Source organism: Ixodes scapularis, unplaced genomic scaffold (genome assembly GCF_016920785.2).
Source record: "Ixodes scapularis isolate PalLabHiFi unplaced genomic scaffold, ASM1692078v2 PGA_scaffold44__24_contigs__length_19508400, whole genome shotgun sequence".
Classification (NCBI taxonomy): Eukaryota; Metazoa; Arthropoda; class Arachnida; order Ixodida; family Ixodidae; genus Ixodes; species Ixodes scapularis.
The window spans coordinates 8493438-8609991 of record NW_024609873.1 but is presented as its reverse complement, the minus strand read 5'-3'; the positions used below and the strand labels follow the sequence as shown (position 1 = coordinate 8609991).

At 45.1% G+C, this 116554-nt stretch overlaps 1 protein-coding gene across 5 annotated transcripts; it reads left to right on the top strand.

Moving 5' to 3' along the window:
- The first annotated feature begins 52067 nt into the window (after positions 1–52067).
- LOC8028195 (golgin subfamily A member 4) lies at positions 52068–115981 on the top strand. Of its 5 annotated transcripts, XM_029994863.4 has the most exons (26): positions 52291–52493; positions 52960–52992; positions 59094–59255; positions 62903–63175; positions 64494–64541; positions 71263–71418; positions 72139–72273; positions 74496–74636; positions 76183–76402; positions 78530–78696; positions 79128–79223; positions 80149–80301; positions 89169–89363; positions 90249–90488; positions 92630–94492; positions 94943–95053; positions 96100–96219; positions 98970–99345; positions 103717–103850; positions 104944–105051; positions 107322–107449; positions 108642–108747; positions 109191–109238; positions 109954–110043; positions 112467–112513; positions 115741–115981. In XM_029994863.4, exons 1-25 carry the CDS (start codon positions 52416–52418, stop codon positions 112476–112478), a joined length of 5193 nt encoding a protein of 1730 aa, XP_029850723.2. In that variant the 5' UTR covers positions 52291–52415; the 3' UTR covers positions 112479–112513; positions 115741–115981. The 5 variants fall into 5 exon arrangements, with proteins under 5 accessions (XP_040357114.1, XP_029850722.2, XP_029850720.2 ...); XM_029994860.3 differs by lacking the exon at positions 112467–112513 and having other exon boundaries at positions 52272–52493; XM_029994861.4 differs by lacking the exon at positions 112467–112513 and having other exon boundaries at positions 103720–103850.
- Positions 115982–116554: the final 573 nt, after the last annotated feature.

The following is a 116554-nucleotide window of genomic DNA, read 5'->3' as shown; positions in this document are numbered from 1 at the left end:
ATACCCCGATCAGCGTATCGGAAGACTTCAGTCCCCTAGTTCAAGAAAAACGGCGGCAACTCTGGAACTACGCAAAAGAGAAAAGGCAAAATAAAGAAAACCGGGTCTATTTGAACTATGATAAGATAGTAATAAATGGGCAGACGTTTATCTGGGACAGCGACACGTGTCAACCAGTCCTGCTTCGTCCGACTAATTCCGAGATCGTAGCAGAATGACGACACCTACCTCCCATGAACAGACCAAGCAAAGATGACATTGTTGAAATGCCAGAGAAACCTACGGTTCTGGTTGTGAACCGCCGTAGCATCATGAACAAAGTTGATGAGCTTGCATCTTTAATAATGACTTTGAATCCACAGATTGTTATGAGGACCGAATCTTGGTTGGACGATACGGTCTCTGACACTGAGGTTTTTCCGCCGGGATTTACGGTATATCGTAAAGACAGACATCGACACGGAGGAGGAGTCATTTTGCTGGTTTCATCTTGGTGGAGTAGCTGTGCAGTTAAATTTGAGAATGACTCTGAGTCGGTGTGGTGTCGCGTTCGTTTTCCCAAAGGGAACACTGTGGTGTTTGGAACTATCTACCGTCCGCCAGACGGAAATGAAACAAGCATTTCTTTACTCTCAGATATGTTATCAGTGATACCAGACACCGTCTTTCTGGGAGGCGATTTTAATTTGCCAGACTTCTCGTGGTTAACTGGGACGACGGCAAGAAGCAAATCGCGTGTTTATTCTATGTTCACAGAGTTGATGGATACATTTGGTCTGATTCAGTATGTCATGGAGCCGACTCGACTGACGGCAGTTTTAGATCTCGTCCTATGCAATGACCCAAATATTGTTTCTAGCGCCCAGGTATATCCTGGAATAAGTGATCACGATGTTGTTGTTACCGAGTTGAATGTATCAGGCGTACCTGAACAAAAACAAGAGCCACGCAGAGTACTCATCTATGAAAAGGGTAGTTTTGACGCCATCAATAATGCATTACAGATATATTTTCTAACATTTTCATGTGTATCTGAGTCTTGTACAACAGAGGAGATTTGGATTTTGTTTCGCAATAAAATATTGGAATTAGTTGAGGCTTTTGTACCTTCAAGAACTTTGCGGCAAAGGCGTAAACAAAAACCTTGGTTTAATGCCGAAATACGGAAACTACTGGGGAAAGCAAGGCGGGCTTACAAAAAACGTTGTAAAGATAACTCTGTCCTTAATTTGCAAGGGTTAAAATATATTAATAATCAATTAAAAGTAACAATAAAGTTAGCTAAGCAGTCATTTTTTACCAGGCTAAACTGCGATCTTAAACGAAACCCTAAGGTATTCTGGAAATAAGACATGCAGGAAAGACGATATTTCTATCCCTGTTCTTAATGTTGACGGCCAAATGTTAAAGGAAAATGTGGAGAAGGCAGAATGCTTCAATTCCTCCTTTAAATCAGTATTTTCTCCGGGACTCTCTGGGTATGTGGTGGAGTCACCGAATAGTTGTTTTACTGGCATGATGGCGGATATTGATATTGATGTTCATGGTATTGCCTCTCTTTTGCGCGGCCTAGATCAGTCAAAGGCTACTGGCCCTGATGGTATATCACCTGTTATTCTCATTAAGTGTTCCGAGATTGTATCACAGTACTTGTCTATTATATTTAAAACGATACTAGAGACAGGGTTGGTCCCAATAGATTGGAAAACGGCGAATGTGATTCCTGTTTTTAAATCCGGAGATAAGAAAATTGTAGAAAATTATAGGCCTATATCACTAACGTCAGTTTGCTCTAAGCTTTTCGAGCATATTTTATATAGCGCAATGTTCAAATATCTTGATATCTTTAACTTTTTTACTCCATCCCAGCATGGCTTTCGGAGTGGATTTTCATGCAACACGCAGTTAGCAGAGTTCCAGCATTACCTATTAAAAGCAAATGACAAAAATACGCAAGTAGACGCAGTCTTTCTAGATTTCAGCAAAGCTTTCGACACGGTACCACACAACTTTCTACTGATAAAACTAGCCTCTATAAATATTAACAGTAAGGTACTAAATTGTATACGAAATTACTTAAGTGACCGTGAGCAATGTGTTGTCTTAAATGGAAGTAAATCCTCAGTCGTTTCCGTGACCTCAGGGGTCCCCCAGGGTAGTGTTCTTGGACCGTTACTGTTTTTGATTTACGTTAACGACATTGTACAAAATATTCAGTCGACAATAAAACTTTTTGCTGATGATTCCGTTATTTACAGGGAAATATATTCGACGAGAGACATCGAGATCCTGCAGAGCGATCTAGATAAGGTTGAATACTGGTGTAACCAATGGAACATGAGCCTAAATATTGGAAAATGTAACCTCGTTAATTTTGCTAGAAAGGTCTCTAAATTTTTTACAAGTTATATGCTATCAAAAACCTGACAATCGGCAATGTCTCTGAGTGTAAATATCTTGGCGTTTATTTTCACCAATCACTTAAATGGAATAAACATATTGACTACACAATTAATAAGGCCAGTAAAATGTTGTTTTTTATCCGTAGAAATTTCAAACACGCGTCCCGAGACGTAAAAGAAACTCTTTACTTCTTGCACGTAAGGTCAATGCTTGATTATGCGTGCGTTATATGGGATCCATACCAGCAGTATCTGATCGATAGATTAGAGAAACTTCAAAATCAAGCAGCGCGATTCGTCAGTAACAACTACGATCCATGCGCTAGTATGACAGAGGTTAAAACCATGCTGGGATGGGAGCCCTTGAGCATTCGAAGGCAAAAATTAAGATTGAAGTTTTTCCATCGCATTTATTATAATAATACTGGTATTAATAAGAATGAGTATCTTTTGGGGCCAACGTATGTTTCAGCTAGGTGTGATAACTCTAGAAAAGTTTTTGAATATTCCTATAAAACAAACAGCTTCTGTCATTCTTTTTTTGTAAAAACAATTAGAGAGTGGAACTTGCTGCCTGATGATGTGATGAGCACCTCGGACAAGAGTGTATTTTTTCTCGGCTGTATATCTAATCTGTGCGGACAAGTGATCACTTTGTGTTTTTATGTATGTGTGTTATTTCCCGCCCCTCCTACAATAATGCCCTCGAAGCGATGTAGGTACTCTGTAAATAAATAAAATAAATAAATAACTTCGTTTACTATGCGATGCTTAGTTTTCGCAGGAGCGATTTGGCCTGCGTTTTCTGAAACACCCTGCATATACGATGCTTTCAGACACTCAAAGTCAGGGATGGGCAGTATTTCAAATACAAGTATTTGAAATACATATTTCAAATACTTGGTGTATTTTGCATTTGTATTTAATTACAAATTGGGTAATGTATTTGACGTGTGTATTTTAAATACTAAAACGTGGGTATTTCAAAGACAATTTTAATTAAATACAATTTGTGGGCGAAAATACATCTCTCAAATTTATTGTCACTGTCCAGAGCAGGAAGAAAACTATGTTCTGCACCAAATGCAGTGTCTCACAATCAAGCACAAGCGTTTAGTGACTTTGTGATTACAATGCTAGTCCAGGGAAAGAATAGTGACGAAATCGACGTTCACAGGCAGATTGGCTAAATAAGTGCCTGTGACAACTTGTGATGCTTTCCAGCCTGATTTCCATCCATAGTTTTTCCTTGAACTTTCTAAATGAGCGGGTCGTCCAGATTTTCGTAACTGGTGCGAGTTGCAACAATAAAAAATTCTCTAGCTAGTGCTGCGTGTCTTGGTCGTCTCGGTTCTTTGCTGGTCTATACCAAAATGTAATTGACCAAAAAAGCTGCTTGAAGCTCTGTGTGTCTTGGTCGTCTCGGTTCTTTGTTGGTCTATACCAAAATGTAATCGAGCAAAAAAGCTGCTTGAAGCTCTGTACTTTTTTCACCTATTACGTCCAAGCTTATTACATTTTCTTTTGTGATTATATTCCTAATACGTTACTAGAGCCTCGCACACTAACTCCCGAGTGTGCGATGCAAAATCAAAATGAGATACCCAGAAACCCGTTGCAGGTGCCCTGAAGTCGCCGACGCAAATTTTGAGGAATGTATTTGGAAAAAAGTATTTGGAGGAGACCAAATACATTTGGTTGTATTTGTATCTTGTACTTCAATGCTTTTTTTGAAAATGTAATTAGATTTGTAATTAAATACATTTTTGACAAAGTATTTTGTATTTGTATTTCGATACATATTTGCATGTATTTTGCCCATCCCTGCTCAAAGTTATGTGAATTTGTGACTGAACATAATAAAGGATTCCAGATTGTAGTACCGCAGAATTGCAAACGTCGCTGGCGATATGCATTGCAAATTCACCCACTCATTCGAAAGAAAAAAAGAAAAAGAGCGTATTTTGGGGGGTACAAAATCGCCTTCTGCGCGCCGCCATCTTTGTCTACTGGGCTGTGGACGGCGTTCTGAACATGCGCAGTGGCTTTCTCCCGCGGGATATATCAGACCCCGCGCATGCGGCCAAAGCCCAGTGACTCGGCATTTTTCGCCGGAACGATTAGAGTTGGAAAGGCGTTTGAGAGTGAACCTAATACATAAGCCACGTAATTAGATTCGCGCTTCTGGCTTTGTAATATTCGTCCTTTGGCGCGCCTTATCGGCTCACCGCCAGTATTGCTTCATAAACGCTACTTTTTTAGAGCGCAGCTCTTAGGCGCCTGTTTCCGGCTTGAGCAGCGTCGGCGTCGGCGTACCCCCCATGTCACCTGACCCTCCCCGAGGTCACGTGATCTCAGGGAGTCGCCTATCCCTCCGTACCCTTCCATTCACCTCCTCAAGAGCTGCGCTCTAATCCGACGTTACTAAAAATTCTAAACGGCTTTTTTTTTTTTTTTTTTTTTAGCAAACAATTTGGTATGGATGAGGAATCCATATTCCCTTTCGCGCCGTTTTAAAGGATCAACTCTTACAAAGGATAATGCGCTTAGCGGCGCTTTTCGCAGGGTTCAATACACGCAGAGTTATTTACACAAACGCAATACTACAATAATCATACTGATAAAAAAAAATCAAGTAACTTCTTTTTTTTTTTTTCTGCAATGAAATTCCGCTTGTTGCGCGTATATTCGCTAATAAAGATAATAAAACCGAAGAAAAGGTAGTAATTGTCGAGTCCTACAAGACATATTCGCTGCCTTCAATATGGCAGAATCCTCTGCTGACACACTATATTGATATAATAGACTGTGTCCGCAGAGACACTCTATTAGTGCCTCTACACGGACAATGTTGCTCCAATCTTTTTTTCGCGTATATCGTTTTTTTTTTTTTTTTTTTTTTTTTGACACGCGTGTTTTATTTAATTAATATAATAAAAACTTTTTTTTTCTTTTCTTTTTAGCGGCCGTTTAAAATCGTGGTTGCCAGTTCTCTGGAGCTTTACCTGAAACCGCGGGGAACGCTTTTTCGTGTCCTCCGCAAATGTTTTAACGGTTCATGACAGAGCAAAGTAATATAACACGAGCTTCCTAACACCGAATCTAATGCCGAGGAAGTCGCACTTTCCAATCATGACGATCGGCAGTTGCGTCTGCTCTGCACAAGCACCAAGATGGCGGCGCCCCCAACAACATCCGGGAACAGAGTGCCGCTACCCTAATCGTACTCATTTAGTGGCTCTATAGGGTGCGCACCAGCGTCGACCTGTTTACGGTGATGACGTTCGTTGTAGTGCCCGATGCCGACAGCACGCGCTCGCAGGAAAAATACGCAGAAATTGCCGGAAACAAAATGCGTAAACGAAAAAGAGCGAGCCGGGAGACGCTGTCTTACGCGCTTCGCAACAAAAAAGAAAAATAACCCTAGTTCAGACTCCTCTATTGTTGCCGTAGGTGGCTACTTTGCGCCATCAAAGCTCGTGTAAAAATCAGAAAGAAAGTCGTGAATTTCTTGATGTTATGAATAGTTTTGGTTTCCACCAAATTATTAAAGAACCAACCAGGGGTGACGCGACCCTGGATTTATTTTTTACTACCCACCCTGAATACATAAGCGATGTTAACAATTTATGTTTGTTTAGTGACCACTCTCTTTTCAACATTAACCTATCCATTGACGTTCCCGCTCCTGTAACGTCGAAGAAAACAATTCGTAATTACGCTAAAGCCAACACTGTGAGTATTAACGCCGAGTTATTGGATTCATTCCCAAACTTTGAGAATCACTTTAATACAAGGTCGGTGGAAGAAAACTGGTGCATATTCAAAGAACGTATTCACAACCTCATTTCTCGATACGTTCCGGTGTGTCGGGTAATCTCTAACCCCAGTTCGCCATGGTTCACTCTTAATACGAAGAGAATGCTAAGGAAGAAAAAGAGGCTATTCCAGTCGGCAAAAAGAAAAGGTAATGATGACGCCTCGTGGTCTCGCTTCCGTGATTTTGCTAAAACTTGTAAACGTGAAATAAGAACGGCGAAACGTAATTTTTTTGAGAACGACCTGTATAACATTCTTATGTCAAATCCACGGAGATTCTGGAAAATTATCAATCCTTCTTCAAAGAAAAGTCCGATCATCTCAGATCCGACTGGAAAGCAGCTGACTGAAAGTGATGTATGTGACAGATTTAATGAATACTTCAGTAGCGTCTTCACTCGCGAAACGTTCCCCATGCCGCAATTAGCTTCTCAGGACGCACTTGGCGAAATGGGGTCAATAACTATTTCTTCTGAAGGAATACAAAAATTAATAGAGCAACTTCCAGTCAGCTCTGCTCCTGGTCGCGACGGGATAAACAGTAAGATTTTAAAAATTACTAAGCACATCTCGTCCCTGTACCTGGGTAAAATTTTCAACCAATCACTTATTACTGGTATGATTCCCAATGACTGGAGACATGCAGACGTCATTCCAATTTTTAAGTCTGGGTCATCTGACGATCTGAGCAATTACAGGCCTATTTCTTTAACAAGTGTATGTAGTAAGCTCCTTGAACATGTTATTTTTACAGCCATAATGCAGTTTCTTGATATCAATAATGTATTGTTTTCTAACCAGCATGGATTTCGTAGGAATCGATCATGCACAACACAGCTTTTCGAGTTAGTAACCGATATTCACAGTAATCTTAACTTACGAAAACAAACAGACGCTCTCTTTATAGACTTTTCGAAAGCTTTCGACCGTGTGCACACTACAGACTTATAGTAAAATTACAAAACTTAAAAATTAATGCAACTGTAGTTAATTGGATAAAAATTTTTCTCACGACTAGAACCCAATCCGTACGTCTAGGTGAAACATCTTCACAATCCTTACCAGTTATTTCAGGCGTACCACAGGGTACTGTACTGGGCCCATTGCTCTTCCTTATTTATATAAATGATATCGGTTATCGCCTGAGAAGCTGTGTTCGTCTGTTTGCTGACGATCTTGTTGTTTATCACGCTATTTCCAGTGAAGATGATTGCCGAACATTACAAGAAGACCTATCCCTAATTGAAACCTGGTGTGCCGAGTGGCTTATGTCCATTAATCATAATAAATGTAAATGTGTATCTTTTTCTAAATCCCGTAATCCATTAGATTACACCTATCAACTTGCATTCCAGCCCATTGAAAAGGTTTCATCGTTTAAATACCTTGGCGTGCACTTAAGCTCTGACCTTTCATGGAGAACTCATATTGAACACATAACTTCCAGTGCTAATAAAACTTTAGGTTTTCTAAGACGCCATCTTAGTCAAGCTTCACCGAAAATCAAACAGCTGTCGTACTGCACCCTTCTTAGATCCGAGATGCAATACGCTTCTACCATTTGGAACCCCCATCAGGCTTACCTGTCCGACATGTTAGAATCAATCCAAAACCGCGCAACTAGATTCATTCTTGCTGACTACTCACCCACGAGCATCTCTGCCCTTAAGGCTTCTTTATCACTACCTCTCCTTAATACTAGACGCACCGTAGATAGATTATCCTTTTTCCATAACCTGTTTTACAAGCCCTGGACTGATCATGAATTCTTCTCTTCAGCCAGCCATGTCTCCCTACGCCGTGATCATTGCCAGAAGATAGAAATGCCATTTGCCAGAACCAACATTTTAAAAAACTCTCCCCTTTTTTTGTGTATACGGGATTGGAATGCGCTACCTGAGTCCATTGTAACAATTACAGATCATACCTTGTTTTTAGCAGAACTTACTAAGCATATGATTGTATAATGAAGATATTGCACTGTAAAATAACAGATGTTCTTTCAACCTATTTGTCCCTACATTTGATTTCAACCCTTGAAGTGTTATATTGTGTTTTATGTTACCCCCCTTATGTAATGCCCCCAGGGGCCTTTAAGGTATAATAAATGAAATGAAATGAAAAATCATGGCTGCTTTCAGATCTGCCTGGAAACCGAAAAAAGAAAAAAAAAAAAAGAGTTTGGCTTTTTGACTCTTCTGGTATCCAAATAAATGGTTGTGTTCGCAAACAAAGAGAAAGATGACATATCCGTTCTGACATTATGACGGGCTTTAAAAGAATACTAAGACCTGGCATTTTCTGGTCATCACAATACTGTATGAGCGGCCAATCCCAAAAGTTAAGAGGAACAAACGCCTTCGTCAAAGTCAGTAATTCTTAGCCAGACATAGTAACCCTGGAGCTAGGGGACAAAGAGGGACGGACAGATACGAAAGTCCGAACACAGCTAAAGATTTATTGTTCAGCACACCTCCTTAAATGTCTAGTTACTCCAGGGTTACTATGTCTATATCCTTAACCAGCTCGCCTGCCTACTTGCTTTAACTTGGATTCTTAGCCAATTTATTTGTTTTGAGCGGGCTGTATCTACGCATACCTATAGTCTTTCTTGCATCTGTCCTCCACGGTGTAAAGCGCGTCAACAAATTGTTTCAAAATAATGTCGCGCACGACACTCTTCCAGGAACTTGAAAACCTGTATCTGGAAATCTTGAAGAGAATTCTAAACCCGTCAGTGCTGCGACACAAGGCGTCAGCAACTTTGCTATCCCCGAACCATTGTCAACGTGAGATCCATCTCCCTGAACCGAGAAACAGACGACCTGGGGGGGACGCGACTTAGGCGAAAAACTATCGAAACTTCCCATCCAAGATCAGAGCAATGTCCGAGAACGCTGCAGCTTCCATTTCTCGAAACAAGTGGCAGTTCAGATGCAACTACGGCTACCGAATGCTTCGTCCGCACTCCGAAGGTTCAGTGCCATCAATCCAGAAATCACAGAGAGCGAGAATAGCCGCGCATACATATTGAGACTTCCACCTCACTTTTTTTGGGGGGGATGTCCTTCTCATGAGCTCGAATCAGAAATCCGGAACCCGGAGTCTCTTTCAAGCACCTTGGATCATACGACCTGCCTAAACTTTTGGCACGGAGCGGCCGCTTACGAGAGCCCTTTCTGGCGTATGCCCTTTGCCTCGCCACGCAGAAGGTACTCCGAAGATCTTGCCACATCCCACTTCGAACGCGGATTCCGAGCGCGTGTTCTCCCAAGTTTCGTTAACAAAAACTGAACTAAGAAACAAAATAAAGCTCGACGTCCTTGTGGCAATTCCGGGGCTGAAGCTCAGACTGCGGCTGCAACATTTGGCGTATACCCATCGAGCTTCTTCAGCAAATGAACCTCAATTACGCGAATATAATAGCATTTATTCACGTTGATTACGGGTGCCCAGAGTCACATTTTCTCTATTTCTTTTTTCCTTTTTTGTACTGAGCCTAATTCTTTACACTTTTTATGACACATTTCTTAGAAATACGGTAGTGACAATTGTGGCGCGAAAATAAACTGGCTACGTTTGACTTATGTTATGGCTTCTTCCATCGACCCCTCAATGGCAACCCCCCCCCCCCACTGGACACCTCTCTTCTACCGTGGGCTCTCTTTACGGTGAATGTTGAAGCTAGGAATGACGTTGCTCTATCGATTCAAAGGGGATATTCGCACACCGCTACCACGGTTGTTCGATCGGGAACGGGGGATCGAGGGTCCGTGCCCCTAGCCCATAAATACGTCGACTGAACAAAGAAACTTTGAACGCATAGTCGCGCGGGCAACGAACCACACCGCGTGACTTCCGCAGTCTCCGACACCACGCTTCACCGCGCTCGTCCTCAGGGTTTATGTGACTTGTTTTTGTTTTTCTCGTAAAACATCCAAATTTGCAGTTATAAAAACAAACCAAAAAGCATGTAGGCTGATGTTTTTTTTTTGTTTTTTTTTTGTTTTTGCTTTTTTTTTTATACTTTATTACTTCGCACAAGCGAAAAACGTTAAAAAAGAAACTCGAAGGATCGAGAGGGCTTTAGAATCCCTCTACTGAGCACACATAATGACGGCGTTGAGGGCCCCCCTTTTCTTTCTCTCATATATTCGGTGTTTTTCGGTCTCTATTTTCGATGTCGAAGAAAAATTCTGCGCTTATGGAGGATCACATTGAAGAAAACAGGAGAGAGGCCTGCCACTCCCAAACATCCAGAGAACATGCGCGTGAAACGAATACTGGAGAACGCCCCGATAGAAGAAAACGAGGCAAAGGTCAGGTTCTCGAATAAAAACGCAGCCTCGCGTACAGTTCGGTGCGGGCTGTGTTCCGGGACTCGCGACAAATTCCGGCCGCCATTGGGCGCGTTCAGTAGCGGCCCCGGAGTCAAGGAGTCACTGACTCCTTCCACTGGACGGCCAAAAGGAGTCAAGCTCCGAAGCACCGAGTCCGGAGACGGTGCACGTAGAGTCAAAGGAGCTAAAATGACGTCGTTTCCTGACTGGTGACGATTTCCGGCGCTAAAAGAGAACAAAAACAAACAAAATGGCGGGATAAGCTGCTTCGGTTCTGTCGCGGGTGTGCAGTTTGCTCGCTTTTGTTAATGAAAAGTGCTCAAGGTAAGACGAATAACGCGTCCGAATTTCTTTTTGAGGTAAGGCTCCTTCGGAAAATGCATTGGACCGTATTTTGCTTGGTTTGAATATGCTAATAAACAACGTAAACGTTCATTTGACGCCGTGTCTTGATCGCCGTTGCACGGAAACTCGGTAATATTGACGATAGTCCTGTCCGCGCTCAACAGAGCAAGGCAGGGTATGACCGCGACTTTGGAAGCCGGTTGGACACTCACGCAGAGCATGATACCGATTAATGTTTTGTTTGCGTAGCTAAATCGGGGTGCACGTTGGCTCAGGCTCGCTTCGGCCGACAAAACCTTGAACGCCGAGCGCGGCCGAACTTCCCGTGTGCATACGAGTTCGTTACGAAGGGCAGAACAAACGTATGGCCGTATAAAAGTATCGCAACCGGCGGCGTAGATTCACCGAGCTCTATATTTTACGTGTGCTGACGACGTTTTTTGTCGGCTTTTATAACAGTAGCTGCCTTTGCACCGCCAAGCGAAGGGCTCGATCGCGTTGCATCGCTTCGAACAGCAGCGCTGATGTGTACAATCACCCGTTTTTTCTGCAACGACCTTGTAAAGACTTCAATACTGGCGTCAAATAAAGGCGATCGTGCTCGCCATCGTCTGCTTCTAGAGTGCCTCAATGTTGCTTGCCAACAACATTGAGGCACTCTATCTGCTTCCAGTTCGGAGACCGTCTGGCACAGGGGAGGAAGCGGAAATTGCGTAGAAGCAGGTTTGGAGCAGCGTGTTTTTTTGCCGTTCAGTAGGCGCTCCGATGACTCCGACTCGAATCACTCCGTTCGGAGGCAAGGGAGGCGCTACTGAAGGCGCCCATTGCTGTCTTACCGAGATACCAAACCACTGAAGCTGGCTATGACGAGCCCCCAAAAAGGTTAAGGCTGGGGGAGAGGAACACACAGCCGAATTTAAAATGGCAATAACCTGTCCTGCTGCGGTATAATGACAGAGCGAAGAGATACAATGGAGAGGAAACATGCACAGCTGCCGCAAAGCGTCTACAGGGGGTCTTCACTGGCGGTCATACCTGCTGATGGCGAGCTTCCGGAATTTATTTGCTACTTGCATTTCACACCACCAAGATAACCGGTCTTAGCAGGCTATTGATGATGAGCTCGTTCTGAGCATGCGCTCTAAACAGCGTCCTGAAATACGGCGTCCAGCGAAGGTAAAGATTTCTTCCCGCGAAGCTTGGGTTGTTTTAAATCATTAAGCTTCCATTCGGGCTTTTTCGGCTTTCCCGGATTTTTATGAAACTAGGTCGGGGAGATGATTTTCGGGGTTAATCTATACATATAATTGAATGAACGAACACATTGTTTATTTGATGTCGGCTTCGTTTGCCGATCTAGTACCGCGTCGCAGGAAGGGACCTTTTTTTCGTAATTGTTCCCGTGTTTCGCAACAGGAGAGGCAATTGAGCGGGCGGAGGAGGGCGCCAGAAATGCCTCCCAAAACCCCGAGCCCACCGCGGAGAGCGGGGGCTGGGAGGTGGAACCGTCCGGAGGCGAATCGGACTGCCAAGCGCTTTTTATAGACACCGGCCACGGCGGTGACAAAGTGTTTAGGCGGCGCGGAATGCGGCGGTGGCCAAGGGCGAAACGGGGACTCGAGCGAGAGTCGATCCTCGCTCATCCGCGCACCGACAGCCGGCCGGAAGCGAGGAAGGGAACGTTAACCACCTTCCGTAAACACGGCACCACTCCTCCTGACTCCTCCTCCTCTTACACCCGACGACACGCCCCCCTCAGTCGGTAACCCTCGCTTCGTGTCGCTTTCTTTCGTCGTTTTCTTTCAGTAAGATTTCCACGTGGAATATCGTACTGCAAGTCGCACCTTTTGCACAAGTCGCACCTATTTGTACGGTCGGCGCGGTGACACTGCATTGATAAGAAGCCCGCATACGTGTATTGCGATCGTGACGTAGGCACAAGCGGGAGCCAGTTGCAACATTTTCGTCGAAGAATCGAATGAGAGATATAAACGCCGAGGCAAATTTGCGCATTTAAGGTGCCTGGTAATAGAAAATAACCGACAAAACTTTTCGAGAAAAAAAAAAAAGAAGGCGCGACCTATAAAAAAAAATTGGGGCAAAAAAAAAAAAGAACTCGTGTTAATGGGCCTCAACATGAAACCCAATCGGTTCTTCCATTTTAGGCACGCTTATTTTTATTGACTTTTTTAAATTAATTCCTGTTTGCGCATATACGATCACACTCAAAAATACTTCCCCGTCGGGTAATGCCGAATAGTTTTCCGAGGTATACTGCGAATAAATATACGAATAGATAAACAAAGGAGCATTTGGACTGGCCGACTCGCGTGCCTATGCGTGTCCGAGGCCTGTTCACACATGCAGCGGAGCGCTTCCCCCGCTTCATATCGCACCGTCAAGGTTGCTGCTCATGGCAGACGATGAGTAGCCGACGACACGTGAGCAGCGCTACGTCAGCGCTTCGCTGCATGGGAGAAAGAACCGGCCTCGGAAGAAGTGGCGACAGTCGTGGTAGAATAAAAAATTAAAAGGTGCCATGTTGAATTTTTTTTTTATGGTTTTGTTTGGAAACGGCTTCAAAGCAGGCTACTCCAAGCAACTTACGTCAAAAGAAGCCTGTTTGAAAAGTTAGCAATGTATTTGTTTTTCTCCACAAAGCGGTTAGTTCTTAATTTGAATTCCTAATGTAATCATTCTTAATTAAAATGTCAACTCGTTCGAATAAGGAGGGCGCCCCACCACGGAAAAGGAATTAGGCGCAGCTGTACAAAAGTCTATTCCATGGGCCTTACACGGGAGATGTTCGGGGGTCAGCAAACTACGGTATACATGATTAAAACTTACCAATTTACGCGGTGCGGATTATCTGCAGGTGCACATCTATACAATGATTCGTTCTTGTTTCTAGATCGTTATGGCGAGACGTGACGAGTTTGACGAATGACAAGAGTGTGTTAACGATGGCGTATATAAGATCCAAGCTTCTTGGGAAGCTAAGGAAGCAGGCATTTGTCAAAACGTGCCATGCAATAGCTTTTTTTTTTTTTTTTTTTTTTTTTTTTTTTTTTTTTTTTTTACGTGAAGACTATGCATCGAATAGTTCACAAAGTGGCTGCAGGAGAGCGCGCACCGCCAGGTCGTCGTGCATCCGTGCAACAGAGAAAAACACCACAGACATGTGGGCAATCGGCCCGCGGCGCAGCACGCGGATAACTTATCATCCCGGGAACATGTCGGAAACGGCACTATATGTATAGAGCGAAGCCTTGAACCGCACTAACTCGCTACCGGTACGCGCTGAACGCATGCAGTGCGGCCGGTACATGTACGCTCTAGACGCATAATCCGAAATGTTGCATGCAGCGTTCTGGCAGACACGAACGCGTGTAAACTTCAGCGAGTGATTTTTTTTTCTTCGGCCAGTGGTTATATAGGCTACACCTCAACGTAACGACACTTCAGCCGTATAGAGGGATGGATGCTAACGGCTGTACTCTTTATAACGGGCGGTAGCTCGCGCCACCTAGCGTAGAAACCAAAAGTATGATTCCTTCCTCATCTAACGCTTTACCTTATTCGCGACTTTAACTAACTATAGGTGGCGCCGCTCGTTTTCCAAAATGGCGGTTCTGGAGAAGGTCGGAGATGCGTGCGGGTATATACCGGTTGCTGAGCCCGTCACGTGTGCTGACTTCACTGAGAGACACAAATTATTCCCGCCTATACCAGGCGTCTAGGCTGTTATGAGCGCAGGTCACCTCTATTTCCTGAAGAAAAAAAAACTGCGTTTACCGTAATATTTACACCATGAGGCACATTTTAATTCTGGAATGAAACCGAAACTAACTTCTATCTGGGATTTAATTTCTCCATATAGGTGGTAATTTCAGATTATTTCATAACTCAATATGTGTCTTACAGCGTAATTACCGAGCTAAAGAAATTTTTCGCGGAAAAATTGTTTCGTGACATGCGTGTCCGCTTCAAAATACTTTGGCGAGTTCAGTGTTCCTTTAAAGACAGGGCCTTTTATACACATAAGAAACATAGAATATTGAGTTTGCTGAAAAAAAAAAAAAATCAGCGCCGATATTTGTATGTTTTTGCCTTGTCTCGCTCAGATAATTGTCTTGTGAATTAATGAACTGCGGGCCTTTTAATGGGTTTTTGGGTAGTTAAATGATCCATTGCTCTAACATATTCCTCGCACAAGAATACAATTCGATTTTTTTACAAAATATCGCCACGGGTGATGAGTTTAGAATATGTCCACAAAACGTAAAAATTAGAAAACGCTGCTCTCACTACAAAAACTTAAAACGGAATCCGAGTCAAACAGGAGTGCATGTTTCCTAGGGCAAAGCGTGACGCATAGGACTTCATATTACATCCAGTGTTTGGCTATCCTTAATAACGATGTCAGAGTTTTTCATATGATGAAAAGAAAACAAAATGAGACCTTTCTGGAGAGACTATTATGGTTAAATAACGTAATTTTGTGATTGCGGTGTTTTTCGGGGGCCTACATTGCCGCAATATGTATTAATAATAATAATAAGGTTAAGATATTTTAACGCGTAGTTTTTCAAGTTCTACCATAGTTTGTTGCTCATAATCTATTTCCGAAAGCGCGAAGAAGTATGGCAAACAAAAGTTGGCAAATTATCATCACTGCTGCCGATTGTAGCATCTTTAATTATCAATTTATAAAATAAAAATAGTATAAAATCAATGAAAGCATTCTAGCTAGTCTGAAAAATCAATGTAAAATGACATTAACTGTGGATCGAGCATATGGTGCTATCAAAGTCGCGACTTTTGACAATCGGCAAAACTACCAAAGTCGCCGCCAAGCCTTCCGGACCATATGACCCGAAATAATGACAATAATACAAAAAGAACGGATTCCCTTATTGTTTTACAAATCTTCCCACAAAATTTAGTTTCTTCAAATTTTACGCGCCGTCGTTTTTCCAGTTCGAAGGAACGCCTCCGCTTTCACGTCTGCTCGCTGCAGCCCGCTCCGTTGGCGTCGTAAACCAGTGAAAAGCACGCAGCGACTTTTGGTATTGCGTATATACGGGCGAACGCAAGCACTGTGTGTTCGCGTTAGCGTTGCGTGTTCCCCACTGCGCGAAGCGCAGAGCCCAAAATTGCGATCTTGGATTGGTACATGGCGACGACGCTCATTCACAGCGCGCGTAGCACGAAACTCTAAAAACAATCGCACGCGATACTAAAACTCCGGTAGAATCCCATACCGGCTGCAGCACTACATACAATGGGACAGTAAAGACTCTTATTTGCATTCAGAAATGACTCTTCGCGAGTATAGTTCCGCCGCGTCCGTTGAGGCAGGAGAACCGGGGGACCCCACTAATGCGCTTCCCGTTTCCGCCGCCAGAGGGCGACGATATCGTCTGAGCTTAATCCTGACACCTCACCAAAAGCTCAAGTCCAATTGCAACAAAATGGCGGCGCCCACAATCGAGGAATGGAGTGTCCGTGCTCTCAACCCAGCTTGTTTAGCGTGACTGTCCAGGTGCAAACGAAGAACTTGACTGTCTGTCATGCGCTGCGCACAACTCGTGCGAAAGCCAATGTGAAAATCCTACTATGCTGTGCGTATACTGCACTCGCGTCGGTCTGAGCCCTTTAAGCTCGGATATCCATTTTCACTTTTCAAAATCTCCCGACTCACACGCGTGCACATTACCGAGGTATTTTTAGTCGCAAGGGCGTGCGATTTCGCAGGTGTGTGCCGCCACACAGCCGATTATTTCGCCGCGACGTTCTCAAACGCAGGCAACGTATATTCGTGCAGTACTCGTCCAACGAACTCCTCTTCAAAACAGTTTAACTCTCTCCACATGTCTTTTTTTTTTTTTTTTATAATTACAGGGGAAAAAAACGGAAATCTATCATACTGCAGCCTGGCTCTTTCAAATTTATTGATAGAACTCTTTCTTTGGATGGCGCTGGACGTGCAGTATTCATTGAACACCCACTGTTTCACATTGTTTTAGTACTTTTAGCCAATAAAACGCAGCAAGCAATTCAACTGTCCCTTTCTTTTTTATATATACTTAACGAGGACAAAAATTACTGCAACTCTGCTCCTTTTCAACTCAAAAACTGCGGTAAAAAAAATGCGGATGCTCGCGGAGAGTTACTATGTTTCCGTTTATGCATTCAATATATATATATATATATATATATATATATATATATATATATATATATATATATATATATATATGAGTGCATTTGCATTTAAAATAACTTATGCGCTGTTCTATCGAAACCCACACGTTTCAAACACAAAATAAATACGTTTTCTTCTCTGACAACCAGATCTCGTAAGAATTACTTCACTCAGCATAGGAATTAACTATAGACAGAACTTGTTTTCTTTCCTATTCTTTCATTTTCCCGAAGTGACAGTGGGTACAACTGATACCGCTGCCTGGTTAAGCCACACCTCGATCGATACACACAACCATCCAACGAAGACCAAATCAAATCGATGATCGCGACCAACACGACTTCGAAAGGACAAATAAAAAAAGTCGGACACGAACCGTAACTTTCCGCCGCTTTTTCAGCGTATGGGCCGGTCCGCCGCTAAGGAAGCTTCGCCGATAACAACGCTTGCTGTTGCCGACGACGACGACGCCGCAGCCCGCCGTCGGTGACATTTCCCGGGAACAACTGAACATCCGCAATCTATCGCTTTTTTTTTTTTTTTTTTCTTTACCGAGAAAATCCCGCGCGCTCTGCGCGGAGGAGGAGCACCGCGAGGCATACAGCCACACCGATACACCGCCTCGCCTTTCCGCGCGAATCAGTACACGACCTCGAAAAGGGAGCAACGATTGTTTGGTCTTCGCCCGAATCAAAAGAGACGGCCAAGCGCTCTTCGCTGTTGCAAGTTTTTACCCTCTCCCGCGATAAAGCCTACCCTCATACACAGGCAGCAACAGATAGAGGAAGAAAAAAAAAACGACTTACTACAAAAAGGGCGACGAATTTCCGTCGGAGATGAGCGCTAACAAAGATGGCGCCTTTTTTCTTCACGAAGCAGACGACGACCGCACGAAAAGCAGACGGATGCAAGAGACCGCCTGCTACTGCGGCGGCTCGAATACACGCCAGCTGAACGAAATACGCGACGCTATAATAATAGTCATAAAAGCTACCCGAAGAGAAGCAAAAAAGAGACAGACGGTGAAGCTCGCCCAAGGCGGGAAACCATCGCTAAAACTCGACCGTAGAGAAAGCGTCTAACGGAAGCAGATTTTGAAGAAAACGAAAACAAATACGTGCATCGCATCCCGTCGTACGGGTGCGCTGCTGCTGCGGCTGTTCGTGTGTGCATACAGAAGCGTAGCCGCTTGCAGCCTAAACATGCATCACGATCTCTGACTACCGCTACGAAACAAGGACGATCCGACGGGCACGAGCGTGTAGCGGAGGAAAAGGGAGAGTCGGCGTGGTCCGTGATCGAACGGAACTTTTCCCGCGCGCATATCAGAGATCCTTTGTTTGTTTGGCCCGGTACGGTCGCGTCCTGCGACACGCTCTGATAGGCCACCTGGTACGGGCAGCAGCGGTAGCCACCCTCGCGTCGATACGCACGTAGAAATAAATGAAAGGAAGAGCGGAACAGCTGCGTCATCGATAGAGAAAAAAAAGTGTCCGTGGCACGCATACATTTCTAATGCGCACGCGTAGCGAGGCATATTACTATACCTCGTGTATAGTAAATATCGTAGAACGAGGCGGTGCATGGATGGCAATGCCATGGAGTGGGCATGAATGCGCCGTCACGATTTGTTTTTTAATGCGAAATGCAGGAGGCAAGGTAATGCGTAGTACCCAGTTTGAGTGGGCTTTTTTTTTTTTTTTTTTTATGCATTTAAAAATGCCGCCGGTTTACAATGGGGCCACAATAAATCGGCCGTCTCTCTTTCACTGACCGCTCTGTAATCATTTTCCGAAATATGGCGCATCTTGAAGACGATACATCTCCCTATGTAAGGGCGCTTTTACTCGATTACTTTACGAGTCGAGAGGTGCAAATAAGGACCGTTATTTTCCCATGGACGCAAACTACTTAGGAAAATAGTAGGCACGTGTGAATAGTGGATTTTGATTTCGAAGCGAATATAGTGGTTTTGGCCAAATATTTTCGATTCGAATACCGAATAGATTTTCCGGGCCTTTTTCACTACTGCGCCCAGCTGAACTCGTGAACGCTGTTCTCAAGCTACCACTCGTACATTTCTAAGCCGAGTTAATTTTAATCCAGCTATATCCACGGACTGTGGCCTCAGAAACGCTCCATGCATACATTGGGGTATGCGAGTAAACGACGTATTTGAAATACAATTAAACTTATACCGATGCCCCACTATACCTAATCGAGGAGATTTATAAATCTTCTTGTTATATGCAAATACTCTTTCTTTAATCTCCAATTAAAAAAGTATATAGAGACAATTACGATATATTAACGCAGGTTTCTTAGGGAATCTCCGCCTAACATCTACTCTTAGGCTTTGAAAGTGTGCTGCTTTCCTCCTGAGCACGCGACTGCAATAGTCGTACTTTTCGAAACCTGTGCACAGCCAGCTCCGCGAATGTTGCTTCTCCGCAGTGCACCGGTGCTCGGAAAAAAGCGCACTCAACGGGGCTAACCTACCGCCATCAACACTTCCTAGAAACACGAATATCGCAGCGGGGTGATTAGGAAAAAAAAAAAAAAAAAAAAAGAAAAAAAAAAAAACTGTCAAAGCATGCTGGTGCGCACACTCGCATAATCATTAAAAAAATAATTGTAAACGCGTATTTTGACAAATTTACAGCAATTGTAAGTAAAATTGCTGTATCTTGCCCAAAAAATAAACGGGCCATTATTCACGAGTTTATGTTAGGCAGAGATGTCCTGACAACCCGCGTTTATAACTCACTGTCTTTATACATATATCTATTTTTTTAATTTATATTTGAGATAGAAGGAAGAACGTTTTCATGTAGCAAGATTTATAAATCATCTTGATATAGGTATAGGCGGACATCTTTGGAATTTTAATTTTATGTAAAATGCGTCGTTTACAAATGCCATCCCAATGTAGGAATTCAACTTGCCGATGCCACGGTTCATCGATATAATGGGATTCAAATTAACATAGCTCAGTAATGGACAAGTGGAAGCTGGGGAATTCGAGTCTCGACGAGTTCAGCTGAGTTTCTATTTAAGCATATGCAGTAGTGAATGGCTTGGGAAAACTATCCGATATTCGATTCGAAAATATTTGGCCAAAAGTTTTTGCTGTGAATTTAAAATCCACTATATTTGCAGACGACTACTATTTTCCCATGGGAAGATAATAGTATTTATTTGTAACTCTCCACATGTAAGCAATCGGAAAAGCGCCCGAAGATAAGATGCGTCATCGGAAAGATGCACCATATTTCAGATAATAACGACAGAGCGGTAAGTAAAAGAAAGCCGATTCATGGGGACCCATTGGAAGTTGACGTCATTTTAAAACGCATAAAAAAGCACATCAGACTGGGTAGTACGCTTCATTTGGCCTTGTGCGTTTCACATTATGAGAAAAAAAAAAAAAAAAAGTTACGGTGCCACATTCCTGCCCACTCCACTGCCGTGCGTGCGCCGCCTCATTCTAACTAGACAACTAAATAATTTTTAAAATATATGCTTACTTTTATATTGCGTAAACACTGGTAATCATTTTATTTTTAGTTAATTATTTTTCTACAAATTTTTAAGTTATATTCTAGAAATCAGGCAACACTGTTAATTTTTTTTTTTCTAAGGTTAGGTGGCGCAAGCTACCGGCCGTTATAAACGGTACATCCGTTAACCTCCGTCCATCATTCGTCGAATTTTACCGAAAGTTCGAAGGCTCCGCGATCTAGTCGAACCTTGGGTTCGAAGGAAGTTCGATCGCCACGTTCCTAATCTCAAGCCTCTCGCCTCAAGCCTCCCATACGTGCACTGATAGCTCAGAGGATCTCACGGCCGATCTTGCACGACGCACGCTACATGCCACCTCTTCCTTGCAAGCAACTAAATGCGTCTCAAGCACCAAAAACAACCCGCCAAAAAGAAAGCGCATAAAAAAAATAAAGCATAGCAAGTAATCAAAAGTTAGATTAAACAAAAAAAGAACAAACGTCAAAGAGGTCGTCACCCTCGCAAGAACTTCCAAAATAGACGCACTCTTTCTGAAACAATAAAGCGTACGAAACAAAACAAAAAAATGACAATTACAATAAAAAAAAACTGAAAAAAGAAAACGGCGTCGCTAGCAGACGATCGTATGCTTCGCGGCGAACGTCGTCTGCTCGAGACTAGGCCTCAAAAAGGTAACGCTGACGCAAGACTTTCCGCGCGGACTGACAAGGAATGCGCCCAAAATAAAGAGAGACAAATACACCGTCGCCAACGAGGAAGCAAGCCAAAAAGAGACAACGGTTATTTCTTTCTTTCTTTCGAACGAGACATCTTCAGAAGAACCAACGAGGTAGAGGGGCTTAGAGTGATAAACCGGAAGTTCGGAAGTGGCACCCCCCCGGTTGCCGCCATATTTTACGCAAATGTGACCACTCGTCACGTGACCTCCCAAGAGCCGTGACGTCACAGGTAAGATGGCAGCGCCCAGAGCTGGCGGATGCGAGTTTGTTCGGTGCGCGGTAGCCGTGATGTGCAGCTGCTTTCCGATGACTTCGGGCTTCTTCGTGCTCGCTAACGCAGGTATAATGTGAAAATATGAAGGAATGAGACTTTATACCGTTTTTGCGCAAGATCGCTCTGGATCATCTGGATATTAACGCCTGTGAGACAGCATCAGCTCTGCATCGCCGTATCGGTGCTTGGATTCCGGGATGTGTCCGAGGATCGATAGAACTTTGAGTGCTTTTAACATGAAATTTTCGCATTCTCTTAGCTTTGTTTGAACGTTGAAATATCTGAGAATCTACGCGAAATGTATACGTCGCGTTAGGGCCTAAGGGAAGTTGTTTCAGCCCTCCGTCACCGAACAACCATAGCAACTTTTAGCGAGGAAGCTCCTGCGATTTTAACCTTTTGTGCTAATCCACGATTCTACATTCGATCGCTTTTCTTCCTTTTTTTGTGTGTGTGTGAGTGCCAAGTGCACCCTTATTTTCAGCTACGAGGATGGCGTTTTATTGAGTATGGGGAAGAATAAATCGTTGCAGGCACCTGCTTCAAAGCTATTCAACTTGCTATAAGAACAACTGTTTTGGTGCATGCATAGATTAACTGCGCATTTTTTTCTGTTTTGTAGGATTTATATAAGCTATACTCTTTTCCATCAAGAGTGCATTGTATTAGTCGGTCAATTATTTAATTGTTCTAATTACCTGGATAAGATGATTCATATTTGTGTTCATCCCTTGCCTGGAGACCAGTCTTGTTGAAAAATGTTGACTACCATTCCTTTCGGTCTCTTCAATAGACTCTTTTTAAAAGTGTGGGCTGTCTATACTTCGCATCACCGTAACTTGGAAAAGGCCAACCGCCACAGCCCCCTCGAGTCAATCAGATAGACGGAGCGAAGGTGTGTGACAAATCTGTGCAGACGAGCACTCTGGTGATATGCTGTCATGTGCCTCTCTCCAATGTGTGTATTGACTCACCGAGACCGTAGCCTTTGCCGTCTGCCAAATTCTGATGAAACAAATTGCAGTAGCTACTACTGTAATTACCCCAGGCTTTCATACTTTGGGTATTTGTTCGACAAGAATGTTATGTCCGCCATCCCTGTGAATTCGGCTCAGCGCCTATTGGACTCGAATGCTGCATTGGTGTTCGACGTGAACTGGGGCCCATTCGTGTGCTTTGCGCCGAAAAAAATGGTGACGGTTGTGTTGCTTGATAAGGTTCTGCAAAGGGTCTATTGTGTCATACATATAGGAAGTGTCATGCTATATAACAATGCATCAACACATACTATTAAACTATATGCTCAGAGGTGTGTTTGTTTTTCCAATTAACAAGTTACAGCAGTGTGCTTTAATGCTATTATCATGTATGTAGTTTTATGTATCCTCTCTGCAATGCCTACGAAGGCCCCTGGAAGGAATAAATTAATAAATAACATTTTCACATCACTGGAGTTGGTTTTCGGATGCACCACATGTTCAGGAAAGGTTGAATGAATGCAGCCCCTTGCAAGAAGTCTGCCAGTCTGGTATGACCCCTTAATTAATATTGAAGGGTCAGAGAAGCGAGTGTCCTCGTAAGGTCCAGAGCGTGCAATGGACACAATTCTTGGTGTGTAGACTCTCAAGGCATGAAGGCAAGCGGAAATATGTTTATCTGGTTAGTGTATCAAATATGTTTATTTCCACTTGATTACATAATTATTGATTCTTAGTAAATGGTTCCATAACGAGTTTTTTTTGCGACAGTCTTGTGTCAGGCGTTCAGTCGTAGTACCTGTGGACCTTGTTGTCGGATGACGCTCCTGGCACGTCGGTATTCAGTTTGGTCGAGTGGCAACTTTGACCGACTGATGCTGTCTTGTAATCATACGTCATGTGCACTGAAGCTGCAGGGCTGGCTTCTAATCCAAAAATTTTCCTGGTAGTTTTCGGCATCAATGTAGCAAGCTCGGGCATGTATTGCTTACGTGGCTGTGCCTTTTGCTGTACTGTTGACTTGAAAGCTGGCGACAATTTTTGTTTGCTATCCAAGTCTGGTGATGCTTGCAGTTCACTTTTGAGAGCAACCAACCATTCTATTCCTTCAAGTCACTCAGGGGCATTCTCCCTCAAAGTTGGAAATTGTGTGCTTCGTGGAGTGGACACAGAAAATTGGTGTCAGCAAATTTTTAGGTATTGTCCTTGGACGACAACCGACACCAAATCCACTGTCACTGCATCGCCGCTCACCTGCTTTGTCGTGCTTACCTCTTGTTGAGGTGATGGACATGAGGAGCTTTGGGGTAATCAGGGATTCAGAATCTTCGATTCAGCACCTTCGGCATCAGGGACAAAGGTCGCCGAAGGTAATCCTTAATCTCCCGTGGTCGCTCCTCGAGACGTAATCGAGGGTCGTTTGGCACAAACCCTCGCCGACCAACTCATTGGTACGGGCTGCTTTGGTAAACATGGTCGGCTTCATGCAGTGGTAGCAAAATGGTTTTCGGTCGCACATTCGCATCACCTACATTTTCCTCAGTGTACTTTGTTGAGCACAGTCCTACACACGATGTCCGGAATGCTTCGGCGTTAGAGTGTCCCATTGAATTGGCATTGAATACTAAGGGGCAGCCGGTGGCGGTCGTCGTGCCATTGTGGCGTAAGTTGCCCTTGGTTTGTCAGATGCCGCTTCGCTCGCAGAAGTCTCGGTTGAAATACCTGTCAAACTTGTTCCGAAACAATCTCGGCAATCAAAATAAAAGCCGGGCAACTGATGGCAGGAAGTAGCTTCCTGATCTCCTCCCAAAAAACGTCGTGGGTGATGTCGTGGATGCCTGGGAGGCTGGCGTCGAAGTAGTAGCTGGACAACTCGAGTGTCGAGACGCCGGGAAGTTGTTCATAGTGGCAGGCTCGGGCATGCAGTGAACACTCCATGTTGGAAGCCTCAGTGATATGAACACTTCGACTGTTGTTGGGGGGTTGCGGACAAGGCTGCCGAAGGTGTTGTCCCTCACGTGAGGCGCATGGGATTCTTAGGTTCTTGTCTTCTGTAGCATCAAGGTCGGCGTGGGCGTGGGCGCTCGATCAAGCGCAAAACATCCTCCACGAGTGCGGTGGCGCTCTCATTGGGGCAGTGTCCTGGACAGAATCAAGAATGCGGCTCTCCTTCGTTGATGTTGGCTGACGGATGCGCGCTTCAGCTTGATCTTGCAAACTTCCCGTGACGTTACAGAGGATCCATGGTTCTCAGACCAGCGCCGGCAGTTGCTTCCACGAGAAGTATAGGTTCTGCAGGAGCTGGTTGTCTGTCCACCCAATGTGGCAGGCGACACTGTCATATTGTTCAATACAGTCCTTGACATCTTCATACAGTCTGCGTGAAAAAGCGTCGGAGTGTGATTTGCGACGGGCATGCAAACAATGGTGGGAGGGGACACGGTTTGCTGCTACAGGTTTGTCATTGTTGGCTTAGTCAGCTTCGGATTTTCTGACAGGAGACCGAATTCCGGTGGTTTTTCCTGGTAGCAGCAACTGGCTCGGATTTCAGGTGCTTCGTGGTGTATTTCCGAGGTTACTCCTTGTGGTACTCGGTCGTCTTGCGGTTGTTCTGCCAGGCTCGGGTCAGGACTTTGCTTACGGCTCGACGGGGGTATAAGACGCAGAATAGTCCGCCAGCCGTGTCCCATTATCGGGTAACTCGGCTGAAGAGCCGCCGGGTTCACACAGAGTGAAGGGCTACGGGTAAAGTGCTCAGCACCTCCACCTGAACATACGATTACAGCTGAGCATGACCTGCAGTGTCCCAGAATAGTGAATATTGATAGAAGATAGGACTGGAACAAGGATCCGTGACAGTATAACAAAACTAGCAGAAGAGAATCTATCCTGACCACTGAAGAAGCTGCATTGCTTTAGTTGCATTCTGTCCGAATAAATCCTCTCCTTCGGGGTTTGGCGACTGCCGTGGACGAACTGAACTGAAATGGATGTGGGACCACTTTTCTGGTAATGAGCCACTGCAGACTGTTGCCACAAAGCGGCGTGAGCTGGGTACGTAACACGCTCGGTGAAATGTCCGGACAGCTTGCAATTCGCGTAACGAGTGTGGATGAAACGTTTGTGTTGACGAAACGTGCGACAGACCAGCGGGATCAATGCCAACTGCAACACCTGTGCTCCGTGAAAGTGCACGTCTACGCCGGAACAATTTCGGAAGCAGCACAGCCTCACCTAAAGCATGGCACAGGAACTACCAGCTTGAAGGCAGCTCCTCGGTGCGCCGCACACCTGTGCTCCGTGAAAGTGCACTTCTACGCCGGAACAATTTGTAAGCAGCACAGCATCATTCAGCACGGCACGGGAACTACCAGCTTCAAGGCAGCCTTCCGGTGCGCCGCACAACCGAAGTGAGCCCTCGGTCATTTGATCGAAGCTGCACCACGATTGCACACCGCCAAGCACGACTCACGCAATTTCCGTCGCTAAACTGTGTATCCAAATATATTGCACACGCTTCACTGCAAACCTCGAAATTCCGATGGTCAACGAGAGCACAGAAACGTCGCCTTAAATTTTATCCTAGCGGTATCCGAATCAATCCGAGGTCCGAGCAACGTAGGTCAGATTGTCTTTTCCGTGGCAATATCCCGGTCGGTCACCAGCGAAATGCACACCGTTTCTCCGTATTTTCACGTTATACCTACGTCAAACACCACGCTGAACTCTGAACTCGCTTTCGACCGGCCTCATATGACGGCTTCCGCGTCTGAAATCAACTCGCCGAGACGAACGACAACCAACAAAGCATCCGACAAGCTCCGGCCCAGCTGGGGCCAGCCGCTGCATGGGCGCTGCCATCTTTCCTGTGACGTCACGTATTTGGTTTGGTCATGTGACGTGTGGTCAAATTTGCGTACAATGGCAGCCTCCTTATGGGGGTCACTTTCGAGTGCAGACCGGAACCCCGGTTTATCGCTCTAAGCCCCTCTACCTCGTTGAGAAGAACCAACTGGAGCAAGTGCAGAAGCTAAGCACCTCTAGCACAAATCGAGCAAAAAAAGATATACATACATAAACTAAGAAACGAAAGAAAGGTTCGTATTCCTAACAATCGGGAATCAACAGACCACGGAGCAGAGGACATCGGGCTGTCGGTTCAACGTTGTCAGGGGTTCTAACCCGTGGTTCAAGCTTTCTAATGAAAACGAACAACAACAAAAAAAGTACAAGAATACGCAGAGTTTCAGCTTCGATGGGAGGTACATAAAATAAAAGAACGAACGGAGGCTATTTCCTGCCGAAGTTTCCAAGCCGGCGATGACGGAGAGGGCGGAGAAAGAGCTAGACAGCCTGCATCTTCAAACGAGGTGTAGTCCCTCCTAACGCAAAATAAATGCCTCGCCGACCGAATAACAGCCCAGAACAGAAAGGGGAAACAAATATATATAAAAGAAACCGGGGAGACAAACTTCAAAGCACCGCCCAGTCCCGCCGCAACCAACGCGTCAAAGGAAACAGAAAAGAAAGAAGAAAAAACAAAACACGAAGTAAAACTTTCAATGACGCGAGGGCTACGGGCCAGCTTCAAGAAAAACCCGAGTGCGCTTCTCGTAAAAATGCTGCAAACTGGCTGGCTGGGTGACTCAAAGACGCGACGACGTAAAAGAAGGCAAAAAACAAAAGTGCTCAAAAAAAAAAAAAAAAACTGCAAACGCTGAGTTACTAGCCAAATAGCGCAGGGCACTTACTACAGGAATCTTAGGATGCACCGCAGCTCACGCTGCGAGCTATCAGGGCCAATCCATTGTAGTGTTCGTGTCACGTGACTCACGTAACGGGTCACGTAACGTAGTCACGTGGACTCGATCACACCGCTGGATTGGCTGGGATGGCACGCAGCGGTTAGAGAAGAAGCCTTCGTACACAGCAATTCTCGGCGGCGGCCTTATACCCGTACTGTTATGTACGACGCCGTAGAGGTGCGATCGAGACGCTGCGAGAGCAGATTTCAGGAGCAAGCGAAAATCCGCGCGTTCCTCTTTACATTATTTGTGTAAACCGACTTCATCCGCAGTATAGTCGTCGCGATCATGCGTCATAGGAAAAACGATGCCGATTTCATGACGGCGACATTGACGTCAATGGACCGGGGGGTGTGGCACGATGAAGTTTCAAACGATTAATCGGTGGGCTTTAGTCGTTTAATTAAACGGTTAATCGGTATAACGTGGATGCGGACAAAAAAATGTTACAAAAGGAGCGGTGCAACGATACTGTAGTTTGGAATGTGTTTCACTTTACACGAGCTTGCTGGCACTAGTGGAAGCCAAGGCTACTTGCGAGCAACTTCCTTCGTGCGGTGGAATTTTAAGGGTAAAAGCGAACGTGTTCTTTCAATCTCTCCTTCGCTAAACTTGACGACGTAGCTCGAAGGTCGCAGTGTTGGCGTAGACCCGAGTATTCCGTGAGCACACGGTTCGCGATAATCAACAGCTCGACAAGCACATGAGTAATGGCTCGTGTCCAATCGCTACAATGAAGACAGTAGCCCAACTCGAACAATGTGTTGAACTCAGCGCTTGTCACGCGTGCTTCGCCAAACCCAGCGCGTGGCTGCGATGAACAATACGCTATGTTCCAAATCTTACCCAAATGGATCCGAGTTACTCCAGGGATATTTTTATTCCTCTAGTATTACACATATAAATTGAAAAGTTGATTACGAAATAATCAGCGGAGGCGAAATATATATTTGCCAACTAATACGATTGCTGCCATCTATGATCAGCGCCGCGAAACTACACGGACGAGCCTTGTTCGTCCGTGGAATTGAGAGCTACCGCAAAAGCCACTGGACGAGCTGAGCTCGTCCATGGCATTTTTAGCCCAAAAATGGCCGACAAGCTCAGCTCGTCCAAGGCACTTAAGAGGTTAAAGAAACTTTTCTCAAATTTCGCTTTATTTTACAAGTTACAGGCAAATCAAAATTACAAAAACAAGGAAAAAAAGAACCTCCTTCATGACATCCTCGGTTGCTTGAGTGGCCGTGAACTAGAGGAGGGGTAGTGAGCTCACCGAGCGCTCACGGTTGCCACACTCCGAGTCGACGGCTCAAGAGGGCGCCACTAAAGCATGTTCTGGATAGGCTGTATGAAGCGGGCGGCCAGGGCGGCTCGCATTGCTTTTGCTGCGCGATTAAACACTAATTCGACATGACACTTCATTGGCCACAAACGACAGCAAACACGGGGTAAAGATCAGTTCAGAACGAGAGCCACTTCGCGCTGCCATACCGCGACACGGCCAAACAGCAAATCAAACCTGCGCCGAAGGCCTTCGAACGCTCGGAACCGGTCGGAGCCTCGAGTCCGTAAACGACCGCAGCGCCGCCGCGTACATCCGGGACCTTTCTACGCTGGCCGCTCGTCGGAGCATGATCCCACTATTCCTTTCTAGTATACGCCGCCTTTTTTTACCGCTCGTTTGTTTCTTTTCTGATCTAAAATACTGAACAAAAACTATTTTCATAAATAATTAAAACGGTCCGCGCCACTTGTATTTTGTATTTCGACTAAAAAGAAGCTTTTAGCGACTCTGACCAGTAGTAAGGCCAGGACCAAAGACGTCACATTTCGCGCGCTTTCGGTACCGCGGGTCGCCCCCGCAGGTGGAGGAGGTTTCCGCGTCGTCCGGTTAAAATATGACGCACTGATATTTAGTTATTCTCTCCGTGCCCGCTGGCTTGCCCGAACCCCAAGAGACATGGAAACCGCAAAAAAGATAGACGCTTAAATATGATTGCAGGGCCCCTTTAAGTAGTTGAAATGTATTATATTTGTGTTATTAGAAATATTTATTTGATTCACACATAAGACAGTAGACTTTCTTTCTTTTTTTAATATAAAGCAACGCGATGTTGTTCTTTTTTCTATCTGTCATTCCTTTTACAGAATGTGTGTAGCAACATCAAAAACGGAGCAAAACGCCAATACAAATGAATATTCTCTGACGGTGAAGCTAACCAGCAAAACAAATGTAGCTAATCTGGACAAGTTTCTTTATTTCTTTAAGTACAGATGAGGACGTATCCTTCACGCAATATACGAGAGAAAAAAAAAGCGGCACGCTAATGACAAAGTAAGTTGTACATACAACACTGCCATCGAGTCAAAATTAATTAAATGTCGATCGATCATTCGTGACGATTTAATAAACAACCTTATGCACGAATCTAGTGCCCGTAACAGCCCCAGCGAAGGCTCCACTCTGATCGATTAATCGGTGTCGGCGATTAAAGCATTGGTCCAGTGAACTAAAGAAATTTAAAATATCACGTCGCGAGCTCCCCTTTCCGGGCTTTTGCGATGCCGAAAGATTTCTAACCTAAAGACCATCGAAAAAAAAAATAATAATAAAACACATGGCAGCAGGATTGGCTGTTCTATTCATCGCATTTTTTATAATTATAATAATAATAATAATAATAATAATAATTTATTGCTACCAGCAAAAAAAAAAAAGGTTTAGTATTGGCGGATGCACCAAAGCCAACCGGAGGCTTGTGCGACGCCATCCTCCAATAAAAATAAAAAAAACAAAAAAACAAACACGATATGTAGCTGTGTAGCTACGGAAAATACAATAATATAAAACAGACAAAAAAGAGAAATGTAAACATAATTCCATGCGACAAGAGCAATGTCAAAGCAAAACGAAATACCACAAAACTAAATAATAATAATAATAATGAATAAAAAATATATATACTCTTATTTTTTTATGCGCCTTGCTATTCATTGCTGAAGCAGTTGTGACCCGCGGAGTTCGGGGAACACTACATTAATCATTAATCGGTATTAATCTCAGTTGTTAAATAAATGAAGTATCAGTAGGCGTGTTCCATCAATTTCATACGGGATTTTCGGCGCGCTGACGCAGCCGTCGACATGGCCCTCTTGTGGCCAATTCTTTAGGCGACACGGAAAACGGAGCACTACGGCTCTGCTCTATCGACACGTTACTGTCAAGGGCCTCACAATGCAGCCACCGAAGAATGTTTCAGTCGCACGCACTCGTCTTTTACCGCTGCCCCTTCAGCGGTAAAGTTTCCGGGTGTGGCATCGTGCGGTGACGATCACATGGTACCACCCCAACTGCGCGGAGAAGGCGTGACGATAACGGCATGGGACAAGCAAGAAACGATGTTACGGCACGAAACATCGTTTCTCGCTTGTCCCATGCCGTTATCGGCTCGGTTGGGCTGGACGTTTACGCTACGAAACGTCCAGCTCAACCGAGAATTAAGCCGAACCACGTCCGGCCGAATGGAGACTTCCCAGCCGAACTGATCGGCTTCGGCAGAATAGACACTCAAGCACACTAAAGAAATACCAGTCGCGTCTAATCCATATTTGACGTCTAAACGTAACAAGGGACGTTTTGAAACCAATGTGTGCCACTGGCCGATGAAGAGCGTATACTAAACCTCAAACCTAGTAAACTCTGCTCGATCGTACGACACTGTGTGAGGGTCACTGTCCGGATGGCTTATATCAGAAGACAAGGGGTGCAGCTCCTGTCGAGAGAGTCTCGATATCATGTTCCTTCGGAATAGGCTTGCCAGTCGTTCCCGCACAGCACCGCTTTCGGACCACCACGGGCAGGGAACCAATGGCGCGCTTCTGGCTCGCGGTCAGCCGCGATACCGATCGGCTCGCTCCCTCAACCAAAACAACCGCGTCGGATGCCTGGCAATCCCGGAATTTCGAGCGCCATTTAATGGCCGGAATGCGCCACGGTTAGCTTGGCTTCCACGGACGACCTGGACGATCGCATAAAAGCGTAAACCCAACTGAAAAAAAAAAAAAAAAGTGCTTCGCTTTTTTTGAGTTGATGGGATTCAAAAAGAGCGAAAATTAAATTCGTTCGTACACATTTATTTTTTCTTTCAAAGCATTAATAACGCATTTAAGAGTTTGTAGTCATATAGGTTTTCGGGCTGGGTTCCTAAGGCGTGTAGGAAATAGGTTATTTTCATACCTCGCTTACAGCAGGTGTGGACACTGAAACCAGCTTTGCGAGAAGTCAACCAAGCGCCTGCGTGTTCGCCGTAGCCTAAACGGAGCTTTTTTTATACAAAATGTAAGCGGATGGATGGATGCTAATGGCCTTGCGCCATCCAGCCAATAAAAATCAAAAGTAAGACTTATCCCGCAACAATTAATTCCAACTGTAATGGGGCCTTTTCTAACACCAACCACGTAAAACACCCCAAGCGCCACTTTTTTTTTTTTTTTTTTTAAGCGAAGAAAAAGCATTATGCAGAGGATGTTTCACTCGAGGTATTCTACGATAAATAAATCGCTTCATTCGTGTCGATCTTCTGACTCCTAAAAACAAAACAAAAAATATTTTTATTGAGTGAAGAAATGAAGTGATCAATGTGGGACGATAAAGCTAGTCTTATGCCCGCCCCACCCTTATGTTTCACGAACAGAATACACATGTAAAAACCAAAACTACCATCACGTCTGCTTTCTCACGCTGCCTACAGTGAGCAACAACGACCCCGATGATTCACAAAATTCGGAAGGCGTTCCTAGAGCAATATTGTGACCTGCCAACACCGGCAGGTACTGAGCTCCCTTTCGACATTACCGCCCACTAATACTACATATAATTATTACGTCGTGACTGCTCTCACAGGGGGGACAAGGATATTCGTCCTCGAAAAAGTGTTACGCGAGAAACTCAATGCGCCGTTCGTACAATTGAGGAAAAGAAAGCAAAACACAAAAAGGGGTCGTCGTCTTGTGTAGTATTGCTTTCGTTTTCCTGGTACGCGCGTCAACACGATCGTCGAAATATTTATTATAAAAAAACTGCAACACTGTCAAGTCTCCAAATTTGAAGTTTCACTGCGCGTCGCTCGGGAAGCAGACAAAATGTCCACCGGGTCGAACCCCCGGATGAAATATGAACACGATTACGATCAAACAATCGGCAACAACTGAAACGATACACTATAAAGCTTCAGATATTAATTAAATCCGCACTAAATCAAATACCCACTTATTAATAATCTCATAATGGGATTTAACCCGACTAATCCGGTTTTAAACCCGGGAGAGTTGAACGTATATCCCGTCAATGTGTAGTCTCTTTTTTCGGAGCTCTGCCCAACATCCATAATGATAATTGGGGTTGTGTAGATATTTATACAGCGTGTATAGTTGGTCAGCCATTTCAAAGTGCCCAACATCACTCAAAAGTGATGTTTTTGATTAACTTCGCTCAAAATAATCAAAACCTGTGCACTCGAATGTTGACGTCATCGCAACGAGATCGAACGAAGACACGGATTGGATGCGCGAGCGCTGCGTCAGCACTCGGCTGGCCCTCGCGTCCTATCGGCGCGCCGAAAGGCGCTCGGCATCGGGTTCGGGTCCGATTGCCGACCTGGCGCCATCCGACTGGGACGACAACGTCCCGTGGAGGAGGACGTATACGCAGGTCTCGATTATTCTATGGGTTGGCGCTGCTCGGTACTTGGGAGTGTGTATATGTATACGGAAACAAAGCCAACAGAAGAATCTCTCGGGCACCGGAGATTTCCGAGACAATCCCGACTGACAGAGGGCGCTGCCTCGGAGGTTTCCGAAGCAAAGCGCGCCTGCCTATGGATTCCCAGGTGTGCGGATGCGAATATCGGCCGCCGAGGTGCCCACAATCTGACGAAAAATCATCGCGGAGAAAGGTACACCGCGTAACGAATATCTGGGTTGGACGTCAAAAGATCTCCGTGTGGTCAAAACGAATCCACAGTCCCTTCCTTCGTCGAGTTTGCACGTAAAACCCCCCCAACTTTGAGCGAAGCGGCCAGCCACGTCGATTCAGAAACCGCGACTTCACACACCGTGACGAAAGCGAGATGTGCCACCGAAATAGCAACAGCCAAGTTACCGAGAAACGAACCAACTGAAGGAATATGAAAGCCAGCGAGACAAACTGTCCAAAAAACCAAAAACAACTCGTCGGACTTCAGAGAGAACGAGAAAAAAAGTGAGAAAAACTCACGCGAGTGAAAGTGTTCTCCCAACGAACATCGAAGCGGAATAGTGTGATAATCCTCAAAGCCAGGGGCAAAACAGATCACCAGACCACCCAACAACTGCCACGGAATCAACTGTCCCGCTCGAGATCTGAAGAAGAGACATCGTTTCCTCCACCCCGCAAGCCTCCTCTCTCCAGAAAGCACTCGCTCTCTCTCTCTCTAGCCAACTTTCTTCCTTCTGAAGCCACTGGAGCAGATACACACAGACAGAAAAGAGAAGGAAAGAACGGGCTAAAAAGAGCAAAGCTACACACACACCCTCTTCCTAACACATCCGAAGCATCACGCTCACCTACACACAAATGAGGGACATCATTTGCACGCCAACACGCACACCGCTTTTCCAAGGCGCACCGCGGCCGCAGCCCGCAGGACAAAGGACAAGCCGCGACAACGCAGAAGAGCGACGAAAGGAACAACGCACAAAAAACAAACGTGATAACAAATTCTTCGCGCAAACACAGACCGGCAGCCAGCGCGTCGTCCTCGTCGAGGCAGCTGCGGTCAGCATCGGCCAGCAGAACAAAGGATTAAGACGAGGCGACAAGACAATCGCCGACCCCCAACACAACAACAAACAGCAGCGCGACTGACCGCTGGAAATAGAAAGTGTGTCGTGGTCGTCGTTGTTGCTGCCGCTCGCGTCTGTCTTCTTCGAGAAGTAGGGCTGGTTGCCTCACGGCGCGGGGACGGAATGTCCCGAACACGTTAGGAGGAAAAGCTGTGACCGCCGCGGCAGCACAGACACTTTTTTGTTTCCCCTTGGCAGAACTCTACCGGCGGGTGATCGACCGACAGGGCGTCGTTAAAGGGTCAGTCCACCGTCAAAAGAAGCGGCATTATACACTTCCCGCCGACGACTCCGGTGAGAGTTGTGCCGAGAACGTTGCATTTTCACGCAAAACGAACGTAGAGAGTGTTTCAGCTTAATTAAAGTCAATGGATCCTGGGAAAATGACGCAATTGCCTTCTCCGCCTGCCAGCCGGACACAGACAGACTAACATACAGACGACCGAACTTCGAAAGGTGATTGGTTGATATTGTCTCATACAGTTTGCCAAGGCAATCGCCATTTCGGTCCTTCGAGGCTTCGAAAGGGTCGCTCGCTCTAAACCAGTCGAACCAAGATCGCTAGGGAGCATCATCGTTTAGAAGGTGTTATCTCGCAAATATAAGCGTGTTTTGGGCTGTGCACTCGGTCAGTCACGCTCATCCTCCGCAGGTCTCTTACAATGGCACCGTCGTTATTGCGTATCTAAAGACAGAAAAATTATTTTGTAATGCCGCCAAGCAAGTGCACTTGTCCCGCCGGTGTGTGGATAACTTTGTTTATTATTATTTTATTTATAAGTACCGCTGACCTCCTTTGGAGGTTGTGGCAGGAGGGGTCGCTACATTTAACTGCGCATGAAAGTACAAAAAAAAAGTAGTGATTACACAATATAGAAACGCAACGAACAGTAAAACAATTAACAGTCAATTTCTCACAAAAACCCTTTCAATGTTTTTTTTTTCTTGTTTTTAATAATTTGATTGACGACGAAATTACCTGTACTTCGAGAACGCTATTCCACTCTCAAATAGTTCGTGGAAAAAAAAAAAGATGTAAATACCAGAAACGTTTTTATAAAGCTATCTATCACCAGCGAATTTAAATCAGCTCACCAAAAAAATGGAGAGGAGGAATTGCTCATTCCATCAACCAAAATGGCGACGACACAGGGAGCTTGGCGCTACTTTCTCAGCATCCAGTGACATATCATTTCAGCTAATGCCAAAACGTAAAAAAAAGAAAAAAAAAACAAAAAAAAATGCACACTGGGCGTGTTGAACCGAAAATCCTATTAAGCAAGTCAATATATATATTTTTTTTTTGATGCGCCATCCTGGCAACGTAATTATTCAGTCATTTTTTTTTTATTAGCTCGTGCGCCAATTTTCTAGTAAAAGAAATTGTAGATCGTGTTGAGAAACATCTCATTGTGTCGTTCCCATCAAGGAAGCCTTTGGTGTCTTAATTTCTTAAAACCTATAAAAAAACGCAAGTAAAAAAAAAAAAGTTACTAAGGGAGCAGTTTTGCACACGTTACAGACCGACGACCAGTTCGCGCTTTCCACTTTCCCCCCTTCCTCCTCTCCCCCTTGCGCTCTGTTTAGCGTAGCCTGTTTCCTCCTCCCCCAGGGTGAGGAGGATCTTCGGCCTTGCAGAATCTAGAGCCTGGTCGTCGGCCTTTAAGGCCCGTTAACACACTTGCGACATCTTAGAACCGAGTGCCCTGGGAACCTCTTATGACAAGAGCACTGGTGCCATCTATTGGGTAGCAGTGGGAACTTGGCCGGCCCGGCATATTTCCTATTTCTCTCGCGCATTATCCTTTCTTTCTTGGCTAGAAAACTTTTGTCAACGTTATAAACGAGTCTTTCTTATAGGTATTACGCACATGTGACCTCGGAAATCCCGCAAAACCTTCGCTCTTGTAAAATGCAGTTCTAGGGTCACCGCATAGATGGCGCCAGAATGCCAGTGTGTTCCCTCGTCCTAAGAAATTTTAAGAGGTTTCAACAGGCCTCGTCTCTCTCGGTCGTACTCGGTTGCAAGTTTGTGAACAAGCCTTTACTCGAAAACAACTGATCGATTAGAATTAAAATTACTCTCGGCCAAAAAGGATTTTTTTTTTTTTTTTTTTTTTAAAAATTAGATTATTGGACAGAAAAAGTGATTTGCCGTTTCTTTAAAAAGGATCCGTTACTTGTCCGATTGCTTCAGGTATTCAAAACGACAGAGTTATCTAGCGGTTTGAAAACGGGTTCTCTTTCCTACCGTTCATTATAGGATTATTGTCACTGCGCCGCCCACATACGTCGGTTCATTATTGCCCGGCTGAATTTTCTGACGACTTTCCCGATCGTTCTTATAGTGCTTTCGAAAATCCCGGGAACTTCCAGGTTGGTAGCTACACCCTGCTAATTAGGGAGGTCTAGAATACGGGAATTTTAGAGCGCGTCAGCGCTAAAATTTATCGCTAACACGTTAACGTTCGTGCTACGCGAAAGAGAGAGAGAATTTTAAAATGGCGTTTCTCCGCCGCGACGGAAAACCGCGGAGCATCTCGCGCTTCCAACGCCACCGAGATAAGGGCCACCCACACTAGCGAGAAAACGCGCGTGGCACGCCGATCGCGGCAAGTAACAAAATGTCGCCGAAGCACAGTCAGCGCCACGAGCGCGTGCAGAGACACGCCCTTTATCTTCCCGCTTAACCAATTTATCGGCGCGCCGGGCGCGTTTTCTCGCTAGTGTGGGCGGCCCTAAACAGTAACAATTTTGACTTCACACACAAAACGCTGTAACGTAAACAAAAACAAAAAAAAAAAGTGTTTGTTTAAATATCAAATTACGACGCGAGCGGTCGACCGCGTGGTGTCCGCTCGCGTCGCCTCGACAAGAGAGGTATGGGTCTCCGACCCAGAAGCGTTCGCGCGTATCGCAAGCGGCAAGTTGCCGCGGCGATCGTTGTCCAGCTCGCTGGGTTGTTCCGAAACGCGCTTTGTGACGTGCGCCTCACGCATAGGAGTGCAATGTCGTCCTGTATCCAAAAATCGTACGTCGCAAGAAATGCCGCCTGCGCTCCCGACGGTCGCCAAGGCTGACCGCAGCCGCGGTCCCGGGACCCGACATCATCTAACTGCGCTCGCCTCGGCTTTAGCCAACTTCTCGCGCATCACCAGTCCCCCTCGGAGGAACGCAAAAGCCCTCTTTCGTACGCAAAACATTTAAACAAAAACAAAAAAATAGCGCACGCAGGAAAAAAAATTACTCCCAAAAGCAAAACGCAGTTACCGTTCAGCGCATGCGCGCTGGCGACGACGCCATTTTTCACGCTATTCTAGAGCTCCATATAAATTAGGAAAGTTGCATCTCTCTATTGCCAAAAATAAAGATTACAAAGAAAGCAAAAGCTCTGTTTTGTCCAGTCAAATGAAAAAGGGTAAAATCAATAAATAAGAAAATTAATCCCTTTTTGTTGAGCAGAAGCGCCGCACATCTGTGTGCATCACTTCAGACGATGGATCAAGGAGGTTATAATGGGCAGGAGGTGGCGTCCCTATCCCCAATGCAAGGAGCCAAGTGTAACGGAAGTAGGCGTGGCCACGAGCCGCAACGAGCATTTCTTGACCAATGGGAAGCCTAGTGAGTGGGCGCCGCCATTAATTTCGGTGCAAACAACCGCGTTGCCATGACATTTCCGTGGCAACGCGACTGTGTGCACCGAAAGTAATGGCGGCACCCACTGTTATTTGAAACAGCGCTTAACGGGAGACTTTTATATTATAAACGAACGCCTGGTTGCCCAGCAGAAAGTAAGTGACTAGAATTCAGACGCTCTAGACGACGCACCGTGAAGAACTTGGCGGTGCGCAACGCATTTTTTAATAAACAGCAGCAGCAGATCGCACGAGCGCGCATGCAAGCCAGGAGCGCACAGAACGGGCTCGCGCTTCCAGTTCTGACTTCGCTCGCACATAATGTGGAACTAAGTATAAACACTCACGCTGCAAAGCAATTGCATCGTGGACGTCCACGGCGGACGCCGACCGCATCGAAAGCTAGCCTCGTGAAGCGCACGCCGGAGCAGATTAGAAAGCAGACGAACCGCCGGTGCGCTACCCCACGGCCTCGGAACGGGTGCGCAAGGCAGTCTGGGATTAAACGCCTCTTCCGGCTTCACTCAGGCTGACGTCATGCCGGGTCCTGTCTGTTTAAACGTCCTTGCGATGGATGGATTGATGGATGGATGAATCCCGCTGAGCCAGAGCCGTGTATAGAGAGAGTTTGGTCAATGGGAGGCGCGGGCAGAGCCAGGGCGTGCACTAGACTCGGAAAGACGGCTTGGCATCCTCTCTTGACCAACCAGAAGCCGAAAAGAATCCCCTAGCGGTGGTAGCGAGAAACAGTTCTGATCAAAGGTCTATGTTCGTATATGGTTTTAATAAGCGCGTAACAGTAAAGTGTAGTAACTCTTCGTGGTTGAAAACAGGATGCACGTGAAGTTTCGATCATGATCACGCAGAAAGATGTAAGAAACGAATGCGCCGCTCAACTCTGTTTTGCTCGGACAGAGTTGAGCTCGGACGGCAGATTCCCGGCCCTCGGCGCTTGGCGTACGAATTATGTCGACCGTTCCGCTAGTCGCACTCTTTCACCATCATTTTGAATGAGCGTGATTGAAACATCACGTGTACCATATTTTCAGTCACCGAGAGTTACTCCGATGCACTTATCAGGTTTGTTTCCCGCGACCACCGCCAGGGTATTATTTCCGGCTTCTGGTTGGCCACATTCGAATTTCTGAAGACGCCCTGGAACACGCCCAGCCCGCTTTCGGCCAATCGCGCCACCTCATTTGTCTCCCATACTTCCCAACGAATGGCCAAACACTCTACATATACGGCTCTGGGCTGAGCCCTTTGGATCGGGCGGTAGCTTACGCCACCTATACTCGGCGACAACTTTTCTTGGCAATGCAGAGGAAGTTGACGATAGCCCACGCACAGCCTTATCCAGAGCTCAAAATTGGATAGAAAACACGTGCCTGTACCCTCTACTCCATTGCCAAGAAAAGTTGTCGCCGAGTATAGCCATTTTGTTTTACCATTTAAGACGAGAGAATAGACTAGCGCCATCTATCGAGAAGTCCCGGAAGAACGCTTCCGACCTGCCTCGTTCTTTCATCGTGTGCCCGAAATAATTCTCGTTTCTCACGGACAGTGTAGATTCGAAATCGCGAGTACTGCAAGTCCTTCGTTTTAATTCTACGCGGATCGGAATTAAGCGCTTCAGTTCAGAGCCACCCGATTGACGGCGACAGTGTGTCGCTGTGTTCTCTCCTCGCGAGCGTTAAAGGGACACTGACAGGGTATTTATGCTCGCCGAGGTTTTTAGTTGTACGTGACATATGGGAGCTCAACTACCCAGAACAGAATTTGCGGCTCGAAATTCGGTTTCTTTCCGCCCGAAAACCGCCGATCAAGAATTGGCCGGTTCGAGTCTCGCTCACTCTCTTTTTCGCGGTCACGGGCCGTTTTCTAAGGTATCGATGCGACCACCAAATTTAATCAAAGTCGCGGGTCACTGAAGGGACACACTCAATATTAAAAATAGAAAAAAAATATGAAACCCATTTTCCAACTTACAGTTTACCGGCTGAATTATTACTAAGGAAAGAGATCCACCAGAAACGGGATGCCCCAGTAGCTCAATGGGAAAGACGTCCGCTTCACACGCGGTAGGACCGGGTTCGATCCCCCGTGATTTTTTTTTTTTTTTTTTTCAAACATTTTTTGATGTATACATATCTTTTTCTTTTTTTTTTACAATCATCACTGAAGAAACGAACAAAAAAATAACAAACAAATGTTGTGGACGATACTTCGCTGAACTAAACGGTATGGGATTTCCGTTTTGACACCTGCGAACTCAATGTATTCACTTTCCACAAAATGCAAGGAGCATATAAATCAGGTAGCGTCCGCTTTCCGAGGTGCCCGTAAATGTTCTACAAGAATCGCAGCCAGCCATTGGTCCCGATCCCGTTGATCTTTCGAAAACTCTGTCGCACAATGACACTTTTTTTCGGATGCAGGACATGTGAGCCAGCTCTTCACGCAACATCTTGGGTTTATTCTTTTCGGAGCCGATCATGGAAATTCACCACGGGCACTCACTACTCATCTCCAACTCCTCAATGTAGAAAACAACTCATCTTGGAGTACAGAACAACGATCGGAACAGACATAACTGCAAAAGAATCGCACGGCAAGCAGTTCCCGCAAGCCGCATCGCACGCCGCATGTCGTGTCGTCTGCTACCGGACAGGAGAAAAAAAAAAAAAAAACGCACGGTCGGGTGTAGCCACGTGACTTCCGCCAGTCACTCTCTTCTCTCCACTTCTCCGACCTCCGTCGGGTTTCGGTTTCGGTTTCGGTTTGGAGCAGTTGCGTCTTTTGGCTTTATTAAAAAAATACGCTACTCTGTTGCAAAATATTAATTGGGTAGTCCTCCGACACCATAATGAAGCGCCTGGCAAAAAATAAAAAAAAATGTTTTGGAGGGTGTCAGTGTCCCTGCGGCTTCACGCGGTCGATCGCAATCGAACGCAAATGCTTCGACGGCCTTAAAGCGATAAAAACAAATCAACTTTCCGTCCAGAAGTGTTTAAAAAAACACGAAAAAGCGACAAAAAGTTATTTTCTGTTATTAATTGGGGTTAGCCTCAAATTTAAAAATGCGCTAAAAAATTAAGATTTTTTAAGCCGCAGCCGCACAACGTGTGCAAATAGCCGATTTTTTGTTTTTGTTTTTTTAATTCAAAGCAATTAGTGGTTTTGGCCGAATAGTTTCGAATCGGATATCAGTTTCTCCGAGACTTTCCCTACTGTTGTACGCCAGCTCAACTCGTGAAAGGTTGTTCTTAAACTTCCACTTGTCCATTTATGAGCTAGTTTTAATCGAACTATATTTATGGACGGTCACTTCAGAAACTCCGATGTCTCGGGATAAACGACGAATTTAACATACAGTTAAACTCATAGAGATGTCCCGCTATATTCAATTGAGTGGATTTTACAAATCTTGCTATAAGCAAATATTCTTTTTTTTTTCAATCTGATATTTAAAAAAAAAAATCACGAATTATGAAAACAGGTTGTCAGGGCATCTCTGCCTAATACATATATCCCTTGCATAAGTTTAATTTTGAAAATTTCTTTGCAGTGTATTTACCAACATTTCCACAGAGCTTCCGTTTCTTTTTAAATACACCAGGCAAGCGCGGGAACCATCCCGTTTTCAAAGTTTCCTTTTCTCCCAAGCTCGCGATTGCGATATTCGTGTACATATTTCCAACCTTTCATCGCGGCAGGTTAGCCCCGTTGAGTGCGCTTCTTGCCGCGCACCCGTGCACTGCGGAGAAGCAATACACCGCGGGGCTTGCTCGCGCGGGTGTTGATTTTCCGCACTACGGAAAATGCGAATATCGTAGCTCGTCTCAAAAACGAATATCCAATTATTCGAAACTATATACCTTTCGAAATTTCGAATATTCGCGCAACACTAACATCGTACAATACACACGTGGCGTTTATTCGCCGCGGACATGATGACAGAATTATCTGCGAACGCGTCTCTCGAGAATTGCTTCATGTTTCCAGCATGTCTGCGGACAGTGCTTGTATGATGTATTTGTAGAGTGTCAGGGTTGGAAAGTTGGGGATTCACCAACACGGCCAACTTCGCCGTGTTTCTGTCCATCTCCCTGTCCGCGTCTCGTTGCGCTTTTTAAATATTCGCCGTGTGTGTCCGCGGCTGTTGGGCGTTTGTTTCTCGGCTCGCGTGTCCCTTTTCGTCCACTGTTATCAGGGCCGCCCCTTGGCGTGTAATCACCATCACTGAACAACCATCTCGCAGACAAATTCGACTTCCGGCGTCGTGTTTGCTAACTGCACACAAGTCTCAAAAACAAAACAAAGAACCAAATAAAAAAATAAAATCCGGAAAAGCCATTGTGTTATCTCGCTTCCACGTACAAGCTGTGGTGGCAGCAGATGGCGCTGCAAAGCGGCGATTTTTCGACAAGCTGCTGCAGCGCCTTCGCCGAGCGTGACGCATTTCAGAACGAATGGCGTCTAATAGTCGTTCATTACGGGTCGTAGACGCCACGGCGAGACTGCCATCTCTTCCAGTCTCTTGGCCATCTCTCCACCGCCCTAATAACAACTCGCCAATGGCGTACGTACGTTGTTCCCTAAGACGCCAAAAGATGTAGTGGCGAAGAGAGGTCGTCCCAAGAAGGAATGACAACGGAGCATCAACTTCTGAAACCAGCAGTAACCTGATGTCTCATGGTGATGTATTTCCAAAGTAAAGTCTTTTTCAAAAAAAAAAAAAAAACTTTATTATGTTTTTTTATTTATTTATTTTTTTTAATTAGCTTATTGCGGTGCCTTAGTTTATTTTGTTTTGGTCTAGGCTTATTTTTATGTGCTACCGCACTGTGACTGGCATTGTCCTGGGTCACGAGAAAAAATAAATCATCCTTATCATCAGTATTATTGTTGTTATTATTATCAACCCAGATGGACAGCTCCTCTGACCCGGAGCGTCCTAAAATCTAAAAAAACAAAAGCCGTTGAAGCTTTGTTGACGATGAAAAGCGATGACGGTTTAAAGACAAGACAGCTTACTCTGTAGTTTCGGATGTAGAACTTGCGAGGCACCAGTGGCTCGTCGATGGCGACGGCTAGCCCAGCCGCGGTCCTCTCGCTCAGGTAGACCATCTTGGGCACGACCAGAAGAGGATGTTGTCGGGTCAACGACGATTCCGACAAAGATTTGGACCGAGACAGGGAAGACCCCGTAAACTTTGTTGGCGTAGAAGGAGGCGGCGAGTCCGCCCAGCGGACGCGAGCGCTCCCTGCGCGCCGCAAGTTCGTCGTCGCAATCGTGACCGTCTTGAAGACGACACCATGCACCGCGTCCCGCGGCGCAACGTCTCACTGGATTTTCGGTTCACTCGCAGCAGCAATCTCCGTCTTCTCGCAAAACATGGCGCTACAATCTCCTCTAGCAGACAGCGCGTTACCAGCAGACGACACAAGCAGACGACGCCGCCATCTTCTTCCAAACTCTCGTCGTCTGCCCCGGCGCGCTCCACTCCATCGAAGCAGACGATGTCCGCATTCGAGACGCCTGCCCCGTGTGTTGCGAGTCAACGGTCTCGTCTACTCGCGTTCCTTTTCTTGTTCGTTCTTCGCAGATTTGGTGCTTTTCCAAAAAGATGACTCACCCGGAAGGACAGACGAACGCGTCTATCTTTGGGGGTTCGGGAAAGCCCGCTGCCGTCTGCAACACTTTCTCGGAGCATTCGAGCACTTCCTCCGCCCCTCGCTCGCTCGCTCAAAAAAAAAAAAAAAAAGAACGTTTACTTAACGTGCTTTCTGCGGACACATCGAAAACGTCTGAAGATCACGCGCGAGCGATATTCGTTTTCGCTAAATATTCGCGCAAAATGAGAGTCGAAAAGTATCCGTGAGGCTTCGTTCGTAACCGCGCCATCATGCGTCGAACGCGGCGCGTAGACGAGTGAGTGTTCGGGCTCTGCGAAATGAAGAGCGCGGCACCGCGGTACCCCCTGGGTCCAAACCCCTTCCCCTTTCCATGGAAAAAAAGAACACTCTCTCTTCCACACGAACGATAGCTCCGCCTACTCCGCCCTCCGAGTCCACAAAGAGCACCTTCCAAAAAGGAAACTCGGTCTCTTCCAATCTCTCATCCTCCTCTGCACCCACTCTCCCATTCACCTCCTCCGTCAACCATATATTTTTTTTTTTTTTTTTAGTTGCGGGGTTTGCGACGTTGGGTGCGCTATCGCTTAGCAAACAACAGAAATAACGCCCAGCCGGCGCGATAGCAACTATTTTGACAAGAACCACGTGTGAGGGATGCCTGGCACTTATTCGAGTGTCTGTGTGTGTGTGTGGGGGGGGGGGGGGGGGGGGGGGGGAGGGGGAGGGGGAGTTTTCGAAACCACTGAAGCAATAAACAGCTGGAATGAAACTTGGAATAAAAAAAAAAAAAAAACTAATGAAGAAAACTTAACCGGTCCCCGTACGAAACTGAATTCTTGCTTGCCCACTTCGCAAAAGTAAAAAAAAAAAAAATAAATAAAGGATAAGAAAACACTTGATAAACGGTTGTTAAATGTAGCGAGAGAAAAATTGCCCGCTTTCCAGCAATGCGACACACAAATAGCTCACTCGGTAAGCTCTTCCTTCTTTCTTAATTACAACGTTGGGCAATCATGAGCCCGCCAAACAAACAGATTCAATCATGGACGAGAAAGCGTTTCGAGACTAGCGAAGCAGGAAACAGAACGGAACTAAAAAAAGAAAGATGGGATGAAAATTCTACCGGTCTTCGTGCGAAACTGAATTGCGTGCATCACAGCCGAGAGCAATTCCGTAAAATACTTTCCTGCAAAAAATAAACGCCCACAAACATTAAAAAAAAAAAAGACAAAAAAAAATGTTATCTTAGAAACACTCAAGGGCGGCGCAAATGTAGCGTAATCTTCTTACAAACAAATTCCAGTAGCGGCTCCTGGCAGTAATTATTTTTTTTTAACGCATTAGAACCGGCAGCAGCCAACAATGATGTTCCTTTCAGAAGCACCCCACCACCCCTTCCCCTCCATTTTTTTGTCTTTCCGTGTTTTTGCTTTCAACGCACGTCCTATCTAAAGAAAAAAAAAATTAATTTTTGTTTTTTGTTAGTAAACACACACACACTCTCTCTCTCTCTCTCTCTCTCTCTCCCTCCCTCCCTCCCTCCCTCCCTCCCTCCCTCCCTCCCTCCCTCCCTCCCTCCCTCCCCCCCCCCCCCCCCCCCACTTTTCCCCCCGTCATGATCGATGGAAGCTCATCACTTAATGAGAGAGATTCGTTTCACGCTCTTAAATCTGCCTTTTTTTTTTTTCCCCATTAACTGAAGCTAAAAACAGCGTTAGTGTGTGTATGCAACACGTGTATGCCAGTGTTATCTCTCAAGGCAACTTCTCCCTTAGCTTTCTCAAGTTACCTCTCGGCCCCAAATCGCAGCTTTTGTTGCATCAAATTGTTCACACCCCCTAAAATGGCGGTCTCTCTGTTCCTCTTTCCTTAGCCTTTGCTTTTATTTTTACATTGCCGTTGCAAAACTCGTTGTCAAATAAACTACTATTAGTATTATTATTATTAATTTAACCTAAAGTGAAGGTCTCAACAATGAGGGCCCACGATATGATTTTTGTGGCCACAGGAGCACCAGAAACGCATTATAGCTCACGTGACTTCTCGTGTCTCTGACGTCATGTTCGTCCCGCGCTGGCCAGTAAAACCCAATGACACAAATAAGGCTGTCCTATTACACCTTCATCCAGTTTCACGTAAGGCTGCTGCACATATCATGCATATATAAATATTGCCCCAACCCCTCCACCCGCCTAATTTTGAAATTTGCATTAATTTTCTCAACGTACCATGAGCAGATAAACGAAAGGCGGCAAATCGCCAGGTAGGATACCGCTGAAATGGTCACATATACTTGGAACCAAAACTGTGAGTAAGAAAGTATAAACAATCGATACAATTCAACTTCCTTGCCAGCAGTAAAAACATACTTCAGAAAGGCTGTGCTGACCTCGAGTCGTTTCGTTAAAAAGATTACAAAAAGAAAGCAGGACAACGATTCCACACAAAAGCAAAAGCAATAACCAGCAATTATTCATATCCATATTTTTTTTAGTTTCTTGAAGAGAATACAGTTCTAACCCAAAGACAACACGGTTTCAGGCGTGGTTATTCCACAATCACACAGTTAGTGGAAATAAGACACGATTTTGCATCATCCATAAATAAAGGCAATGAGACTGACGTTTTTTTGTTGTCAGAAACCATATTACACGAAATCTCAAAGAGTGATCAACTAGTATATTGGATTGTGGCATACCTTGCTAATAGACAACAATACATAGATTTTAATAAGGCTGCTTCGGATAGGGAGACTCTTGACTCGGGGGTTCCCCAAGGAACAGTTCTGGGGCCTCTTTTGTTTGCGTTATTTATTAATGACATTGTGAACAATCTTTGAACAATCTTTCTCTAAAACTGACGTTGTATGCTGATGACTGAGTAGTTTATTTCGAGATTATTCATTATTATGTATTCATGCATTTTAAACTTAATATGCATGAATACATATACCTTTTTTGCAAGCTATTCTACACGAAAAAAAAAAAACAGTTTATCCCCAGTTCTATCTATGCATTCTAATAACTGTTTCAAATTTCCGTTTTTTCCACATACTGTGGAGGAGTGGAACGGGCTTCCTCGAGAGACAGTGGAATTGGGATCTCTTTTGACGGTCGAGTGTTTGGTATAATTTATTGTGTTTTGCCACTGTGTGGTGGAGGATGTGAGTGCCTGTATAACTGACCTTGTGTGTTATCTTTCATTATGTTTGTATCCTGCCTGCTATGATCTCCGCGTGAGATTAGCAGTATTTCTAAATAAATAAATGAAAAGATAACTGTTCAATTTTATTACTGACCCATTCATGCAAGACTACATCTCCACGCCTCTGGTATTGAAATGCCAACTAAAAGGTAAACAATTCTTTTAACTGGTTGTCCTTGCGGTAACAAGTAATAACCTATTTGAGAGGCTTCAGGTTCTTGTCAGAGATGCACACTTAGATTCCCAAAATGAAATGCGACCCACAATCCAAGGTCGCTTTATTTTCCCTAACTCTCCCTCTAAAAAAATTTTTCTTCCTTCTTTATTTTGTTGTTGTTTATTTTCTTCCTTTTTGTATTCACTCAAACAATCAATCATGCTGAGAGAAAAAAAATTATCTTTAAGAACAGACAGCCTCAACTCAACGTCACTTCTCCAATTAACGCACACCACAAAATATATCCTCCCAAACCTCAAGAGAAAGCACAGCTCAAGGTCGCACCCTGATCACTGTTTGCATCCCTCCCCCACACCCTTCCATTTTCAGAAAACAAACCCAAGAACCGCTTTACGGCCTTCGCACGAAGAGAGAGCCGTTTATTTATAAGGCACCCCTCCCCACCCACCCACAGACATCAGAGCCGCCTTGGTGGCCAAATTCCTCGGTGCCCCCCCACCTCCTTCACCAACAGCTCATCACTCTCAGTAGTCAGCACACCTCGTCCAGAGGCACGGCAGGCACCACTTCACAAGGACACCAGTGGCACGCACGACCGACGACGGTAAGACTTCCAGTTGCTGCACGAGACCGAGCTCGTCGTACATCATTACGCATCACTGATCCGTAGACCAATCAGTTGGGCAAATCCCAGTAGAATCGGATTATCCTACACCATTACGCATCGCCGTCACTTTGCAGCACCTACGATTTCCCCAAACCCAAAGAGATAATCCAGAAAAAGTTTCTACCTTTCTCCTCGTGTCTGTATCATTTCATTGGTCGTGCGGTCAGTTTGGTATTTTCCCGGCTGTTCTTGTAAACCCCTTACCAACCTCAAAAATGTTGAGTAACACATGCTAAGTAATAGAAGCCAACTGAACAAGATATTAGCGCCCAGAGACTGGCTGCTTTATTTTCCGTACTGAAAATTTAAAAACTGCACACCTAACAAAAGGAATAGAAAAAAAAAAAAGGACGTCCTGGGTGAATGCACATTTATCGTTCAAGTGAAATTTCATTCCTTCTAGTTTTACAAAGACGTCATCTTATGAATGCGTAAAAATTGCAAGGTCTCCCTATCTTCCACACTCATAAATATTGATTGCCTCTTTAATCACTTAAAGGGGCCCTGCAATCATATTTAAGCGTCAACCTTTTTTGCGTTTTCCACGTTTCTTGGGGTTCAGGCAAGCCAACGGGCACGGAGAGAGTAACTAAATATCAGTGCGTCATATTTTAACCGGACAACGCGGAAACCTCCTCCACCGACGAGGGCGACCCGCGGTACCGAAAGTGTGCAAAATGTGACGTCTTTGGTCCTGGGCTTACTACTGGTCAGAGTCGCTCAAAGCTTCTTTTTAGTCGAAATACAAAATATAAGTGGCGCCGAACCGTTTCAATTATTTATAAAAGTAGTTTTTGTTCAGTATTTTAGATCAAAAAAGAAACGAATGCAGTTCATAAAGTACAGAAACAAGAAATGACACGCCGATATACCCGCCGCCAAGCGGTGGAAAAAGCGGCGCATACTAGAAAGAAATAGTGGGATCAGGCGCCGACACGGAAAGGTCCCGGATGTACGCGGCGGCGCTGCAGTCGTATACTGGCTCGAGGATCCTACCGGTTCCAAGCGTTTCCAAGGCTCTCGGCGCGGGCTTGGCTGGCGATTTAGCCCTTTGGCGGTATGGCAGCGCGAAGTGGCTCCCGTTCTGAACTGATCTTTACCCCGTGTTTGCTGTCGTTTGTGGACAATGAAGTGTCATGCCGAATTAGTATTTAATCGCGCAGCAAATGCAATGAGAGCCGCTCTGGCTGCCCGCTGCATACAGCCTATCCAGAACACGCTTCAATGGCGCCCTCTCGCGCCGTCGACACGGAGTGCGGCAGCCGTGAGCGCTCAATGAGCTCACTACTTCTCCTCTAGTTCACGGCCACTCTCAAGCAACCAAGGACGTCATGAGGGAGGTTATTTTTTGCTTGTTTTTGTAATTTTAATTTGCCTATAACTTTTAAAATAAAGGGAATTTTGAGAAGAGAAAAGTTTCACTAAGTTACTACGTTCAGTGCGCTCAGGTTCTGTGCAAATTAAAAATTAGTGAAAAAGTCATTGCAGGGCCCCTTTAACATTGAATGCATAGTAGAAGTATTATTTGCTCTGGGCAAAACATACCTTCAAATACCTAAATAAGCATCTCATTATAAAAAAAAATAATATTCCCATAAAAAATATAGTCGTGAAAATTGTTTGATTGATTGTCAAATCACAGATAGCAAAAAATAACATCTGCACTCAGAAAATTAAAACCGAAACCTCTCATCCCAATAGGCAACATTACTTTTACGATTTTATTTTTTAATGCGCAATAGAACGCTTGTTTCCAAGAAACCCTGCCGGTGTCAGCCTGTGCATCCGTTTGTCAGTGTCATGCATGACGTCGCGAAGGGAATGGGGTGGTGAGGAGGTACCGAATTTACAGATTCAATGTCTCCACACAGCAGGGGGAGAGAGGGATAGGGTGACATGTGCTGACGTCAGCGCTTCGGACCAATATAAGTGTCGCACAATAGGCGCGGAGCCAGAGGCGAGCAGGCGCCGCTCCGCTTTGGAATGCGGCCCAGCTCAGTTGCCGCTTCAGCGATGGATGTGGTTCTTTCCACAAGTGATATGGCTGATCCTATCCAAGAGCAACCACGGAAGCCAAGGCCACGCATTCATTGAATTGAGTCTGATGGAAATGCGTCGGCATTTCCGTTGGATGAATCCCATAGAAAGAAAGAATAGTCCCCTCTTCCGCCGCAAGCGTCAGCAAGGCGTACAGCAGGTGTCGTATTCGTCGTCGTCGTCTAGCTCAAATGCTCTGGGAGCACTGGGCAACTCCACCAGTTCAGTTGGAACGACGTAGTGGCAGAAAACAGAATCCCGAGTGCTGCCATCTAGGGGCGGGACGACTCACCTCTTTGGCGATCTGGTCGAGCTGATGGTCTTCCGAACTGTAGAGCTTGGTGGCCCCCCTGCGACGGCCGCTGGTTGGAGTTGCCATGCCTCTCCGTGGCCGAGTATTGCCCAGGTTCTCATTCGTGCTAAGCTGGAAGAAATCGTTGACATCTTTAGAGAGTTGATGGTGCTCAGATTCGGCGAGCAAAGTTATTGGCTGGATTGGCTTGGCCAGAGTCATTCGATAACTCACGCTTTAGAGTAACAACATTTGAGCGACGAGCTACTGAGAGCTACTGATGGCATGTTGCTCGTTACTACCCCCCCAAAATGTGAAAGCTTGATAACGCTGGACACAAACCATAATACACGCCGTAGAAATGGTATGCTTTATCTCACAAACATCTAGAGTGCAGAAGAAGGCACGGGCACGTGAGCCTAGCTTAGCAGGGCGCTTTGTTTATACAGAGGACATGCACGTGGAAGGCACCTTCCAAAGTCGCGCGCTAGCACCTGCGCTTTTGTCGGCACTGCAGGTGTCGGTGAGATGGAGTAAAGCGTATCTGTTGTACTGTGCTTGTTTGCTGTAGGATTTCTTGTGTTCAGTTCAACTGGTGTTCATTTAGGATTACACTTTCATTTCATACCCTAGCTTGTAACCCCTTCCCTATAAGCGGAAATAGAGGCACGCGCGACGGTTTTACGATGGCCAGGGCAATACACTAGTGTGCCACTGATTTTAGCATTACGCAGTTTGAGCCAAATTGTGACAATGGACAACATGACAAACGATATGGGTGCATGCCAGCTACAACTGAAACTGTCGAAATAGGCCATGTGCACATTGATTATAAAACATGTAGCGAGATAATTCGCGGCAAGAAAATAAAGCAACTTCGTAATACTAGAAATCTCGGGTACTGAATGGAAAAGGATCAATCACTAATCACTTTTTTAATATATTTATCGTAAAAAAAAAAAAAAAAAAAATTACTCGAGTCTGTGGTGTGTAGCTTTCTCTCTCGGTGTATGAGCCATCACCGAAGCTTCGCGAAATTTTGTCGTAGTGCTACCGCGTGAGTCACGTCCGCGACCACGCAACCGCTGGCTGATGACCATTCGGCCAAGGCTAAAGAAAAAGGGGGCAACACAAGCTACAAAATCAATATCCACCGCCGTCGCTAGAGGTTCGAAACGTAATCTTTTAACAAATCCAAAACAACAACAGAGAAACGCAAGCAGGACACAACCTCCGAACGCCAGGATAAAGCAGCGCACTCAATAATTCAGAAACCACGAAAAAAACATCATTAGTACAGCGGTCACGGCAGCAGTAGTGGCAATTCATAAGTCAAAAGCTCAGGGTGGTTATCGCGAGTTTTGCTCCTAATTTGTCGTCAACAAGGAAGAAACCACTCCAATCGTAATCGATAAACTCGAAGAGCCGAATCGCCACTGCCAAATACGATTCGGCGGGCGATCAATTTTCAAGCTACCTCTGAAGGGCATTACGAGCACCCAACACACTTCAACTTTCCCCGACGAGCTAAGAGGCAAACAATGCTTTATCTGGGACCCAACGGCACGAAACAAGTCCCCTTGTCGGCGATGTCTAATCAGTGCTTCCCCTGACCACACCTTATAAAGGTGTCGTTCCTCGCGTCAGGTTCGCGGGAGCTGTCAGTTTGCGACACAACGCCGGTCGGACTGCAATCGCCGCTCGATTTTTCTCTTCCCCGTCACGAGTCGCTCGAAAACGGGCCAAAAATCGCTCGGTCGGGAGTCCTCGCAGCGGAACAACAACTCTACTCGACCTTTTTTTATGCTGAGCGGAGAGAAAAGAAAGCGACCGTCGAATTCATTCCTCGAGAAAAAGCGGGGGCGACGAAAATTGAGATGCGATGCTATTTGAAGAACCACCAACCTATTGACTTTCCCGTGTCATGGCATCGCAGATAACGCAATGTACGCGGCACGGACGGTCCATTCTCCACGTGCGGCTAACTCCGTTACATTTATTTCGTCGCTGGGGATCGCTGGAAGGCCAACTTGACACGTGCGAACCACAATTTCCATCAAGTTAACGTTTTCGCCAGCGCCATGATTACTCGGATTCCCGGATGTCGCCAAAAGCGGTGATGATTGACCGGAAGTCTGAGCATAACGTCGTATCCACACATACGTTTCTACTGCTCCTCAGTTGTTTTTATTTCATTTTGCGCAAAACAAAAGCCATAAAATAGTTATTAATACAAAATAACTGCTCGATATGTGTACGTCGGATCGGTTTAGGGCTTGAATAAGAGTTTCCGTTATAAAATCAGGGCTTGGGAGAGGTCAATCATGGGAAGGTATTAGGACTGTTTATGTGGTGTGTAACGTGTGCCTCTGGATACTGACTTGTGCGGCTGGGTTGGTTACGGATCATTTTCCGAGAAATCCCACGATGTTTTATGGGATGCAAGTGCATTAAAACTGGCTCCCGACAATGTTCAAGAGGCTCAAAGAGAAAATCGTGGAAGAAGTCAAGCAGGCACCCATCCGATTCCCCCAGTTCCCTGGGCAGGTCAGTTTGTTTACAGAGCATACAGCCTGCTGCTTGCCGTTAAAGAGCCTTCCCTTTAAATATGGATCGAGTTCACTTTAAATATCGAGACAGCACTCGCGTGCTGACCGACATCCTGAGTCAAACTTTCGGGACCGTCGTGACGGCAATCGCGGGAAACTTGGAAGGCTGGGCTTTCCCTTGCGACAGCGTTCACGACCGATGCATACGCCTACTCACTCACCAGCCCGTGACGGTCTAGTGCGTGGGAAGGTCTGGTCATTAATTAATTAACAAGGATAACATTGCCGTGATTCGAAGCTTTTCTGTGTCTCTAATTCTCATTGTATGGTTGATCTAAGCTTTATCGAACTAACGAGACGTTCATGTTGTTTACGGTGTCGTCAGTGGGAAGTATGTGTGTGCGTGTGTTTGGTGTTGAGATATTTGGCACACGGTTGTTTAAGCCAAAGAATTTGTGTTCCAGACGGAGGGCGATGATTCAACCAGCTCGCAGCACGTAAGAATTTTGCAAGAGGCTGTAACCTTACTGCCTTTTTTTATTGCTATTGTTATGCTCTAAATTATAGTCAATGCAACAAACCCCAATCTTTAAAATATTCATATGACGGGGGGGGGGGGGGGGGGGGGGCGGGCGGTCGGTCTTGCTTCCGTTATCACAATGCCGTCATACTTGTTAAAACCAATGTAAATTTAAAAAAAAAAAAAGAGTTTTTTGAGGTAGCAGTTATGAATGCTAACTGGCCCTAGGAAAATACCTTTTCTATTATTTTTTTTTTTCTTTCATATTTACTGAGATATTATTAATTGACCGTACCTCTGCTCAGTAATAATTGGAACTTATTACTTTGAGATTTTATGGTGTTGGACCTGTTTTGAATATAGGTGATTCCTATGCGCTGAACTGGTTGGCTTGCATGTGACATCATAATCTATTCCTCATTGGTTAGAAATTTAATTAATGTTGCACAAGGTATGCTCTTTCAGTTATGAAGCCACCGGCATGACGTGAGTGTAAGACATTACTTGGTTGCAATCATATCTTTCTTGTTTACTTCCTGATCTCTTATGCCCGTGTCCCACTAGAGCAACAAACAGAAACAAAAGACAGCGACAAGCCTCAAACCAGAGTCTTTTGCGATTTGAGAGGCTTTGTAGAATAAAAGAGGCTATGCTCAAACATGAGCATCATGCACGGGAGGGTATTCGCGACTCCAACTAACTATAGGTGGCGCCACTCGTTTTCCAAGATGGCAGGTTTAGTGAGGGTCAGAGATGCGTGCCGCTGTTGAGCCTGTCTAGTGTGCTGGTTTCACTGAGCGACATAAATTATTTCTGGTAATACGAGAGAGCTAATGTTTTATGAGCGCAGGTCACCTCTTTAACCTGGAAACAAGAATGGTGTTTAGCGTATTATTTACGGAAGGATGCGCGTTTTAATTCTGGAGCGAAACCGAAACTTACCTCTATTTTGGACTTAATTTCTCGATATAGGTCTTAATTTCGGATTCTTTCACAACTCAAGATCTGGCTCACATCGTAATCATTTACTTACAATAGTTGTTTGCGGAAACTTTACTTTGTGACATACTGTTCGATCCAGGCTGATATTTGTAGTTGTTGAAAAAATCAGTGCTGATATCTGTGCATTCTCGCTGCCTTTTTCTCGCTCAGATGATTGTCATGGGAAATAATGACAATTATCCCAACACAAGAGTAAGAGAATAGTTCCAATTTTTATCATATGTCCACGAAACGCATTAACTAATAAACGCCGTTCTCACTGCAACAACCCAAGACTGAATCCGAGTCAGACAGCTGAAGTGTGTGTGTGTTTTTGAAGCACCGCATGACGCGTAGGACTTTATATTACACCCAGTGTTTGACTGTTTGTCTATCTTGATAACTATGCCAGAGTTTTTCATATGCCAAGAAGAAAACAGAATTATACCTTTCTGGAAAGGCCTGATCTTGGCGTTAACTAGAGGCATACATTGCCGCGATTTGTATTAATAATAATATTATTTAAATTCACATATTTGAATAAGTAATTCTTTGAGCTCTAATTTAATTGGTTGCTTATGATCTAATTTTAAATGCACGAAGAAATATGACAATGAAAACTGGGCTAATTATCATCACTGGTTCCAATTGCTGCATATTAATTACTAATAAAATAAAAATAGTTTAAAATCAATGAAAACATTCTAGCTAATGTGAGAAATCCATGTAAAATTACATTAATTGTGAATAAAGTATATTGTGCTATCAGAGTCGCGACTTTTGACAATCGGCAAAACGCCCAAAGTCGCCGCCAATATACTTCCAAACCAAATGCCCAGAAATAAAAAAATAAAAAAGTTTTTTTTTTAATTACTAGTTTTTTCTTTCTTACTTTTATTTACTTTTGTAGTCGCTCGCCGTCGTTTTGCCAATCTCAGTCTTTCCAGTTCGAAGGAACACCTAGCTGCTTGCATGTCTGCTCACTGCAGCACGTTCCATTGGCGTTGAAGCCGGTGGAACAGTAGTTAGTTTTAATATTGCGTATACGAGCGAACTCAAGCCCTGTGTGTTTGCGTTAGCTTTGCGTGTTCCACACTGCGCGTGCGCGGATCTCGAAATTGCGGTCTTGGATGGCGCATGGCGATGAGGCACACGCACAACGCGGGGCACGCAACACTAACGCAAACTCGCATTGCTTGCGTTTGCTTCTATGCGCAATACTAAAACCCTCCAGTAAGGTACAATCCCATGCCGACTGCAGCACTATGTTGGGACAGTGAAGAGTGTTGTTTGCATTCGGAAACGACATTTCTCGAGCCATGATCGCGAGCAGTTCCTCCATGCCCGCTGAGCAGGAAAATCGGGAGACCCTCATTAGAGCGCTTCCCGTTTCCGCCACGGGAGGGCGAGCGTCGAGCTGGAGACACGAATCTTTGGCAGACTTGCAATCGCTCGTGCTTACTTCACGAGCACCGAGCTACTAGACGCCTGCCAAAGGTACCATTGCGAGCATGCTGCATGGGTTTGAGGCTTGTCGCTGTCTTTTGTTTCTGTCGGTCGCTCTAGTGGGACACGGGCATTAAAGGGACACTGACAGGGTATTTATGCTCACAAAGGTTTTTATTTGTGCATGACATATGACAGTACAACTGCCCAGAACACAATTTGTGGCTCAGAATTCATCTTCTTTCTGCTCGAAAACCGGCGATTGAGAACTGGCCGGTTTGAGTCGCACTCATTCTCTTCTTCGTGGTCACATGCCGTTTTCTATGGTTTACACACAACCACCAAAGATAATTAAAGTTCATCGAAGGCACACACTCAGTATTAAAGATAGAAAAGAAATATGATACCCATTTCTTCTGGCTTTTATAAAGCCGCAAATCCATTGATTGGAGAAAAAAAGTTGCACAGCCACATGACTTCTTTCAACTCTTTTCTCCTGTACATTTCTTCTTCCTCCCCAGTTCAATTTTGATTTCGGTTTCGAGCAGTTGCGTTTTTTGACTTTATAAAAAAACATATGTGACGCAGTAGCAAAATATTGATAGGGTAGTCTTCTGACAACCATAATGAATCGCCTGGCAAAAAAATAAAAACTTTTGGGGGGTGTCAGTGTCCCTTGAAGTATGTGTTCATCATCAAAAGTTAATACAGCGAGGTGTTCTAATATATTGAATCAGTGACTGAATGTTTTACTCGCTCTAATATGTTGGAAGTTTCAATTGATAAACAAAGTTATGTTTCCCCAAGTTAAGACTCTCTTATCGGCTTAGTTACACTGGCATTAAGCAGATGAAAAGTTGTCTAATACGGGTTTACTATGGTTTATCGAAAGCCATTTCAACGAAACATGTTTTAGACACTTAGTTCGATGTGAGCACGTTGGTGAAGTTAAATAAAACTGAAAGAATAAACATAAGGACATCCCTATGTTTATTCTTTCAGTTTTATTTAATGTTCTAGAAAACGGGCACATTTCATTGAAGCTCGAATTAGAGAAAGCGGGGCCTCAATTTAGAGAAATGCCGTTCATCGAAAAGAAATGCTGTTTTAAAAAAGGCTCCTCTACTTCGCGCATGCATCACTGGGGCGCATGTCAACCCACCCGCCCCGCCGCGTTTACGCCGCTGCGTTGCCTCACCACAAAAATGTTAACCCATCTAACCCATCAGTACATGCTGCTTTGTGGCGGCCGAATTCGCTAAAGGGAGAATATAGCCAAATTGTCTAAACTGGGTATAGCCAAATTATCTAAACTGCGGTCAGTTAAACGATGTTCGCTAAGACGATCTTCTCTAAATCGCCTAATATCTCATAGTATGTCTTTGTCTTCACGGACACATGAGCTTTCGTCCGTGAAGAGTAAAGAAAACCGGAAAGCTCTTTTCTTATTGCGTTAATGAAGACAGTAGTGGTATCAATAAAAAAAAATTTAAGGAGTTTCGGAGAAGCAACAAAATTCATGGAGAAAGCTGTAGGAAATTCTTTCACGTAGTGAACATGTGGCTTTGAGGATCATCAGAAGATTTTACCAACAAGGAATATGCTGTTGCTATCTCTTGGAACTTCCCACATTCGAAAATAATGTTGGGTACCTATTAGACATTTCAGAACGTCAGAAACTTCCAAATGTCTACTCGAATGATAGCCTTATATTGATTAGATCTTCAAATTGAATCATGATCATCGAAATTCATTAAAGGGGTACTCCGGCTGTTTTTTTTAGCCACCCAAACAAATTGCATTTTCTGACTACCCAGACTTTAGTCTTCACGGTATGCTATTTATTTTCTTGAAACTTGGAATAGCAATTGAGAAAATTGTAAATGAAGATGGTGCCGAAACCAGCATTCAGATTTCCGCACGCTCTCCAGTATTGTGACGTCACAAATGGTACAGACTTTCAGGTCATGCAGGTAGTCTTAAATAGAGTATGTAGAGTGTTTTTTGTATGCTTCTCAGTGAATCAGCTATCAAGCATTCTTTTTCCATCATCAAATGTATAGTAATCGGGTGGGAACATGTCTTACCGCCCGCTTTGTACCATTTCTGTCGTCACACTTTAATGTTGCCAGTAGGGGCCCCCGGTTCGAGAAACATGATGAAAACGATATTCGAAAATACAGTAACTTTTCGAAATGTTTTTCTTTTCACACAATACTTGGGAAACTGGTACAGCCGTGTCTATCGGTGTGTTCAGCCAATTTTGAGGCAAATCAGCGACCATAAAAAAATCGCCGGAGTGCCCCTTTAAAGGGGTCCTGCAATCATATTTAAGCGTCAGCCTTTTTTACGGTTTCAACGTCTCTTGGGGTTCGAGCAAGCCAGCAGGCACGGAGAGAGTGACTAAATATCAGTGCGTCATATTTTAACCGAAGGACGCGGAAACCTCCTCCACCTACCGAGCGACCCGCGGTGCCGAAAGCGCGCGAAATGTGACGTCTTTGGTCCTGGGCTTACTACTGGTCAGAGCTGCTAAAAGCTTCTTTTTAGTCAATATACAAACTATAAGTGGCGCAAGCCATTTTAATTATTTATAAAAGTAGCTTTTGTTCAGCATTTTAGATCAGAAAAGAAACAAATGTAGTTTAGAAAGTATGAAAACAAGAAATGACCCGTCGACATACCTGCCACCAAGCGGTGGAGAAGGCGGCCCATACTAGAAAGGCATAGTGGGATCAGGCACCGAATAGCGGCGAGCGTAGAAAGATCCTGAATGTATGCGGCGGCGCTGCAGTCGAGGATCCGACCGGTTTCGAGCATTCCGAAGGTCTTCGGCGAGCAGCTTTGGCTTGCGGTTTGGCTTTTTGCCGAAATGGCAGCGCGAAGTGGCTCCCGTTCTGAACTGGTTTTTATCTTGTGTTTGCTGTCGTTTGTGGCCAATGAAGTGTCATGCCGAATTAGTGTTTAATCATGCAGCAAATGCAGTGCGAGCCGCCCTGGCTGACCGTTTCATACAGCCTATCCAGAACATGCTTTAATGGTGCGCTCTCGAGCTGTCGAGACGGAGTGTGGCAGCCGTGAGTGCTCGCTGAGCTTACTACCACTCCTCTAGTTCACGGCCATTCAAGCAACCAAGAACGTCATGAAGGAGGTTATTTTTTGCTTGTTTTTGTCATTTTAATTTGCCTATAACTTTTAAAATAAAGCGAAATTTGAGAAAAGAAGAGTTTCGTTAAGTTACTGCATTCAGTGCACTCAGGTTCGATGCAAATGAAAAACCAGTAAAAGAAAAAGTTTTTGCAGGGCCCCTTTAAGACAAATTGTTAGCCCCATGAGCATGCTTTCCCTCGTGGCAGAGATGCACTGCAGCAAAGCAACAACCACAATGGCGTTGTCACGGGTACCGCTTTCCCGCGGGGCACTAGCATGAAGAAGCACTTCTTCCAGACAAATTTGTAAGTGGCACATTAAGTACTTTAAAGGGAAAAAGATAGCAGCCCATTCGTTTCAAAGTGCGGCAGTGAGTGTCGGGAGACAAGTTTGCTCATTCCTTCAGATACCACTTGCATCGTTCTTGTGCGTGGCATTTTTTGTGCTCCCCAACTGTCGTGTGCTCACCCTTTCTGCCTGTTGCGCTCGTTGCACCGGAAGGACCTGATCAACTTTGGGGAGTCCAACGGACAGTCCCCCCAGCAGTCCGGCACAGCATCAGGCAGCCAGCCAGCATCCCATGCCTCTGCCGACCAGTTCAGCATCACGGAGGATGACGATGACGCCCTGTCTAGTGGCGCCAACACCCCCTTGAAGAAGAAGGTGGGCATCCCCCACCTTGTGTTGGAGAAGATGCGCATGTTGCATTTCTCGCAAAATTAAACCCGTCGCAGTCTACACTTTAGATTACGTTTCAGTACAGGATATCGTGTGCCAAGGCAGCCCCTTACAGTAAGTTAATATGAAATATTGATGTACTGTGAGGGGTGCCAGTGTACTCGGAAGTGCAGTTGTGTGTTTGCAAATGTTTTCACCACATGACAGTCTGACCACGAAATTGAAGGTTAGATAGGGTGACCAAACATACCATTTTGGCTGGGACAGTCCCAATTTTTAGGTGTATTTCTGCCGTCCTGTCATTTTTTTTCTCAGTGAAGCCTCGCATCCCGTTTTTAAGTGAGCATGCATGCATAGTTGCAGAATTAGTGCTAAGCAAATGGAAAAAAAAAAAAGAATACCTAATATATTTTATAAAAATAAACATACTATAAAAGTGTTTCCACCCATAAAGTAAATTTGGAGCTCTGTCTTTGGTTTCATCTGTCAATACATTCTGTTTGCACAGATGTTTGTTTCGGGGCACTTTTCTATAATACTATACCGTATTTACTCGAGCAATAGCCCCGCTGTTATGAAAAACACCTGGGGGTTCGCTTTTCCGTGGAGCACGCGAACTGCCAATCACCGCGATCGACAGCATGACTCTAGCGATTTACGCGATGACGTCTTTGTGCGGAGATACCATCTATGAAGATTGCATTTGTATGGAGAATTGTGTTCTCTATCTAATTATTCACTATGTTATTTATGCGCAGCGCCATGATTGGCTGTATTTGTGCTTTGCGGGAAAGAAAAAGCAAGGGCCTTGTCCATAAACAGTGCGGCTATTACTTGAGTAAATACGGTATTTGGCATGTTTTGTTTTCGTTGAAAAATAAACAAGAAAGGTGCCTTAGTACTCAATTAAACAATGAACTTCGGAACATATGTAGAATGAACTGAATAGTAGCAGACTTTGCTTTTTCTTTTGCTTCCCCCCCCCCTTTTTTTTTTCCAATGTCCCGTTTTTTATGCTGTAGATTATGGTCGCTCTACAGTTAGACCACGTGATAGCTAGACCATGGGACAGTTAAACCACCAGTTTCATGGTCTGATTCTCATGAGGTGACATTTTCTGCTCTAAGTTCTGGTAGAACCGAGGTCCGGGCCTCCTTTGACAGTTCCACTTTATACTGGTAGGTGACAACAGTTTTATTCTGTGAATTTTGTGTAGCTATGAAAGGGACTCAATCAAGACATCAGGCAGCTACATTTTTTTATTGGATTCTTTGCCGCTTGAGTGGGGGCTTCAGTCAATCTTTCTATATTTTGTAATGGACAAATTTGTTCGGATAGAGCAGTTGTCTCAAACTCATTTGAGCGTGGTGGTCAGATGGCCCACACCGGAAAGGTCGAGGGCCAGCATAAGACGGGGTGGTTCAAACGATTTAAAACAGAAGAGTTCGCGCACCTTTGCACCGCGGTCCTGCTCCCCGGTGGTCGCAGCTCGAAGCCATTTCCTCACCTCCCTCGTAGAATGGAGGGAAGTAGGGCGCACGTCTGTTGCGCGTCTCAGTCACTGGGGAGCAGGACTGCGGGTGTGGTGATGCCCTTCGATAAGGAACCAACATCTAGAAACGCATCCAAACAGAGCGTTCTTAGACAACGCCGTAAAATGCTGCCCCGGCGTTATATCCTAAAACTAGTTGATTTAGGGGTTTTCGGTGGTGCTCTACAAGTTTCTAATTAAAACCATATGTCTAGTTTCACTCATTAAAAATTTAATTAACGAATTTTAATAATTAGTCGTCTTATCAAACAAAGATTATCTACCCCCATAATGTCCACCTTGTCGTATAATTCCCACCCGCACAAATCGCATAAGTGTAGCTTTCACAGATTTTTTTAAAGGATGCTGAAGTGAAATCTGGATTTTGCATAATAGGGTAGCAGGATTGTTCAACGGGGCGCCACAAACCCCAAAGCACCACTCATAAAGTGATATCTCGAACGGATGGCCGTATTTTTGTAAAATAAGGTAGCGATTGAGTGAGAACCGCGACGTCGCATTTCCTGCAGAATTGTTGAGGAGGAGGGGAAACGGCCTTGCTTCCTTCCCTTTTCGCGTCATTGCGGAGTCAAAGCGAGAAGAGGAGGAAACGAGAATAGCGACGTCACGGGCTTTTTTGGCTTTGTTCAAGTGCGCTCTTCTTTCAAAAAAATACAAACATCCGTTGGAGATATCGCTTTATGCGGGATGCTTTCGGGTTTGTAGCGCCCCGCCTAGCGCTGTTGCGTTGTTTTCTAAAATCAAAATTCTGTTTCACCTTCCCTTTAAACAAATCTGTAAGAATAAAAAAAAAACACCCTGTATATATTTTTTTAGGCGAGAATCCCTAGCTCGTAGCTTTATCTTTGGCCGTCGCTCCTGCTGATCGAGAGTTTGCGCAGCCGAGATACATCCTTCAACGGAGAGCTCGCGCTTGCAGCCTAGTACCGCAATAGTTGTACATTACAAAAAGCTGGGAAGCAAAAAATAAAGCGAACATAAAATGAACATTAGCAAAAACTGCGTGAATACGTTAAAAGAGAAGAGGTACTTTTTGAGTGAAAATGAATCGGCGAGGATGAGATCACGATGGCGCATGCCATTTCTAGCGCTCGAGACATGGTACCGCGGCTCGCGAGCTGTGCATTTGAGACCCCTGAGATAGAGGTTGAAGATATACATTTGTACAACATGCAAAACCTATTTCATAAAATATTTTGTAGCATGAGCTACACAGCAGTTTCGCGTGGCTTGCATAATGAGCCGTGCTCCGTGCTGCGCATGTGCGAGGAGCAGTGACGTCACACAGCGCACAGCTGGCGCGCCGCCGCCGCAGCGCGCTCCGCCGCCGCAGCGCGCTCCGCCGCCGCAGCGCGCTCCGCCGCTGTCGCGCTTGCCTTGCCGGTCTGCGCACTCCAGAGGAGTGACGTCATAGCCGCGGCAGACGCACTGGTGCCGCCGCGTGCCCAGCTGTGCGCCTCCGTTGCGCAGTAGCCAAATCTGATGCTGTACCGGAGCCGCTTGATAGCGCCTCTCACCTTGTGCGCATAAGCTCACACTACGTATATCCTGGCATAGCCGAGCTAAGCCACTGCAATTTTTTTATAACATTTTTTTTTAGTTTGCAAAGAATGATATAAAAGTCATTGAAGAAAAGTCCAGAAAATTATACCCTGCTAAAAATGAGATTGGCATAAAAAACAGTTTTTGTGTAGTGGCAACTCGGTGCACTGTAAACCACCTAATATTGGCACATTCTGCAACTTGAAAAATATTACAAAAATGTGATCTCACGAATATCGTACCATCGTCTGATGGTGGTACTCAAAAGAACAAAATTTTCTGCCCATGAAATATCCACGAAACGCAGAATTCGCAAAATTCTAAAAATATTGAGCTCAAAAAGATAATATAGTTTACTGTTATATTTCAACTAAGAATTTTTTTTTCTATTTATATGACTAGAGAAACGGTGTTAGTTGGTTACTGACCAAATGCTATTTTCTTATTGCATTATATCAATTAATTTAACCAGCCTTGACTGCTGACATATAGCAATAAGATGCCTAACTCATTTCCCCATTTTGTCTCGTGCACCAAGGATGCCCTCGGCTTCGAGGAGGTGTCTTTCTCGGACGACCGTGCTGGCCCGTCGCCACCTCGGACATCCTTCGGTGACCGCGATGGGGCGGCCATCTTGCCCCTGTATCGCTCCCCGGAGGGTCCCCAGTACGTGCCCCAGTCTGACATCGAGAGTGAGGTTGAAGAAGCGCACCAGGGCATCGACCTGGATGCCGTCTCCAAGGAACAGCTCTTTGCCGCCTTCCAGAAGACCCACGCTCGTGTCCACAAGTACAAGGGAAAATATGCCGAAGTGAGTGCGTCCTGTTTAATGGTGAAGGCTTCGTGGAATAGTCCTTTGGTCCTTTCAATCTATGGTTTAGAGTCTTTTGGTCAAGTCCAGCCAAAGGATGTGAACCTTGATGTGAAGAGATCAAGTCTTGACGTCCAGTTTTGACTTCAAGTCTTGATCCCAAGTCTCGACACCATGTCTTGACATCATGTCTTAAAGTCTTGAAACCATTTCTTGACATTAAGTCTTGACATTAGGTCTTGATATCAGATCTTGACATCAAGTCTCGACATTCTTTATATTAAGTCTTAATGTCAAGTCTTGATGTCAAGCTTTGACTTGAAGTCTTGACATCAAGTCCTGATATAAAATCTTGATGTGAGGTCTTTATGTCAGGTTTTGGGTCATATCTTTATGCCTTCGTCAGAATCTTGGCATTCTCTTAACCAGAGCCTCTCGGGCTGGGTTACGTGCGAGTACCTTAGGCTCAGTTTTGTGGTTTAAGCACTAAAGGGTACAAAGGGTAGCTTGGCATTCTGGTAATTAGTTTATCATCTCCATAATTCTGAGGAATATTTCTTTTTTAAATTTTTTTATCAAAGCTGCATTTTTTTTTTAATTTCTATGTTTACACATATTGTTTTTTATAAGTTCTGTTATTGTGGCATTTTATTTTTTTCATCAAAAAGCTGGAAAGTTATTTTTATATATTTATTTATTTATTTATTATAGCTCAAATGCCCCAGACATGGGGTATTACATGAGGATGGCTTTTCATTGAATGAGATACTCAATGGCAATCTTGAAATGAATGGGGTTGGAGTGGTGCATGGCGTCGGGGTGATGAAAGCTTGAATAGCTTGAAAGCTTTCATCAAATTGCTTGAAATCTAACCTAGGCTATGGCAACCCAGGCGAAAATCAGTCCACTTCTAGCTGGATTATGGAACTGGAAATGAGGCGGATCGCCTCATTTCCAGATCCAAAATCCAGCTGGAAGTGGACTGATTTTTGCCTGGGAAACACCAGCAAAAAACTGTGGTTTCATTAGGAGCACGAAAAAAACCTTTTTAACAGACAGCTGTTCCTCGCGAGCAGCTGCCATTGTGCTCTCGTGCTTCTTGGCCGTGTTTTGAACCTGCTGGGGGTCTGTATTAAATCAGGACCAGTGAGTCAACCTGTTCGAGACCAAAAGCTAATCTTAAAAAATTGCGTCTAGACTTCTGCCATCGAGGTTGTGAATGTGCTTAATGTATTTGTCTGCAGTGCATTTGGTAAAAAAATAGACTGCTATGCACATCATGACAAATAAGCTTCTCTTTTTCCTTCCTTGTCTGCAGGTGGTGAAAGCCTACCGGGCCCTGGACTCGGAAAAGGAGAAGATAAAGGTAAGAAGGGTCCTCGAGAGAGAGAGAGAGAAATATGAAAGAGTACCGTATTTACTCCAGTAATAGCCACACTATTTTTGAACAAGGCCCTTGCTTCTCCTTTCCCAAAAAGCACATACCGTATTTACTCGCAGAATGAACGCACTTTTTTTTTCCGAAAAATCGATGCAAAGTTAGGGGGGGCGTTCATTACGCGAAGTAAAATTTTTGCGTCGGTTATTTACTCGCATAATGAACGGACCTTTTGTCCTGAAAAATCGAAGTAACTTCTTATCTCTCTGCGCGCGGCGCCCGACCTCGTAACTAAACTAAGCTGTGCAAAAAATATCCTTTGTTTTCTTTTTCTCTTAGTTCCTTGGGGTTTTTTTTTTGCTGCCTTTCGCAAGCTGTTTTGTTTGCTTAGGCGAGGGCTCTCCGCTTATCTTTCTTATCTCCTTGCGCGCGGCGCACGACCCCCATAACCAAACTGCGCTGTGCAAAAAAAAAAAAAAAAAAAAAAGCCCTTCTTTTTTTTTTCAATTCCGTGGTTTTTTTGCTTTTTTTTATTTTTGCCGCCTTTCGCAAGCTGTTTTGTTTGCTTAGAGGGCTTCTCCGCTCCTCTTTGTTACCTCCTTGCGCGTGGCGCGCGACCCCCCGTAACCAAACTGCGCTGTGAAAAAAAAAAAAAAAAAAAAAAAAAAAAAAAAAAAGCTTTTCTTCGTTTTCTTTTAGTTCCGTGGGTTTCTTTTCTTTTCTTTTTGCCGCCTTTCGCGAGCTCTTTCTTTCGCTTAGAGCGTTTCTCCGCTTCTTTCTGACCTCCTTGCGCGCGGCAGCGCGCGAACCCAAAGTTCAAATGCGCTGTGCAAAAAAAAAAAAAAGCTCCTCTCGCATGTTTTTTTTTTTCTTGCTTGGGTTGGATCTTTGCGAATTTTCTTAACGCCTCTTGCAAGGCGGTTTGTTCGACCACGCTGCCCATGCATTCGCGACCTCGCTGCACCAGGATAGAAAAGTGCGTTCATTTCGCGCGGTTAGGAGGAGGGGGTCAAAAGTTTGACCTCCGAGTTGGGGGTGTGTTTATTACGCGAGTGAAAAAAAAGTAGAAATTTTGAGAGCCGACTTGGGGGGTGCGTTCATTACGCGAGTGCGTTCATTGCGCGAGTAAATACGGTATACAGCCAATTATCGCGTTGCGCATACACAACAATAGCAAATAACTAGATTGAGAATACAATTTTCCATTCAAACTCAATCTTTACAGATGGTATCTTTGCGCGAAGACGTTATCTCTGTCATGTAAACCGCTCGAATCATGCTGTCAATCGCGGTGATTGGCAATCCGTGTGCTCCGTGGAAAAGCAAACCCTCAGGTTTTCTTCATGAACAGTGCTGCTGTTGCTCGAGTAAATACGGTAATTAAAACAAAACAGCGCAAAGATGAGGGCAAAGTAAAAGGTAAGGGACGGGACACAGCGCCAACTCTCAGCTGAAGATTCCTACCTACTACCGTATTTACTCGAGTAATATGTGGCCGCACTTTATGAACAAGGCCCTTGCGTCTGCTTTATCACAGAGCACATACCCAGCCAATTATCGCGTTGCGCAAAAATAACATAGCGAATAACCAAATAGAGAATGTGATTCTCCATACAAATGCATTTTTTATAGAAAGTATCTTTGCGCGAAGATATTATTTTTCTCCTGTAAACCGCTGGAATTATGTGGTCAATCGCGGTGATTGGCAAGCCGCATGTTCCACGGAAAAGCTAACCCTCAGGTTGTCTTCATAAACAGTGCGGCTATTACTCGAGTAAATACGGTAACTGCAGTGGCTGAGACCTTACCAAAGAAAAGGTGCAGTAACTCCACTTTGAAGGCTAGACAAGTAAATAAAAATAACGGTATCGAACGTAATCTGAAGAAAGTGATAAGCCACGTGGGAGTTGAGGTGGTGTTCTCAGCACCAAATGAGTTGGACGGGATCTGCAGAAAAGTTGATTCAGATGTTAAAAATAAGATTGGGTGCACTAAAAAGCACCAAAATCGATTTGTTTATTGTTTCAGGGAGTGGTCTATTCCATTCCATTATCTTGCGGCCATCGTTATGTTGGTCAAACAGGAAGATGCATGAACGATTGGCTCCGAGAACACCGATATATCATTTTTAAAGTTGTTTTGGGTCACGTCGGGGTGCACTGCAGAGATTGTGGTTGCCTCCCTGTCTTCGACAAATGCCAAATGGTTTTTAAAAAACAAGGACAGAGTCGCGCGTGAAATTATAGAAGCTCGTTACATTGTGAGACTGAGACCGAATGTTTTAGCGCCCCTTCGCTCGTGCTTTCACATAAAGACCAACAGTACTTGGTGCAAGGAGGGCAAACCAGTGACGGTGTTGTATTGAACACATGATATGCATTTTTTGTGTTTTTTCTTGGTTTATGTGGTGTGGCGTGTTTGCGATTTATACTGGATGCTAACATAAATGAATCTTCAGTTGAGAGTCAGCATTGTGTCCTGTTAGTTACCTTTTACTTTGTCCTCGTCTTTGCGCTGTTTTGTTTTTAATTATGTCTGCATACAACCAAGCCCAAACTTCTACGTTAATAAAAGAGTTAGTTGCGATTTTCGTAAGAAACATTCGCTGCTTATTTTAGGCATATCTCTTGCACTTGACAGAAGTATTATTGAGCGCACTCAATTGTTATCAAAGCAGAACCCATTATTTTTATAGTCCCTTATTATATTGCAATTTATTAATACTAAATTGGCAGCTCTATCACCTGTTTAAAATGTGCATTTATTGGTACATATTTTGAGCTAGTGCAGATGCAGCACATGAAGTCTGTAAGTAAAAGCATCATAAGGAATTGAGCAGCGGTTGACTAAAAGAAGTAAAAATGCAATAGAATTAACCTAAGTAACATAGTTTTCCCTTTTTTGTTGTCAAGAGCCCTTCTGATTACATCCTACCAGAAAGGCAGTACTACCGTGACTGGCCTCTAATCTTTTCTTTACGCTATAGGAATGTTTTTCCTAGGGGCAAACTGAAGCAACAGGGGCGCACAGCCAACGTTATAGGCATCAACCAATCAGATTGCTCGAAAATTCTAATGGATGGATGTAGCTTCAGGGAAGCCACCGTGGAGTAAGTCACTGTACGCATCCCTCCCTGTGGACCCGTCGAAAAAGTGGATGATTGGAGGTGCCATCTATATTTGAGAACTAAAAGCGATGTTATTTCAGAATAATTAAAAAGCACATAAAGGGTGCTGTGTTTGCTTAAAAAAAAATTTAAATACTTCTAGATATTCTTTTTATCAGCTCCGCTTTTGGATCCAAAATTTACTAGGGCAGAAATTGCCGAAGTTTTCAGACTGGTAAGTAATTTACTTAAGGACCTTGCTTACGCCCATGTCAGCTTGGTGGCGCTAGCTCGCATGGTTCAAGGCACAAAATTACGATGAACGCTCAGTGTCGTACCTTATTTCGATGCATTTCCTTTTAATCCTCGATTTGTCGACACAACATTAGAAGGTTCTTCATTTCGTTTGAACACGGAACGTGTTATATGGCTGGCACCTAACCATATCCGGTAAGGTGCCAGCAACGGAAGTCGAGGGAACGACTGCCAGCTGAACGCCGACGCAGCGCTTGTCTCCTCGCCGATTAGACACCAGTGCCAGCCGAACCTCTTTCTCGAGTGCATCCATGTGACTCCCGGCAGGGGGAAAACATCACGCGTTCAGGCAAATGGAGAGGCAAGGCAACAAAAGTGTGCGACGGAAAACAAAGTGGAAAGGCATTCATTAATGACAGGAAAGCGATGATAAACGAATGGAAAGGGGTCCTGAATGAAAGGGATGAAAAAGGGGGTGAGAAAGAACCAACGTTAACGCTCTTTCATCAAATGAAACCCCTTAATCGTCCAACTTTTTTTTTCTTTTTTTCTTTTTTTGGAATATTTGCGGTCAACCACCAGGATCGCAACATCCGACGGCATAACACTCTGACTCCCGCGGGGGGGGGGGGCTAAGTTGGGAGCAGAACGGGGCAAATCCTGAGCGTTGACATCGCTGGTCCAGAGAGAAACTACGAGAGAGAGAGAGAGCAATGGAAGAGTTGAGAAAGCAAACAAGAAGTTAGGAGTGTTTTTTTTATGCAACAGGTTGAAGTTGTTCGAGCGCTTATCAGCTTCATTTCTTTTCATACATTGCACGATTCTGGCGTTTTCCTGCAAAGTAAGCTCTGGGAAAACTAGGTATACACACCCTGTAGGTGATGTTTCGTTGCTTTTTTGTGCATATTAAGGCGTCGCCAGCGATGCGGGCCCGTCGGGACCACCAACTGGAACCACCAGCTGGCACCACCGATGTCCGCGTCTATTTCTTGCCGTTCTGAAGCGACCCGAATGTCTGGGACCTTTCCGGCTAGGTTATAATTAGGATTCCGCATTTTCGGTTTCTAGTTTCTCGAAATTCAGCGTATTTTTTACGGTGTTTATTTTAATATTCAATTTTTGGCTTTTTTCGACGTATACAGTCAAACCCTTTTATAACGAACAGCAAGAAACGCTACGATTAGTTCGATATAGCAAGTAGTTCGATATAGCAATAATAATTTACAACGAACTTCCACGATGCGTTCGTCGTAAGGCGAGAGCCTTTTCTTTCTTTCTCATCTCTTCACTTCCGCCTTGTAACAACGCGCTGGAAAACATCTTTTTTTTTTTTTTTTTTTGCATACATGCAGTGTTTTTTTTTGTTTTTTTTTCTTTCTTTTAGCTGATCTCCTTTTCTGAATCGCTTCTCTTCGTGGGCAAACGTATTGGGATGAGAAGTTTTTTTCCTCTGCGCATGCGTGCAGTGTGTATTTTTTTCCAGCTTTCTCCCCTTCTGAATCGCTTCTCTTCGCTCACTTGTTGTCGCAACTAGAGCTTTTGGAATTTTCTTTCTTTCCTACTTCTTTTTTTTGAAGGAAGGTAGAGGCTAGAAGACGATTGTTTGCGTGTTTTTGGAAGCCTTCGCTGGAGGAAAAAGTTCGATATAACCAATATGTTGTTCGTTATAAAAAAGTATGTTTTCCTTGCATTTTTATTTAGATTTTCAGTGAGTTCGATATTGACAATAATTCGCTGTACGTGGGTTCGTTCTAAACGGGTTTCACTGTATTTATGCCCACAAAAGTTTATCGGCTTTTTTCGGTAAATATAATATAAATACCAACAGACACCGGATCAGATTATCCTTGTAGCCCTGATATTTGTGATTACTCAAAGAATAGCGGCACATATACACTGAAAAAGAAATGGACATTTCACTTGGCAAATGTGTGCAACTGTAAAAGAAAGAAGAAAAAAACACAACACAACTGCAAACAAGTCAGATATGAAGCCTATATGCCCAAAATCATGGAGCTTCACCTTCTGTATATCAGGATTACGTGATCTTATTATGGTACACACACACACATGTACTTTCCCAGGTTCTCCTCGTTGCTCCGCACTCTTTCTTTCCTGTCAATATGACCCTGAGCTTCGAGAATGCCCTCTCAACGCTAACACTGGACACTGGCAGGCTGAGGAGATGAAGCGCTGCCTGAGCCAAAATCGGCCAAACAACCAATTGTGACCGCCAAAAGAGACACGGTGCGACGTTTTGAAGCACAACACAACATGCAGAGCTTGCATCAAGTCAGTCCTCCTTACAATGAGTTTGAAAACTCGCTCGTACATGACAAAGTCATGGAGCATTTCGGACTTCACGTTTTGATCGATGATGCGCACATTAAACCAAAACGTCGTGATGGCACATCTCAAACATTTGGACACGTTTCGATAGACACTGTCGTTCCCCTTTTTCGCCACAACCCTGCGGTATTGGCGACGTGCGCGATCGAAACCGTCGCTGTGATCGGCCTTCCACAATTGGCCGAACACCAACTATGACGTCACCAAAGGAGTTATCATCGACGAAAATAACAGTAATGGAACAACTTAAATTTTTGTGGTGTTGGCAGTGTTGGTTTCAGAGCGCAATGATTTCAGGCATCCACCATGCTAATTACAAACACCATCGAACTCGTTGTTCGCGAGGTAATGACGTCACAAAAGGGAAGCGTAGGAGGGCGCCCCCAAAACATCTCGCCGCTAATACGACTGGAAGGTTAAAGTGTCCTTTTCCGGTTAAAAGTGAATTTTAGAAAATGAACTCGGCATACTTTTATCAGTTTAAACCGAAAACTCCGTACCCTAGTTATAATATATTAACCCTCTGGACCCCCGTGACGCAATTTGTCGCCATTTCGGGACCATTTTTGATGCATGGGCGGTTTTGGATGCCAAACACACCCGTCAAAGACGCGTTCCAGACACTGCCATATTGCCACCATATTTTCTGGACTACATACATGTTCAACAGTTTAAATTTGGTGCAGTGCAGACTACCTAACAGGTGCGGACTACATAGTGACTTGTTTTTTATTTATTTTTGATTATGACGAGATGTGATGAGTTCTGTGAATGATGGAGCATGTTTATGACGATGTGTGTACGATAAGGGCCTTTTTGTCCTAATGAAGCCGGCATTAGTCAAGTTGAGCTGTGTGTGAAAATTATTTTACGTGCACACTAGGCTGAGGAAACGCTTTCCTTTTTTAACCAAAATTTGCCCCTGCGGTACTGCCACATCATCCCAGCGGGAGGGGGCTGCGGAATGGGATGGCGGAGAGAGCACTTCCTGTCTTGCAGAAGATCTTGACAGAGAGCCAGGACAAGGCCCTGCGCAGGATAGGGGAACTCAGGGAGCAGGCACAGCTGGAGCAGCAGGCCAAGGCCCACCTGGAGGAGAACCTGCGCTGCATCCTCGAGGAGAAGGAGGAGATGATCAAGGTCCTCGAGACCAAGGTGATGCCTTTTTTTTTCAACACACAATACAGGGTATTTCAGCTAACAATTGTGAAAGCATAGTGAGGGTGCAGGGGAGCTGGTGTAAGTTTCTCATTATGTTAGAACACCTGAGACTGGGTGTGAAAAAACCTTGAAGCAACCAAAAGTAGCAGAGACAGGGAATGAAGTCAGTCGGACTTCTTTCCCTGTCGTCTGACTGACTTCTTTCACTGTTTGATTGAGACGTCATCTGACTGACCTCTTCTACTTTTGGTTGTTTCAAGGTTTTTCACACCCGGTCTCGGGCGTTTTAACATAATAACGAGTGTTCCAAGACTTAAAGAGGGCTGTTGTACGGTATGAAGGTGCACAATGTATAACGGTATGAAGCGGCAACAATGCAGATAATACACTGAATAAGGGTGGCGATGTGGGTTAGTTGGTTCATACTGACAAAAAGGCAAACAGCGCACTGTAAACGGGGACTAAAGGGAGTGCAAACATGACAAGCGCTATCCTGTTTGCATTTCCTTTAGTCCCCATTTACTGTGCGCTGTTTGCCTTTTTGTCAGATAATACAGCGTCAGTGTTATGTCAATGCTACTGTTTCCACGGATCCAATGCTGTCGTGTGGATCTTAGATATTTTGGAAGTGTTGTATCTAACTCATTCAAAGGAATGGGACTGTTCGTGTATAGAAAAAAAATATATAAATATCCATATTGTTTGGTTGCTCAGGTGAACCTACTCAAGGCAGGGGTCAATGCAACGGACAGAGTTGAGAACATTCCAGATGTAGCAGTGTCTGGCGGCGGAGGACTGCTTTCATCTCCCACTGCCAGAGACGAAGATGCGGCTCACTACAAGGAAAAGGTTAGCCATGGAAGTCCAACGATAGAAAGAAATGCCATCATAGGTATCTGATGCCTACCTTCTATGGATGATGGTATTAGAACTCTGTCGAAACATGACCTGTTTACATCTAGTTGTGCTAAACGTGGCCTCTGTCTGAGTCAGACTTGTACGTAACTTAAATACTCTACACAAGTTACTGTATCTTAAATACTTTTGTGAGTAACTTGGTATCTTGCAAATACTTTCGAACGTCAGTATTTAGTAATCTAACCTAAATACTTTTTTCAAGTAACTTGTACTAATTTTAAAGTTACTTTTAGCTGAATTTCTATTTTTTATTTTCTTTAGAAGCGGGAAGCTTGGAAAATATTGAACTCCAGTTATTTTGGCTAGGCGCCCTGCCATTGCGGATATGTTTCGTGCCAGGTAATACAGTGCACTTGCGTGCTTCTGCTGAAAAAGGTGACACGGAGAAGCAGGTGTCTCAGCCTCAAGCCGAGCGGACGCGTGTCGTGTGTTCTAACTGGGCAAAACGTCAAAGCACATTTTTTTACAATTTGTTTGTGGCCAAGCCCAAGAGCAACAGAGATTCCAAAGCAGAAGGGCATGCGGGTGAAAGTAAGGTGTGTACAAAGCTACAAGCCAGAGGGAGGGCATTTGTGTCCAGGGGCGGATGCAGGAATTTCCTGAATGGGGGGGGGGTCAGGTGTTGGTCAGCGTATCATACGTTCAGGAACCCCCTCCCCCTCTCCCTCGTTTCACGCCCTAAAATTTACACAAGCAGAAATCAAGAGGGGGGTCAGGACATCCGGACCGCCCCTCTAAATCCGCCCCTGCTTGTGTCGGAGAGAGGGTGGGTTCTGCAAGTGTCTGGTAAGAGTCGACAGTAAACCAGAGTTTATTTTTTTATGTTATGGAGGTAAAGCATACAAAAGAAAGGCTTCCAGCTTCAGAAATGCCTCTGCATCCGCACGCAGTCGCACACACCTCTCGTTCGTTTCACTAGGCTCTCTTCGCACACAAGACTCGTAAGACGCGACTACACGGCTCCAATTCGGCGGCCCATCGCTCGCGGCATATGCAGCATTAGCGAGTTTTAGTAGACCCTGTTTCCCATTCTGCTAACCCTCCGCTACGAAGAAACTGCGCCTGCGTGCCGATGGCCTTGGCTGTAGAGTTGCGGGTAGCGGAAGGGCTTAGTGGAGGGGGAAACACAATCTACTAAAACTCGCTTTTGTCTTCGGTAGCACAAATGACTGCTCTGTGCACTGACGGGGGAAGCGGAAATGAACACCCGACACAAGGGGAGCATCAGAGGCAAGCCTCTGTGTAGAAACTCCCACCGCAGACAAACGGGCCTTGCGCTGCCCTCGCTATATGTCCTCGATCGCCATAGCAAGGGTATAAAAGAAAAAAGTTTTTTGTTTTGTTTTATTCATAGTTACTTGGGACCTCCTAGAAGTCTGAGTGGTAGCCAAAGTCTAGCTAAGAGATTTCCAGGAGATTCTATAGTAGCTGGGGGGAAGAATATTTTCTGACTTCGGTTGTGCTTGACAATGAATTGCAGTTACTTTCCTGGAGTATTCTGTACTTTACTCAATTACTTTACAAATTTGAGTATTTAGTACTCTACTCAGTTACTATTTTTTGTGGTACTCAGTAACTTAACTTAAAAACTTTTAGTGAGTATCTTGTACGAGCCTGGTTTGAATCCTTAATGGAACCTGAGTACCATATAGTGGTACTTAATATACCTCCAAAGACATCTTTTGTACCCTTTGAAATGTGAGGTTGTAACGTCATGGTGACTTTTTATTAGAAAGCTGCAAGCCAGAGACTAATGAAGAATGCACAGTAGATTTTCTCAGTGGTTTAGTTGGTGATGGAACCAGGGCACAGTGAGGAAGCTTGCTCCACACCTACCACATTGTCCTGGTTTGTTTGTACATGGCACCAGGTAGCAAAGACTCCTGCCCAGGTGCAAATCAATTGACCTGCAGCTGGAATATGGAACTGGTCCCAGCTGGATCCAGCTATAGTCTAACTTCATAATCCAGTTGCATGTGGGCTGATTTTCATCTGGGCATGTAGTTTTATAGGTGAAACTATATAACATGCAACGCCACAGTGGTTCTGGGGGTACCTATCAACCAATGAGACGACGGTCTCATTGGCAGTTGTGACTATATTACCAGCAAGCAAGTTGTGAGTCAGTGTGGGGCTGGGCTTGTCCGATGCAGGTGAGGCGTCTGGAGGCCCTGATCTCCAAGTGTAAGGACACCATCAAGAACAACCGGGAGAGGACGACGCAGCTCATCCAGGAGAAGGACTCTCTCACCAAAGCCCTGGAGCTGAGGACCACAGAGCTGCAGCAGGTTCAGGTATACTATGTGAACAGAGCCTAGCTTCACCTTATTCAACTTATGGCTGCGTTTGAGTGTGACCAACCACATTATGTCTCCTAATGACTGCTTACAGCAAGATGGTTCAACTTTGGCACGTTCTCTGCAACTCCACTGCAGGGAATACTCATATCCTGTTACAGTACACTTTCGTTAGTTTCACCTCGGTTAATTTGACTTTTCGTTTAATTCAATCATGTTCAAAAGTCCCAACGAGCACCCATACATTTTTATGGGAGGAAAAGTTTGATAGTTCGAACTTGGGAAGACTCGGCATCGGATAATTTGTACCGAGCGAACGCGTATGGGCTGACATTGCACGGCCCCATGGCAGAAAAGCCATCAACGTACGGCGAAACAGGGGCCGTTTGCTGCAAAGCCGAACATGCGCAAATATACGCCTGCTCCTCTATGCCGTTGAGATGGGCTGTAGCGAATGACACGAGCCAGCGCAACCAATCAGGCGTGGAGTAGTGCGGAGAACATAGCACGTGGTCGGGTGCGGACACAGCGCGCACTCTCAAAGTGCTTTTCTGTAGCATCTTGTGCGGTTCATCTTACGCGGCGAAAAACGCAAATTCTGTTTTTCTTTTTTTGCCACGGTCTGGCCACTTGGCGCGAAAGTCGGCTTGTAAAGCTTTCTCAGTGAGGCGCGCTCTCTCAAAGCGCTTTTTTGTAGTATTGTGTGCGGTCCATCTTGCGTGTCAGAAAGCGCGGGTTCTCTTTTCCATTTTTTTTCTTCTCTGTCGCCGATGGTCTGGCTGCCCGGTGCCAAAGTGAGCTTATAAAACTTACTTTCTACTTTTTTTTTCTTTTTCTTTTTGTAGTGCGCAATTTTTTGGGAACGCGACGCTGCTCTTTGGAGCACCCTTTTGAACACTCGTTTTAAGTGCAGACGGCAGCAGATCATCCGTGATTACTTTGGGCAATAAAAGGAAGTTTAATTTTACCAGTTTTTCTGTCCTTGTTTTAATTTGATCATTCGGATAATTCAACCAAATTTCAAGGTCTCGTCGAGGTTGAATTAACGAAAGTTTACTGCATATCTAAAGAGAACACTCACACCACACTGAACTCATATTTAACAGCTCACATCCTACTGAACTCCGTTCAAAGGAATATTCATCCCACTGAATGCTGCTAAGGGGGACCCTCATATCCCACTGAACTCCACTGCCGGGAACACTCACATCCTATTGAACTCTATTAAAGGGAATCCTTGCATCCTGCTGAATTCATTTCTACAGAGAACACTCACATTGCACTGGACTCATATTTAACAGGAATGCTCACGTCCTACTGAACTCTGTTCAAAGGAATACTTGCATCCCACTGAACTCCACTGCAGGTAACACTCACATCCTATTGAACTCTACTAAAGGAAACACTCGCATCCTGCTGAAATCGTACCTAAAGGGACCAGTCGCGTCTTACTGAACTCTGCTAAAAGAAACACAATATACTGAACTCTGCCGAAACAAGTCTGGTCTTTCCCATTTTCTTTGAAACCTCTGTGGTCTCCCAGGAGAAGGAGGCAGAGGTGCAGGCTGGCCTGCGCAATGAGCTCCTCTCTCTGAGGGAAGAGGCGGAGGAGTCCAAGAGGCGGCAGGAGGAAACTGCCATGGCCATGGCGGAGACCAAGCGTAACATGCACGAAGAACTCGAGCTCAAGGAGACGCTTCTGGCACAGGCTCAAGGGGCACTGCAGTCCACGCAGGATGCCGCAGAAGCCCTCAGGACACAGTGTGAGTGCACTGGCACTTGTTGCCATCAAGAATCACTGGAGTGGTGGAAGTATTGTATTTTCTGGACATCTTTGGCAGCTGCGGTATTTTCGGCAACCCGCATCTGCTGTCTCGGCAGGGCACCGAGAGTCTTTTACTGCTTCTGTGCTCGAAGATGCAGCCGTGTTTGTGACGAAAGTGGGTACCGCACCACTTACCTGCAAAACCAAATTTAGGCAGAGAAAAAATTTTTAAGGGCATAGTTTTTATTGGGTTAGCTCTTAACACTTTTGTGTCCGAGTCTAGAAGGTTGCCTCACTAGAGCGTGCAGCTGCCATTTACATGCTCCGCATGGAACGGACGACTGCTCTTGGAGCTGTAAATTTTCTCAATGTTCACTTGGTACAGCAAAGCGGACTATACATGCCATGAAGGCTCTTGCTTGTGGGATTTGTGTGCCACTAAAGCGGTGCCAGAGTCACAACAGCAGGTGCAGCAAGGTGAAGACTGAGGAGCAAGGAACGTAGCTGCGAAACCAGAGCACTTGATTCAGGAATGACAGGAAGCCAGTTGCCATCACACGGCGGCCGATCGGCAGTTGAAGCACCAGATTACGGACAATCCATTAGGTGCACTATGTAATGTGTGCGACAAAGCTGTGCTTTCAGCTGGACGTGAGAATGGGTGTTCTGAACGTCTTTGGGAAATGCCGGACACAGTCGTTCCTCTTCCTTAGGTAGCCCGCATATAGTCCATACCTGGTGCATAGCCCAAAAAAAAAGAGTTCTTTTACACAGCACACCTTCAAAGTTGCCCGCTTCATTAGCACACAAAAATGCTTTTATCATGCTGAAATCATCAATAACGTACAGTCATGATGACTGATCTCGAAAAAAAAAATAAATAAATCCTCGTATAGTCTGCACCACAAAAAATTTAAAATTTCTAAATATGTATAGTCCACAGACCATAGTCTGGAAAATATAGTATAGCCATAACTTTCACGATGTTATAGAGGCAAGCCACAAAGAATGCAAGGCTGTCCCGGGTGCGGCGCAGCCAAACATGGGGAATTGGGCGTATTTCAAAATGTTGAGGGACGTCCGAGATTGCCAAACTCCACTAATGTAGGAATTTGAATGTTAAATTGAATATGAGAATATTCTAATCACTATTCGAATATTTATTGAGGGAAGTTGTCACATGGCAGGGGTGCAGTGCAGTGGGTCGAGACTCACAAAGGCACTGTCTGGAGTTTGACTTCACTGGAATGTTACAGCGCATAAAAAGGGAAAAGTATTTTTTCTGGGCAGGTTCGTACGGTGCCTTTTGAAAACAAACTGTAGCTTCGTGTCGAATGTGTTTCAATTTATTTTATATTGAAAAGTAAACTGTACTTGTTACGAAAGTGTATTTGAGGCGCTGCAGTGCCCTAGTGCTGTACAAATGTGTGTAGTCACAAAGTGTGTTCTTTAATATATGTAATTAGAGTATCATACAGTGACATTTCGCTCTGACTGTAATTATTTGTTTATTGTTAATTATTACTTAATGATGCTTAATGAAATTATATTTTTTAATATACAATTAGTTTTCAGAATGGTCATGTGGGGTGCCATGTTTGTTGTATTTGGACAGTTTTAAATGGGAAACTAACCATGTTCTTAAGAACTAGTAATTGGTAAGTTTTTACTAAAACATTGTATATTTAAAATATAACAAAACAGAAGTGAGTGAAGCTTAAGCCAAATTAGGAAACACTAGCTGGCGAAGTCTTTGTAACAGTGAGATAAAGGTTCTTGAAAAAATGTTTCATGTTCAGTGTAGCCATATTGTTCAAAGGCACAATCCAGTGTCCCTCTCTTTTTTCGTTCCATCTGTGACAAAAAGTTCCGGTACTGTTTGTAAAAGATCCGAGAACTAAACTAGGGCTCTGATATGTGCCACAAACAATTCTAAATCTTTGGAATTCCCCAAGGGTTCCCATTTTTCCTTATATCCTACTTATTAGGCATAGTGATATCTTTTTAACTTTTAAAGAGCCAAATGTTAGTGACTATCTTTAACAAAATGCATTCCCAGTGTAAATTCCAAAACTGTCGTAGGAGCTCTGCTCCAGGTTTGAGTGGGGGCTGGTCCGCATTCCAGTGGAGGAGAGCAGAGCTGCCCTGGCCCAAAAGGAGCGCGAGCACGAAGAGTCGAGGTCATCGTTGGAGCAGCAGCTGACTTCGCTGGAAAGGACGCTTGAGGAGGAGCGCAAGACCTCCCTTCAGGAACTTTCCCGTGGCAAGGCAGCCGCTCTCAGCCTCATGAAGGTGGGGTCCTGTCCAGCTGTCTAGCCAGGAATTGTTTTCAGAGGGGCTAGGACGTGCATGACTTGAGGAATAGGAGTGAGGGGGCCATCACCCATATGTATACTATACCATTGGCTGCATTTTGGGGAAAGGGGGGGGGGGTGAAGCTTGTGTCGTATGGAAAGCGACTAAGCACAATAGAAACATTAGAAAAATTTGAATGATACTGTGACCTCCTGAGGCTTCAGTGAGGAGTGGAGACATATCAGTTAAGAAGCACAAAAATATCAAAAAGAAAAACATACTGCCAGTCGCTTCATTTCGTCTCTGAAATAAAAAAAAAGGAACTGCTAATCTTTGACAGGAACTGCAAATGTAGCCAGAATCAAGCACCCTTCTCGGGCCCCCTCATTACATTAATGCGACGTCTCGTTTGTTTCCTCCTCTTTCAGCAAGAGTGTGAAAAGAAGATTCAGGCGGCCGAGCACAACTGGGTCCAAAAGTTGGAAGCTTCGGAAAAAGAATACCACCGCAGGATCTCGGAAAAGGTGGGTGACTTCACTGGGCATTAGCGCGAACTGTGGACGGCAAGTAAAATTCATGTAAAGCGTTTTGTTTCATGTTGCTGGGGTTCCACCGGGTCATCTTGTGCTTTTTGGAGAGGAAGGTGGGACTGTTCCTAAGTGTCTCGTCCGATATCAACCGTCAATCGCCGTCATTCGACCGGGGTCTGCCCTTGACAAGAAAGCTCCACCCTTCCCTTCTCCTAATGAAACCGCTTTGCTTTGCGGTCACTGCTGTGATCCCTTCACTTCCTACTCCTGTTCGGTCGTCACAAGCCCATTGTATGGTCTACCGAAAGATAGACTCATGGGGCATCTTTGTGGAGTGCAGGCTGTTGATCAATTTGTGATCAGACACGATGGTTGCCATTTTTGAACATGTGGCTTTTGAAGGCCGGCCGTTGGGTGTAGCCCTGAAGGAGCGTGTGGCGTGCAGTCGGCGATCTGGCTTTTAGGCGGAGGCTTTGTTCAGTGTGTGCTTGGACTACACATACCATGAAGGCTCTTGCTTGTGGGCTTTGTGTACCGCCAAAGTGGCCCAGAAGCAACGACGGCGGGCGCAGCGTGGTGAAGGGAGGCGCAACAATTGCGGCCGCAAAACGAGAGTGCCGGTCCCAGCTGCGACACAAAGTCAATACGCGGCGACCGATTGGTGGTTCAAACGCCAGTTCATGCGGACAATTTGTTTGGTGCGACGTGTAATATATGGAACTTACTGTTGTTTCGGATGAATACAAGCAAATGTGTGCTATATTTTATACATTTAGATTGCCTTTTAAAAAATTCCTAAAAGCCAGCCTTTTTTTTTTTTTTTATGTGCCTGCGTGATTTTTTTTGTACAAGGTGGTTGCAATTTTAATGCAGCGTTATACTTCTTTCGTTTCCCCCTTCGGCCTTCTGCGGAGAATAGGAGAACGAACTATGCAAGGTGGCCAAGAAGCTGTCGGAGCTCAACTCCATCACGGAGGAGTCCGAGGAACAGGTGAACAGCTCGGAGGACCTGGCGGCAACCCCGGAGAGCCAGAGGGACAGCCTCCTCGCGGACATCGAACAGTACAAAAATGTGCGTGCCCTTCTCACGCTATCTATGCTATTACACTTGGCTGAATCTCTAATGTTGACATTGCCTAGTTTTAATCTGTCCATGCAATGGCACATAGAGACACAAAAGATGATAAAAAATTAATCCTTTCGTGGTAGAGCTTTGTTTTTTTTAGTGTGCCCCAGTGGTTGTTTTTTTGGTGTGAGTTTTTTTTTTCTCCGAAGGGATGGTACAAAGAAAAAGTCAATGCACACTTGGTTTTTTTTTTAATTATTTAACGGGAGCGCATACAGTGCTTGCAAGCTGTCCAGATTGGAAATATAGAATGAAATACGAAATATGGAGGGTGAAATGTTGTTTGTCCGCTTCGGCAACATTCCAATTATTTCAAACTCTGAACTGGAAGTACTTTACTCGAGTTTTTCATCAGTTGGTGGTTACTATTTTTGTGCAAATATTCAAATTTTGAATACTAGTTTTGTATAATACTCTATTCGGCATTCGCTTCGAGTTGACCTGCAATATTCATACTTTTTTGAAATGGTGATCGCGGCGGGTTAGCCCCATTGAGTGCGCTTCTTACCAAACACCCGCGCACTGCGGGGAAGCAGCACCCACTCCCCCCCAGTACGCAGGAGCTTGATGAGAAGCGCACTCAACAGGCCTAACTCACCTAGATTGCAAGAGTATATATGTCATGGAGTGATGTCTTGACAGCCCACGTCCATCATTTATAAATCAGAATGTAGAAACAGCGCAAAGACATGGACAGAGGAAAAGAAACACGCAAACAGGACAAACACTGTTTCGTCCTGTCAGCATTCGTCCTGTATGAGTGTTTCTCCTGCTCTATCTGTGTTTTTGTGCCGTTTCTACATTATGATCAACGAATACCAACTAGCCCACCTCTTGACGTTAGCTACTTTAGATTTATAAATCCCCTCGGTTAAGATAGCTGCGACACATCTATCATTTACATGCCGCAGTTCAAATAGCTATATTAAAATAATTGAGCTTAGAAGTTGTGGGAATTAAAAAAGGAGGGAGGATTACACACCTTTACGTCCGGGGACCGGTCCGATGCTCAAAAGGGAAATCCGGCCGACAGCTACCAGCGAGGGCGGTCGCCGCGCCGGGTTTATTTATTTATTTATTTATTTACATACCCTCAAGGCCCTGGGGGCTTTACAGAGGGGAGTGAGTGACAAAAACAACAACAACAGAGAGTAATAGAAGACATGGAATAGGTCACGGGTCACTTTCGCAAAAATAATTAGTAACAGCACTTTTAAACACATCCAACGAGGGTAATAATATTAATGACGCCGGAAGGTGGTTCCACTCTGATGATGTCCTAGGAATGAAAGAATCGTGATAGGCTGAGGTTCGAGAATGAGGAATGCCGACTTTGTACTGATGATCAATGCGTGGAGAAACTTAAGGTGGGACGAGGAAAAGCTTTTCTTTGAGAATGGGGTTAGAATTATATATTTTATAGAAAAGACATAGACAAGAACACTTACAGCGCAAAGAAAGCAGTGGCAAGGAGAGAAGAGATTTCATGGATGATACACTAGCTGTACGGTGATAATTGTTAAGTATGAAACAAGCGCCGCGGTTCTGAACTGACTCGAGATGAGAAGTGAGCGTCGTCTGACCAGGATCCCAGATTGAAGCTGCATACTCTAATTTTGAGCGAACCAAAGATTTGAATAATATTAGTTTGAGAGAAAATGGCGCTAGAGAAAAGTTACGTTTTAGGTAGCCTAACATAGAATTGGCATTAGCAATGATGTGGTTAATATGAATATGCCAGGAGAGGTTAGAAGTAATATGCACACCGAGGTATTTATATGAAGTCACACATTCTAAAGAAACGTTATCAAGATGATAGATAAAAGGCTTAGTGTTACGGCGAGACACTTTTATTGTTTTACATTTTTTAGTATTAAGTGTCATGGACCACAGCTTGCACCAATCAAGAACAGCATTTAAGTCTTTTTGAAGAAAGAGAGAGTCAGAATCATTAGTAATCTTACGATAAATAATGCAGTCATCCGCGAATAAACTAAGCGATGATGAGACACACAACGGCAAGTCATTGATGTATATGAGGAATAACAAGGGACCGAGAACGGAGCCTTGAGGGACGCCAGAAGTAACAGAAGACACTGAAGAATTAGAGTTATTTACATGAACAAACTGAGAACGATTTGTAAAAAACACTAAATCCATGTTAGTATCTGAGGGTCGAGGTTGAGTTTGCTAAGCTTGAAGAGTAGTAGTTGGTGAGAAACTTTATCAAATGCTTTGTAGAAATCAAGAAAAATACAGTCAACCTGGGATCCATGATCAAGTAATGAAAATAAATCGTTAGTAAAGACGAGAAGTTGTGTTTCGCAAGAAAAATTTACGAAAGCCATGCTGTGAGGACGAGAAAAAAGAGTTGGATTCGAGATATTTAACAAGATGTGAATAAATAATATGCTCTAACATTTTACAAGGAGTACTGGTTATGGAAATGGGTCTATAATTGTCGGGGCAGTGTTTGTCGCCTTATTTATGAAGTGGAACCACCTTGCCAGTTTTCCAATCTTCAGGAAGGACACCAGTAAGAATAGATTGCTCAAAAATCTTTGTAAGAAAAATTGCACCGTAAATTTTAGTATGCTTTAGAAACTTAGTGTTAATATTATCAATACCACATGATGAAGACACTTTGAGGTTGTCAGTCAGCTTAACAATGCCATCAAAATCAAACACAAGCGGGTCCATAGGAAAGAAATCATGATTAGGGTAAGTAACAATAGAACAGCTTACATCCCTAGAAAACGATTGAACAAACATCTCATTGAGGATTTTCGCAGAGTCATCGTCAGACATAACAATGCCATCAGAGTCATAAAGCAAAATAGCCTTGTCTTTCTTGCCATTAATAACACTCCAAAAAATTTTGACACTAGTTGATAACAGACGGGGCAAGGTTTGGCTGAAGAAAGTTTGTTTAGCGTCCTTAACTGCATTTTTGTATAAATTTTCTGCATTGTAGTAAACCGTCCAGCTCTCAACAGTGTCTGCACGCTTAGCAGTGCGGAACAGGCGTTTCTTTTTATTTGAAAGTCTTTTCAAGGCATTATTAAACCACGGGGACGTGGAGCCATTAGTAAGAAAGCGACGTGGGACGAAAGAATTGATAAGGGAATTGACTTTATTTTTGAACATTGTCCAATTAACTTCGACAGAGCGTTCGGAAAAATTGAATAGGAAAAAGTCAAGAAATTGCGCTAACTCGCGGTTTATACCCTCAAAATCAGCTTTGCCATAATCAAGAAAAGAGTTATTCTTCGCTTTTGCGAAGGCAGATACAGGAGCGCTTAGGTGAAAGTGAAGTAAACAGTGATCGCTGATGGCAGGTAAATACGTAAGAGAGGATGCAAGGTCAGGCGCGGTAGAAAGAATAAGGTCCAGCACGTTCTCAGAAGTTGCCGTAACACGAGTCGGCCCAGTAACTATCTGCGTTAACGAAAAATCGGAGCAGAGACTTAAAGACTCGGAACACGCAGCAGAATTTGAAGATATGGTAGGATACAGACCAGACCAGTCAATGCCGGGGAGATTAAAATCGCCCGAAAGAAACAAAGGCAAGGCAGGAAACCTTGTACGAATTGTATTCAGAGCATCGTGTAAACCTATAAAAAAGTTTGCTGTGGCATTGGGAGGACGGTAGCACGCGCACAAAATAACCTGTTTATGGCTAAAACGCAAGCGCACGCCAATAAACTGAAGAGATGTATTAATGTTGATAAGACAAGACTCAATGCTATCATTTACCGCGATTATGACACCACCACCACGCCTAGATAGCCTATCACATCGATAAAAAGAGAAACGCTTCTCGCAACAAAAAATTTCGCTGTCACGTACAACACTAGATAGCCATGTTTCAGTGAGTACAACGATGCCGGCGAGTGAAGAATCGATGGCTGAAGACAAGTCATCACGATTGCGAAGAACACTTTGAATGTTGGTGAAAAGCACTGAAAGATAAGGACTAGGATTGTTCCGTATCAGATTATGTTATTGTGATGACGTTGACAAATCAACCACAGGGCAGTATTAACACGAATGGAACTCGTGCTCGGCGTGATGAAATCGCGGACCTCACAAACGGCATCGCTGGCCGCGCAGTAAGAAAAACATTTGTCATCAAAAAACACTTTGTTACAGCGTAGACTAAAAGACTGTGTATGAGCCTTAGCAAATTCGAGCAGCTTTCTTCTAGCAAGACGAGTGGCAGGGGAAAAATCCTCTGCGACGGAAGTGGCACTACTGCGCAGTTTGCCCCTGGAGGAAAAAACATGGTCTTTCGTTTTGAATAAAGAGAATTTCACTAAAACTGGCCGACATTTACTGGGGTTAAAAACACGACCGAGCCTATGTGCACGGATGATACCCTCAGGGGGAACGATGATCTTCATTTCGTTTGCAATGACGTCACGCACTTTGCTTCCAGATACAGCCCAGGTCTCAGAGTTTGAGTCGGGAACACCGTAAAATATTAGATTATCTCTTCAAGACCTGTCCTCAAATTCATCAAGACGTGATCGCAGACTGGCGTTCTCGCGTGACAGGAAGGTTACAGTTTCTTTTACATCTGTCAACGCACGCTCCAGAATGTCTAACTACTATCTACAGACTGGCTATCTTTGCTTCCACAGTACTAAACCTCCCTTGAATATCGGTTACCATTAATTCAATTGACTCTTGCCCAGTCTTGATAGCTTGAATATCCTCCATGATTCGGTTCTGTCCAGCTTCAAAATTTGCCTGACGAGCGTTTAAGCCTCTCAGTAAAACAAGCATCTCACTCATTTCTTTTGTCTGAACTTCTTTCTTATCTGGGCCAGGATTAAGTTCAATATCACCAGACAGGAGAAGCTTCAGACCCGAAATACATTCGCAAGAACATAAAAACAGCACTTGTGGGCATGGGAACACCAGTAGACAGAGGTTGTTGGACTTTTTACGGACCAACCTGTACGAAGAAAAAGCAGAAAGCGTTAGCTGACTGCATGATTGGCTGTTCCACATGCCCACTGAAGGGCCGAGGGGCGTGCCGGCAGTTTAAATCCAGTGACGATGTCAATGTCGATGCCGTTGGACTGCTGTGCTGAGGCGACGCGACGATTGGGAGTGCAGCAGAAACCCGAGGTTGCCGGGAGAAGTAGATGTCTGGTTGTGGCAGCACGGAAACTTGCGGCAAGCGCGCTCCCTCCACGGCATACCACGGGCTTGATAGGGCCGGACAGCCGCGAAACATCGCCGTGAACTGTACGAAGAAAAAGCAGAAATCGTTAGCTGAATGCATGACTGGCTGTTCCACATGCCCACTGAAGGGCCGAGGGGCGTGCCGGCAGTTTAAATCCAGTGACGATGTCAATGTCAATGCCGTTGGACTGCTGTGCTGAGGCGATGCGACGATTGGGAGTGCAGCAGAAACCCAAGGTTGCCGGGAGGAGTAGATGTCTGGTTGTGGCAGCACGGAAACTTGCGGCAAGCGCGCTCCCTCCACGGCATACCACGGGCTTGATAGGGCCGGACAGCCGCGAAATATCGCCGTGAACTGTACGAAGAAAAAGCAGAAATCGTTAGCTGAATGCATGACTGGCTGTTCCACATGCCCACTGAAGGGCCGAGGGGCGTGCCGGCAGTTTAAATCCAGTGACGATGTCAATGTCAATGCCGTTGGACTGCTGTGCTGAGGCGATGCGACGATTGGGAGTGCAGCAGAAACCCAAGGTTGCCGGGAGGAGTAGATGTCTGGTTGTGGCAGCACGGAAACTTGCGGCAAGCGCGCTCCCTCCACGGCATACCACGGGCTTGATAGGGCCGGACAGCCGCGAAACATCGCCGTGAACTGTACGAAGAAAAAGCAGAAAGCGTTAGCTGACTGCATGACTGGCTGTTCCACATGCCCACTCTCTTCGACCAATGCCATGCCAACAACGATGATCCCGGCATCCAGCAGCATTTATTGAGCACCAGGGGTGCTCAATAAACGCTGCGGTCAAGCGAGCCGCAGACACTGTGTGTCCGCATCGCCCGCTGACCTGAGAGCCAAAGGGGTAATTGCGAGCGGAGTCATCGCCGGTCGGGCGAGCTCACGCCGCTACCTGTCGTCGCAGGAGTTCGGGGCCAGGGCTCTCGGCAGACGGACGACCACAGGTTGTGGAAACGCCGACTGTCAGAGCCCGGGGAATCGCTAGCGTGGAGTCATCGCCGGTCGGACGAGCTCGCGCCGCGACTCGACCCGTTGCCCGGAGTCCAATTCAGGACTCCTCGACCACACGGCCGTTCACTCAGAGGGCACGCCCGACTCTCCTTCGCGCAATGTCGCTGTTCCCCCAAACTCGGGGAGACGCGCGGAGGAGTGCGAGAGAGTAGGTCAGCATGGTGACATGGTCTCTCCGACACAATACGGAGTGACCGGGCTCGAAGTCAGACGGCTTCGCCCGGAACGGCCTCGGCTTACGCCTTCTCGGGGGAGGGAAACCAGTGGCTCCCACAAAGTGGACAAGTGGAAAATTGAGAACAACCATCGCGAGTTCATCTGAACTTTCGTTTAAGCATGGTGCACGGTAGTGAAAAACTTTAAGAAACTATTCGGTATTCGATTTGAAAATATTCTGCCAGAACCATTGCTCGCTTCAAACTCAAAATCCACCATTGTAGAAAGACCCGGAGACAAGGAGCTAAAAAGGACATGAACAACACCGTCTCAGATTCTTGTCTTTTTAGAGCGCAGCTCTTAGGCGCCCGCTTCCGGCTTGAGCGGCGTCGCCGTCACCCCAAGGTCACGTGACCCCCAGGTCGTGTGACCCCCCAAGGTCATGTGACCCCCCAAGGTCACGTGACCCCCCGAAGTCACGTGACTCCCCTGAGGTCACCTGGCCCCCCCCCCTCGCCGAGGTCACGTGACCCCCCCGATGACGTCATCGTCACTGATGACGTCACCGGCATCCGCATCGTCATCGTCATCATCACTGATGTTGTCATCGTCACTGATGACGTCATTGGCATCCGCATTGTCATCGTCATCATCACTGATAACGTCATCAGTGACGTCACCGGCATCTGCATCGTCATCGTCATCATCACTGATGATGTCACCGACATCTGCATCGTCATCGTCATCATCACTGATGACGTCATCAGTGACGTCACTGATGTCGTCACCGGCATCCGCATCGTCATCATCACTGATGACGTCACTGATGCCGTCACCAACGTCATCAGTGACGTCACTGATGACATCATCGGCATTGTCATCGTCACGTGACCCCCACCGAAGGTCACGTGGCCCCCCCTCCGGTCAGTTGACCCCACCCCCCCAGTACCCTTCCCTCCTCCTCCTCAAGAGCTGCGCTCTAATTCGGCGTTACAGGGAGTTGTAAACGGCTTTCACTTTTTAGAGCGGAGCTCTTAGGGGCCCGTTCCTGGCTTGAGCAGCGTCGATGTTGGCGTAACCAAGGTCACCCTAAGGTCACGTGACTCCCCATGGTCATGTGACCCCCAAGTCACGTGACCCCCCCGATGACATCATTAGTGGCGTCGCTGATGACGTCACCGGCATCCGCATCATCATCGTCATTATCACTGATGACGATGACGATGCGATGACGCCATCATCACTGATGGCGTCATTAGTGACGTCACTGATGACGTCACCGGCATTCGCATCATCATCGTCATCACTGATGACGTCACCAGCATCCGCATCGTCATAGTCATCATCACTGATGACGTTATCAGTGACGTCACTGATGACGTCATCGGTATCCGCATCGTCATCGTTACTGATGACGTCGTCGGCATCGTCATCGTCACGTGACCCCCCCCAGTACCCTTCCCTCTTCCTCCTCAAGAGCTGCGCTCTAATTCGGCATTACAGGGAATTGTAAACGGCTTTCACTTTTTTTAGCTCCCTGTCTCTGGGTCTTTCTACTATGATTTGTCACCAGTTCGCCTGCATCTTTACTCAAATTTCTCAAAATCCACGGGCCCAATAGGGCCCGTGGTGGTGCCATCTGATTGACGAAGTGTTAGAAGCTGTGACTGAGGCCCGTGCATGCCGCATAGGAGGACACGGTTCTCATTGTTACCGTTCTGGTGTTATCATTGCCTCCTGGCTTAACCAGCCGTCCAGCCCATCATGTCTGTCCAACGGCGGAGTTACTCCCGTTGGAGCGTCATCGTGCGTCTCGTAAAAATAGACGCAGACCCAGACGACGGTCGCAATGCCTGAAGGCGCTCATTCGTAGCAGTAGCAACATTCCAGTGAATGGGAGACGAAGTCCCGGTTCCCCTTGATCAGTTGGTCATTCCGTTTCTCGGGTAGGTCCACCACTCTTGACGGCCACTGCCACTAGAGCAGCCAACATGGAAGCAACTGCCTCGCACGCGCTATGTTCTCGGAGCGTCTAGTTTTTGAACTGCCTCGTCGAGGCAGTTGAAAACTGCCTCGACGCAGGCTATACACAGTGCGAATACAACAGCCATAGTTTCCGAAAGGCATAACGGATGGCAGCACCTCCCGGGGTGTGTGCGTTTTTGCACTTAGGCAGGAACTTTCAGATGTGCGATTACCCTCAAGGAGAGAAGGGTAGGTCCATATTGTTTATCTTTTGGTTGCATAATATCTACGGCCGACCGCCTGGATCGCCACAGTTCGTAGCATCGCAAGGCGTCGCCTGTGACTAACGTTGTCGCTGCCTTTTAAGGGACACTCAGATGAACGGGCGGTACGGGGCACATTTCAGACGTAGTCGAATGGTTTTAGCAAATCCGCAGTCTCTCGCACCAAGGTCGTTGCCAATCGGATCTTGCAGGTGAAAGTGAAGCTGGAGCAGACCGTGAAGGAACTCAAGGAAGAGCTTGAGGACGCCAGAACCAGGCTGCAGGGAGAAGTGGAAGCAGCCGTGGAGAGGACCGTCCAGGAGTGGGAACTCAAGACGCGGGAACTGATCTCCCAGCACCAAGCAGAGCTGAGCGCAGTGCGGGCGGAGGCAGACGAAGTAACTCGGGTGGGTGGGGGTCGGAAACCCAAACTCGTTACTGATGCAAACTCTCCTTAAAGTTAAGAAAAGCCTCATTGGATTTTATCAAATGCCATTTGAATATTTTGGTTTAGGCCTCCAATGAAAATCTCTTATCTGAACTGCGGGTACAGTCGAGCCCGTTTATATCAAAGTCGAGTACAGGAAATCCTTATCTATATCCAACGTCCAAAAAGTTTCATCTGTATCAAACCCTGTCAGTATATGTCGCCCTTGCAATTGTGTAAGCAGGAGCACTTGTCCCACTTTCAAGAAAAAAGAATAAAAACTGAGCGTAAGTTCTAGCAGCAGGCAAAAAGAGTGAGTACAGGGGAAGGTAAAGAGATGTGCCATAGAGACAAAATCAAGATGCAGGGTTGGGAACGTTTTCCCATACCATCACAATGCAAATATTAAGGTAGAATTGCATTCTTACTGAAACTAACTTTGATTTAGCCTCGAAAAAGGAAGCATGCCACTGTTGAAGAGTGTTGACCCAGTTGGGTGGCTGCCAATCATCTGCACTGCAAGCTCTGCCAGCCATACAACACAATTGTGAAAGAAAAAGAAGACAACAGCAAAGCAAAAGAACCAGCTGCAAAAGCTTCAAAAACAACGAGAAAAAAAGTAACATTAGATAAAGAAGATGTGGCAATACTGACATGGTGTACGTAGCATGGCTGGAAGACTGAGACTGGAATTAGCGTCCGCGTTAACACTGTATTTGTCTATCTATAATTTCTCATTATCTTTGAGTTTCAGCAGGATGTTTGATGAGTTCAGATGGTGTTAAATGCATAAAAGAGCATTATGTTTGTAATAGCTGCACTACCGTAGTTGTTTGTCAAAGCATCCATCCTCGTTTTGTCGCAGAGCAAGTCGGAACAAAGCAACGAGGTGGCCGTACTGCGACAACAACTCGAAAGTTTAGCAGCATCTCACGCCGAAGCCATCCAGGATTTGCGGAGGAAGTTGGAAGAAGAATCGCAGCAGCTCCTCGTTGCAGCTGCTGAGAGGCACGCGAAGGAAGTGAGCGATGCAGCGAAGCACACCGAGGAGACGCTGACGCCGGTCATAAAGGACTTGCAAACAAAGTTAGAGAAGGCCCTCCAGGTGAGCTAGCACTTTGCACCACAGCACGACTTATAAGTAGAGGCTTCAGTATTTTTGGGTTTTTTGTTGTTTTTTTTCGAATTCAGGGTGCTTTTTGGGGTTTATTTTTCCCCAGATTGTGTGTTTTTCGCGTCAATTTCTGACGTACTACAAATTGGTGCTTATGGGAGCCTTGTGTTAAAGAAACAGGATGCGGGCGTAGCATCCTCCGACCTTCAGAGAAAATCTGCGTGGCCTGAATATTTTAAAAATATCCCGGTCCAATACTAATAAAAGAAGAAAACGAGATAAGGGCCGGGTCTGGTTTTCGGAAACAAAAGGTAGCCTCATGAACAGTTCAAGGTAAAACAAAATGAAATTGGAGTTGAAAACTTTTTCTCGCGATGCTCGAGTTTTTTTTTTTTAGTGCAGGAAAGCTTCTGTTTGAAGTTTTTCGGTTTTCTCCGATTTTGATAAAACATGTTCGGGGGTTAATTTCCTCGAACGTTAACTTCGCACTGCCATTATTCATATCCATCATTTCATGTTGTTTTAACTATGTTTAAAAGCACTAAAAAGACAAACACAAAGAGAGAAGACAAATACGGGCGCTACTCTCAACTGAATATGAAAAAAATAAGATAGAAGTATACATATATATATTGGTACACCTATCGTTACCTAGGCAACGCATGTGCTGGGACACACACTGGGGTACACGATCATGCACAAAATTTAAAGACAAATAATAGGGCGCATTTGCCCATGCACTGTAGGGCCTGCAAATGTGAGCCATGCTTCGGTGGCACTAAGGTTCTATAGTCGGTGACAGGTGGAGAACGAAGTGGAAGTTCCTCCCACTTCTTTCCACATTAGTAAAGCAAATGCGGGAGAGGAGGCGACCTCCTTTCCCGCATTTGCGGAAAGGGGTTTTCCACTGTTCACTCCGCTGAAGTGGAAAGGGGTGGGAGGAGCTTCCACTTTGTTCTTGACCTGTCACCAACTAGAGGTAGGAGTAAGAATCGAAGAGCACGTGAACCGCAAGAAGCATGCTTTATCAGGAAGGGGGTGCACCAATGCGTCAGTGACAAGTCGATTGCATTGTATAATGCCGAGATACATTGTTTTGTTTTTTATAAGTTTTTGGAAACAGGTTGAAGGGCTTGTATCCTGGCGCATGTGTAGCCTAGGTGATGACAGGTGTATCAATATATAGGTATATATATGTACTTCTATCTTCTTTTAACGTGATAGCGTTAAGGAGCTCGTATCGCAGAAAAGCTGGCGTCGGTAGCGTCATGACGGGAAAATCCTGATCTGTCGTTAGGGTCATGACGTCACAGCCACATGACCTCGCGCGGGAATTTCAAACAACCCACAACGTTTACATGAAATGTGACGTCACGCGTGCAATGGAAGTGATGAAAAAACGTGACATGTAATGTGAATTAAAGGTCACCTCATGTCTCAAATGATTTCACTTTGTAATGTATTTGCCTTAATTAAAGGAAAATTTGAAGAATTTTAGGTAGAATTCGGACCCACGACCCTTCAGTTGCGAGCGAGACACACTATTGACTAGGCCATGTCCGCCGCACTTCCTGCTCACTGGCAGGAAGAGCATGGGAAGCGAATGAGAAGGCGATGCGAATGGTTCCCGATAACGCTATCACATTTCACTCTTATTTTCAAATACAACTGTGAATACTGCCCGTGCTTGTCCTCTCTCTTGTTTGTGTTGTGTTTTTTTGTTTTTTTTTCTATCACATTTGTCAAACTCGCATTTCTAAAAAAGGACCAGCTGTGCTCAGTTGCGAATGCTGGTTTCGATTTCAAGCCACTTTTGTGGAAGTGCTTCAATTGCTTCGATCACTTCACCGATATGTCAGCGAAGTGGAACTCCTCGTACCTTGACTGTAGTTGCATTCATTTGTCACATTATCTGAATCTGCCTTTTAGAGGTGGTCTTCTGGGGAGCGATGGGGTCCTGCAATTCTTGATTATATCTTTAACTTAATATGACACAGGATAAAATTTCTTCTGCCAATTGTTAAAGTACCTATATTATTGTTTCAACTGAGCTGAATCATTGAAATTGCACCTATGAAGTGGTTTTTAGAGTGCAAAACCAGAAGTGTTTTCTTGTTCGGGTTTCGATGCAGGAAACCATGCAAAAGGGTGAAGACAATGCAAAGCTTGTTAACTGCCATAGGGAAGAGATGGAAGCCACCATGTGCAAGCTACAGGAGGTACAACAAAAAGAAGCCCAGTTATCTTCTCATCTTGCATCCCTCCAAGAGAAGGCAGATCAAGAAAAGGTCAAAATTTCCGAGCAGTGCCGAGCTCTTCAGATAGATCTCAGCGAAACCAGATTACTGCTGGAACAGAAAGAAGCCGAATTTGAGGCCGAGAGAACCAACCATAACAGCAGCCTTTCGCAGCTGAGCGAGCAGCTCAGGGAAGCCAAGAAAAAGAGCCAAGATCTCGAAAAGGAGATTTATTCTATGAGGGCTACGACTACAGATTCGCAGGATGTAGCGGAGAGGCACCAAAAAGAGCTTCAAGACCTTAGGGACATTCTTGAGAAGGAGAAGAGCAGATTAGAGAAGCAGATCGAGGAATTGAAGGAAGAGGCTGACAGGAGAGAAGAAACGCTTCACGCTGAAACAGAAGGATCGCAGCGGTTACACCTCCGCATATCTGAACTAGAAACTGAAGGCAACTCGCTCCTGGAGAAGCATGCTTCCGCAACGGAAGAGTGCCGCCAGCTTTCATCCCGGCTGAAAGAGCAAGGAGAACTATTGGCGGAGGCAGAGAACGAAGTTGATAGGAGTCGGAAAGCGCTGAACACCGAAGCAAAGAACGTCGAACTTCTCAACACCCGGGTGGCCGAGCTGGAGGCTCATAAAAGTTTGATTGAAGCGCAGCTCAGCTCCCTTTTGAAACACTCTGACGACCTTTCGTCACAGCTGAAGACCAAAGACCAATTATTAGCCGACACCGCAACACGAGCCGAGGAGAGCCAGAAGGCGTTGAGCGCCGAGGAAGCTAAGGCAGAACGACTCGGTGCACGAATAACCGAGCTGGAAGAGCAGAACTCTTCGGTTCTCGAGCAGCATCGCTCCATCACGGAGCAGTTGAATCAGTTATCGTCAAAGCTAAAGACAAAGGAGGATTCGTTAGCAGAATCAGAACAACGCGCAGAGCAGCTCGACGTGGAGCTACGAACGCTTCGGGCGGAACAGCTTGTGCTCTCCGAACAAGCTCAGACCTTGAAAGGCAGCCGCGAGGCCGTGTTGAAGGAGAGGGAGGAGCTCGAAAATTCGATCAGGGGCGAAGTCGAGACGCTGAGGCAGGAAAAGAAGGAACTAGAAGACAGGCTGGCTGCGCTGGAAGGCGACAAGTGCGCCGCGGAGCAGGTCCGGGACAACCTGTACAGCAACCACGCGCTGCTCCAGATGGAGTTCCAGGAACTGTCCTCGACGAGCAGGGTCCAGAAAGAGTACCTGGCGGAGCTGAGGAACGAGCTGGAGATGGCGCAGAGCGAGCGGGAGGCGCTGGAGTCGAGCGTCGAATCTCTCGCCGGCAGCGAACGCAATTTGAATCAGCGTAACGAGTCCTTGGAGAAAGAACTGCACACCGCGACGGCAACGCTGAATGAGCTGAAGCGTCTGCTGTCCGCCGCAGAGGAGGAGCGCGACAGTCTGGCGGTGGAGTACAGCGCGGCACGCGACCAGCTACGGGCAATGCAAGTGACGCAGGAAGAGCAGCTTGTCGAGATGTTCAAGGAAAGGGAGACGTTTCAGCGGGCACTGGGCGACCTCGAAGCTCTGCACGGCGGAGTGCTGAAGGAGAAGGGGGCTGCCGAAGCGCTGCTGGAAGAGCTGAGGAGTCGGCTGTCCCAGGACGAGGCGGGTCTCGAGACGAGGAGGAAGGAGGAAGAGGACGCGAGGAGGGAGGAGCGAGAGCGTCTGGAGGCGGAGGTGAAGCAGCTGCGAGAGGAACTTGCGATGAAGATGGAAGAAGTGAGTGCTGCTTGTCGTTTCTTGGCTCGTTGTCACGAAGTCCCATAATTGTTTATATTGGTTTGGGACTGTCGTTATCAGATCTGTTGGCTGATTAGACATCTCGACCTCCTGCTTCCTTTGTAGCACACTGTTTTATAAAACGGTTCTTAGTTGAGGTTGTTCGTAAGGTCGTTTTATCGCTCTGAGCAAAAGCTCGCCCCCCCAAAATTGAGGTCTATGTATCTTAGTCCTACAGGTGACGTCGGGATACATGAATGTGTAACATGTTTTCAGCTGCCCTACATTTATATTCTGGTGCTGAGGGGACGCCGTCTAGTGGTTCTAACCATCTGAACTTAACACAAAGTTCTACTTTAATATTTGAATATAAATGATAGCATCATAAACCAGAGATCCCAAGTATAATATACCTTGCCGCATTTGGAATATGATCCATTTCTTTTTCAGATCCTTTCGACGAAGGAGGCACTGTCGACATTACAAAGTGATCACAAGGTGCAAGTCGATTCCTTGCAAGAGAGGATACAGAACCTTGAGAGCAGCTACCTGACTCAACTTGTGAGTTCACATGCTATAGTAGTTGCCTCACAGTGCTTTTGCTTTAGTGGTGCCCAGTGTAAGAGCATGTGCCTATTTCTAGGCATTTTCAGGGTCATCTTTTCAAACATATATGTACAGAACTGTGCTTTTGCGGGCGTGATCAAAATTATGTATGCTAGTATGTATTTTTAATAATCCTCGTTTAATGATTATTATTATGTATTAACAAAAGATGTGTTTTATAAGTTGTTTTCTATGAGAAAATTGTTACGATAGAGTGTCATGAACGAGCATCATGCTGGGAGCATTATAGACGTTAAAGGAATATATAAAGTTTATGTATAAATTCGAGCCCTGGCGGGGTTCGAACCTGGGTCGGTGCTGTGGCAGTTGGATATCACAGCCATTGAGCTACTAGTAGAGCTGGTCTGGAAGGGTAAATGATTTCGTTTGAATGCAAACGTGCCGGCAAAAGTAGCAAAATTTAAGTAGAAATAATAAATTAAAAATATAACAGAAATAAAAACTAATAGATGCACAGAAATAATAAAAAGCTAACTAAAAAAATGCCCAATAAAAAGAACAAAATTAAAAATTATATAATAAAAATAATGCAAAATCTAGCTAGCAAGTACCACACAGAGTGTGGTTTATGCAGAACATTCGGTGACCCCTGGTCTTTGTCAGCATGATCAGCCCATATAATTTTTATTTTATTATTATAATTATTATTAACTTTGAACTATTGGACATTCTAGGGTTTTTTATTGGTCCAAATAACCCAGGTTCACCGCACAAACCTCTCAGAAATACAATCAGACCATAAATAAGAGCTTAACCGATTTGGTTGATTCTAAGTATACTCTCTTAAGTCAGTCTGCCAGCTGTCGTATTTGCATATGACTAGCATATTTGCATAATATCAGGTTTGCACAACTGCTGGACAACCCAAAACAAGAGGTTATAGACATTTAGGGACATTTTGGGCAGCGAGCAGGAGACATAGTTTCACGGTTGGCAGCACCGACTTGCTAAGGAAGCATTCTTCTTTGTCTGGGTTCCAGTCGGAGACTAATGCAGGGACGGAGCAACAATTAGCCGAGATGGCACGCGCGTTTGAAGACAAGGCAACTGCTCTGCAGAGTGAGTGGGCTTTGCAGCGACAAGGCTATGCCTCAGAAATTGTAAGTAGCTGTAGAGTTTCTTTGTTTTACTAATTCGTGCCGGTACAGTTTCAGCTTCATTTAGAGTGTACATGATGCATCTTGCATTGCTGAAATGGGCTCTTCGTGGCATGACCCCAGGATGGGTAGCCCATATTTGCTGGGAATACAAGCGTGCATTTGTGGGTGTCAGGTTTTCTTGCTTGAGCAGCTGAGATGCAATTTAAAGCAACACGCTCACACAATTAATAGCCTTAAGCTCTACTAGTGGGAGAAAAGGAATGGCTAATACTTTGCACCTGCAGGTTATTGTGAATTTTACAGTGGTAGCTGTTAGTGCCACTTTCTGGTAGGAAATGCTCATGTGCGAGCACAAAACTCCATTCTTCAGCAGAGGCATGCCCTCCCCGTCATTTTTCACACATACACACCAACTGCATGCAGCAAGGCTCTCTCTCGCTCCACCCTTCCACCCAGTAGGCCGCTACTGTTCCGAGAAACCCATGTGATCACGGGGAGAGCGCTCTCCACTTCGCCATCGTTCCTGCTAAAACCACGTATCCCCCAGCGATGCCCTCCGTTGCCCCCCTCTCGACCCCCCCCCCCCCCCCGCCCGACCCCTCCAGCAGCAGCCATTGCGAAATACCCATCTGGTCGCGATGTGCAGACATGCTTCCTTGCCTCCCCATTGCCGCCACCCAGGTTCCATTCTCATGTGCTCTGTGCGCCTCTACAGAACAGCTCGCGTACTTCCACCGCAGGTGCGATCAAGAGCACCCTCATTTTAAAAAAAGATTTTCAGCCCTCCCAAAAAAAATAAGAGAAAAAAGCACATCTCTGTGTCTACTTTTAACACTTGCAACCATCTCACACAATCGTTCCAACAAAGCACACATCTCCTCACACAGGTCTCCTACATCAATTCCACTGAAAGCAACAGCCTATTGCAAACAGCACACTGGCTGTAGGCAAATCTGTACAGCACATTAGCTGAAGGAAAATCTCCTTCAACATTCCTTTCCACAATACAGCAGCTACCGTCATCAATCGCAGCACACTTTTTGTGGTCCTTTGCAATTTTTTTAAGACAGTACTCATTGCTGGATGAGCCAGCGTTTATAGTGATGTGCTATACAATTAGCAGCCTAATTTCTTGAAGTATGCGAATCTCGTTCGGTGAAATGCTTCTCGTATGATTTTTTTTTATTTTATTTTTTAATGGCTTTCGAGCTCTGCTTGCATGATCACACATTCTCGAACAGACAAATTTAGTTTTTTTATACAGCTGAAGTAAGATGTTGGCAGAAGAATATTGTTATGAATTCTCGACCCCTGCTTCATCGCACAGACTGGAACAACTTTAGTTCTTTTAAATGGCGAAAGTGAGGTGTTGGTAGAAGAGTATACAGGGTGTTTCACGAAAGGTGGACCAATTCAATAGTGTGAAAACTATGCATCGAACCAAAAAAAGACTTGGGTCGTTTTGGTCCTAGGCCAGGGGCTTACTTAGGAAAATTATTAAAGTTGGGGATAATTAAGTTGTTAAATATTTTTTCCGTAATTAATTTTTTAAATATTGAGTTTAAGGGCATGGTTTCATTTGGAAACTTGCTGAGCATCATCGAAAAACACTAAATGAAAAATTGGTGTGCGGTAGAAGGCATGCGCTGAATTTTACAGCTGTCTGAAAAACCGCACAACTTCGACAGGTTTTTAAGTTTCAGTTTGCAATCGGAGCGCTTCTCGGCATTGACGGTATTGCGCCCCATGGAGAAAGAGTGCAAGCAACATCTGTTTTGCTGTCCTCGCACAACGCAGCAGTCGCAGGTTGCACTATTTCTGCACGAAGCGCGGTGCCGTTGGTGCTGAGAAGTGCTCCGACTGCAAACCGAAACTTAAAAACCCATCAAAGTTGTGCGGTTTTTCAGAAAGCTGTAAACTGTAGTGCATGCCTTCTAATGCACTCCAATTTTTTATTAATGTTTTTCCATGATGCTCAGCAAGTTTTCAAATGAAACCATGCCCTTAAACTCAATATTTAAAAAATAATTATGCAATAATAATTAACATCTTAATTATCCCAAACTTAAAAAAAAATTTTAAGTAGGCCCCTGGCCTTGGACCAAAACAACTCGAGCCTTTTTTTGATGCGATGCATAGCTTTCGCAATATCGAATTTGTCCACCTTTCGTGAAACACCCTGTACTCCAAAGGCTGCTTTACACACTTTTGACTGTTTACGACCATGTGCCTTAAAACCTCCTAAAATTGCTTACGACGAGAAAACACACTTGTGCCATCTGTTGGGTAACCATTAAATGCTTGACATTTCGGTATATATGTCCTTTTTTTTTTTTTGCACATCATTCTTCTTTGGCTTGAGGAACAGAAAAAAATAATGTTATAAATGACCTTTTCTCATAGAAAGCATGTAGCAACGTATGGTCTCGCAAATACCACAAAACCTTCGTTCTAGTGAAGTTTAGCTCCAGGGTCACCTCATAGGTAGCACCAGCGTGTGTTTTCTCGTCGCGAGAGATCGCAAGAACCCGGTCGTAAGCAGACGCAAGTGTGGGAACGGGCCTTGATGCAGAAGGAACTTTTTCTGTATCACAAACCTCCGGCATTGTGGTGAGAGCAGCGACGCTCTCATTCCGCGAAACTTTGAACATTGTCTTTCAGTCATTTTCGCAGCTTGCAGTAGATAGAGCGACGATCCGAGACCTTGCCAAGGTACGATCACCAATCGAACGTCACGGATCTCCTCGCAGGAACAGCTCAAGGAGGAGCTCCACATTCGTACAACGCAGCTGGACGAAAGCCTCTTGGTGGCCGAGCAGAGAGCCTCCACGGTCTCCGTCCAGCTGCAGGAGACGCTTCGCAAGATGGCCGAAGTCGAGGAGGACCGTCTCCGACTGGTCGACAGGGAGCGCTCCCTGGAGGCGGCCAGCGAAGAGGCCGATGCCCGCGTGCGGCGGCTGGAGGCGGCCAATGAGGAGGCCCGGCAGCGGGTGCTGGACTTGGAGGCGGCCATTGTGGACAAGGAGGAGAAGCTGCTGAGCGAGATGAAGCAGGCGGCGCACTCTTTCTCGGCGCAGATGGAAGAGACGGAGGCGGAGCACCGGCAGTCTGTGTCGGACACGATAGGTGGGTGCCGCAGGGTTGACCGGAAGTTTCCAAGCTGCCAAGGGTGCCTCAGTTTTCATTAGTCAGCGCTCTATGTCACCACCTGGCCCACTTACTGAGCTGTGCTTAAAGGGACACTGACACCCCCCAAAATTTTTTTTCAAATTTTTGCCAGGGGCTTTATTATGGTGTCGGAGGACTACCCAATTAATATTTTGCAACAGAGTAGCGTATTTTTTTAATAAAGCCAAAAGACGCAACTGCTCGAAACCGAAACCGAAACCCGACGGAGGTCGGAGAAGTGGAGAGAAGAGAGTGAGTGGCGGAAGTCACGTGGCTACACCCGACCGTGTGTTTTTTTGTTTTTTTTTCTCCTTCCCGGTAGCAGACGACATGCGGCGTACGGGAACTGTTCGCCGTGGGATTCTTTTGCAGTTATGTATGTTCCACTCGTCGTTCTGTACTCCAAGATGAGTTGTTTTGTACATTGAGGAGTTGGAGATGAGTAGCGAGTGCCCGTGGTGAATTTTGATCGGCTCCGAAAAGAATACACCCAAGATGTTGCGTGAAGAGCTGGCTCACATGTCCTGTGTCCAAAACAGAAGTGGCATTGTGCGACAGAGTTTCCAAAAGATCAACGGGATCGGGACCAATGGCTGGCTGCAATTCCTGTAGACCATTTACGGGCACCTCGGAAAGCGGACGCTGATTTATATGCTCCTTGCATTTTGTGGAAAAAGATTACATTGAGTTCGCAGGTGTCAAAAAGGAAATCCCATACCATTTAATTCAGCGACGTCTCGTCCACAACATTTGTTTCTTATTATTTTTTTTTTTCTTCAATGATAATTGTAAAAAAAACAAGAAATGTAGACATCAAAAAATATTTGAAAAAAGAAAAAAAAAAGTTTCACGGGGGATCGAACCCGGTCCTACCGCATGTGAAGGGGACGTCTTTCCCACTGAGCTAATGGGGCATACCAAACTGGGGGATCTTTCCTTGGTGATAATTCAGCTAATAAACTAAGTTGGAAAGTTTGCTGCCGATTTTCCTCTAGCAAAAGCACTCCCGGGTCGAAGTCGGGATGCACCACGCATTGGCAACATTCTCACCTAGTGAAGAAATCGTACGCGTGCATATTCAACTCGAAGTAGACACGTCGTGCTTGACGTTTGCGCGAGCGATGTCTTCAGTCACGAGAAGGGAGTGACGGCTCGGCGACGTCTTAGTGCAAATCGGCTTGGTGGTCGGGCATGTCGTACGGGATGAATACCAATTCTTTTGATCAGTCCCAAATTTCTCTTTTAACGGTAGACAGAATTCGCCGGTACCGCGAACGACAGTTCTGAAATAGAGGTCCCACGCCCGTCGTCCGCTGCCATCGCCGTCCCTGCGAGTCCCACGATACGCGAAACGACGCACGCACAGAATGCTTCCGGTTGTCTGTGGAACTTTTTTTTCAATCAACGTATTTGCAGCTTTTTAGAAGCCACAAAAAATGGGTTTCATATTTTTTTCTATTTTTAATACTGAGTGTGTGCCTCCAGTGACCCATGACTTTGATTAAATTTGGTGGTCGCATCGATACCTTAGAAAATGGCCCGTGACCGCGGAAAAGAGAGTGAGCGAGACTCGAACCGGCCAGTTCTTGATCGGCGGTTTTCAGGCGGAAAGAAACCGAATTTCGAGCTGCAAATTCTGTTCTGGGTAGTTGAGCTCTCATATGTCACGTACAACTAAAAACCTCGGAGAGCATAAATACCCTGTCAGTGTCCCTTTAAACGGACACTGACATCCCCTCCAACAAAATGTTTTTATTTTTTTGCCAGGCGATTTATTATGGTGTCAGGAGACACGCGGGCCCCAATCAATATTTTGCTACAGCGTCACATATATATTAAATAAAGTAAAAAAATGCAACTGCTCAAAATCGTAACTGAAACTGGATTGGGGGGGAAGAAGAAATGTAGTGGAAGAGGGAGTTGCCGCAGGGGTTTCCCTAGGAATTGAAACTAGGGGGGGGGGGGGGGGGGGGGTTTAAATTTTTAGAGGGGGAGGCACTGAGAATAGAGGAGCCATTGCGAATTAAGGGGTAGCCTTCAGAAAAACGAGGGGGTGTGTAGGGAAATCACTGAGTTGCCGGAAGTTACGTGGTTACACCCGATTGCGTTTTCTCTTTCTTCTTTTTCTTTTTTCCTTTGTTTTCTTGTTGTACGAAGCAGACGAAAAACGCACACATCGCATATTGCTTGAAAAACGTAAAAGTCAAGCACTTTGTGCTCGACATTTGCACTTTTTCTTAAGCTCTTGCCAATTCACATTTCTACAGCGGGCGATGTCTTCAGCCAGCAGAAGGGGCAATAACTCGGCGACATCTTCTTTCAGATTAGCTTGGTGGTCGGGCGCGTCGTATGGAATAAATCCTAATTGTTTTGATTGGTAAAAGATTCCTCTTCCGAAGCTAGACAGATTCACCTGTACCGCGAACAACAGCTCTGAAGTAGAGGTCCCACGCCCCTCGTCTGCTGCCATCGCTTAATCCACTTCCTTTAGCCGTCTAGCCCGTGACTTTTGTGATACAATGCCATGTTCAGAATTATGCAGAAAACGCACAGAGTGCTTTCGTTTCTTTGTGGAACTTTTTTTTTTTTTTCAGTCAATGTATTTGCAGCTTTTTAGAAGCCACAAAAAATGGGTATCATATTTTTTCTATCTTAAATATTGAGTGATGCCTTCGATGACCCACGACTCTTATTATATTTGATGTGTTTGTCTAAACCATAGAGAATGGCACGTGACCATAGAGAAGAGAGTGAGCGCGACTCAAGCCGGCCAGTTCTCGATTGGCAGTTTTCGAGCAGAAAGGAGACGAATTTTGAGCCGGAAATTTTGTTCTGGGTAGTTGCGCTCTCATATGTAATGTACAAAAAAGAAGCTTGGCGAGCATAAGTACCCTGTCAGTGTCCCTTTAAAGGGGCAGATTTTGAGATCCTCTTTTTATGGTACAAACTCAATCTATCTGCCCTAAGAATCATAAAAAGTAAAAAATTAAAACTATATGTGGCTTTTTTTCCTTACTAAAAGCATGATTAAATACTGCAACACACTCTTTTTATGAGATATATTTTATAAAATGGGTGTACTGCAACGTTCAGCCAAAATTTGAGGGGCAAAAAATGACATGTGTGCTTGTAATTTTGAGTTTTTAGGATATGCTTAGGGTGCATAGATTGACTTCACGTCATAAAGAAGATGATATCAAAATCCACTTTAATGCCCCTTTGAGGAGAGATGCGGGTCGAAAAATTGCCATATTTCACAAGAAATGTGACTGGGTTTTAAGGAGTATTACTATTCTTGAATCTTTATATTCTATGTATAAAAATTATACGACTTTTTATGATCGCGAAATTAGTCACACATTTGAAGCCAGAACAACATGAATTTAAGTCAGTTGGGTTTGCTCTGCATTTTCAAATTGTGACATCCGCTGCCATAACTTTTATGTTGAGAATTAGGCCTAGCCGTCTTCTCTTCATCGCAGTCCTCTTTATCTTCAAATTCTCACAAAAAATATTAAGAAACTTTTTTTTTTTTGTTTGACTGTTTAGAAGAGTGTTGTTTTACATCTATGGTAATATTTGAACTCGTTTTTCTCTATGTAATTTTGGGGCACCTTCACACTTGCACACATTGATTTTTGTCCTTAATATTGTCCTACCACAATCAAATTTAGCATATATGCTTTAGGATATTTAGAATTCAACTATCAAGGTTTGTTTAGTGTCAATTTTCAATTATTTGTGAGCACGTCTTTCTTCTTGTGTTTGTTGTTTTTCACACATTGGGCCTCTTCATAAAATAGGACCCGGACACATTACTTTTGTTATTCATTGCACTCAGTGGTTTAAAGGGAGAGAATTAGCTTATTTTACTGGGCTCTTTTAAGTGTGTTGCCATGCCCCGTGTGTCTGCAATAACTTTGCTTTTTTCTTTTGCATTTGCATTGCATTTAGAACACAAAAAACAAGCTAATACCAAATTTATTAAAAGGACATCCAGCACTGTAAACTGTAAAAATTTCACCTAGTTATTCATTTGAGCATGTTTGACTGCATTGAGGCTGAGTTTACTGAAAGAAAAAGAGCAATTGCAATGTTACATCCTGCAGAAACAAAAAAGCAGTCCCTGTAGGGACAAACATTTTTCAAGATATTTGTGTGGAAACGAACCTCAAGTTCTTCTAAATTTTGCTATGCAAAGATGACACTGAGTTTGAATCAAAATAGTAGTACTAAGCATCCTGAGCTACAATCGTGACTGACACAAAGCAGCTTGCATGCATACAGTAATGTGACACAAGCACTGTCTGCCTTTCTTCTTGCCCCTAGCAGACAGAGCGGAGCAGTTGGAGAACAGGCTCGCCGCAGAACACCAGAGAGACATGGAAGCCATGGAAACCGAAATGGCCGAAAAAGTGGCTGCCTTGGAAGAAGTGCACAAGCACTACCAGGGCATCCTCAGGGTAAGTGGAAAATTTACTCTACTAAAAGGGTGACTGCTAGTGCGACCAAAATAATCCCTGGAGAAGGGGAACAATAAGGACAAAGGACAAGCACAAATCTCCAAACACAGCTAGGTAACTGGTGCGCGACCGAAGAAATCCACCTTGTCCGCGGGTACCGAACCCGGGACCTGTCCATTTCCAGTGGAGCGCTCTACCAACTGAGCTATCTAGGGGTCAGCTCAGTTGGTAGAGCGCTCCACTGGAAATGGACAGGTCCCTGGTTCGATATCATGACCAGGCGGATTTCTTTGGTCGCGCACCAGTCACCTAGCTGTGTTTGGAGATTTGTGTTTGTCCTTTTTCCCTTTTGTTTCCCTTCTCCAGGGATTATTTTCGTCATTCTTGTTCAGCTCGCTTGGACCTTTGCATTTAATTGCATTTTAATTGCAACTGCTAGCTAGTGCTTATCATTTGGTTCAATTACATCTTGATCGGGAAGTGCGTTCCAAATAGAGCTTCTTGTAGTTTATTTAAAAATTCCACCCGCAGTTCTTATTTTTTGCTATTTCTTTTTAGAACTTGCTTACCTAGGCTGAAACAAAGCTAGTATACAATCATAGTTTTGCTGCACTTAATATAATGTTTCCAAAAGCGGTGCAGTGAGGAAAATGTGGAGCAATTCACCGAAAAATGGAGGACAGCTGACCGAATGACTGGCTCTCACCTCCCTTCATAGTGGGAAGGTTGTGAATGAGCAATATGAAAAGGCTTCAAGCAGCGTCGCAGCAATGTCGCGAGGTATTCGAAACATGGATTCGTCAAACGTGCCACATCACGTCCACTGGTCGTTGCAATGGCATCGAGCTGTGGTTGCCGCAGTGCCATAGGCCAACAAAGTGTGAAATGAGAGGATGGTGGTGCAGACGAGATATCAGTGGAAGGAAAACGCAGTTTCTGTAGCTCAATGTGAAGTGCATTAAAGGAAAACATGCAGAAGAAAGAGAGGAGCGGTTTTTTAGTAGTCTGCCGTGCTCTCAACCACTTCTTGGGAGCACATACTTGCACTGCATACTCACAACTCACTGGTTCTGCTTTCGCAACTGTTGTGCAGAAAAAAGAAGAAGAATTCAAAGCACTCCAAAGAGAGGTGGGCCAGGCACCAGCCGTCGACGGTGTGGAGCACAGTGGCTGGGACGAGGAGTGGGCCAAGGTGGATGAGGTGAGTGCTTTGCGGGTTTTATGGTGCCCACCTTCAGTGGCGTAGCTGGGGAGGGCTTATGGGCTGAAGCCCCCCTTCCTGGAATGCAGCCAGCCAGATAATATGCCTCTCCCCTCCCCCTTTTCCCAAATCCTGCCATTCCAACCCCCTTGTTTCAAAAAAATAAGTTCCTGGTTCTGCCACTGCTTGCAAGGCTACCTTTTATTGTATTTTGTGCTGATGTTAATATAGAAATACAATCACGTGACCGGTACTAGTACAATAGCTGTCGTAATGCTTTGTGGCACCTTTGGAATTAATCGTGCTAGCAGCGTCAGAGCACTACCCTTCTGGCCATACAAGCATGTTGCATTCCTTGTCTTGGGAAAGCAGGTTGTACCTTCTCACCGGCCATGAAACCATCTTTTTATTTTGCAACCGGTACTCATACAGCACCGGTGGCAGTGCTTTGTGCTGCTCTTGGAATATTGTGTTAGCAGTGTTACATGTTCAGAGTATCACCCTTCTTGCCCATACAAGTTCTATGCATTCCTTGTTTCGAAAAAGTGGGCCGTATACACCATTCCATCCAAAGTGCTGCCAGCTGACATTGAAGCCAGCAGCTAAATGATGCATCACCTATATAGTATGGTACTACTGTTGGCACAGCCATGGTATTCAAACAGTATAACTTGTGGTCTCGAAGTGCAATGAACTAAAGTCCTACCTTCCTGATTTTGATCCACTGGAGAGGATTAAAAAAATGGACCTTAAACGAATTGAAAGCACTATAGTATGCCACTTTTTCAGCTCTATTTTTATTGTTTTAGGCAAATGAAACAATTTTGGATCAAAAATGGTTATCAGTTCAAGCTTCTTTTCTTAAACTCTAGGTCTCTCGCATGACAGTTTTGAAAAGACTTGTTTCTGGGGGTAAGTTATTTATTTGTAAAAAATAAAGATCAAGGGGCCATATTATTTTGTTGCTTTTGGGTAAAGGTGTGGTAATATTTGAAACTTTGAATTATTCATAAATAGTGTTTTTGCTATCCAATTATGTTTGCAGCATACTTAATGTATTTGAGTTTTTCGAATATTTAAAAGTTGTTACGAATAATGTCTTCAGAATTCTGCGAGCACCAAACTTTTTCACTTCCCCACCGGTGCGAAGCAGTGAAGCTTCGCCGCTTTCCACTACTAGTGCACGAACGTCAAGTTTCGCAGCACTGCACAACAAGCTTCACTGCTTTGCACCGGCGTGGTAGCAAAATTTTTCAGAGTATTTGCAAAAAAAAAGATCAAGCTGTTTTCAAATCTATAGGGTACTTCACAAATCAAAGTGCTTCACAAATTTTTCATAGTGTGGGTTTTGGGAATATTTGAAATGCACAAAATTTCGCAATTTGAGTGATACGCTGTGTATCCATTTTCATCAGATGATTGGGGGGGGGGGGGGGGGGATCAGTGGCCGAGTGGGCTGGCGCACACCAGCTCGGAGCATGTGAAGCGAAAGCTTGCGCTGCAGAACCCAGGGATCCTGGGCTCAATCCCCGCCCCCTGCCCGTTTCGATTTGGACGAGCATCACACCGGCGTGCCTTCGTGTATCACTACCGCATGGCACATGTTAAAGTCCGACCTACAGAATCGTCTTCTACCGGGAAAAAAAAAACGGTTCCCAGTTTCCTTCTCTCCATTCCCTCTCGCCCACTTTTCCCCTCCTCTCCACACAGGAGCGGATCTCTGAACTATTCCCGGTAGAGACAAGGAGGTCTCCCTCTTTCTCAAATGGAACGGAGGAATTGAGGGAGAGTTTCCTTCTCTCTGCTTGTTGGTCGGCCTTTAAAGACCCCAGGCTAGCGGTTTGTACCGCACTGGCTGAATTGCTCATCCACAGCTGAGAGACCAGTCGTTCGTTGAGGCAGACTAAGTTCAGGCTGTATAAACGTACACACACCATCAGACAATATATTCATGAGATCAGTTTTTCCCAACAATTTTTGAAGTTGCGAAATTGACAATATTTAGTTACAAAAATTAAGTTGTTTACAGCATTTTGATTTGATTTGCAGTCAAACTTTAATATTTGTTTTCAATTTGCAGTAAAAATAAACTTTATATCTACACATTTGGGGAGAATCGTGCACCTCTCAATTTTTTTATCTGAAACACGTTCAGTCTATACGGTAAGTGTCGAATGGAATCGAGCCATGATATCAAGAGTTAAGCACTCTGAATGTGTATAGCGTATTCTGCCACGCTTTTCGATTAATAGACTGCCTCGCGTTCCCAGGAGGAGTGGAACCTGTCGTCGGCGGACCACTCTCCGACGCACAAGACGGCTCCGAGGAACGTGGCAGACAAGTGTCTTCAGCACACCCAACAGATCGAAGCCCTCAAGTCGGCCGTCGGGAAATACCAGTGAAGTGCCTCTTCATTTCTTTCAGTTTTCGTGCGCGAAATTCGACGCATCCGTGCAATAACTCGCTCATTTCGGAGTGCAGCCTCGTTGCCTAGTCACTACGAGTGGTCCAGCTCGCAAATAAGTGGGACCATTTTTGTCATGGTGATTCCGGTTGTGATCTTGAGATCGCTTTGATGGCTATTTGTTAATGATTGTGCTGTTGATCGGGAGGGGGGGGGGGGGACGGTGTTCAAACTTCGATTTTGAGGAACCCCCGTCTGTGTTGGAAGACAGATGGGGAAGGCCTTCCGATCTCGGCATTGATGCAGTAAATCAATACTATACACAAGCCTGCAAACGCTGGAAGCAGTGGTAATGCATAAACAAGAGAGTGTCTGCCTCATAATTAGGCATCAATGGATGACTCAGATCTGCTAAAATAGTACTTAAACAGGGAAAACACTTTACTTCAAAAGACACATAAATAAAAAAAAAGAAAATTTAGAAGTCTTTTAAAGGGCTTGAAGAAAACACACTTTTCTTAATTTTGCTGAAAAAAAAAAAGAAGAAATTAGCGCGATATTTACGATTGTAGTCAACATTTAGGTGGCACTTAGCCCCTGCTTTAGGCTCCACCCACAGAACGGTGGCCCCGCCCATTACTACTGGATTGGCTCGGCTGAATGCGTTGGCGAGCATGACATTTCCTGTCTCTGTGGTACCTGGAACACTTCTCCGACCGCTGTGAATCCAAAAAAAGCGGTCTCTCGATTTCCGCCCGACAACGTCACAGAAGCGTCACGCTGTCGCCGGTCGCAATCCTGGCGGTGTCCCAGCACCGGTGGCACTGGGACACCACTACTGGGACACCGCCGATCTTCACTGATCTTCCCGTTCGACGATTACACCATACTGCTTATGAACAGTCCAGTTGTTCTTGAGCAGTGTCTCTTCTTTTACACAGATTACGTGAATACCGTAGCTAATAATTAGGGGGCGGATGTAGCAAATGACGTGACAGAACTAATGGTCTTAGGCATAAATGTCTGTGATGATGCATTGAGCATTAATACGTTTGACAGAACCGGAATTAATACCAGATTGTAGTTTTGGAAACAAACATTGCGAGAGCAAATGCACACTCCTTCAAAGCGGCGCAGCTATTGGTTAAATGCAGCAATTTTTTTTTTTCTTTTTTCGACCAAACAGGGACGAGATTAATGACCTACGATGCATCCTGGGCTCTCGACAAAACAACAACGCCAACCTCACGGAGAAGAACAGCGTCAAGCTCCCCGAGCCCACCGAGTACGAGGTGTGTGTAGGCTTATTTTTCAAAGCGTTCCTGATGCTGCTTAAACTCTTTTGCAAATTTTGCAAAGGTGTTCCACAATCATAAAGTGCAAGTGTGTGTGTGCTATGTACACCCTTCCCAGTTAATAAGGAGTTCAAACGGATAAGCTGGGATTGGTCACTTGTGTGTTCAAATGCAGATTGAGGTCTCGTTAATATGGACACCTCCGTTCTCCCAGAAAAGCGTCCGTGATGGGAGTTGTCCATAACACTGAGACAAAAATATGTTTCTTTACCCAGTTCATCTCCGAAAATGGTGTCCATATAGTGGGGTTAAAGATGCACAACTGTACCTTCTCCTGGAATGGGACTATCAAAAGCTCCAGTGTATAATTTGTTGTCTTTGATCATCAGGTGAGCGACAAATGATGGCCACTGATCTAAAATACCATCTTCTCTTTTCAGTACCTGAGGAACATCCTGTTCGAGTACATGATGGGCAAGGAGACAGTGGTTCGTGGACGTCGTTTGCTTTTTCAAAGCCTCGTGGAAACCACAAAATAATATTTTGATTCTGTTATGATAGCATTTGATTTTTTGACTACTAAACAGACTAGCATTGTTTTTGGCGGGCTTAATTTTTCGAGATTATACATTTGTCTGCAAATTTTAGAGAAAATTTCTTAAAGAAACAACTTATAACTAACTTTTTTTTTTTAAATACTGCATTTATGTGGGGTCAACTTTGAGCACTTTTCTGTTCATGGCATGTACACTTGATGCTCGCATCACGCTGATGACATCACGGTTTTCATGTGACATTAGAGGCATTCTATAGGGTCACATTGATGTTACCATGACACAATGAGATCACGGTGTTCACGCGATGCCATCAGTGCGACGGTTGTCACATGGCACTGCGAGGTTATAGTGTCGTGTAACACTGTGACGTGACACCACGACATCCTGTCACATCATGTGACCCCACGGCATCATGTAGCACTGTGGCGTACATGACCCGACATCGCATCAGATGGTTACACGACGTCGCAGTGTCGCACAATGCCACGGTGTCATGTTATGTCACGTGATGGGGGGTGACACTACGAGGCCACAGAGGACTTGTAAACGCTATGCATTTAAGGTGCTCTTGGGGTGCATTAAAGTTGCGGGCAATTTTCCAATTGTTCGTGGTGTCCAGATAATCCAGAATTCGTTCTCCCCGCAGACGTTATCCAAAGTCATAGCTGCCGTGCTGAAGTTCTCGGACGAGCAGAAGACCCTGATATCGCAAAGAGAAGAGGCCAAACAAGTGCAGGTGAGTTCCGGGTCTGAGCAAATTTTTGAGAGCGTAGCGTTAACAAACGCCGGCCGCCATTAACGCCATCAAAACCCAATCTCTCCAACGACACACAGGGGCCTGATAGTGGGCATGTAAGAACGTTTTCACCTCTTAATGGGATTGGTGTTGGAATGCTTAGCCTGGTTCGCTTTCCCCGATCCCCCCACTACACTCCGTTCACCCCTAAAGGTTGGTTCGGGCATTTACGTTTAAGCATGTTCGACTGCGTGGCAACTCCTTGTAGGACGCACTGGCATCATCTGTGGGGTGGCTGTGGAGTTTACGTGCCAGTTGGCACAGAAAATGTTTTGCTTATCATTATTCCACCGTGGGCTCGAAATGATTTGGATAATGTTACAAGCGATCATTTCTCGTAGATGGTGCTTGAATTTTGTCTCGCAAATACTGCAAAACCTTCAGTCTTGCGATACCCAGATTGGAAATGCAAATACGTGACCAGCCTTAAGCTGACAGTGCAGTGGAGGCTACGCGCTCGCCAGACCAATCGGCCGCCTACATTCTATCGCACGACCCTGCACCATCTACACGTGGGTTGGGGCGGGAGCGTGATCACGTGGTGAAAGATAGACGGGTGACTGCTCAAAGCGTAAGTAGACTCATTAATTCAAAGTCCAGGAAAACACAAATTTTATTTGAATTATCAGAAATTCATCTAAATATGATGAAAGATAAAATTTTGATTTTCCCTATGAATGGCTACACATACAAAGCAGATATTTGATATCCTCTACATAAGCCTACTGATCATAAGCAGGTATGCCGCACAGGACAGCACAGGACAACTCAACAGAATTAAGTTTGTTTATCAGGCCAAGAAGTTGTCTAATGTGAACTATTAAGCAGTGGACACGTGAGCAATGGAAACAGGCACCGCATGTCAGTTTTCAGAGCAACTTGCGCGGACGCTGTTACATGGACCTTTGCCATGCCGCCACATCACAGCGTCCGCACAAGTTGCTATTGAAATTTCCGTGCCCGTTTTCATAGCTCATGGTGCCTAGAGTCACTGTATGTTTGTTTGCCAGTGTATCGCATTCAATAGCGTCCGCTGTTACAGTTCAGTTTTGGCTTTGATCGGCCATTTTGGCGCCAGAATGTATAAAGGGTTCCGGGATGCCAACCCCCGTCTCCCAAGCAGACGCTCTGCAATTGATCACCAAAGCTAGGACACGTCCAGGTCGGGACGCACTACATAAAGTCACCAGTGAGATGTGGTTTTATAAAAACAATATTAATTGAGCTGCAAAACTTTGTAAACTAAAATTTTGTGAAAACATCATGCTCCTGTCATTTTGTGCTAATCTCCAGTAAAATTTCCTACAAAAAGAGCTTTCTTCGTTTGTTTTTATGCAAAAAGACATGCTTTCTAAAAACTCTTGGTGGCCACAGTAAAGAAAACAAGATTGAGCTGCCACCTTGGCGCCTAGAGTTTGGTAGTTTCGGTACCGTGGGAACATTCAGTGTCTCTAATGGTGCCCTACTTGGGCCCCGTAGAGTGCACTTCTCACCGAGCACCAGTGCACTGCGGAGAATCAGCACCCGCGGAAGCAAGCCCTGCGGGTGTTGCCTCTCTGCAGTGCACCGGTGCTCGGAAAGAAGCTCACTCAACGGGCCGCGAGAACAAAATTCCGAGGACACCAAAGCACTTCTTACAAGTTGTGAATGCGAAAGCATGAATGTCGTTCTTCCACTCCCTTATGTCGCCTGCAGTATACTGGCGTGGACGGCTACGTTTCGCTACTGCCAATATTGTGGCCGCCGACGATATAGATGCCTTCAGGCGCCGCCATGTTCCTCGGTGCCAAAAAGAGCAGAAGCGGTCGCAGCCCGCCACCCCCTCCGGCAACGCCTACCACGAGAATGGCGACCGAGTGCACATTTTCGGGAAGTGGCCGGAGCTCCCCCCCCCCCCCCCCTCCCCTCCTCCCCTCCTCCCCTCCGGCAACACCTGACACACTCTCGTGAAGCGGCCACCAATGGCTATGTAGGAGCCGTTTTGCTCAGCTAATGGGAGAATGGGCATTTCTTTCACGTTTTTTTTATTTCAGTAACAGATGCCACCAGCTCCGCTGCATGGGATAGTTAATGCTTTTGCATTAGAAAGTATAAATTACACATAAAGGCCGTTCCAATTAAGAGGATTATGAATGCATTAAAAACATTGCAGGGCAACCAAAATTTTTAAATTTGTTGGAATTAACCAGAAATATGTACTATCCCAATTTGAATTATTGCGAGCCTGCGTGTATGGCCTCCTCCGCACTGTCGGCTTAGGGGTGAACGGAGTATAGTGTGCCTGTTGGAGTGGTGAAGGATGGTTTCTGCAGATGCGACGACTGCTTAGTGCATTGGCTAACGCAACTCTTGCTTCCTCGTAGATGAAGTCCTGAAGAGAGGCCCTGTGCTCGCTGGCCGAAGTTACTAGGTAACACTGCATCCCAGACATTCTCTCGAAATTGGCAGTCGGCGCTGAAAAGCAGACCTTGCTTTCGGCAGTATACCAAATTTAGTGAGACATGTTGTTAAGCTAATTGGTGCATGGGGCTCGGGAAACAGTTAAGCGCAAACAGAGACGGATGTGAGGAAGGGGACACAGATGAGTGTTTGTCATTGTCCCCTTAAGGAAACAAATTTGACGTTCGTGTTTAGACAGCGTAAGGTTGGTCTGCCTTTGAGGTACTACGACACTAGTTTACGCTATTAGCGAGAAATTTGGCCGGTGCAGTACGGTTTTCAACGTGCATCAGGCAGTATGTATAGCGATATGCCGATACGTGCTTATCCAGATTGAAACGGCAGAAGTGGGGATTAGACCTAGGATTGGGGGGAGGGTCTGGTGTCACCTTTGTGTGCGTCTCTGTTTTCACTTACAAGTTTCATAAGCAGTAGTGTCAGCATGTGGCCAGCAATACTTGATCAATAATAAACACTAATGCAGCTGCAATTGTAACAGCCCGTCTTGGCAATTAAGATGCTATGTGCGCATTCGCTTATCTTCCCACTTTTTTTGCGACGTGAAAGTGGCACAATATTTTGTTTTTGTATCGGAGGTTGTATTTTATCGAGGTGTAGTTTGCAAACAAACTCGACTTTCTAAGAAAACCATCGTACAGCTCAAAACTTTGATGCTTTCACCTTTGCGCGTTTTTTTTCGTAGAAAGGTTGGTCACAGGAGAAGCTACCTAGTACTTTCAATGATAAATCGGACAAATGCAGTAGTATTGAAAGTGCCCTCATACTTTTTGACAATTTTCTTTTGTCCGTAGCCTTTCGCTACATGCTCTACAAAGATTTTTTCTTGGGGCTGATGTGGCAGTATCTGTCAAAACTGGTTGTTATCCCAGTACAAACTTAAATCATTTAAAGTGATTTCTTCGAATGAAATAATTTGAAGAGTATTTCAATTACGAAGCTTTTGTCAAAAAAAATTTACGTGAGCTCGATCATGCCGACAAAAACAGGGAGCACAGAATGTGTCCCGCACAAACCTCACTCCGTGTGGGGTTTGGGCTAGTTCTTTCATTGTGTACCACAGATGTTAGCCAGGTCAAGACCTGGCGAATGAGCATGCCGCACAGGCGCTACCTTACGTGGCTCTTTCACGATACGCGACGTCAACGAGGCGAGCGGTCACACGATATATGGTACGACGTCGTGCCGCCCCCATCGGCATTTCCTGCTGGGACCGCAGTGCTTGCAGATTAGCTGTGCTGCACAGCTCGGTGGCCTTTGCATGCAACTGCCACCACACCTACCCAGGTTGGAGCCCCACTGGGACACAAGCTTTATATATAACCTTATTCTCTTAACCATTTGGGATGAGTGGAGCTTGTCTGCTTTCCATGTTTCATGCACTCAACGGTTTTGGACGACCCAGGCTTGCTCATGGCTTGGTTTGCAGCTCTGCCAACAAATGGCAACACAAATTTTTTTTTTTTTTTTTTTTAATTTTCTTTCCATTTTGTCTGTGGCTATCGACCAGTGTCTGAAATACTAGCCCCCAGTGATAAAAAGAGAAATAGTAATCTCAAATGCAGGCTCAATTGTGAAGAGAGGGGCTAAACATAAAACAAGATTTTCACTTTTTACGGCACTCGTGGCATCGGTGTTGTTGTTGGTGCTTTGTGACTGTATTTCTGACGTTCTTGCACTACAGTGTCCGAAGGTTTCTGAAAAAACAAAGTCTTGCAAAACTTGCAGCCCCCTACTGTGTCATGGCGTCGGCATAAACATAAATGGCGGCGCCCATGGAACAGAGGAGACACTTGTCTATAGTTGATGACAGGATAAGGGTAAAATGGAAGTTCCTTCCACCTCTCCGTTTCGCCAGAGGAAACGCTTGAGAGGTTGCTTCCTCTCCAGCATCCGCTGCTCCGCTAAGGGGGGAAAGAGGTGGGAGGAGCTTCCACTTTACCCTTAACCTGTCACCGACTATAAAAATTTGACGGCAAGAAATTTGATTGTGAAGACGCTAAGCAGTTCAGGTTCAGGAAATTCCTAAAACTCAAAACGGTTAAGGGGTCAATGGTGTATAACACCCCCAGTGTGTTGCTCATTCATGTCGCTCGTTCATGATGCTCATTCGCGACATTCGCTCGTGTCGACCATTCATGATGCTTGTGCATAACAACTTCCTCATAAAACACATTCTGCGTTAAATGCTGATCTGTTGTAACCGAGAATCACCGTCAGGCTACTTTCGACAGGAATCTTTGCAAGTGCCGTGCCATCTGCTCGTATCTGCCAATCAGAGGGACCAGTTAGAAGACACTTTAATTAGGACTGTGACCACGAGTAAACTTGATCACGGTGCATACTGGACTTTCTGGAACGACGTTATAGATTTTTACATGTCCTCCCGGTTTGAACCATTCCAACTCTACTATCCTCGTTCAACACATTGCCTCCGAGGATGTTCCACAAATTATTCACGTGCAAGTTCAGAAGTAGGAAAACAATAAAGAAGCAAGGGAATCGAGGATGACGACTTTGTTTACACACCACTGTTTCCATAGTGGCATATGTACATAATAGTAAACTTCAGGAAAACGTCTATACCAGTCAACAGTAAGCTTGCATGAACAAGTATGTAGTACTGTTAGTATGATGGTAAGATAACAGCATGTATATAAAGCATGCTAGCTCTGTTCGAGGCTCTGTTCGTTACCTCGAAAAATGGCAGAGAAATTCCCTCAGCACCGTAACTGGGAAAAAATTGGCAGAGAAATTCCTTCCGCAGAACGGCTATTAAAATGGCTGCGACGCACCAGATTGACTGCGGCCCGCACGCCACAGCACCGCTCTTTAGCAGCAGGTGCGCCGCTGTCCAGAGCTCGGCCGGCCGGCCTCCGCAGAGGCTGCTCAGCCTAACTCTGCGGAGGAGAGCAGGGCGCGCAGCTCGTAGGAATACACTATGCATATGTATGCTTTTGCATTCCTACAGATAGTCCTCCTGTAATTTTTTTTATTTTCCCTGTCTCCAGTTTTAGGTCATTGGGGCTCAATGTTTTAAGGGTGAAGGACAATTTCACGCGGTAAATTTGTGCACCCTAAAAAGTAAACACCAACCTATGCTTGAATTGGAGAATCTGGCAGAAGCTCGCTTAGCATGTGAACTTTTTCGCACATTTTCTCTCGTCCTTTTTTCCTCAGGCACTGCAATGGCATCCAAGGCTGTCGTCGTCAAATGTACAGAAAGTGTGAGGGCCGTGCCCCTCCCCTCAACCTCCAGAGTTCTTGCCGGTGAAAAAAAAAGTGCTTCCCTTGTACGATAACCCGGGGGTGTAAAGAGAAAACAGTGTTTTTGCTGCACCGCTTGACAACACACCATGGTTCATGTTACCTAGGTTCTAGTTTTTATTGATGCAATAAAAGTGGCGATTCTTTAAGCGGACGTTCAGCTTGGTTTTCTTTCGACGAGTGCTCAGCTGAATTTAAGCTCGTGTCTGCTGATACATATTAATTTACATCAAAGAAGCAAGACCGAGTCTACCGAAGCTCCCATACTATTGAACGAGTGTACTTGTAATAAATAGCTCGGAGAGATGCAACAGGCTGATTAGATATACCTCGAGCACACAAGGCTATTTATTTTATTTATAAATACTACATTCTCCAACTTGGAGATATGGTAGGAGTGAAAAACACTTCAAATATACAAAAACTGTCCAACGGCCGACAGTGCCTTAAAGACCGACGACCAGTTCGCGCTTTCCACTTTTCTCTCCCCCTTCTAGCGTGTCCACTGTTGCCGGATTCGTCCTCCCCCATGCTGAGGAGGATCTTCTTCCTTGCAAAATCTCAAGAATGGGCTCACATATTTATACTATTCAAAGCATAAATACAAAGATCAACCACATTCAATTAATATAATAAAGCGACAAAGACAGTGCACCAGAAGCAAAAAAAATATAGGGCCTACAAACCACAGACACAGCCTGCTAACACAATGCACACTGAGCAGGGG

Bases quoted from the DNA above. Each gene is read 5' to 3' on its own strand.
- LOC8028195 (XM_029994860.3), top strand. From the start codon at position 52,416: ATGTTCAAGAGGCTCAAAGAGAAAATCGTGGAAGAAGTCAAGCAGGCA. The intron at 71,419-72,138 runs GTGATGCCTTTT...TTGGTTGCTCAG, and splicing joins TCAAGGTCCTCGAGACCAAG to GTGAACCTACTCAAGGCAGG. The intron at 76,403-78,529 runs GTGAGTGCACTG...TCCGCATTCCAG, and splicing joins AGAAGCCCTCAGGACACAGT to TGGAGGAGAGCAGAGCTGCC.